We start from the raw sequence: 144179 nt of genomic DNA on the forward strand, positions 1-144179 counted from the left end.
TGGCTTCATGGAACCAATTTGGCTCCCTCAATGGCCAGAGCAGATTGAACTCAGCCTGAAGAAACCTTCTTCCAGCCCTGTGAGCCACAGCAACAGGAATTAAACATCCTGGTCCAGATTGCCCTTGGTGTCCAGCAAGGCAGGCACCTACACATAAAACTCTCTATCACACAATGTTCTTCTTTCCAGATGTTCTTTTATTTCCCTTTAATTGATTTTCAGAGTGATGATGAGGGCAGGAAGCTGTTTCAGGGTGCACTTGGAATAACAGAAGCACCAAGGAATGGATCTTATAACCTCTATTTTTAATAACCTTCAGGCTCAGCACATGGAGAGCTGAGCTGGGCTTTGTTGGGGGTTCTTCAATTTGCATACTCTATTATAGATTTAAAAATCAAAAGCAGAAACTCAATGGACCCTCTTCAACCTATGGGTGGACAATTAAATAATCCCAAGGATTCTGCCAGGAAGTGAACTTGTCACATGCAGCACCCTGCTGCCTTTTTCTACTTTCATTTCTATTGAAGCTGCAGGTTCCTTTAATTATCTAAGTGAATAACTTAATGATAAATTCCATTCCATCTCTGACAGCTGAATAATTCAGGAGAAATTTAATAGGGAACAATAAAACATTCACTTTGGTTCCATCTCATCTTTAATTAAGTCAGTTCTGGAAAGATCCAAGTTCTAAAGGTCATTGAAAGATGTTGGCAAATTCATCAACTATATTAAAATCTAGGGAAAAAAATAAAAATACATAGGTTCAGTTTCAAGGCTCTAAGGTAACTTTAAAGGAAACTGTATTTTGTCATGACCAAAGGATCTCTATATATTATTTTGAAATGTAAAAACTACATAGGGTTAATTGTAAAATGAATACTTCTATTCTTAAGTCGCACTTGCAATAAATTTGCTTTAGCCAAAGTACATGATGTTGTTTTTCAACTAGTGACCAAAACTTCATAAATAATGGGTTTTTTTCAGGGTTTGGGGGTGAACTTTGGAAAAAAAAGTTCATGTCCAAACAAATAAAACAAGAAAGTTTTGTTTTCAAGTCATCACTGCGACAAGCAAACAAGAGAATTCTGCTTGGAGTCAGCCTGCAAAATTGTTTGGCTTGAAAGGCTGTTAAAACCCATTTGGTGACATTGACTGTTGGATCAAAGTTTAAATAAGGAAAACTGTTCAATAAAAGTCAACAATTCAAACAAAAAAGCAGTCAGTGCTTCCAAATAACAGTGATTAGTTTTTCCCCCCGACTGAAACAATTCAGAAACCTTTCTCCAAATTCAGTGTACATTGATTTTTTTGGGGTCAGTTCCCTCTGTTGAACCCTTCACCAGATCAAGCTAAAATCTGGCAAGCCAGTGGAGTCTCCTGCAACCATTAAACAGATTATTAAAATATCCATCTGCTGCTCAGTGGGGTTGTTACAGAGGTAATCTAAGAGGGGTACATTCCTGGCCGAGCAGAATTTATGTAATGACAAGCATTCATGAAAATAAATGAATATATTTAGAATGACTTTATAAATATATATATATGGGAGACATTCACTGCACTGATATACATACTTTTATGAGAGGAGATAGTAGAGGTCATAGAATGGGACTGCACTTAGCAAAAATCCTCTGGAATCACATTTTCAGCCTAAATGGATTAGAACCTAAATGCATTACCTTCTTAGCTCAGACTGGACAGGAGCAGAGCTGCTGTCCCACAGGAAAATTCATCATCCCAAATCATCTCGTCAGCCAGGAGCAAGACAGAGCGCAGATCTCAGAGCAAAGGCAGCTGTGCAGCATTCCAAGAACTGGTTTGTGCCTGACTTCAGGCCTGATGCTCACTCCCCTGTTTCCAGATGAAGCAAGTTTCCAGCAGCTAAACAAGCCCTGGCTGATTTCCTGCTGTGGTGGAAATTGACTCCATATCCACATGCCTGGTGAAAATGTATTTTCTCCTTGTGACAACCCGAAGTCAGGGAAGGTCATTTACAAGTAATGATGATTTAATGTAAAAATGAAAGCAAATCTTGCAGTGAATTTGCATAATTTGGGGGTTGGGGATTTTCAGCCTGTTCCAAGAAGCAAGATTCCATGTAAATTCCAGTTAAGACAAGACTCCCCATCCCAGTGCCATCCAAAAACCACTCAGGATTAGGAGCAAAGCAGTGTCTGGAAAGCAAACGCGGCTGATCAGCATTGCCTGGTGATTTCCAAATCACCTCATCTGCCTCTCCAGCAGGAGCCTGCATGCCAAACTGGGGGCCATTTATCACCCTGCAGGTGTTCACCTGCCTTCTCCCTTGGATGGAGGGGTGCTGGGTCCAGAACAGGCTGTGCACCAGCCCCACCCTGCACAGGAGCAGCTGCTGCCACCACAGAGGTGGCTGTGACTGTTGTCACCACAAAGGTGGCTGTTGTCACCAAGAAGGTGAGCTGCTGTCACTGTCATAATTTCTGGAAAAATCCCCTTGCCCAGAATTTCTCTCCTGGGAAGCTGAGAAGCCTCAGAGAAAAAGGAAAACAGTATTATCTGATTTGCTTCTCCTGTGTTTTGCTGCTTTGGAATGTGTTTGGAGATTGTTTATCCAACAGGTGATTGTTTCATTGGTTTCATGTGAATTGTTTTAACTTAATGACCAATCATGGTCAAACTGTGTCAGAACTCTGGAAGGAGTCACAAGTTTTCATTATTATCTTTTTAGCCTTCTGTAAGTATCCTTTCTCTATTCTTTAGTATAGTTTAGTTTAGTATTCTTTAATATATTCTGATATCATAAAATAATAAATTAGCCTTCTGAGAACATAGAGTCATCATTCCTTCCTTTGTCTGGGAGCCCTGTAAATACAAGAGCTGCTGTCACCATGAAGGTGACTGTGCCAGTTGCCACCACAAAGGTGAGCTGCTGTCACTACAGAGGTGACAGTGACTGTTGTCACCACAAAGGTGATAACAAAGCTTTCTGCTTCCACAAGGGCAAGCCCATAGGCACAAGCCAGCAGCACAAATCCCTCCCTCTTCCCCGTTGTTCACCTCCTTTTTTGGGAGCTAACTCCACTCTGTAGCATGGTCCAGACAGAATCTGCTTTGTGCACCCACTGCTGAGAGAGAAGGGCTTGCTCACATCACCACAAAGCCAAGGAACAAAATGCCCAGTCAGACCCCAAGCAGCAGGTGGGTGGTGTTAGCCAAGGCTGGAAATGCGATGCCATGCTGCCACTTCAGCAATTCCACAGGAGGAAGAGGAGGTGGAGGTGTCTCTTTTGGACACATAAAGAGTCAAGAGGCAGCAGAAGCTCCCGCAGGTTTCTGGGTTGTTCCTGTGCAGGAGGAGAGGATGGGTCTCACGGTGCAGGCACAGCTCCTTGGGGCACTCCAGAGGAGAAGGATTGATTGATTGATTGATTGATTGATTGATTGATTGATTGATTGATTGTGCCAGAGCCTGCAGGGATGGGGATCCCCATTCCCCCTCCCATGCCCATGGCCCCAGGGAGGAGCTGCTCCTCCCAGAACAGTTTGGTGCCACCATTGGATGCTCCGTGCTGATCTGTCAGATCAGCCACGGGCACACCACAGGCAAACCTGGGCGATGATTTATGCACAGCTGCACCACCTCATTTCCACAGACCTATGTGGCTGCAGGGTCAAATTAGGGAAAAAAGCTCTTTGCATGCAAGATTCCCCAGGTGTGTGTACGGGCAAGAGGAGAGAGCACTCAGGACAGCCAAGCAACTGGAACAGTGCACAAAAATGCAGAAGGGATGAGACTGAAATGAGATGCAAAGCAAAAGAATAAATCTGTACAACTTCTCCTGGTGGGATTTACAGAAATACCAATTTGTCTTGCTTTCAGACTGAGATATTTCTTACTGTCAGAGGCCATAGCTTTTTCTTGTTTGTTTTTTATAATACCAGGGTTTTGGGTTTTTTTTAATGCCTACAAATCCAGACATACATTTTAATGCAAGATATGTTCTCAACATTTTGTGAACTTGGACCATCACCTCAGAATCAGGGAGCAGCTCACTATCTCAAGTCTTCCTGCTTGAAAATGTTTCCCCTGACACATGAAGGGCAGCAGTCAAACCTACTGCTTGGATTTGGAGACCCCACTCAGGGGCTCCTCCAGTATTGTATTTGTGCTGTCTTCAGATGAAGGAAGGAATGCTGAATCTGACTCCATGTTCTCAGAAGGATATTATATTATATTATATTATATTATATTATATTATATTATATTATATTATATTATATTATATTATATTATATTATATTATATTATATTATATTATATTATATTATATACAGAAAGGATACTGAATGAATGCTAGAAAGATAATAATGAAAACTTCTGACTCTTTCTTTTAGTCTCCTTAATTACAGCCTTACAGAGAGCTCTTTATCAGCTTCTTCTTGCTTCTCAGCTTCTTCTCACTCCTTTAGCTAACAAGCTCACTGTTAGCCTCTTCCACATGCCACCATGCCTGGTCTGTCCACATCCACTGGGCATTGCCACTGTAAATGTCAGAGCATCCATCCTCCCCCTCAGCCCTGCATTCCCAGCCAGCTGCAACGGGCTGAGCTCATCTCCTGCGCCTCAGGGACAGAATTATCAGCACCAGCATCTGTAACAGGAAGTTCTCCTCAAAGGATCAACACCTGATTCCACAGCAGCCTCACCCTGTGACACAGCTCATCAATTGGGGTTCACATGATGGCTGTGGGAGTGTCACTGCTCATGTGAACCTGTGCAGGAACCTGCAGCTTGCCAGCTCTGGAGCTCACCAAAGGGCTCTCGCTTCAGGCATTTTTAACTAAAGCATCTCCAGCTCCTCTTGGAAATGTTTTCCTTCATTAGGACCCGTGGGCAGGACCAAGCTCAGCTGTGGGTGATCTCTGCCTTGCCTTGCCTGCCCCGCTGGGCTGGGGGATGTGTTAAAGCCCAAGGACTGGGTTTGCCACAGCAAATCTCTTCCCCAGGCCAGCCCATGAACCAGGGGCACACAGAACACATGGTGGAGCAGGGGATGAACACACAGGGGTTCCTGAAACACCCTCACAGCAAGGTCTGCAGCTGGCTGAGGAACAACTTGGCAAAAGATGGAATTCTCAACAATGAGCCAGTCTAGACATGGAGAGACATCTGCCTGTGTCACCTGTGACCCTCCCAGCAGCTCCTTCCTGCCGTTCATATTGGGAAAAGAAATTGCTCCTAATTTGTCCAGCTTCACCTCTAATCAGTCCCCCTCTCTCTCACTTATAAAAAAAGCCCTATTATCACCAAGAATCGTCTCCAAGGGCTTCGCTTGCTCTAATCAAGTCAGTATTTCCATTAGATAAACAGGCAGGTCTGCTTGACTCTTCCAGGCTGTTTTCTTGTGTTCTTTTCTGCCCACATTTCTCCTTCATTTTAAGCACCTGGAGGCTGACCCTGCCCAGGGGTGCTCCCAGCAGCAGCCTGCAATCCCCTCCCTGCTCCCACACACTGCTTCCCTCTGCCAGCCTGCTTTGCCAATGCCATCTACTTTGCATCATGATTAGCAAGACAAAAAAAAAAAAATACACCAGCAAAAAAAATAAGTGCTGAATGGTTCCTGTTCATCTCAGCACCCTTCTCTGCTTTCTAGCAATTCATCTCTGTATTAAAAACAAAGTACTAATGACCATCACCCCACCAGTAATTGCCTTAATCTGATCAAAAATTCCTGCAGTTATCAATCACTACAAGTTCTCATTACCCTTTTCTCTTTCTGCTCTGTTATCCCAGAGGCATCTCCACCACCAACATGAAAAATTTTCTGTTATTCAGAGAGCCTGTTAAGGATCTGTAAATCAGAGCTACCAATTTCCTAAACATGCGGCAAAATCACATTTTTTTTCCTGGCCCCAGAATCAATCACCTCAGAGTGATTCCAGTGATAAATTAAACTTCATACCTTACGTGCAAGACAGTGAAAATTATTGTTTTCCACTTGAATAGATGCACAAAGGGGTGTAAAATCCATTCACATGCCATGCACACAGCAACAGGTATCTCCAAGGACTCCTGCTTTCAATTAATGCCTTGAACAGAATACCCTGGCCAGGCAGAAACAGTGATCCACAAATAACTGCCTTAGTCAAAGTGCTGGAAAATTGGAGAAGTTTAGGAACATTTAATTTGGTGAATGTAATCCTGAACAAGGCAGGGTAAGGTGCCAAGCTGTAAATAGCCTTCCCTCAAGCAAAAAATGGAGTGTTTTAAGAACTTTTAGGCACGGTGAAGGTGAGGTCTGCAGCATCTGCTGCTCACAGGGCAGGGATGCAGAACCCTCAGCAGTCTGTGCTTCAGGGCCTGTTTGGGATTCTGGAGTCTGTCCTTGCAGAGAAGCAGCTGCCAACAGTGAAAAACAAAGCCCACAGATTTCCCTGTGGCCTGCCCTGAGCATCAGGCACTTGGGCAGGACTTTAGGTGGTTTTACCTGGGCTGCAGCAGGGATGAAGGTGTGGCAGTGCAGACCTGGGGGAAATGAACACAAACAAAGGAGCTGGTACAGCACAGCATCTAAATAGAGATAATGGAAATAAGCCATTCCCAGACAACCCAGAAACTGACTCCTGCCATCAAAAGGCATCCCTAATCTCTTAATGCATTAAGGGATTCAGCAGCCCTTGCAATTGCCTAAGCATTTAAAGGTTAATTGCAAGCAGGATCTTTCAATGAAGTTATGTCAGAGAATAAAGGTTTCAGGAAATTCAGCCTCTGTAATTAAGAGATTGATATCACGGATCCACATCTTCCAGAGCTTTGTGCAGGGCCTAACTCTGACTCCTCAGCTTTTGTCTGGGATTCAGAGCAGCACAAATAAGTACATGTCTCACAAATAAGTACACATCTCTGTGAGGCTGAAGGCTTCAAAATCCAGCTGATCATTTCTTCTGGGTCTAATCACTAAACCCAGGCACAGGAAGGCTCCAGTCATTTCTTTAAAACTCCTGTGTGAACAACAGCACCCCAGATACAAATATTATAATCTTCTTTCTTGTGGACTTTTTGTTAAGAGTTTTACTTTTGCTTCTCCTGCAGACACTCAGATTCCCACAGTGACCCACAAAGGGATGCCATGAAAAGCTCTAGGATGGGGTGCTGCAGCCATGATATTTTCTGAAAAATCCCTTTGCCAGGATTTTTCTCCTGAAAAGCTGAGAGGCCTCAGGAACAAAATGCAAACAATGTTTATCTGCTGCTGTGGAATGCAACAGGTGCATCTGGGATTGGTCTCATGTGGTTGTTTCTCATTAATGGCCAATCACAGTCAGCTGGCTTGGACTCTCTGGTCAGTCACAATATTTTATTATCATTCCATTCCTTTCTATTCCTTTCAGGCCTTCTGATGAAATCCTTTCTCTATTCTTTTAGTATAGCTTTAGTATATCATTTTCTTTTAATATATATAATAAAATAATAAATCAGCCTTCTGAAACACGGAGTCAAGACTCTCATCTCTTCTCTCATCCTGGGACCCCTGCGAACACCACCACAGGGTGCTGCTTCTCTCTGCAGCAAAAAGGAACTTGTTTTGTTCACTTGTGGCAGTAAAAGGCTTCATCACACCTGTATCTTTGTGTTTCCTGGGTGACTGCTACAAGGGCCTTGCCTGGGATTAAGGAAAGTGGGGAAGATGTGAAAAAGCTTCTGGACGTGACAGTCTATCAGGAGACCAGAGAGGTGCTGGATGCTCCATCCCTGAAACAATCCAGGCCAGGCTGGATGAGGCACAACTTCCAGCAGTCCACATCATTACTGGGATTTCATTAGCAGGGCTGCTAATGAGAAATGGGATTGAGATACAAGTGAGCATCTTCCTCCCAGGGAGAACAAATTGACCAATACTAAAAGAAGCAGTAAAAATCAGGATGTGGGTTCTGCGCCATCTGGGCAGTTTCCACAGAGAACATGTCTGGAGTCCTGGAGGAATCCACCTGGCTGCTGGTCAGAGAATGTGCTGCAAGATGCATTTGTACCTTCATGTTTCAGTTTTAAGGCGCTCCCTCAGCTCAGAATTTGGGGCTGATGGGCGAGAAGGGAGCACGGTCCAGGCTCTCCAAGCCTGGCAGCAGCCACTGCTTTCAAACGGAGCTGGAAAGATTCACATCCTGCACAGCCTCGCTTGCCAGGAACAGCAGAACCTCCACAGGCCGGCAAAGGTGAGCCTCAAACTCCATCCCCACGAGATGAAACATCACGAAGAGCTCATGCAATCTTGCCCTGGCAGAAAGAACAGCAAAACAAGCAGCCCTTGGCAGGCGGGGGAATGCTCTGTAATGCAGCTCTGGAAGGTGCCCTGCAGTGGTACTGGCACCACCTGCCCAGCTCAATAACTGCCTCAGAACACAGAGCAGCCTGGGGAAGGTCAGGTGGAAATTAGATTCCAAAATAGACAGTGCACATTTCATATTCTCCAGCCTCAGGAGGACAGAATTGAGTTGTTTATTCAGGAGAAAGCATGTCCGGCTAACATTGAGTTTGCATTTAATTGGCGCTGATGAACAATAAAGTTGCAAACTCCTTTCGCCAGTGCATGAATGTGCAGAAAACAACCTGCCACAGGACATTACACAGGAAATGCTGTCCTTCAGCATCCTGCAGCCTCCTGCCATGTCACAGCCCATTTAACAGTGACATGGATGCTGGGCTGCTCAGGGGAGGGAAAGGCAGCTCTGACCATTACACACCAGCCAACATCATTAGAGTCAATTACCCCATTAGCGCTGAAACAGAGCTCAGACGTGCACGAGGAGCCTCAATGCTCTTCAAGCGCTGCTTTCAACTGGAGATCAAAAACGGGCCCAGGAAAACATCCAGCTGCTTCCAGCCAGCGCTCAGCACCCGGCAGCATTGGGGCCCTAATTAGGATTTAATAAGCTGGTAATTGTAATGGCAGCGGTCTCATTAGCCTGATAGCTCATTACTGTGAGCACAGATCAAGTTGAGAAAGCCAGTCAACCTTGCAAGGCTTTCCAAACAAGCAGACAAGAGCTGATTAAAGCAAGCGCCGCTTTTGAGGCAGCTCCTAATGAAAAGTCCAAATTCATGGCCAATGGGAAACCAACAGTAATTTGTGTCACTCTTTTAAAGGACACCTTTAGTGAGAGGCATGGGACCAGGAAGTTTGTTAATACTAAATAAATGGCCAAAATAAAAAGGAAGAATCTGTAGTCAGCTCTACAAAACAAGGAGCACCGAAGTGGAACAATGCTTGCCCCAAAGACAGTCCAGGGAAATTCCTAATGAGTGCCCAGGGTAAAATCCCCAAAGCAGACCAACACGTTTCTGAATCTCAAAGAATTTCATGCGCCTTGGTTACTCTCTGTGTTTATTGAAGGTGTCACTTCAGGTGCACACTTGGGCACTGCTCCATAGCAGGTGAAACCATCCAGTTTTCACTGCAGTGCTCAGAGTGTCTTTGACCAAATGTCTGTCTGCTGACTCTCCTCTGCCTCTGTTTGTGCAAGATCATAGCTAAGGGTCCAAAATAAAGCCACGCATTTATAAATAACAGAAATGCAATGTGTTTTTATAAGTACTTTTGATTTCAGGAATTTAGATAAAAAGTTAGACTATGAACAAAACTGGAGCAGAGATGCCATCTCATGCTGGGTAATCCCCTAGAAACCAATCAATCAAGAACTTCTGAATGCAAATCAAAAAGCCTTTAGGCTCTGTTGCTCACCTTTATTCCAATCAAAAACATTAAGTTTACTGAGGCCAGGATTTTGCAGCAAGTCATTTTACACCACTGTTTCATCTCAAGCGAGCAACATGAGCAGAAAGTTGGTAAAAGAATTTCAAAATAATCAATTTGTTAAAAATAAATATCAAAGTGGCTTCATGAAAATCAAATATCTAACAAAAAAAAGAACATTTCTGAGCTTGATCTCTGAGTATCCAACTAGACAGTTTTAAAGTTTCTGTGACTGGTTACCAAGGCAGGGACATGTAAAAAATCTTATACGGGAGGGAATTGAAGGATTAACCTTTTTTCTTAATTTTTGTGAAAATAAGCCTGCAGAACAAATCTTTATATGGGCTGCCTTTCAGTCATAAAATACCTTGGCCTGCCACAGAGAGAAAACTGTGCTCTTACCCTCGTGGGTAGTTTTGGGATGGCAGAGGATGGGTTTGCACAGAGGCCCTGGAGCAGCAGCCACCCCATGGGCTGTCACTGATACCACTCAGCAGCTGTTCCCTCCCTGTTCACAAAAGCAATGAGATTCATGGCCACCAAAAATGGAGGAACCCCTCAGGAGCCTGAAAATTAGATTTTTTTAAGCAGTTGAGGGGACTTCTTTGCTATGCTGATATCAGCACTAATATTTCCAAGAGCCACAAGCTGGTGTTACCTGATCCTGCAGGGAGCTGGCTCAGGGAGGGCACAGAGCAGGAATCCTCTCCCTTGCCTGGTTTTGTGTCTTTCAGCATCAGGAATTGTGTACCTCTGTGGGAAAACCCCCAGTGAGTTTTGAGAAGTGACTTTATGGCATTGCCATAGGGGGACCTTTTGTTCCAGTCCCAAGGTCTCCTTTCCTTCCCCTAAAATGAGATTTCTCCTGGTGTAACTCAATCACCTCCACTAAGCAGAGCTATTCACTAACATCAAAATTCATCTCAATGCTAGAGTAATGCAATTTGTGGACAATTCAAAAAAGCATTCAGCACTTACAATTAGGACATAATTACGAGTTTGAAAAGAACCCAAATGACTATTCCTGCTTTCCCTCACACAAGTTACTGGTCTGACAGTCACTTGCAAAACAAATCCTTCTGGAGTGATCGAGTAGGGAAGTCCTGGTCTTTGTAATGGCATTTTGTGTAACATTGTGTTGCTACCCATAGAACCCTCAGGTTTCCTTATATTTACTCAGAGGCCAGGCAGCTCTGGTATCTGATGGAGAAATCTATCTATCTATCTATCTATCTATCTATCTATCTATCTATCTATCTATCTATCTATCTATCTATCTACCTATCTATCTACCTATCCATCCATCCATCCATCCATCCATCCATCCATCCATCCATCCATCCAAGCAACAGCCCAAAGAGCACCAGGCAATCTGTGTTTGGCAGATATTGCAGCCTGAGCACTTGCATGGCCACTGGTGTGTTTTCCTCAGCTGTTTTGGTGCTGCCATCCCTCAATGAGCAAAGCCATTTCCTCAGGGAAAGCCTTCCCACCTCTCCACCACCAAGGCTCAGACAACTCTGCAGGCAAACAGAGCCCACAGCATCTCCTTTACCATTCTTTGGTGAAGGAAATGGTCTGCAATGAACTCTCTGAGGCCTCAGCAGACTCTAATAAATTGTGTAATTTATTACCTAAGCAGGCTCTGTATGGATCTTTCACATGTCCCAGTTCTACAGAACATCCCTGTTTGCTTTGTGCATAATTTAAAGAGCAGCTGAGTGCTGTTTCCTTCCTTGTGCAAGGCTGGATGCAGCCACATGTCTGAGCACTTCCCTCCACAAACAGCTCAGCTCAAAACTGCAGAATTTGGTGTTTTGCAGGGAAGTCCCTGCCCAGTTTAGCAGGGGCAGAGCTTCACTCTGTGTCTGTACCCCTGGAATCCTTCACCACTGGTTTTTGTCACCTCGTTTCACTGTTTTCCTTACAACCACCACTTCATTTTGTGGTGCCAGGTTTGTTCTATGGTTTAGAAGAACTTAAAGTATATTTTCTTACTAAAATATGGACAAGAAACTAACCCCTGACATGCTGAAGCAATGGCCAGCACTGTTGGCTGGCCAGACACATCCATCCTCAGCACAGATGTCCCCAAAGAGCACCACTCAGTGTTTTTCAGTAATCAGGCAGATTACTGAAAGTTGGGTGTTTTTATCTCTTCAACTTCCAGGAATTCTCCACCAAGTGGGAATAAGCCTTTCTGACAGCTCTGAGTCAGAGTGAAAGGCAGAAAAAGTGACAGGTTTCTATGACTTGAGAATAAAACCAGAGAGAACACATCTGCAGCTTCATACATATTGAAGTAGGCTACCAAAAAAAGTGACAGCAAAAGAAAATCATACAATGTTGGAACCTACAAATCAGGAGAACCTGACTGACAGCACAGCAACAACTAGAGAATAACAGACCAGAATTGCTGGTAGAAAATTTAAATATATTTAAATTAATTCCCCCATTCCCGAGAAAGCAATTATGTTGACGCTAGAAGTACCTAAGATTTCAATCTGTTTTGAAATATCAAGCTGTCAATATTTTCATCCATTTTGCAAATAACCATTAAGGGGAATTAAAATGCAACATTGCTCAAGGATTGCCAGTACATCATGCACAGAGGAGAGAGATTAAAGCTGCCTTGACAGCCGCAGCAGCCTCACCCAGCTGCAGCAGTGCTGCCCACCCAGAGCAGCACTCAGGGACAGGAGTGTGGAGAGAAAAGGATGCAGATACCTATAACATGGTGCAAAGGCTCTCCAGAGCACATCTGGACAGCCAGAAGCACAGATTAGGATTACTAAATCCAGAGGATTTCAGGTCTAGGTGCACTGCTGTTCTTCCTGAACTAAGCAGTTCTGTCCTGTCCTGCCTTTCTCCTCCAAGCCTCTGATTTTGGAGACACGCAAAGGAGCCCAGACTGTGCCCTGGCTAGGGGGGAAGATGGGGATTTGAAGGTGTCCAGCATGATCCAGCCAGAAGACACCGGACAGATGAAATAGAGACAATAGCTGAAAACCACATGGAAAGTTACAGATTTCAGAACACAACTCAGGCAACACACTGCAAAGCTAAAAAATGCTGAAATTGTGCCTGTTGGGGCACACACAAGTTTTGCACAGTCTCAGTTTTTGGTCAGAGATGAGCCGTCCCAAGTGGTGAAGTGCTTCCTCCATTCTGCTCATGAGTTGACATATCCAATATGACCCAGGAGTTTTTAAATTAGCTCTTTATGACTGAAAGTTCTCAGAGATAAATATTGAGAGCCAAAGCTGTTGTTTGAAATTTATCTAGCCAAGAGAAGAATTATTTCTTCTGCATGAATATCCTTCTTTTGCTTTAAATTCAGTTTATTAGCCTTAATTTGACTGATGAAAAATCAAATAAGTCACATGGTTCAATTAAAAGCAGCCAGACATGTTGGGCTTTTTCCTGTGCATATGTAGCCTACAAACAAAGAGAATAATATAATAATGGCCAAAGCATTTGTTTGTATTCAACAGAAGAAGAATTCATCAGGCTGAAGCAATCTTGAGCTAAGTCACTCTGAGGATGCAAACCAGCAGAAAGTTAAATTAGCTCCTCTAGGAACTAAACTTCAAATGTATTGTGATTTCAGGATGCTTTTAAAAATGAATAGAGCTCTTGAAATAATTTATATACAACCAAAACAACCAAAAACTGGCTGCAAAGCAGCTGAATCAGCTGAAGGGTGGTTTGTCGTGCCCTGGGACAAAGGTTGAAAGGAGCACAAGCACCATTTGGGGGTACAATGACCCCCTGCCCTCCCAGCACACAGCTCCCAGCAGGCTGGGCAATCCCCCTCTCCCCAGAACACTTCTATCAGCACGCAGCTCTAAACTCTGCAACACATCGAAAATGCTCTCAACCAGCCTGGGGCAGTCCCTGCTGCTCTGGCAGGACAAGGTTTTCTAGTTTGCCCAGGCTGATTCAGCTTTCTGCTCCTTTTTTCCCCCAAAGTTCACGGGAGAGTGGTGTTTTCGTAGAATCACAGAATGATTTGGGTTAGAAGGGACCTGAAAGCCCATCCAGTGCCACCCCTGCCATGGCTTGGACACCTTCCACTGTCCCAGGCTGCTCCCAGCCCCAGTGTCCAGCCTGGCCTTGGGCACTGCCAGGGATCCAGGGGCAGCCGCAGCTGCTCTGGGCACCTGTGCCAGTGCTTTACTACCCTGACTAAAGCAGGGTATTAGAATTTCTTTCTAATATCTAACCTGCTCTCTCACAGCTTAAAGCCATTTTCTGCTCACTTACACAAATACAGAGCAAAGGATAATCTTTTGTTTCCCCTTTATTAGGCAAACCACCTCCCGTCCCTGAAGGTTAGCTCTGGGCATGCACACACTGCCATTACACCTGTAATTAAAAACCTTCCTGCAGCACATGTGGCCCAGGGACCACTGTGCACCCAGCCCTGCACAGCTGAGCACAGACCCTCCCTGCCCAGCCCACCCAGGATTTGGATTTTTCCAGCATTTGGAAACAGGAAGCCACAAGTTTGATTTGTTACAGAGCCCAGATTTAGCTCAGGAGGGGCCTTGGTAAATGAGCCCCAAAGGTGATTCCTGACATTTGCAGATCACTGACTGTGGCTTATTTAAAGTGACAATCAGAGAAGCAAGTGTGACAATGAAGCACTGAAGGCCCTGTAGATGAAACAGCAGCAGTGTGGATGTGAGACCTCAGCCAGAACCACTGGGGCTGCTGCACTGCTCTGCCCAGTCTCCTTCTCTCAGCTTGGACCTTCAGGTGCCAGGAGATCCTCCCAGGATGAGCAGCTGTGCTGGCAAGCTGACAATAGGACCTGGCAAGTTATAAATTTATCAGTCCAAGTTCAGAGAGTTCACAGCAGATACTCTTTGCTAAATAGAGCAGATGAAATGTTATGGTAAATTTTTTCTTGTTTCCTTTTACCCAAGGAAAACCCCAATTCATCAGCAGGGGCAGAGTGTGACACCACAAATTTCCACCTGAAATTTGTCACCTGTGATGTGAGAGTTCAGACCCTTAGGTCTGCCCAGCAATTCCCATAATGGAGAAGATTTTCCACACAAATGGGAAGCTGCACATCAGGAACTGACTGACTGTGCTCCCAGCAGAAAGAGGTCAGCACCACATTCCCACAGCGCTGGGGTCCTGCTCATTGCAGTGCTCACCATAAGCTGACAAGGAGGTGAACACTGAGACATGAAGTTCACGTGCCATCATCACCCAGGGAAGTGCAGAACATTGGCTACAAAGAGCTACAGGACTTCATTTCACTCAGCAAGGGGCATGAGAGCTCCAAAAATATCTGACTGCAGTGACTTACAGAGAGAGGCACTGGGAAAATGTGATCCTAATTCTGCTTTCACAAGGAGGAGCTGCTGCTGCCCACAAAGGGCATCCTGGCACTGTAACAGCTGTAAGAAGGGTTTGCTTGATATACAGCAGCTAGTCATAAAAGGCAAATTCAATGCTGGGAATTATTAAGAAAGAAATAATAAAACATAATTATGCCAGAGCATGAATAAACTGAAGTGCAGTTTTTCATTCCATGTCACATTCCCAGAGGGAAACAAGCATGGAAGCAGGATTTCACTTTATGGGTGTCTCTCCCCTGATATCTGTAACTATGGCACTCTCTGAAGCAGATCAGAGCCATAGCTGGCAAGCACATTTCACTTGAATATGTATTCAGAAGTTGTAACTGAGGGAACAAACAGGATAATGAGATTATTTCCAAAACAAGTGGATAATCACCAGGTATGACGCATCTCTGCATTTTAAGGGCAATGATTATTTTACAGCTTGGATGGAATTCTGCCTCAGACCCATTCCAACAGACATCCAAACTGTGCACCTGAAACAACTGAGGCTGCCTCAGCAACTGGGAACAGCAGGTGCCTGCTCAATAAAGACTTAATACAGAAGCAATTAAGAAAAAGAACCAAGCAGGCCTGTTTTCCTTCTGCTCTTGCACAGGTAGCACTGGTCCTGGCTGCCAAGTTCTGCTTCCAGCTCCTTCCACAAGGTGGGTTCAAGTACCATGGCCAATAACTGAGACCTCAAACCAGAAATCTGGGAGCACATCCATTTACTGATGGGTGGCACCTGCTGGAGAAGTCTTATTTTCACCTTGACCACACAGGGAATTTGAGCCAGATTTCAAGCCCTGAATGTCACTGCTCAGGCACTCCTGCCACAGGAACAGGCAGCTGCAGAGCTAAGAGGTGAGCTTACAGTCCATGAGCTCTCCCGTGGTGGCTGTGTAGAGGCATTTGGGGTGTTTGCTGGCAGGGCAACTCACTCCATGGTCACTGGATGTTCCCAGAGGACAGCAGTGTGACACCCACCCCAGGGATCACCTCAGCAGAGCCTTCAGACCTATCCCATCATGGAACAGGAGTTCTCATCCTGCACCTCATGCACAGGGCAGCAGCTCCCAACCACCCTGAGATATTAATTAATGAATGAACTGATCTCTGTACAAAACCATCCAGCTCACTGATAAATGGCCAGTGGTGCAAACCATGAGTAATAACAAATAAATTATCCACTGCTCTATAACAGAGGCCCAGGTCATCACTGAAACTGGAACAGCTCCTCATAAGGAACACTAATTGAAAAACAATACTAATGAGGCAATAAGTGCCATTACTAAATCCACTCTGTTGCCATCATTAGGCAAGTCAACATTCCTGTTCTGTGCTAATTAGGTCAGATAGCAGGAGCTTAGAAAGATGAGCATTAACCAAGTGTATCTGGAGCATTCCAGAGACAGCCAGAAGGGATTTCTGAGTACTCATTGCCTATGGAATTCTGAGTACTCATTGCCTATGGAATTCTGGAATCCCCTTAACAAGTCATTCCTGTTAGATCAAGATACATTGGTTTAATCCTTTCCCTCACTCTCTCTAGCAAAGCACACAGCACTCCATCAAGGAGTTTCCAGCTGAGGCCAAATCAGCAAGTTTGCCCTGTTTTGCTCATGCAGTAATGTTGATTTTCTGTCCTTCCTGATGGACAGGGACAACTTCCCTTCACAGGTGACTCTGGGCCCCATCTGAAGCCACAAGGGTGAAATTTAGATTCTCCAGCCTTTTTCTTTTAACAGGCACTAGGGACATTAAAGTATCTTGTTGGGCCAGTATCACACTGACTTGTGCTAAATTTACAAAGTAAATTTCCATAGTTGTAACTACTGGAATGACACCTGCCAGAATAAATCCATACCTGGTTCATGCCTGCCCTGATTACCCATACCTGAAGTTTGTAAGCTACCAAAAATATCCTTGTTTATCCCAGAAGAAATCCAGGATGGTTGCTGTCAACTGACCCTAAAGGCCCACACCATGAGCTGCACTAAGTGCCCTCTGGGCACCTTGTGCATGACAAGGCATCACACAAAAATAAAAAACAAAACAAAACCAAAATTCTTTGTTTTCTCTCTGCTGGAGCTGGGTTGATGACAGGAGTCAAATTCAAGTGGTTGTTTTTTATTCCATAGTTCTACAGAATATTCCTTTCACTAGGGTTGTCACAGTGTACATGAGAAACATTTTTCAGTCACTCAAAACATGCCCTTTGTAGTTCTTGAGGGTTTTGTTTGGTTTTTGTAATTTTTAGAAAGTGAATAATCATGTCAGGGACAAATTAAAAGGGATGGGTTTGGCTGATCACATTTCCATCCAATGACAGGAGTCAAAAACTTCAATGCAATAATCTGTAAACGTTTCCCCAACAACTGCAGGAAGGAGATGCAGCTGAAGAAGAGTTGGGTACTTACTTGGTTAGACCCCCAACCCCATCATTTGTACCAAAGACCATCCTTACCATGTATCAAAGACTGTCAACCATTAGTCAGCATGCTGAATTCAAATATTTCAACTTCTCAAATAAAGAAATAAAATTAATCTAAAAATATTTTAATGTAGCAAGCTTGGCTATAGAACCAGTGCAACATAAAGAGGACACCCATTGTATAACCAACTTCACTGCTTAACAGAGTAAGCTACAGATGCAACAGATTCACCACAAGTTATTTGGTTAAATTAAATACTGAAGTTAGAATCATGCTGTTGGTAATTCTGGTTTTACAGTACCAATGCTCAAGTTGGCTGAGTTAGTTTGACTGTAAGTAAAATGCAAGTTTACAGAGAAACAAAATAATTTAGTATAGTATCCTGTATTCTGTTCCATGCTCAGTCACAATGGTAATGTCTTCAACAGATAAACAACATTTCAGCATTATGTAAATAATGCCAAAACATACAGGAATTGTAATGTCAAATTTACAACATAATACAGTGCTTAACAAACAGATTCCTCAGGCATGGGGGCAGTGGTGACAATGCTAAACAGGACTAGAAGCATCCAAGCCCTACTCAGTGCACACACAGTGGACCACACTGACAGGAATGCTTTACCTTTTGATGGAATTGTCACTCTAGGAGTTTGTGTCCCAAACATAATGCAATGGAAAAGGAATGTTAAACCTTTGCCTCAGACTTGAAGCAAAGGCACTACCTGTTATTTACAAACCTGAAGCAGTAAAACCACTTTAAGACCAGAGAAAAACTGTGACCACTTGACAGAGATGGCAGAGCTTGGTTACTGTACTGTGAGAACCAGGATGGTAATGAAGTTGTAAACAAATTTAACCAAATTAGGTTAATGCATCTATTCTTAACTCAAGAATATTGCCATTTCAGCAGACAGTGATTTTTAAAGCTAAGGACACTATCAGAGGTTTTATTTTTGTTTAAAGCCAAGACTTTAAAAACCTGGAAGATGGCAAATTATTTTTGTTCTTTATTAGCCTTCATTAACTTCTCCACAGCACACTTCAACAAAATTTTCAAACCCCCTGATTTTATCTAATTCTGCTCCAACTCAAGCAGCTGGTAGCAAAGTTGAAGCAGACACTACCAACACCTGAAAATCCCTTTCAGAGAGGCTTGGTTTACACCACTGGGGATGAGTTCAGATTGCTGGCATTGCTCTACACTGAACACAAAACACTGAAGCATTTAGGTCTTACTCAAAAAAGAAACAGTTCCTCAAAATTAAACAGGCTTTGCAAATATGCAAAGAAAGACAACAGGAAAATCGTATTTGAATCTCTCAATCCCAGCAGTGTCAAACTCATTCTTCCTCCCCACCCTCCAATCAAACCACATTGCCAAAGTGGCTGGTGAGACACTGATGGAATTAAATCCTCTAACATAAAGCCTGGATACAAAACAAAAAGAAACTTTGTCCCTGCCGCATCTATTTTTTTCTTTTTTTCTTGCATTTTGTAATGGACCCATACAAGCATGAAAGGAGTTGTGTTGGCATTTTTGTCTTGTTTTTTTTTAAAACAGGCATAAGAGTTGTGCCAGACAAAACTGAACAAACTTTTATTTCATTCAGAAAGATTTTTTTATATTACCAACTTATTTCTCTTCATAACTAAAGGTGATAAAAAATAAATCCATAGTAAAGAAAAAAAAACCCAAACCCTGTAATCAAACTGCTTTTTCAAGTATGTTTCTCCCCTCATGAAAGAGCTGCATTAGCCATCCTGCTGATTAAAACCCACATGACAATGAGCAGACTTAGCCCCTAGGCCCAGATGCCCTGGAGATGGGCTCAGCTGGATCTCCAGGACACAAAACTGGAGGCAGGAGCAGATGGGCACATGCACACTTGACATCACTCCTGAAATCCCTGATTCTGACTACACCCACTGTCCCAGCTCCATCACATCCCCCCAGCAGGAGAAATGGCACAGGAGCCACACAGTGATGTTGGCAGGTACCATTGCTCAGCCCAGTGCAAATCTTGTGCTGATGGAGATGCACTTTGCAGAGCCACCAGACTGGAGAGTTTTGCCCACAAGGTTCTTACAGAGCACAAAACAAACCACATCCTGGTGTTTTGTTCAGTCTGGAATTCTCATCTTCATCTATTGCAATTATGGAATCACAGAATCACAGAATAGTCTGAGTTGGAAGGGACAAGGATCATCCAGTCCAACTCCAGGCCAATGAAATATCAGTGAGGGAGAGTCTACAAGAGTTGGTCCCTGCATTAAACACTTAATACACGTGAAAAAGAACTGGGGACAATCTTCCAAGTCACTATTAGTGATGGTGATGGGTTCAACTTACTTTCCTTCCTCCTCATTTTCACTTCCTATTAATGCAAGAGAAAAGTGCAACTTTGCAGCATGTTTGTTCACATCAAGTTTTTCCTCAAGAACACATTTTGCAGTAACAAAATATGGTCTATAAAGTCGCAAAGTGCACAAGCTGAAGGCACAGAGTACAAACACATAGGAAAACAGATTTCAAAATACCAAGTAACAAAAAAAGAGATAAAAGCAAAATCTGGAATTCAAAACTCCCTGACAGAAGATACATTTATATGGGACCAACTCTTGAAAGGTGACAGGTTTTTAAACTAACAAACAAATACTGCAAAATAATGAAACTTTATTCTTATTATTTAAGTAGAAGCTCCAGAAAATAACTTGAAGTTTAAAATCTAATACACTGACATGTTAACTAGTTTTAAGAATGTCCTTAATATTAAGAAAAGAGTGCAAAAAGGATTCTTCCATTCTAATGCTTTTGGAAGCTGCTGATTTTGGCTGCCCATTCCCACTTTGAAAGGATTGTTTTTCAAGGTGCATTCCTCACAAAGGTCACAGAAGAAGAGCTTGTTGATAGACCAGACCAAGGAATTTGTCTTTCAAAGTCATTCCAACTGTAGCAGCAACTGACATTTTAATATATAAAGAAGAAAGTCCAAAACTCTTCTTTGAGGCATGGTTTGTGTCAGAGCTTGAGTATCAGCAGTTGCCACAAAGGAGGCTCCAGATATCACCTGTGCTCCTCCAGTGTCTGTTCTGGCTAGGAATAGAAGCTGATCCAGTATATTCACTATCTGTATCCCCTGGAGCTTGCACAAGCTGATGAGCCATCTGAAATTATAGAAGAAGTTAAGAAATTCTCTCATGTTAAACTTCCACATTACATCCTCCAAAACACAGCAGTGTCTGCAAAACATTCACACAGAAATGTCCACTCAGTCATTTCAGCCTGCAATAAGAGTTCATCATAAACCAGTGACATTTTGTGGCAGGGAATAAAGTGAACATACTCAGCTGAAAGCACATGAGGAAACTTGGTGGTAAGAGGGCCATAAAATGAGCAGAAGTTAACAACAGTACCAGAACAGATTCCATTCTCCAATGGCTCCATATCCAAGCAGTTTGTATTACTTCTCCATGTGGAGATGCAGCCTCTGACACCTCTCCCCACCCTGAGAACCCAGACTTCCACCAGGAGCTGTCTGCCCAAGCTGTGAGGGCAGGGCTGGATCTGTACTTACTGTAAGTTAACTCTTCTCCAGCTCTCTTGCGTGACTGGTCACCTCTGTGGGAGAAGGCAAAGAAAAGTGTCTTCAGGATAACTTTAAAGATCTCCCTGATCCTTTGAACCTTCAAAGGTTCAGGGACCCCAACCACCCTGTGCTCCTCAAAACAACAGTGAAACACCTCAGTACCATCACCAGCTCTAAGAGATTAAAAAAAAAATTGCAAACATACTACTACTACTACTCAATTTACTGAAAGTACAAGCCATATTTCATAGATTTAATCAGCTCATTACTTTTGCTACAGACAGTAAGCTTGATCTCAGAGGATAATTTTTTACAAAATGAAAATGAGGAGAAAATGTTCATATGCAGTTGGAACTTAAAACATGCATAAAATTGTTTTCCTCACTTTGAACTGCTCAACCAAACTTTATAGAACTATGTGAAAAAACTGTGCATCTGTCAGTCTAAAAAAATGCTCCTGAATCTTACAGATTCTAAGCAAGTCTGAGCTGACAACACTTGCTCTTTAAGCAGAAGATTTTAGCACTTAATGGTGTTGATAAGCTGTTGTTCTTCAACTAGAAGCTGATGTGCAATTACTGCTGCTGAATACACCTCACTGTGCTGTGCTCCTCATGGTTATTGCTTTCAATCTTACTAATTCTGTAGGTGGCTGATAATAGTTCTGCTTCCAAGTGCATTTCACCAGTCTCACACTGCTTAGAGAACTAAACGTGACATTTCGAGTACTAACAGTCTATATCCACCAAAACAACTGGTTTGAAAAATATTTTTCTTCAGTTACCTGGAAATGAGAGACTTGGCTGTCAAGTTCTTTGGCTGGTTTTGGAAGGATGAGAGACTGTGGGAAAGGCTGGGAAGGGCAGTAAGGGACACTGACCATTGAAGGCAAAATGCATTTCAGAAAATCAGTTGGTTTTGTGGATTAGTTAGTATTGAAATGTCACATTCAGTTCTCCAAGCAATGTGAAACTGGTGAAATGCACTTGTAAGCAGAACTATTATCAGCCACCTACAGAATTAGTAAGACTGAAAGTCTGACAACACCAAATTGTTCCCTTTTCTGTTTTGTTCTGTACATTACATTCTTTTGTCAGCATTACATGCCTACTCAGTTACAGAGTCTCACACTTCTATTTCTTGGGCCAAATGCACTGCTTTTCTCAGCCCAGAGTCTGATGCTTTTATTAGGATGCTTATCTCTCAAAACATTCTTTTTCTCAACAGCCAGCCTTTATAAGGAAAGAGTCTGCACCACATCATTTGCATTTGGGTCAATGGTACAGCTCTGCAGCTCAATAATTTACCAAACTGTGAAGAGAGAGATGACCTTTGAGGAAAACCTTGGGGTATGAAATCAAGAAATACACCCAGCACTAAACATACCCACATCTAGGGGATGTTCAAACTACAGGGCCAGACTCTCAGCATTGCCCAGGTAATAAGGGAAAATGAAGATGTTTTCTCTTTATGAAGAAATGAACCTCTTGGGAGTAGAGCATGAGGCTTCCCCAGCCTGATCTTATGTTTGAGAGTACTGCAGAAATGGTGAAAGTGCTGTGCCTTTGTCTGGGCAGAAAAATAGAAGAGCACAGAGCAACAGGCACTGCCCAGAGAGAACAATTTACATTTGAACATTTCTGCTGTGTTTTTTACTGTTTGTTCCTCCCCCTTTTCCCCCTCCCTGATTCAATACTCAGATGGGAAATGTCTATTTAAAATAAACACCTTGCCTGTATAAATAACTCTGAAAGTGGAGTAAGGAGAAAACTGACATTTCCAGAAGCACCATGAATAAAAGAGAGCTTATAGAAAATAAACAGCCAAAGTAAAGGTTAAAGTTGAACAGAACCATGATCATGCAGTAGAAGCACAACCAAAACCCAGGGATGCATGAACTGCAAGCAACCTGATCAAAAAATGTCAAGCCTTACAATTATCTACTTTTTAGGTACCATCTGCAGGGCTGTTAGTGCTCAAAAGACATTGAAAATAAGGCCATATTTCAGATATTGAATTGTGAAGGTTCTCCATTAACTCTTAAATTATTTTGTCAGTATTTTTAGGTGTATCCATTGTTATCTATCTTGCACAATCACTACTAAAGATTAATAATTATTACCTAGTAAATCCATTCTGAATAAGCTCTCTTTGAAGTTTCTGGTCTTGAGCAGCATATTCCTGAAGCTCAGATTCCACAGCAGGGGGTAGAATATTTGGGATGAATTTAGAAAATAAAGCTGGTGCCATCTGTACCCATTCTGTAAGAAGAGAGAAAGCAATAACAAAATACATGGAAGAGATATTTTGTGACATTTTTACTGTTGACAAATGTAACTTTATTTTGAATAGATATTAGGATCTTGAATTTTAAAAAAAGGAAAAAGAAAACCCCCCCAAATCCACAGAAACCATGCCTTAAAGCAGAACAAATAATGAGACTGTTGAAATCGGATATTTACATGTAGACAGAATTACTGTTTTTCTCAACCTCATTATCAAACTGAAATTCAGTTCTTGCTGCATCTCACAGGACCTGCTGATTCCCTGGACACTCTTGAGGACAGGCAAGTGATGATCAGCAAACTCACTTGGATAATTAGATAATGATTGTAACACTGTACTCCAGGAAATCTATCTCTAAAATGTACCCTTCTCTCTCCTGAGCCTTACTTCTAAAAATCACAGTAGTATCATCATACAGCCCTATTCCTCCATGTCCATTTCAAAGGAATTCATGCATTTCTCTCACTGATCTTCCAAAGCTTAGACAAACACTTTTTTAATGCTGATAATATAAGTCTAACCTGTACTAGTTCAGCTTCAGGACAGAAATGTGATTTAATTTCACTACCCTGAACACTGTTTTACAGGAGCAAGACAATTTACCTTGAAGTTGCTTCAAGGCTTTAAGACTAAGCAAGGGATGAGAATTGGGTTTACAGCAACTATATACCAAGTTCTGAGAAAAATAAACAGCCCTCAACTATTTCTGCAGCCAGATTTTCCACAGGCTGTAGAAGTTACCTGAAATTTGATTTTTACTTAGAAAAAAGGGATATTTTTAAATTCACTGAGGAACATAACAGGTTTTTATACAATTCCCACAGTCCTGCAAACCAACTGAGGGAGCACTTGATCCCCTCATCCAGAGCAGTGATAGAGACTTTAAAAAGGACAGAGTACTGAGTCAGTAAGTCCTTTAAAAAGGACTCAGTACTGAGCTGGGATTAAAAGAGAGTTTGGAAGTGTGACAGCTGTTAGGGACTTTCAACATGAGGAGGAAACAAAGGAAGAGAGTGAGAAGGGAAGCCCCTGGGTGCCATGCAGGGCACTCAGACACCCCCAGGCTGCTCCAATCCCACAGCACTTTCCCCTGGCCCCAGTTACCTGCTCACCAGTCCCACCAGACACCAATGGAGCAACCCCACAGGGAAAGTGAGCAGCACTGCCTCAGAGGAACCCCTGCTCTGACTGATTCAGAATTAATCCCCCATCACCAACTTATACACAGACTTATACACCAAGACAGACTTATACACCAAGAAGTCTATCCTGGGCTCTTCAACTACTCCAAATCTGGTCAGTCCCATGGTACCACCCCAAAGCAGTGCCTGCTGTGCTGTGGACAGCAAGACAGGGATCATCTGAAATGGAGAACTGTGAAATCACAATCCATCACCTACAATATGAAGTGTGGTCAAAGAACAACCACCCTGAATTGCTCTTAAAAGAGCAATACTTTTATAATTATATATACACCCTTCCTATCTTTGGTCCTGAACATTTTCTAAAACTGAAATTAGCATTGCCTTAAAATTGATGAACTATGTCCACTTTGCTGATGTAAAAATAATCTTTGTTTACAGAAAGTGCATTTTGTACATGTAGAGTCCACTATATTCCTGGTTTGTACACATGGTAAATATTGCACTAAAGCTTTTTTTAAGGGATTTCCATTCTCATTTCTATTTCCATAAATGGGGACTGCAAAAATAGACACAATCCTCTCAGGCATGCCACAGTAAGAAACTGTCAGTACTGTAAAAGGAAGGGAAACAGGTACCATTTATTTATGGATATTGTGAACACTTCCTGATTCTAATAACTTCTCAAATACAGGGTGAGGCTCTCCTCAGTTCTCCAAAACTTGGAAGATTCTTGTACAAAATTGATTAAAGTCTGCAACACCATTTTCCTTTCAACATAATTGTTATAGCATAAGATGCCACAATGTATTCAAAAGTTAAATAAAGCTCCTCTATGAAATAATGCCAACAAATCAATGGCTTCATAAAAGAAATAGTGAATCATTCACCTCATGCCAAAGATCTGGTTGTTTGAAGAGTGACTCTCAATACAACTTTCACCATATCAATACCATGATTGACCCATTAACATCCTTCTTTCCTTATTTCTACAGAAAAGGAATGGATCTTCCCTTTGTCTACAGAACAGAGGGCTGGGTTGGTTTTTTTAAGTATTTGGTATTCACACAGTACCTTGCCCAGATGATAGATAGGCAACAAGAACCAGGGTGGAACTGAGCATTATGATGCACAAATCTGATTGTTAACTGATTGTTAACAAACTCTGATTGCTAACTGTGCATTAGCTAGACAGCAGGCACATTTTGGCAAACAAATGACAAGCACAGGATGAGATCAGCACAAACATTTTTCCATTTTACCTGGTCGTAGTGTATACAGGCCTTTCACGATATTTGCCATGGTTGAAGGAGTTATCTGAAACGGTGTTGACTGAGCTTCCAAAAGTAAAGCTGGAACAAAATTAACACAATCAGCAACTTGTCCAACCAAGAAATACAGGCTCTTACACATAGATTCTTTTAATCAAAAAAATATAGTAATTGTGCTTTTTTTGGCACCTGATGTCCTCACAAAGAAAACAGACAAATATCTGATTTCAACTTATTCTCAAAAGTAATAAAACATCACTTCTAGACAGAAATATCCTGCTCAAATTATGAATAGTGAAAATGTGTTATAACTTCTTTTTTCATCAGAATTAGCAGAGGTTCAGCAAAAACAAGCAGGTGATGGCTTTGAGTATTCACACACAGAACTGAAGCAAACTCATACCAAGTGTGTCAAACACCTGTAGATCCACAAATCTTTACAGCATTTAGAATCCTGCACACAAAACTAAGATGTATTGAAAGTCTATGCACTTGTAGTACAAAAATTATAAACATCCAAAAAGAAAAGTTGTTTTAAACACAAGTTAATAACTGCACCTTCCTCTTGAGGAAAAACCTGCCAATAGCACATTCACTGTTTCTGTTGTGATGTGCAGGTTTTTATCCTTATTTGTATTTACATGAGCTTTGTAATCTGAATTACAGAAACACACACACAAAAAAGAAGGAAATTAAGAAAGTGTTAACCAACTGCTACATCTTGATTTTTATTTCTCTACCAAGTAGGTGAGTACCTTTCTGTGCCCACCTGAGGACGAGAAATGACTCTTACAATCCTACCCAAGGGACATGTCTCTTGGGCTTCCATTGGAGAAGCTCTGCTTTTTAAGCTTCAGAGCATCTCCAGTTCTGGTTTCAGCATCTGCCTCTAAAATACTTAAATAGAAAGAAAAATCTTCAGTAGCATGTTTTTTCTTCTCTTTCTGAAACTATTTAAGTGGCTCATGTCATAGGGAAATGAAAACAAAGTAGTTTTTTTTAACCTTCAAGTAATCAAAGTTGTTATATTTAACTATTATGGATGAATTTGCTTTACAAAGAGATATCTTAAAAGTTCTTGCTCATTTCAGCAGAAGCCTTGAGGGTATGAGAGCCTGTGATTTGTTCTGTAATGACATATTTACAGCCCCTTTCCTAAAGGTTTGTCAAACAACCTCCTGGCAGCCAAGAAAGCTAGAAATCACAGAATTAAAATGGGCATAGTGCTTTATGTGACAGTAATGAACAATCCAAACAATGTGTGTGCATATACAAATATTTCTATCTTTAATTAGACTGTGGCCACTTTAGCCTAAGCATCACCAAAAGATTTGCAGAATATCCAAAGAACTGTGAATTTGTTCTTCATATGCAGACATCAAATTATGCAAAACAAATTAATTAAAACAAAAAAATCTTCATTGCTGCAGCTTCAGATATTAATATTTCTTATCTTGCTTTCTGCAAATGCACACATCACCTGCTACAATGCAGATTTAAATCACTCACTCCTGATTTACAGTCAATAAATACAACCACGATAGTATTAAATTCAACAAGATAACAAAGTAATGACATGTATTTCCTGATTCTCAATAAAGAAAATTAAAGAATATCCAGTTCAATAAGCAGCATGAACAGTATGAAATAACTAATACAGTATGAACTAACCCAGCTTGTCCAAAGCTGAACATCAAGCCTCAAAAAATGAATGGCACTGCTGTAGGATTTGTGTTTTCAGAATTATTTTCATAAGAGCAAACAAGACTCCTCGCTGGATAGAAGCAAAAGATCTCAATGTAAATTTAAAGACAAAGTTGTAAACTAAGATGCAAAGATGCAAAACTTTTTTGCACATTAATTCCTCCTCAGTTTTGCAATGAAACAAACGTAGACATTCATTCAATCCTGTATTACTTCTTGAGAGGCTCACTCAAGGAACAGAAAGAGCTCTGCCAGACATGCTGAAATTAACTCTGTTGTTATTTTACAATCTTACAAAACACTAACAAATACTAAGGCTTTGGCTCTTGCTTTATTAAATAATTAGTCAGAGTCTGCACAGAAATTGCACAGACTCCTTGTACCCACTCCCAGAACTGCACCTGCAGCATTTACAAAGATAGAGGAGGGAGAGGCAAAATAAAGCCGAACCTCAGCGGAATGAGGGTGGTAATGGCACCCTGATACCATCTGACCACCTCCACAGTGCTCACAAATTAACACCACGTTCTACAGACTGACATGCAAACAAGTTAATTAACCTGGAAAGAGTCTGGAAAATACCTCCTGGCAGAACCAAAGAAGAGAAGTGTGGGTTCCCATGATGAGAAATATTAAACGCAGAAAGATACAAAATGCTTTGAAATATTCTTGAACACAGTACCCCAAATGGCCTCAAGGATTCTTAAGAACCAGGGAATGAACAGTATTGGAATAAGTGAGGTGTGAAGCTGCAGCACTTCAGGTACTGTGCAGTAACCAAGTGACCCCAATGCTGCACAGCAGCACTGGGGAACCACGGCCCTTGATGAACATTTAAGCCACTCCTAATTACAGTGAGGCACTTGGGGCAAGATCCAGCAGCCCAGTAATTCCAGGAGTAGCAGATGATATCTCAACAAGCAGAAATTCACTTCTTCACACCTCAACACTGACTTGCAGAAACTAAGGTTTAGCTGTTCTAAAAAGTTTTTTCTATCCTTCAACATTCCCTTAAAAATAAATCTATTTTACTTGCTGAAGATGTAACTTTTCAGGCAGAACAGTGAAACTTCTGCAATAAGGGCTTTTTTCCTCCCTCTGTGGTAATCTAACAGAATTTCTAAGTAAGCTATTTTAACAAATCATACCTAAGTGTGACTTAGGCAGATGTGTTCAAAGTTGTAACTACTCAACCATGCAATCTAAAAGAATTAGAAACCATATTCCCACTAAAAGCACCCCAGCAGCTTCGACACCAAGGCATTAGTCAGCTGTGCTCTCCAGTCTCCAACAGCAGCAGAATCCATTGCATAACACAAACAGATACTGGAGATCTTTGTCCTGCTGCACAAACTGGGCTTTTCAGGACTCAATTCCACTGTGTATGCAATGTCTGTATTATTGTGCAGAGTGACAACTTCAGTACTTCAGGGAATTGAGTCCTTACAAAAGTGCAGAGCATTTCTGTCTTCTTGGGAAGTTCTGCAAGTCCCATGGAGTCAAATCTATACTAGGATAAATTATCTTTCTTTCCCTCAGCCAAATAATTCAGGGTCCATCTGACCACACAAACACTTCCACTTCACTGTGATAAAATCCCATTCACCCTGAAGATGGTTCCTTTATCCCACCCCATGCAAAGCACTGGATTGAACCCCAATGCCAACAGCAATTAAACAGGGAGGGAACTGCCACAGCTGGCAGCCAAAATGCAGCTGATAGGTTTTGTTGTTGCCATTTTGGGCTGTGGTTTTCTGCAGGTTGGTCAGGTTTTTGTGTTTGTTTTTTGTTTGTTTGTTTTTTACCTGCTGCCTATTTTATTATTAAACTGTCTGATGTAACTTGATCATATATTACCTTTTCACTTCTTCAGTTCCTCCATGTTAATTACTGATCTAGAACTTCAAAAGCCTTTTGAATGAAAGCTGACTTTTTCTTTGGCTTAACCCTCGCATGTGCAGTAATATCAAACTCCTCATGATCCAGGGGTTTTATCTTCCTTTAAACAGAACTAAAAATAAATTTTTACCAACTTAAATTTGTTGTAAGTTTGTAATGAGTTAAAATGTAGATCAGAAAAAAAAAATATTACTATGCATTTTCTACTAGGCATTTAATAAAGCCACAGCTTACTTTAAAAATATTCATTATACACACCAAAAGCTTTATTGAGTACGTAGTAAAAATGCTACAAAATAAAAATTTTGAATCTTAATCACATGGAAAATATTCAGTGCTGTAAAAAGAATAAATATGAAAAACAAAGCTATAAATGTAGACATATATGCTTTTGGACTTGTGTAATTGGAAAATAGGGTGGTATTTTCACATTAATAATTTTATGAGGTCTTATTGAAATTGGAATATTATTCCTATTTCTTTGCCAAGGAGCCAGATTAACCATGGGGGTCATTACCTGAGACTGTATTTTCCAACTTAATTTGACGTGCTGCAACTCAATCAACATGAAACAAGGAAAATAAGAAATGTAGCTGTAAGTTTTTAAAATGGCCTAGAGTTCTTTCATGAAAGGTTTAGTTCAGAGACAATATTTGCATGTAGATTGTTATTTAAAGAATTTGAATGTGTTCTACAATACTTGGTAACAACCCAGACTGCTTTCAGTATTGTTAAACACAATTACTTAGTCTTTAGATGTCAAATTACAGCTGTGACTTCAATATTAGTGATGGGCCCCTTGAACTGCTGAGCATGTAAATATTGATTATTCCATCAGATCTACAGAGCACAGAGGGTATAACACATTAACAGCTACAAAAGCTCTCTCAGTTATCCCTGCAGAGTGTAAAGGTGTCTGCTGAGGTCTGAGAAAAGGGTGACATTCATGTGACAGAAGTTTTGAAGGAGTTTCCTGCAGCAGCAGCATCCCAGCACACTCCCCGTGGCTGGAAAAGAAGTGGAACAATACTGCAGCTGATTTTCACTGTCCCTTATCTGTGTCTATCAGTATTTGGAAGAAAAGAAGGAAGGAGAACATTGAAGGTTAGAATTGAAAACTTGAAGTGATTGAACTATTTGCTAACATAAAGTAAGTTAGAAATGAAATACTGAAATTCACAACCCTGTAAAATAAAATTTTTTATCATTATTTTTAATGAAGAACTTCAGAATAATTGCATCCCTTCCCTACATCTCAAAAAAGGACTTTTTATACTACAGAACCCTCTTGCCCCCAAATCAATTACTGTCAGAAGCTGGAACCTCAACACCTTCATAGCTGAGGAAAAGAGTACATTAGCTTTTAGTTTCAGAGGGATTCTAACAGAAATCACCCTGGTTTAGTCTGGCACAAGCCACTGGTATTAACTGGTATTTTCTCCTAGTCTTCCACTATCTTTCTTCATTTTTAAGGTCCTGAGGAAGAAACCTGATTTCATTTTAACCTACCATGACACATGCTAATTCTAAGTACAAAGCTACTCCACAGGCCAGTCATTCTGCCTTTGTTACTATTTCTTTTTCAAAGCAATCTCCCTTTTTTGGGTCTCATTCTTAAACTTAAAAGCAAGAAATACAGTTTATGAACATGGCAGAGTAGAGTTGTGCAGATTTTCTTCTGCATACTAACTTTTCAGAGTTTAAGGACAAAGCAAAGCAGTGTCTAGAGGCTAACATCTAACATATTGCAGAAAGAAAGGGCCTCAGTAATCAAAAAAGACATTTTTAAAACACATTGCTTCTGTCATCACAGTAGTCACCCCCAGTCCCAAACAAAAAAGAATAATTATTTCAAACTCCTGAGGGCAGGTTCTATATTAAAGCTTTAGTTCAGATTAGAAATGTGATTTTGAAGCAAATTCACTGATCATCCCCACACTGCTGCTCGTTGGCTGGTATGACAGAGCTGTCTTGGAGCATATTACTTTAATTCCTTTTGGGCAAGATTAAACCAGATGTGCTCAAACTGCTGCTCCCTGGCACTCTATCCAAAGGAGCAGACATGAACAAGGAGGAAATAAAACTCTAAAAAAAGCAGGGAGAGGTCAGCACTGGGTCCTCAACACCAACAGGGAGGCATTGCATATCTGGTCCCCTTACACCACCCCACTTATTGATGCAGACAGAGCCTAAACCATGCAATGAAACCCCAGCTCTTCCTACAGAGCCCAAACCTTTCAGATAAAAGCTCGTGGTTCTGCTGCACCAAACCTATAATGATGCTCCAGGCGCTGCTGTCAAAAGCAGCTCAGGACAGACATTCAAGAACAAGATCATTTTCCTTCTGAAACAGTCATTAAATGTGACAAGGAAATGAGAAGCACAAAGAACAACTTTGTCAATGTCAGCAGCATACAGAAAGGCTGGGGGCAATGCTCTCTGCAAGAAGCTGAGACACCATGAGAGTGTTAATTCTCCTTGTCAGGTGTTTTCTCTGCAGTTTGTGCATCAAGGGAGTAACAGGTTGCTTCTCATGTGCAGATTGTTTGAGACAGGTGACAAAACTGAGGGAGAGGGAACAAATGCCACCTCGAAGAGGGTGAATGTCAATTCAATCCATCTTTTTCTTGTCTATCTGTGCCAGAGGGTGAGGCAAGGGGAGTGAATAAAAGCACACATCAAAACAAACCCTGTGGTCTCTGTTGTAGCTGTAGAGTCAGGCCATGAACTTGGCATCAATCACAATCCTTCCCTCAGCCTTTTGCACTGCTCCTCGCAAGCAGAGCTCTGTATTCACAAACAAAAGCTGGACATGGCACTTATTAAAGAAAGGCATTCTGTCAAAGCAGCACACAGCCTAAGAGATGAGGAGGATCCTTTGCTGCACTGACATCAACAGGCTTTAGGAGGTCAGCACAGCAAAACACAGCTGCTAAACACACAGGGCTGGGTGCCCACAGAGCAACAAACAGCCCTGCTGAGGCACTGCACAGCAACAGGAGAATCCCTGCTCAGGCAGCATACTCCCTGCTGCATTCATCAGCTTCTAACAGATATAAATAGATCCATTCTCTATAATTCTGCATTGCATTTCTACCTGCTGAATCAAAAAGCTGAATTATTTCATTGTTAAATAGCTGTTAATGTTTGACTTAACTTTTCTGGTACTTTGTAGAAAGTAGTAATGCATTGGAAATATCTTTCCTGCTTTTATAAAGAAAAAAGCTTTTCCAACATAAACAGCCCTTCTATTGAACTTTAATACAACTCCAACAAAAAAAAATAAAGAAAATGGAACAACAAGATCTCTTCCCCTCATCTGACTCCAAGTGACCTAACTAGAAAGAAACAAAGCTGTCATATGTAAAATGTTCAGAGAAAAAGACTTCCTCTGTAACTAATGAGAAACTGAAAACATGATGAAAAGGGCTGTGAGTGGTCTCTCTCCTCCTGACTTCTTTCAAAGAACTTTTTCTTGGAGACCATGAGAAAAGCTTCTACTTTAACAAACATATGTGATGTATTTTTACACTGGGTTTTGGCTCTGAACTCACACAGGCACTGACATAAAGACTTACATTCTGCAACTGCCCACACACAGTAACCACTCTGTGTGCTCAGGCTTCAGTGGCTAATTCTGTAATTACCCCAGGCAACAAGAACAAAATCAGAAGGGCTGCACAAAGTTATTTTCCCTCTGATAAAATTCACCTGCCTTCCCAGTTGAATAACTACTGTATAAAAAGTGCAGGCAGATGGTTTTTTTGGAAGACCCAACTTGTACTGAATGATCTGTACCAGCACATTGCTCTTTCAAGAGTAAAAAACATTTACTGAACTCAAAACAGGAACATGTAAGGCAAGAAACAGCCCTACACACACAGATATATGTGGCTGAAGCACTACAGCAAGGAATTAGCAGAAGGAAGGAGAGGAAGGACTGTCCTCTGAAACAGCTTTCACCTCCATGACCAGCTTAATTTCTGTTGCTTTTTTTTAGTATGGGAACACCATCGACCTCCCAGAGCAGGATTACAGTCTAGCATTCACCTTCCTTTCCTCAGTTTTCAGGAAGAGAACAGGAATGCTTGCAAACTCTTGTAATTTAAACCCAAGTGATCTCTCCACCAAGGAGACACAACACTATGCTCTTAATGGCTTTTCCTCTTTTGTTAGATTCAAAAGCAAGCTTGGTTTGGGCACTAAGCTGCCAATATCCACAAGGAGAAGAATTGCAGTTGCTAACAAATACTCTGCCATTGAATTTTGCCTACTGCAAGTACCAGCAGTAGAGAGTTTCAGGAGTTGCTATCCACTTTCACATAGTAATTGCCATTTTTCTAGACAAGAATAAACAGGCAGGATGTTTCCAGGGCACAGACATTACATTGCAGCACTATCAGAAGAGACAATGGCTGCATAAGGAGAAAATAAACCTATTTCTGAGTTTTTCTGCTTACAAGTCACCTCATGCAGGACTGTAGCAGGAACAAAAACTACATTCTCCACCACCCCTTTCCCTGGTGACATGGGGATATTATCTGCACCTTCTCCCCCTCCCACACTCATTTCTGAAGCTGCCTGTAAATAAGATGCTGTATCTTTGCCTGTTACATTCAGTTAAGCAGTTCTGCACACAGCAACTTGTCCCAAGCCATTGAATGCAGCAGTCTTATCAGCAAGAGCCAGCTTTGGCTTTGTAAAGAAAACAATCAGGTTATATTCACTTAGTTCAAATGTACCCACTTTAATTTGAAGAGCACTGACTTGATAAATGTGTGAGTGTAAAAGTGTTTCACAAACAGCTGTGTTCATGGATCTGTGTATTGTGGGGTTTTATTATGTATTTACTTTAACTAATGAGAAGTCCTCCAGATAGTCAAGCGCTTTAAAAAAAAATCATCTATCAAACCCCAAACGGAACCAAAGTGGTACAGGAAAAATTTGCCAAAGTAATGTTCACTTAGGGAATACTCCCACACCTTGATCACTCTAATTTTTGCAACCAAGTGCTCAGAAAAGTGCTCCCAGCACAGGGACAGGCCTTGATCTTGCACCTTCCTGCCCCCCAGCAGGCAGAGCAGGAATGAGGGGGCAGCCTGGGGGAATCTGAGTGAGACCCAATGCCAAGGAAGAGACTGGGCCTGCACTGCTCTTCTGGCTTCTCCCCCCTCTCTTTCTGGAGTAGAGTGGGATTTTTTTCAAAAATCAAATGAACCTGAAATGTACTTATAGTCCTTCCTGAACACAGCTTCAAATAGAAATGTCAGCTTCCAGGCTCTGAGAGAATGACAAGGTACTATAAACAAAACCCACTTTGTCCAAACATAGCAACAAATTTCAGGAGAGAGAGCAGATGTTACTCTGACCCTCCAAGTCTAGATCACAAATGGATTAAACCAATTTTGTAATTTGATTTTACTTTCAAACAGAGGGAAGGCATGCTTCCTCTCACTGAAGCTGCAGTTGCAGCATCTCTTTACAAAACAGCCCCAGGATTTGTCCATACCAATCACAATTTCCTTTACTTTAATTTCCAAAGTATCCCCCTCCACATTTGTACTTTTTTCCCCTCACAACAGAGAAACATTTTTTTGCTGAACCAAATCTGTATCAAATACCAGCAAAGAGCTGACATTGAGAAGCAAAGTAACAAACACTGACTTGCATTCTATTTTCATAGTAGCCCTTACATTTCCAAAGAGCAAGATACTACTCATCTATTTTGGTTTGAATTTCAGGAAGCTAGAAAAAACAGCTGAGAAAGACAGAAAAAATACAATACTAGAAGTTTTTCAGCACATCTACAGTACTACATCATGAGCAATGTATCTTCAATTATTTGCCAAGAACCTGTTAGCAAATTTAAAATTTTATTTAGGCATACTTTAACTCAATTTATAGATCCTCTTATCCAAGATTTAATTAAATCAGATCACAGCTAGGAGTTCATGCCTGTCAGTATTTATCATCTTACTTAGGAGGGAGATAAAACCCAAATAACTTAGCTTTAATAAACTGATGGTCAGACTGAATTGAACCCAAGGAAATGAACCTACTGCCCATTAAACAAATGACTTCATATACAGCAACACAAACAGCTTACCTTTATTTTTCTTTTTTTTTTTTTTTTTCATTTTACTTCTGCATTTAACAGAGCTGGAGAAAAGTATTTCTGATTACACACACACATAACACCACAGGTCTTTTCCTTTCAACAGTTCACCTGCAATTTCTATTTGATTCTGCTATTATCACTGCAGAAAGTTAATTACTTAGCAACAACACATCTGACATCACCTTTGTCAGAGGTTTATCCACTGTTACACCTTTGCCTTGCCACTGGAAAAAAAATTCTTTGCCTGAAAAATGCCAACGTTTTAAGGCAATTATCAGCTAAATTTTCCATGACCTTGTTGCAGCAATCATCTTACCAGGTTTCATACCAGTAATTCTCTTTAGCACAAAATAAAGCATCAGGCCCATGGCTGGTGCTTTCTCATTGTTCTGCTATTTTTAAGGTGATGTGATCTGCTCCTAGTGTTGCTTTTCCAGATGGCAAGACTTCATCAGAGCTGATGATCTCCCATCCCTGTAGGGTGCCAGGCTCCCTGACCTTGTAACCACTCTGGTCACCCATCCCTCAGCCAGGAATTCACCTCTCAGTGAGCCTGAAACAACAGCCTAGCTCCTTTCCCCAGCCTTTGCCTGCAAAGAGCAGAGCATTGCTACCAAGCAAAGACAAAAGGAGCAGTGAACTCCATTCCCACTGCTCCTGTGCTCGGCCAGCTGCCCTTCTGAGGGGCCAGGCAGGCCAGCAGCAGCTCCCTGTGCCCACACAAACCCTGCCAGGGGTGCCAGGTTTCACACAAACACTGTGGCTCACCACAGGAGTCACACTTCCCCTTCAGTGCTCCTGTGGCTGTCCCTTGCAGCACATTACATCTGCATTAACCCATTAACCCAGGAGACAAACTGCTGGCAGCATTCTGCAGCTCACCACACACAGCAGCACTCCAGCACACCATGGCAATAACCACAGAGCTGGCACAGATCACACCACCTTCTTAATGACACCTGTCAGTATTTTGGTAATGAAGTTGAAAAGTAGCAGCATAAACAACAGAACAATAAAACACTCGTTTTGCCATAATCACAAGTCACAAGGGAAAATAAATATTGGATCTCCTAGATCTCAAGCAAAATATTACTTCATACAAAGTCAGATTTCTGAAATAAGTAAGCTGAGGTGTGTCACATTTCCTTATACCTCAAAGTATTGAGGTTCACTAATATTTGGCATTTTATCCCTTTTTGCTGTGGATCTCCACAGTATCTGAAAGCATTGGCATCTTTTGCTGTGGATCTCCACAGTATCTGAAGCCTGTCTCTTTCCATTTTAAGAGAAATTCAGCAGCTGTACTTACGCATTAGGTTGTAAATGTGCTTTTCTGCAACATGTTCCGTAAACAGCTTTATAAGGTCATCTTTTAAGTCTCTGTTTAGCTTGGTTTCTATGTAAAATTTATTCTGGAAAACAAGACACAAGTTTTCAAGTTTGTTTCTCATAACAGCAAATAAAGGAAACTTATTTTTTCTCCCCGATAAAACCAGTTCAGAACATTAAAGCTGTAGAATATTTCACCTGTAAAGTGTTTCCTTGGTGACTGCATTTAAATAGAACATTCCTGCACAACAAAAAAACATGGGTGACAAACCTACTTACATACAGCCATACATATGTATTTTATTTTCTGTATCTACAGCTATACCCCATACTGATCCAGACTGGAGAACTTGTATACAGAACACTTCATTTTAGAACTTCAAGAAATTTTTTAAATTCTCGTAGCACCAAAATACAGCTGGACATCATGTTTGCAACAAAAGAAAATATTTTTTTCCAGTGACTAACCATTAAAATAGATGGGTTACAATAATAAAACATCAGCACAACTATCCACTTCTGTGGTTGATTGACAATCTCAGAGAATAGCTACTGAGAATGAATCAGCTGTGGAAACAAGTAATACATACAAAACTACACAAAAGTGAACTAAATTAAAATTTTTAGGATTCCATTACTTTGACCAATTCAGCATTAATAAAGAATTCATCTCTTTGAGGGAAATTCAAAGAATTCTATTAATGAGTTCCTCCAGGGCCCCAATACCAAATGGTCTATTTGGTATCAATGTTCCATTTCCTGCAATTAATAGCAAGATTTCTTCTGTGTGTCTTATTCATAGAGGTGTTTTAAAAGCTGAGGGGAAAAATTTGCTTCAAGATAAATCTCCTAACATTACAAAGCTAACTTGGAAGTAGAGCAGTTGAATTAACTAATTTGGACAAATGGTGTAAAAGAGTTAAACAGAAAATCAATTCAAAAATATTCCACAGCAATCTGAGAGATTTACTAGAAGAAGTGGTATCTTTTTGGAGAAGGTTTTCCCATGCTTTTAAATCAAGTTTTTCTCCTATTCACTAAAGGATTTAACAAAACCAGAACTCTCAGAACACAGAGCAATCTTCATGTTTTTGTGTGAAACCCATTCTCTGAGCCATCACCAAAACTACAAACACACCACAACAATCTGTCCAGACAGAAACCCTTTAAACCTGTCAGAGAACATTCACCAGCAGTTATTTACCTTTAATAAAGATTGCCTGGTAGAACAAAGGCAATCTGAGGGCTGAATATATGTCCCTATTGTAGTTTAAGTTTGTTGCAGTGATAGACAACAGTCTTAAAAAGATGTTTTTATTAAATTTACAAAACTTGCTGCTGGTGGTTGCCTCTGCTACCCTGAATTTATCCTGCCTGTAGAAGTTTAATCAAGGACTAGGACTCGGTTGTTTCCCCTCACCTGGGCCTGTGAACAGAGATTGAGGGAAAGGCTCTGCAGACAGAACATCCTAATTAGAAACAGACTCACTTATTGGTAATGCTTTTGGTCAATGGTGAATTTCCATTGCAACAGAAACCCACAGTAACTAAAGATACACTTCAAGGAAATGTTAAGCTACACATCACACTACAGCCTTTCACCAGAACATTTTCCTAAACCAGTTTGCACAAGATGTGCAAATTATGATGCTCTGTTTTGCTCAGGGGCTGGAAAGCCTAAACTTTTAATTCTAGTAATTTCATTACTAGAAAAGCAACAAAAAAACCCCACAACCCAGCAGTTACAAGACAGTACAAACCCAGAAGAAATGTAAAATACTCTTCACATTTGCTTACTTGGAAACACCTTTCCAAAAAGATGTACCACTTTTGTGAGCTTAAATAGACAGTGAAAAAGCATCTAACTGAAGTACTTCATTTCCAACCCACAGTGCTGTAAGAAGAGAGCAGAAGAGCTGGCACCTCACTCTTGTTAGGGTAAATCAGGAAGATTTTCTGTGTAATTTGTCACTACTAGTGATAAGTTTTACACTATGCCAGTATTTCTTGAAAAAAAAGTGACATAAAGGTCTAACTGACATGTAAAAAGGTAAGCAGATGTGAGTAACTGAGAAAGTCAGGTATGATACAAACATTAATTCTACAAAAGACCTTATGATAAAGCAATCTGGCAAATCTGACAAGATAAAGCTCTGTTAATATTAAAAAGAGATCAGTAAGTACTTGAAAGAAGAAAACACAGAACATAGGTGTGTTTATCACATCATGCTCACATATATTTGTGTATAGAAACACACAAAATGCCCTCTAGCTGATAAGCAACAAAATGCAATACCACTCAGTAAGGATAACAATATTTTAGAGGCAATGAAAAAATTTTAACCATCCCAAAAGCACAGTGCTCACAAATGTTAGGCTCATATAACATGATAACAGATTTACAGTTATATCTCAAAGTAAAATGAAAAAATGAGATTCTATAAGAAAAATATATCCTCTAAATTTTATTCTTTATTCAAGTGGAAATATGCTTTCATTCATGTGTGTAGCAGACTGTGATATGTACAATCTGTAAGCACCTAGAAAAATCTCACTTAAATTTACAAAACAGTTTTCTGCAAGGAACAAAGCACTGTGTATGAAGATGACTTCCAGTTTTGCTTGCTTCACCTTCAGTTACATCCCTGAACTTCTGAAGGAGCCTAACCCACAGAATCTCAGAGGGTCATTTGGTCTCTGTGCTTTTCTGACAAATCTGCTGCAGCAGCCTAAGACTGAAAAAATCCATCACCATGTGAAAAAACCCCAAAATGCTGCCAGGAAAAGAAGGAAAAAGAAAACTCCCTCAGTTGCAAGGTCAGTTGTCTCACTCACCCCTCCTGATAAGCCTGGAACCACCCCTTGGTCACCACACACACCCAAGGTAAGAAATCACCTTTCCTGCTTTAGTACATATCAGGAAAGAAAAGTGCTGCTGCTGCTTTTAAGACACACAGGACTAAGACAAAGTATTATGCCATATTCCAGTTCTACATAAAAAACTTTAGTTTTTCCTCAGCTTCATAGATTTTAAAAATATTTAATTGCATATTAAAAGTTTTCCTAAGCATCAATGTAATTATCCTTTCAGAACAAAGTCCTCAAGAGCAACTCAACAGCCTTGGAAACCCCTGATTAAAGCAATCACAGAACTGGAAAGCTCTCCTCACCTCTGACATAAAGGCAGAGTTTAACAACTTGGTCCACTTCAAAATGCTTTGAAAAGTATCTATTAAAGGAACTGCAGAGCTGTAATTTAGACTGTAATTAGGCTTTCACCTCCTGCAGTTGTTTTTCAATTGTACTTTTGGACTAAAGAGAGGAAACTGTTGTTACTGTATGAGAAAACTTGGTTAGACACTACAATGTAAGATTTCTAAGAGTACCTGTACATAAAAGCACTTCCAAGTGCACAAAGAAAAAACTAAGAAACACATTTTTCACCCTGACTTCTCTAGACACATTTCCCACATCGTGCACAACACTGAAATTATTTCAGTGAAAAAGTGTGACAGCTAATTTGCCATCAGCCTTCTAAACCAGCTGAGCCGAGTCAGCACTGCTTTTGGCAGCAGGAGGAACTGCCAGGTAACAGAACCAGATAAAAGAGCAGACTAGAAGACACCAAGCTCAAGAAAGGCAAATTCCTCTTTTAATGCAACAAATCTGTATGGTAACAATGCCAAAATACTGTAGCAAGTTACTGAAATTCACTGAGACACAGGAGAGCCTCCTAAAGGCTTCCCAAACTCTGTGAAATTACCAATGAGAAAAACTTTGAAGAGTTTGAGGTTTATTTAATCTTTTTTTAGTTTTCATTTCTAAGTGATGCCAAAACAAGGACAGTTTCTGGGAGAAGGACAAATTTCAAGCTTAAGTTATTAATTATCCCACAAAAAAAAAAAGTTTTGGTACTTTGACAAAAAGGATGCAAATTACTGGTTTCTGAACCATTCCAAGTACACCTGACAGTGCTATGAACATTATTTTGGCTTCCTCCATCCAACACTCTGAATTGCTTTATCAAATGATGAAGACATTTCCAAGCCACATTTCTTCCTGTCTTTTTTGAATCTGTACTATTTGAAAGCAAAAAATAATCATCTCCACTACCTGCCCAAACTAAGAAGCCAAAATTTAACAAGTCAATAAATGATCTCTGTACAAAAAGATATCCATAATGAACTATTTGAGATGGCTTTTTTCCATTTAAAATCAAAACCATTCTCCCCACTCCCAGGAAAGAAGTATTAGGGCAAATCTCAAACTGCAAAACTCTGCATTTAAAAAGCATGGCTTCCCCTTTCTCCCCCCATACAATTTGATCAGTATTGTTAGGCAGGCACCAAAACTAGGCACAAATCTTAAGTTTTACATGTCAGAAGTTATTATAGCTGCATTTTATTCTTTTCATTTTCAGTCAGTGTCTCGTGTATGGACATATTTATTTGAAAAGAATTTTCTAAAACTTACCATATATATGAAAAGAGGCACAATGCTCTGCAATGCTCCCATATACTGTCCAAGAGCTACGTTAAATCTTTCAATATAGAGATCTGGAGGGCTGGCCTGCAAGAAACCGTAAAAGTCAGGTTGGAATTTGAACAAGAGAAAGATCTGGAACAGCATGGGCTGTGCTTTCATAGCAAACTCAAACAACTACAAAGGATTTGATGCACTAGGATCACACAAAGCAAGCCACACATCATTCCAGAGTTTCTGCTCTGACTCCCTCCAGCAAAACCAATCTCCCTTCAGTAACTAGATTTTCCTAGGGCTATACATCAGTGCCCAGCACAAGGTCCATTCAACACGAAATCCAGTGAGCCTGTAACAAGCTGACAGTTAGCATATGCAAATAAAAACACTGCTTTTTAAAGACCAGAGGTTTGTTTTGAAAGCACCAGCTGTCATGCCTAGAATCCATAACCAAATGTGCACAAGTGCTGCAGTGTGTGCTCCCACCTCCCTGAGCTTTCATTCCACCAGAGCAGGGTGGCATTAAGCTCTGCAGCTGAGCTGGCAAGTGGCACATCCTCCTGCTCCAGGGAATGCTACCCTCCACAGAAAACCTTTCTAAGTCACTGCTGGGTTATCTCAGGTTCAGCTTCACAAAGAAGCAACATCTTCAGAGAGAATTCTGCATTCAGGTCTCATGCTTCAGGTTAGGCCTGTGGAAATCCAGCCGTGCTCCAGCACACAGCATCCCCTGGAGTCCCAGCCTAAACCTGGCTACACAAAACCTGAAAGTGCTATTTTATGGCTACAATACCCTATTTCCCAAAGAAGGGGATAAGGAACTTAAAGGATCAGCAGGTGAAGTTAAATTGAGAGAAGAACCAGAAGAACAGGAAGCACCAAGCAGTGTTTCTGGTACAATATCCATTTGGAGGCCTGCAGAGGAGCTGCACTGGAGAATCCAGAAGTGCACTTAGATATCCACAGCTGGAAGTGGAGCTACAGCAATGTCTTTCTCCACCCCAATCCTCCCCCTTACACTGCCCTGCCTCTGGCCCAACCCCTCTTTGGTCTTTCCAGAGGGGCTGGGTGGCTGCCTGAGTTCTTACTGCTCACATATACAGATACACCTACACAAACCCAAGGGCAAAGTGTTGCTTGCCAATGAGAAGCAAAACTCCTCTTCCCCTGCACTGTTTTCTCCTCTGACAGCACCAAGCCAAGAGAAGATGCACAATACAGCAGTAACTGGGACCTTGCAAGAAAACAAGTTCAAAGATTTCCCTAAAGCCAAAGCATCTGTGGCACAAGAAACACTCAAGGCTTAGCTGCACCTTGACCACCTCCCCAGAACTTAAAGCTATCTTCACATTTTTCAACTTTTGTATGGACGTTCACCAGCAGCCCTAAGAGAAAAGTTAAAATTTATGTTGATATTTTGGTCTATGAAGTATTCTAAATTTATGACTTTTTTCCCACCTTAAAATAGCTTCTTTTGCCTCCCTTCTTAATATGCTTAATGAACACGTGGATAATTTTCACAGCAAACACCAACAGAGCAGACAGTTCAGAAAGGAAAGCAAAACTGGCAAAGGAAGAAAGAGTGTTATTCCATATGCAGTTGCCAAAGGCTATTTATGGTTATTCCTCATTTTGATCATAAGGTTTTAATCTTATTGCAAATGCAGTTCTCAGGGGTGGCCAAACAAATTTTAGTTCAAAAATGCCAACAACATATAAAAGTGGCAATGAGCTCCAAGGACTCCCTTTCATATATAGCTGCATATACAATTTGTTGCAAATAACATGCAATGAAATCTGCATTCTAAGCAGTATGTATTCCTGCTTCACTCCTTTTCAACCTCAACTTTAAATATGGTTTTACCCTCTGATTTGTATACAGCTTCTAAGATTAAAGAAAAAGGAAAATTCTACTTGAAAGAACACGTCAGACAAAAGGAGACCATAGGCTGACAAAGGGCACCACTCTTCTCTCACTGATAGATTGCCATTTTCATTAAAAAAACAAAACAATAATAAAGCCAACCAGAAAAACTACAGTCAGAAGCTGTCTGGGCAGTGGAGATTTGATCCCAGGCAATGTGTGCACACTTCTGACAGGGGATATAAGCACTGATATCTTTTTTCCCCTCTGCAGATGGGAACTCTGCTAGCTCAGCTCCCAGAGGTGTCACAGGAAGGGAGGCTGCTCATGAGAATGACCTCAGGAGCCTCTCAGGGAAGGACACCTGGGAGCTGTCAACCCTTTGCCTTGCAATCAAGTGGAAAACAACTGCTCTGGATAAAGACAAAGCTAAGAGAGGCTGATGGCTTCAGAGAAGTGTCTCACTAGTGTCAGGCAAGTACCAGGCCTTGGTTTTAACCTCTGCAATGCAGAAATTATGGTGGTGTCTGCTTTATCAGCATGGCATGTCACTTTTCAGTTTAATTCTCCTGATAGTGTTTCATGTCAAGCCCAAATAGCCAAGACAGTAACAGCAATGGACAACAAAAAAAAAAAAAAGCAAGATTGACAATCAAACCCTGCTCAACTAAAGCTTGACTTGTAAACTACCAAAATACCCAAGCCAAAGAGAAATCAATAATGGTATTTTCACAGCTCATCTATGAATTACTGTAATCTGTGTGGGGAAAACAGAACCATCTGTTTTCTACTCATCACAGTGTTACTGTACAGCTGCACCAAACTGCCAGGCTGAAATCAATTATTTGCTTCAGCACAGGATCTTTCTCCACATCTCTACACTGACATTTATAGGACACAAACTGGAGCTGGAATAGTTTTATATAAACTATTTGAGTTTTGTAAACTAAAAAGCAGCACATGGTAACAAATTCATGAGTAAATAGAAATTGGTAAGATTTTTGTATTAAGTGGCCATCAAACAGCCCAACTTGCATTTAAAATCTATATTTATTCAGATATAGCTATTACAAGAAAAAAAAAAAAAAACAACAAAAAAACTGCTTTGGCTGACACTTTTTACTCCTGGTCCTAGTCCAAAAAAAGAGAATGTATACATTCAGCTGTTTAAATTACAAGGGATGGGGCAGAATTAAGCCTGACATTTACTTCTTACAACTCCCCAGCAACTATTAAGTGTTTAAACCCACTCCTACCTTACCTGAGGGATGTATTACAGAAGGTATTCAAATATACAAAATGCACACTCCTAGCTTAAGGTTTTCCAGGAAAGAAGAGAATCCCTCATTCCTTCACTCCTCATCCTGAATCCCATCAAACTGTCAATTCAGGGGGTTGGGGATGGTATTTTTTTGTAAATTTGTTGGGTTTTTGGATTGTTTGGGGTCTTTTTAAAACACTCAACACAGGCATACAGTTTAAATCCTCTGCTACATTTGCTCTTATCTACCACTTGTAGGGTTAAGAACAGTTTTCCATTAACAATTGTATTGTGTGTCTGCTCACAGGAGCACTGGATGTTTGGCTGGATTTCTTAAACTCTGATGCAGTTGCATTTGCTTAATATCTTCAGCTTGGTTGTGAGTCAACTGCTTCTTAGAATAAAATACTATGGCTGCTGTGTGTTCAAGACACAATTTCATCTCCTTACACACCACAGTGGACATCTCAGAACCAATAAAAATGAGAAATAAGAAAGCACATTTGGGAAAGGATTACATACAAGACACAGTCAAACAAAACGAGCAGCTGGAGATCCTGTGCACTAAATTACCCTGTCCTTATCTGAAATCTAATATCCAGGCATTTTAAGGCACTTGTGGGCAAGAAACTATGCATCTCAAAAAGATACGGATTTTTTGAGCTTGAAAACCAGTCTCAATATCATTCTTAAACTGAACATATGAAATCAGAAGGCAGCTGCTGGCTCAAAACAACTCCCAAACAGCTCACAAGAAAGAAAGAGAGAAGCAGTTCTGTGCTTGAGGAACACAAAGTTAATCTGTTTCTGAAGAGTTGTCTGGCACAACCAGCAGTATGTGTAGTGGAGCTTACATTCCTATGGTGAATGGGCAGCTCCATGTTCCTGGGAATATGCTCCCTGCCAAAATGCCAGCACATATGCTGCAGCATCCCTCCCACGCCTGCCAAGTGAAAAGGGAGAATGGCTATGACTACACAAATTAACCTGTTATTCATGTAAGTGCTCTGAATCTTCTAAACCACTCTTTGTTCTTTCTCAAGAAAATATAATTTGTTTACCTTGCCTTGCAATGTACGTGATGCCCAAGTCTACCTCACTAGACATTGGTATTATTAAAACCTTTTCCAAAAAACAGCCATCAAACCAAAGCACAACTGATTCAAAGACTGTGCCTTCCCAGCCAAGCCTGCACTCAAACCTGATCAAAGCCTCATGACATTTTCTCATGTAACTGTCTCACAGCAGGTTAGCAGCTGTGGGCCATGTTGCATTTCCATTCTGCATGCTAGTAAAACAAAAAGACATTGTATCTAAGGACCATCAAAACTGTGCAGCACTAAGAAACCTTCAGAAGCTTTTCTATCTATTAAATACAGTTTCATTTGTGCTGTACTTGTATCTTTCTGTAATTGCATCAAGGTCTGCAGCCCCAGTGCAGTGTGACAAAACAGATAAACAGAGCTGCAGAGATAAACAAGCCTTTCCAAAAAGCTGCAGACAAGAATGCTCCTCTCAGCTTAACCTGCTGATGGTTGTGTCACTTTGAATGGCAATTCTGGCAATATGGTCACCCCTACTACTTCAAGTCAAAAGCCATCTTTTTGATGTCCACACACAGAGATACAAACATTTATAACACTTCTGGTTTCTACCATCTGAAAAACATCCATATGAGCTGATTCAGGTCAGTGAATCTCACAGCAATAAATTCACTTTAATATTAAATCTGCTTTGCTGATACCTTTACCAGGGTTCTTTGAGCACCTTAAAGCCCTCACTCAGGACACCTGACTCCCAAGGAAACAGCAACTGGGACAATACTTTCATACACTGCACTGACTGGTTTGAGAGCCAAGACAAAAGGCTGAGAAGTTGTAAGGATTAGTATCAGGCAGGAAACCTTTCTGGCATTGCACAACAAAGACTATAAACCTGCAGGTCCTGGGGGCCAAACAGCAGACATGCAAATCATCTACAACACCAGTGACTCCTCAGTGCAGTCATGTTCATTATTAAAAAAAATATAATTCATCATCATAAAAACCCCACCACAAACAGAAAACAACAGATCCCCTTTTCTCTCTCCTCTAGATAAATAAAAGGTGGAACATGACAAATAAATGCTTTTCAGCCCTCAATCATTTCAAAAAGGAAGCACTGAATTTATTCTAACTGAAAGGAAAATATTGCACTGCACAAAAAAGCTACATTTGTAACAAGCAGGCTCAAAGCCACAGCACATTCTGATTGTCAATGCTTTGAGTACTTTCCAGCATCTTTTGCTGAAGTGCTAATGGGTAAAGTGCTTGATTTTAAATTACTTTATCAGAGTGCATAAGAATAAATTAAGCCAGAAACACCAGTGCCTAATGCAAATAGAGTTTTACTCATTTTAAAGAGATGTATTTAATTTGAAAGCATATGTTTGTGTATCCACCCTACCTCATACATCTGAATGACTCAGCAATTACCCACAAAAACAGATGACATTATTTTAAACCACAACATAATGAACCACGTCCATTACCAGTGGAATGTTTCCAAATAAAGCATCTTAGAAAAATCACCTGCATGCTACAGGCTTCAGAGACCTCAAGAAAACAGGAAACAAGTTAATTTGTGTTTTCTGCAGCGACACGTTATTTTTTTAAGCTGAAAAAATCCAAAATTCCAATCAGCTCAGGAATTATAGAGATTGAATTCTCAATGACTGAAAGTCCACATGGTAAAACTCTGTCTTAACTAATGCAGAGAAGCCAGTCAGACATCAGCTGCAGAAAAGGAAAGCAATCCTTGCTGTGAGTCTCTCCATAGCAGCCTGAAAGGGGATCATTAACTGACTGATACAGTAATGAGGGAGCTGCAAATGGCTTTGCATCCAGGAGGCCCCAGATCAGCCTGGTGACAAGCAATTCATCTCCTCTAAATGCACCATTACTCAGCAGGCACTGCTCAGTGCTCTTCACCCAATGTCCAACAGGCAGAAATGCCCCAGCCCAGCCACATCTCCCTGTGGCCTCTGCCACCACTGACAGGAACTCTCTCGAGCTGAAAAGCTGTGAAACAATCCCTCAGGAACACACAGGGCAACAAACACCAACACCACACAAGCTGTGCTGCAGTGTGGAAAAGCAGAAGTCACACAGGATGACCAGGGCACCCAGCTCAGGAACAGGAGTGTCCCTCACTCTGCTGACTCCAGCTGTGGCCAGGCAAGCACAGGGCTACACACACAGGGAGGGGGGCAATAAATATATATACAGGGAGTTTCTGCAGTGAAGGCCCCAAAGAGAGAAACCAAACTCCATTAAGACTAAATCCATGCAAGAGCAAGTCTGACCAGTCCCCTGAGGTGCTCCCACTTTTACTGTTTGGTATCTGGGTTTTACTGGTTTGGCTGTTGATGAGTGGTTCCTGGAGGAGATAGCTTGCTCTGGCATGTTGGTTACATGCAGACACTGCAGCCCACTTGCCATTTAACTGTTACACTGCTATGCAAACAAAGTGCTGCCCTGTCCAGGGAAAGGCATTGCATTTTCTGCCATTTCAGTTTCTATAACCATCTGTTTCCTTCTTCTACTTCTTCTTCTTCTTCTACCTTTGCACTTCTGAACATTAAAAACCAACAACTTGCATCAAGTCATAGCTTGCCAAATAAAGAAAACTCTTAAATGTTGTTGGCAGGTGAATGAGATTATGTCAAAAAGCAAAAAACCACAAATTGTGCATTAAAAGGATTCACATATATATAAAGGATTCACATATATGGTTTTTTTCATTGTTGGCTGTGGGAACCAGAAACTTCTAAGCAACCAACATTTATAAAGTAATCTGCTATTGTTGCTAGAGTAAAGATCTAGAACTGCATTTTCAACATAAATTTCAGGTGACTGAATGTCACCAAAATGTACTAAGATCAAAGAAGTATCAGAGTAATAAAACATATTGTAGTAATTTCTTACAAGTAAATTTCACAACCCACAGCTAAAACAGTTTCTTTATAGAATAATTTTTTGAGGCACATGAGAGTTTTACCTCCAGCAGCTCAAAAAGATCCATTTGTCATCCAAAAGCCAAGTCATGCTCACACATCAGACAAAACCTACATGATGCACTCAAGGATGGTATTGTGTTATATTACAGGTGTGTCTAACCCACATAAGGAAGCTTTTGCAAGGCTAAGATTGCATTAAACAGTTGTCTTAATTATTCTTTTAACAAGCTGATTTTCAGAAGGCAGCCTTGTTTTTACACAGAGGTATTTAAGCTTATATGTGCTAAAGCAAACTTTAAAATCAGCTGCCTCAGTTTTAGACTTAAAAGAGAAGAGTCAAGGATTAGCAAGTAAAGAATCTGGGGTATTCCCAAATTCAAATCAAACTAAAGCCATGGATTACTGTGAGATATATCAGAAGAACTGGACAAACCTGTATAGCTTAAATGATTCATAGTTCTCACAAACAGCAGAAAAAAGGCTGCACCAGCTCAGCAGAACCAAGGGAAGGCTTTATTTTAAATACTACATTCACCAGCTCCAAGCAATTTTTACAGAACACTGAGGCTGTCACTCCATGAGGAATAGAGAGACCATAAAAGAGAAAAGAAGAAAGAACCTAGCAAATACCATGCCTATTAAATTTCTTGTAAGAAAAGCCACAAGAGGAAAACAGTGCAACAAGAAGGACATCAGAGAGATCACAGTGCTATATATTTTGGGAATGCACATTCAGCCAGAAATACCTGATGCAGTTAAAGTATTAAGACTGTTTTGAGCTGACCTAAATTAGTTATCAATGTGTTAGAAGCACTGAAGAAGCTGCTGTAGTTTAGGGTTTCTTGGTATCTGGCTTCTCTACCTCATGCACTGCAAATCAGTACAAAACTCAAGCATCAGCTGTGGAAGTGAAAAAAGCTTCAGGGGAAAAAAAAATCAAGCAGCGCTGCTGCTGCTACAACAACGACAATTTCAAGTACATATCTGGAGATTCTAGTATAAAAAGAATGTTCAACAAGGTACACACGTGAAAACAACCACGGATGCAGAGGTAAGATGCAGAGAAGGATAGGGGTATACAAACTGTATATATTAGGACTGCTGTAAACCACTGACATCTACAGATAGGCAAGAAAAATGCAGAATAAGCTGTAACAGAGCTCTGTATGCATTAACTCTTAACTTATACTTCACAATCTATATTTAATTCACTTAGATTTTTTCCTTTAGATTTTCCCTTTTGTGCTGCTTTTGGTTGCACAAGAACCATAAACAGTTCATACACATTTACACAGGAATGGCAGACATTTATCTCATGTGCTCAAATCACTTTGACTGAGGTATTTACATTCCAGATGATACTTTAGATTTCCCATTCTCCATTTTTTCATTCTATATCATATATTTAGGTTTAGCCAGTGCTCTCCACGTGGTTGAGATCTCCAAGGTCTGGTAGTGCCAAAGCTTTGGATGTAGTAGTTGGTTTTCAGTTGACAATTTTGTAACTTAATGTAAATCAGTCATAATAACAATCCCCTCCATGGGCCACCTACATACTGCTCTGATAAAATCACAGATCCCAGGAAAGAGAGAAGTAGATTGTGCAGTTTCTTACCTGCAGCTCCTTTGAGACTCTCTCTAAGTGGTTAGTTATCTTTTTTATTAGGTCACTATACATCTGTTCCGAATGCTGCTGGCACACACACTTATACACACAACTGCAGAAACAAATACAGGAACAAACAATGAACTTCCAACAGTTTGCAATGAAAGGTAACACCAAAACATTTTGTTCAAGTTTTAATTTAGAGGATTATAGAATTAATTGAATGATTGTTGAACTTTTAAATACAGTTCTAAGGTTGGAATGAGCTCCAGCAGGCTCTTGGGGCTCCCTGGAGGCTCCAGGGTGTCCATCCCATTCCCCCTCCCCAACTTCATTTTAACTTACAATGAGTTCTCTTACAGTGCACTTCCAAACAGCCAGGACATTTCTGTCAACAGCACACTCCTACTTCTGCTTTTGTCTCTCCTTTGTGAATAAAGTCTCCATTAAAATAAGCAGGTTTAACAATTCTGTGAATATTCTAGGGCAAAACCCTCACTAAAAGAAGGGGAATGCTGACAAGTATCATAGAAGTAGCATGAAAACCATGGTAAGTGTTAAAAAGAAATGGCAAAAGTTCTACAGTTACAGACCCAATCAGGCTTCTCCATTCTTTCTTCATTTCTTTCTTAAATTCTAAGAAAATTCTACAATTTCATAATGAAGAAAGGTGCAGAAGAAGGACTATAAAACTAATTCTGCATTCTATGGCTTTGCTGTGTTATGTCTGGTCTTCAGTGCCACCTTCGATTCCTAAGAACACTTTATTGCTTTCATATTGCAATATAATATCTGCAAAACAAGGCTATTCATTGAAGATATATTTACACAAGTTGTAAAACAAACACATTTATTATTTTCAGCAAGATATTATCGGAGTAGTCCTCACTGTCAGGACTAAAACCAACATTCATCTGTACCAAGCAGCTTTTACTCCTCAGTCAGCATTTCAAAATGTGTCTGCCAAATGCAAGAGACCCAGGGAGACTTCACCTGGTACCCTGGGCAAGTCACATTTCTGTTCTGTTCTGCTCCCCTCTCCACTCCTCTGCACCAAGAACAAGCAATTTAGGCAGAGACTGCTCTTAGGACATGTGCAAACAAATGATTTCCAGGGAGATCCAGACCCCAGCCTTGAATTCTGCAGATTTTAAAGGGCCCCAAAAGCCAAAATAGGGCTATGGGACAGTTACACTGTATCTCTGTAGGGGAACTATGGCTCTCCAATTCTCTACTGACAAGGTGGCACAAAAACTATAGGCAAACAACAAAGATGGCAAAAGTCTGCTTATTTGGTGAACTATGTTATTTGTTAAAAACCAAAAGACAACCTACACTTCTCATATTATTGTATTTTAAAAATACTGAGCATCTCTAGTTTGCAATTATTTATATATTATCAGTCAAGGTCATTCCTTCTCTTTCATATCCAGTCTACCAACAGCAGATCCTTTACTGAAACATGCCAATGCAAAAGATATTTTGGTATAATGTTTTTAGCTAAGAGCACAAATACCAGTTTGGTTTGGATCAAAGAGAGAAACACTGATAAGAAAAGTGAGATTGATTTTTGTGATCTCTTACAAAATCAGCCAGCTGGGTAACCCCAGCAGATGGCCACACATTTGTTTGCTGCACAGCTAACCAGTACACAGCCACTTCCACAAGCTGACTGCTTTATTTGTATGCAACTAAAATGATATTTAAAGAACACTTCTCCTTAGTGTTACACACACTATTGCTGCCTCTATTTCTGCAACTTGTTCAGTAGTCAAACACCAGTCTTCCCATGTACACACAGGGTGTGTTTACATTTGATTTGAGCACTTCTACTTAGAGGTTCCTTTTCCTTCTGAGATCCTGTTTTCAGTTCCTGATTGTGGGCTAATTCTGTGAATCATCCTTGCCCTGATGTTACCCAAAGGAAGTCACAAGCTTGTTAGTTCTTTAACATAACCAAACACCTTAGGAAAAGGAAATCCCAAAAAGGACTTTAAGAGGGCAAGCAGTGGAAGCTCTCCTGAGGAACAGAAAACTGCACTGCACCTGGGAGGCAGTGGAGGCTTCCAGAAATACAACTTAGCTGCTCATGTTTTCCTCATCTCAAACCTTCCTTCACACCTCTCTGCCAATTTATCCAACCCTTTTATGACTGGAAGTGACAGTGCACAGGCAGGCTTTGGACTCAGTTGAAAACAGACACTAATACCTCAAAGTGCTCCATGGTAAGTACCTGCATACACACCTTGGAATTTATCTCCCAGCTCTCACTGCTGGGGAGTAAACACCTACAGCAATCACTGACCATGTCAAACACAGCAAATACCCAAATATTTGGGGATCTAATAATGTATTTGAGTTTGCATTATGGAAAGCTTGATTCCTTTAGTCAGCACAAAGATGACCAAGAATACTACTGGATTTTATGTCAGTTTCATTGTAAAGAAAAAATATATACATGTAGCTGTTTGAACCACTTCAAGAAACATTCCACTTTTCAGACAAAAGAACTGGCTTAGAAACAGAGAAGATCTATACTCCAAGTCTGCTACAGATTCTCAAAAATACTCCAAGCAAACATCCTTATTAAATTCAATTCTTTTTAAATATCAATTATCCTTCCCTTGTCAATCTATCTTGTCTAGATTCTCAATCAAAGGAACAGTCTAAACATATTTTAAAAAACACCAAAATCAATCTCCTGGTTGGAAGAGGCTGTGGCAGAGTAATTACAACCCCAGACATAATTTTTAAAGGAAAGCTGCACACCAGCTTTACCATTAACACTAAACTATGGAAAATCTTTAGCTTTGGTAATAATAAAATATATCCAACAGATATCCACGCATCATTACAGTCCTGCACCAAGTGCCTCAGATGTAAAGGGGGGTAATCCAGGAGAAACTCAAAACCCAGTATTCCTTCAGTAAATAAAACTTTTGAGGAGTAGAAAGATGACAAGGATGAAGTCCAGTTATCTGCAAACCATAACTAGGTATAATTAAACAATTAACTTCGCACACCTACTCATGATCAGAGATCACTTTTGAGAGATCTCTTACTGCAGACTGTTTGCACATTGGGGATTTCAAGCTGGGAAAGGATTCTGATTACTTACACTAAAGCTGGCTCTCTTAATTCAAACAGCCATCTCAATTATTTATACACATGATGATTGGTCTCTGAGTCCTGATCAAAGCAGTTCCAAAAGTTTACAGGGGAAAGAAGAAGTTTCTTGAGTTTTCAATGTGAACTAAGGGGCAAAACTGAACAGTTGTCTTAATCCAAAGTTTTAAACTGCAGAGTGGCTGAAAGGAAGTGGCCATGAGTTAACAGAGCTGAAAGTCTCTAAAACCAGCCATCAGTGACTGGCAGCATTATTCCACACAGGGCAACACTCTGGTGAAGAAAAGCAAGACAGCAGTGGCACAGCTGTGCAAGGGCCAGGGGTTTTAGCAGCATCCTCGGCAGTAAATCCAGAGCAGTCACCCCTTGCCATCCTGTTCACCAACACCCTGAATATCTGCCACCTACAGAACAAGCATCTCCATTTCAGTGCATCTCTTAAGGAACTGCCAGGTCTCCAGAGCATTTAGCACTTTGGTTTGGAGCAGCAGTGTGATGGGGAAGCAAACCCTCCACCATCCCCAGCACTGAGCACTGGTTTAGCCTGAAGGCAGTTCTGCTGTGTGATCAGATCCCTTTCAAACCAAACTGCAGCTCCAAGACAGCCCAAGCTTCTCCAGACAAGAATGGAGATCCAAAGGAGTGTCCTTCAAACTGCCTGGCACCTGGCAAGGGGAGAACACACCAAAACACCTGAGGCAAAACACACAAATGTCAATTTACATCAAAGGACCTTGGCACCAGGTGCTTCTATTTCCTTGTGCACATCAACCACACCAAATTGGTTCCTATTAGCTACCATAAAGAAGCCTTTTGATACATTAAATCAACTGCTCACCATGCCAATTTTTTTGGAGAAAAGGATGTTGAGTCTTTACTACATTTCCTAGGACATTATACTAAGCAACTGTGATGGGGTTTATTTTAATGTTAGTGTTTTCAGCACTTCTGCATTTTAATTCTTTAGCATTTATTCCTGTTAACATGGAGATATATATCTATTATTCACTCTAACCATTTAAACAGTACTGTATTTCATATAACTTTCCAATTTGTCTCCCCAAAATATGACATATGCATAAACAACAAAATCAAATAAACATTTCCTTTTAAAGACAAAATAAGTTATGCAGCATTTAAAGTATTTCCTTACCTGTATATTTGTTCATAGGAGATAGGGATGTAGTCACCAGGACTCTGAGTTAAAAGCTGATCTATGGCACTGTCCAACTTTGGCCAATATGTGCTCTTATAGTCTTCAATTGTTATAACATTCATTACTGCAAGAAAAAGACAAGAATAGATGTAGTAACTTCACCTAAAAGCCCAGAAACAAATGAATACTCTGTGATTTCAGATCACACCAAGAACATGGCCAAAAAACCTGGGAACACCTCACTTCCACCAAAACAACCTCATCTAAAACTAAAGCCCAGACTTGAATTTGTACCTCTGTATTTACAGAAATAAAATCAGAAAACCTGCCAAATCAGTGCTTTGCTATTTCCTTGGGGCCTAAGTAACATGGAAAAGCAAACTCCTGGGAGTTGTAACATGAAAATATAATAATAAAAAAATATAAAAAGATTAGCTCAGACTAATAAATTATGAAACTTTGTGGCAGTTCAGAACCAATCATTAACCTGGCATCTTCACATTCATGAGGACAAGCTCTGGCCAAGACTGGTAGGTTTTGAATATTCCTTCTCAGCAGATGTATTCATTTCACAAGTCCCAGGTGGGACCAGCAGCTTCCTTGGTCTAGAAGATGATGCAATTCCCTCTGCCTTCAAGTGCAGTTAGGCTTCCAGGCAACTTTTCTGATCTGCATTACAGTTCCCCCCTAGCAGGGACAATTACTGCAGATAAAGATCAGCAGAGGGAAGAACAGGAGGTGTTTAAATTAGGGTTCCCACTGCTCCCTGACCTTCCTCCTGAGCTTCCCAACTGCCCCTCCTGCACCAGTGACTCAGGGCACCTTCCCAGCCACGGCAGGGTTTGGATTTCTCTCTTTTCAGGGAGGATTTCTGAACCATCCACTCGTGGCTCAGTTCCAACAGGTTCACACCCTCCCTTCAGGGCCTCACTCGCAGCGCTTCCTCACTGCCTTGTCACACCACCACAGCTTCACAGCACCCACTCAAAAAGCCCTCAGCAACCACCAGCACCTCAGTCAAATCTGTGATTTGAATCCAAGCAATGAAATCAAAGGAAATCTATGAAAACAAAAATGGATCAAAACTATCCAGCCTAGGAAATCTGGAATAACTTCTTCATTTGAACTCCACTAAATGGAACAGAGAATAAAGATACTTCTCACCCCAGACAGACCATTTCAGACACAACACTGGAAAGAAATATTTTGGTTAGCAATGAATTTTAAATATGCATTTAAATGTAGATTCACTGATGGGTTTGAGAAGCAATATTTTTGAAAGGTATTTTCAAAGGGATTGAAAGGAGCTGAGTGAGTGAGTCACTTTTGGCAGCATTATAAGGAACAACTGTAAGGAAATTGGCAAAACAGTTCTGAGTATCATGAGGAAAATAAAAGATTGTAAAGTGAACATGGAATAGAGAGAGGTGTGAGACAAGGAGGTATTGGAACTCTATCTGTAGGAGCAAGTATTACAGATTTGTGTGCCATGTTAGGGTATTTCAGCCAGAAACTCTGCTTAGAGGAGGATGTTAGTGCAGCACTCCTGCTCCTCTTCATCCAGCTGCAGCCATTGGTGCCCTCTTGTTTCCCAGCTGTTACAGAATCAGATCTAGTTATCCCAGAATCATTCTAGTTATCCCAAAAGTGTCTGAGCAGTGACCAGGTCCCCTCTACCTGGGCTGCAGGGCACTGCCCCAGGAGCCCAGGCTGCAATCTGAAAGGCCATCACTGTTTGCCAACGAGAGAGAGCCAAGGTCACAGGGCAGCTACACAGCCACCAGAGTTCAGTTAACAGGTCCAGCAAGTCAGCTGCCCCAGGAAGGAGCAGCCATGCAGTCAGCAACAGCAGAGCCCCTCCCTGGCAGGGAACTCAGCCCCTGCTCCTGCCCTGCAATGCCCAATTGGAGCTCTCATCCCTTGCAGAGCCACACTCCAGGCAGGTGTTCTCAGCAGCAGCACCTTTACTATTCCTGTTTATACTCTGCAGCAAAACCTGAGCTTGTTTTACTTTGCTAGCCCAAAAAAGATGGGCCTCCACAGAACCACTCTGTTCCACAGAAAATATTAAGCTGAAGTCAGCATAAACATTAGACCAAGTCTTGCTTTTAAGATTTCAATGTATAATCACACCTACATCTGGTTTAACATATTAAATGAGCCCTATTAATTTGAAAGAAAATAGTCAAGTAAGATAATTTTAAGAGGCTGTTGAGATATTAATTTTTTACAATATGGAAAAAGAAAGCAGCAGCAGACAGGAAGGTCTGCCCATTAGACATGCTGCACAGGTAAAGGACAAAACACTTTCACAAAAAGCCCCATGAGACTTGCACAGAAAAGTCTGCATAGAAAATGTACTGATAATTTCACAGTAACATTCCAGAAAAGCTTCATTCTCATTCAAAAGTCTCTTACAAGTACTATGTAATTTGATTTCCACACTTCAGTTCTGAAACTAAGCCAACCACAATATTTACATAGCTAAAAGTCCAAGACTACAAACAGAACAATCATTATTTTTATTCTTTATTTATTAAAATTTTAATAACTATCACAAGTTAGTAAGGTCCTTTTTCTCCTGGCAGCTCTTACACACACACAAGTGAAGGGTGGCCTGAAGCCCCTCCAACTACAAACTCTGCAAGAACAGGGCTGAGACCAGCAAGGAAGGAATCAGATCCTTAGCAAGGAAAGACAGATTGCCCTTTAATTTTTTATTTTTCTCTCTTTTTAGGATGTCATGCTTAAATGCTTATCCTTACATTATGTGTCCAAGATTTAAAAGAATTTGCCCAAGAGCTTCCATCCCCAAACTGCAATTTAGTTGGTTTCTGGGAAGTGACAGTGATATTTTGTAAGAAAGCATGCTAGAATGCTGGATTTTATCCAACCCCAGCAAGGCTGGGGGGTGGGGCTGGGAGAGAAACCAGTCTGATAGAATCGAAAGAAGTCAGTATTTTCCAGAGAATTCAGCATTTTCTAGAAAATTATTAAAGACTTCACAAGTAAATCTTGAGCAACAACTGCTGCTTTTCCATACAAAAAAAAAAAAAAAAGTTCAAAAGGAAAGCTTTAGGTGAAATGCAGCAGTGAAACTATTTCAGTAAAAAAGAATATGCATGAGCTATCATAACCTAGATATATCAGTATTATAGTCATAATGGAACTGCTTCAACTACAAAATTCTTTGATATCAACTTCAATGAAAAGAATGGCAAAACCCACTAAGACTAAAACAAAACCACAAAAAATATAGCCCATCAAGAGCAGGTACACATCCCCCATGAAACTGGTAATAAAACCTTACACACACTCACTTTCTCAAATCTGTAGCTAAAAAGCAAGAGACAGAGCAGGATGGCTGATCCAACCTACTGCCAAGAATGCAGACAGCACTCTGACAATTATCTGTCATTTATTCTGGCAATAAAAATAAAAGAAAGCAACTAAGCATCTTCCAGAAGCTGCATTTCATCTCAGCAAGTGAGATACGTGAAACTTTACTGCTCAATTTGCAGTGCACCCTACAATGCTCAGTATTTTGCTGAAGTGTACAAACTCCTCAGGCAGCTGTCCAAGAGTCATGTACAGACTGTGGCCCTGTGCTTTCCTGTTTCTCAGCCCCCACGTGCATGTTTTCACAGGAGATTTTGCTCTGCCCCCCTGCCTGACACATCCCAGCTCACATTAGCAAGTTTATGAGTTTGCCCCGTGGTTGGCTTCCAATTCTATTCTATTTTTATAACCTGTTTCTCAGCCTGCATGAAGGCTGGTTAGTAAAAGTAACTTTTCCTCCACCAGACCATGTGCCCACGCAGCCATGCACACACACTGCACTGAGCAAGGTTATGCAACAGGGAAGGCAGCAGATCCAGTGCACACAGCCACATGTGCCTGTCCCAACAACATTTATAACCACCCCTCCCTGAAAAGGAGAAAAGAAACAAAATGGAAACTCTTCATTGCTCACCTCAATCAGGTTATGCTGTAATTATCATTATGGAACAGTTCTTAAATATTAAACATTCTTCACCTTCTTTTCTCTCTATGAACTTGGAAAAATACTCTTCCCAACACTACTGCTTTATCAATCCACAGCTATGACTGAAGCTGATCAACTGTAAATATTTAGTTTTAATTTTACTATAACACAGAAGTTTTTCTTAAGTTGCTTTAAAGTACAAGAAAGGCTATCAAAGAAAAACTATTAAATTAACTATGCACTAATGCAATTTTAGCTCTCACTCTCACCAAAATCTCAAGGTAGGAGAACTGGATTTAGCCTCTTTGAAGGACAGGAAGGATACTCTGTCCAGGACAGCCTCTGCATCATGAAGCAAGGCAGGAGCTCTTGTTCATCCAGCTGCCTCATGCAGCAGAGAACAGACAACTTTTCCATCCAGCTTGGGACTGGCAAACTTCTCCACACATGCTCTGCCATTAGTGGGACAGAGCAGGCAGGAGGGATCCAGCACACACAGATTCCCTCCTAGGAAACACTTATATCCAAAGAGACCCCTCTCCCTTTTTCTATGGGTGAAAATTAAACCAAGGTGATCAAGGGATCCTCTGTCAGAGCCAGGATAAGAACAGGCAGGAGCCCACCTCGGCTCCTTGAGGTTCTCAGTCAATCCCACTTCACTGGACTTGTTCTGTTCACTTCCATGTACCACCACAGCTGCCCACTACACAAGGATGTGGAAAAGTGCTAATGAACTTCACTCAGACAATTTTCTGTTTTCCAGGAAAATAATGATTTAAAAAAAGATCAGTAAAACACTACGTTGGGATACCAGTGCTGGAGAAGTGAAAACAAGAACTCCAAAACCACACCCTAAGCAAAATCATGTTCTGCTGCTGCTTCTCCCCCTCAGTCATAAATTGTGGATTAGCTGGAAAATCACCTTCCCACTTGCTGGAAACAGCTTGAAAACCATTTTAATTCTGAAACACAGAGAAAAACTGAGATTCTGAATGTCTGGAGCAGGACTTCAAGAGCCTAGTTTAGCAAGGTTGAACGACATCTCATTTCAGCTGTCTCCAGGGCTTAGAAGCCACCCCAAGGTACCTGGAGACCTGACAAGCAAGGCAGGAAAAGTGCCAGGGAGCTCACAGAGCCTGGGAGTCTTAACTTCAAAGCAGCCAGCCCTGGCCACGTGCCACAAAAGCCAGGCTTACCCAAGAAGCAGGAATCCAGGAGCCTGAACTTTGAGCTTTTGATCACCCCTGGACATGGACAGGTGAGAGAGCACGGGGGAAAGCAGGGAGGACACACAAAGTGCATTTCCCATCTAAATTTTGTCGTGGCAATCACACAGTTGCACTTCCAGGAAAGCTTTTAACTACCCAAACCCAAGTTTTCCAACAGTCCATGAGAAAAAAAAAAGGCCTACTTTGCCCAGAAAGGTGACTTTTGGAAAAAAAGTAGAACTGAAATGTACAGCAAAAAATCTTCTATTGCCTAGATCTTAACATAGAAAAAATAGGGAGAAAATGCCATTTTTGTTAGAAGCTACACACAGAGGTCATTTTGGAAATCCCAAGACCAGGATGGATGGAGCTCTGAACAACCTGCTCTAGAGGAAGGTGTTCTACTCAAGCAGGGGGCTTTGAACAATATGGTCTTTAAGGTCCCTTCCAACCCAAACCATTCTCCGATGTTATCACTCTATTTTTGGGGCTAACTTGGGTAAATTAACCCTTTGCAGACACTCATCCCTTCCGGGACAGCACGATCCTTGCAGGGGCTCTACCCACAGCTGCCAGCAGCAATCCCAAAAAGGCTTCCAATTCATCTCCAGCTTTTTCTAGGCTGAGAGGCAAAGTGTATAGGAAAGGTCTGAGCTAAAGGGCTTCAGAACCAGCAGCGTCCCAGAGCCCTGCCCACGCTCACTCTCCCAGCTCTACAGCCACAGCCACCGTGACAGCAAAGCAGAAGTTGGGGCGCTGTGCGAGCAAAGGCTGTTTTCGCCTTCCAAGGCGCCTTAACCCGTCTGACTTCGCTCCGAGAGCCTCTCGAGGCGAGCTCCGCGTCTGGGTGGGAACGAGCGGAGCCCCAGAGGGGAGCGGGGCCAGCGGGTTCAGCACAGCGGGTTCAGCACAGCAGCAGGCGGGGCCCCCCCGTGCCCAGGCCCGGCTCACTCACGGAACTTGGAGGTCGAGGCGCTGATGTTGATGGCGGCGATGGCCCCGGCCGCCCCCACCCTGCCGGCGGCAGCCCCCGGCTCGCAGCCCCGCAGCCCCGCTCCGTTGTGCTCGGGCCCCGCGGGGCGCGGCGGCCCGGCCGGCGGCAGCAGCCGCTCGTCGAGCAGGTGCCGCCCGTAACCGCCCGCGCCCCAGTTGTTGTGGTTCTGGTCGTCCATCATGGCCTCGCCGCCGCCTTCCTCTTCCATGCTCTCCTCCTCCATGGCGGGCGCCTGGCTGCGGGAGCGGAGCGGGATCAGCGCCCGCCGCCCATCGCCGCCGCCTCAGGCCCGGCGGGGCTCGGCGGGCTCGGCCCGGGCCCCAGCCCAGCTCCGGCCGCGCCGCGCGACACTTCGCGCCGGCGGAAGGCGGCAGCCGCGCCGGGCGGCACCGCCGCGGGGCATGCTGGGGGATGTAGTCCTGCGGGGCGGAGCGACAGCCGGGGCGCGGAAAGAGGCGCGGCCGGCTCGGAGTCCGTCCTCGGCCGCGCCCGCGGTTCGCTCTTCGCGGTTCCCCGAGGGCCGGGAGGGTTCGTCTGCAGCGGGGAGGCTCCGGCAGGGCCCGCGCTGAGAGCGGGCCCCGTGCCCACAGCGCCCCCTGGCGGGAGCGCGGCGGCCGTGAGGGGCCCGCTCAGGAAAAGGGACGGAACACGGTCGGGATGTCGCTTGTCACACCCTGTCCCCGCTCCTCGGCACCACCGCCACCCTGCGAGGTGTCCCTGCCCATGAGGGGCTTGGAAACAAACCATCCTTAAAGTCCCCTTCCAGCCCAGCCTGTTCCTGTGAAGGTCCTGCACAGCGCTGCTCCCTTCCATTCTCCTGTTATTAAGGGGAATAACCTGCACAAATAACGTATAAACCCGTTCGTCTTGCAATAAACAATATAACAATTAAAAAGTATTTTTTATTATGCTCTTCGCCAAAACTGTAGTTATAGGACAAGGAGTAATGGATAAAAATTGAAAGAGGGGAAATTTAGGTCAGATATTAGGAAGAAATTCATTACTGTGAGTGTGGTGAGACACTGGAACAGGTTGCCCAGTGAAGTCATGGATTCCCCATCCCTGGCAGGGTCCAGGGACACTTTGGAAGATCCTTGAGCAGCCTGGTCTAGCAGATGTCCCTGTCCATGGCACTATGGTTGGGACTAGATGGTCCTTAAGGTCCCTCCCAACCCCTTCACATTCCATGATCCTGTGATAATATTGCCTACTTGCCTTCAAGTACACTTACTTTAAGTTTTATTTTCATTTTCACCTGGGCACTGTGATGGAAGAATGGAAATGAGCAGTGGACTTTTACTGAAAATAGATTCCCCCTGTGTGGGGTTTTGATCTTGCTTGGCAAACAAAACAAAAACAAAGTGAAAAATGTAGATAAAATCAAAGGTGGGCCTTCTTTCCAAAATGTCTCATAAAAAGTGAAAAGCACATCATATTTCTTCCGAGTAGAAACACCAGGTTCTATTTTAGCATGAAACAAAGTTGTTCTGTTTTATAAAAGCAGAAGATGCTGCAGATTTCACAGCAGTGTGGAACCAACTCAAGTTGCTTTGATAAAGGCAGGTGATGAAAACAGTTTGTCCCTACTGCATGGGGTGTACATTTTTTAACTAAGTACATTTAGTTCTTAGAACATTTTTGAGCTACGAGTGTTTTCCTTAGATGTAAAATCACACCTTGAACATCAATGCTCTGCTCAAACCAGCAGACATTTCTCTCCATTTTCCATCTTGGTAAATCCCAACCAGTCACAGTTTGGTCTCAGAGTCCACAAGCTGATTTGGCACATCATGCATAGATCTCAGATTGCAGCTTCAGCAAATTCACAGGCCTGCTTTGGCTGCTGGTTTGTTTCTATCCACACCTTTCCCACACCTGGAAAGAGAACAGACAGGACATTTTTGTTCACTCTGCTGCAGCCTGTGTTTAGTGACTTGCATGTGCAGGGTGATGCAGGTATCAGTAGAGTCATTTATAATGGATGTTAAACTTGGAAAGCTAAAGCAGCAAACCATTTCCAGCTCAGCTAAGTGAGGATAACCACAAATCTGATAACCACACAGAAAAGTAAATGGAGTTTGCATATCTTCACTGCTTCGAGGAAGGCATGTTTGTGTTCTCAGCCCTCAGAGCAACTCCACTGTAGCCTCCCACTCATCTGCTCTTGCTGATCTCAGGAGTGGGGCTCTGATTGCTTGCCAGTGTTTAAAAACATCACGAGCTGAGGAGGAATCAGAAACTTACTCTTATCAGTGGAGTTTTATCTTTGTTTTACTCATTTCAAAAGTGCTTATGCTAACATCTAAGAGCAGTGGACAAACACAGCATTTTTCAGTTCTAGAATTGCTGCTTTTCATGTTCGGTTCTAAAATGTCTTCTTTTCTCTTTCATACTCTCTCACTGCCTGCACCTATTTCTGCAGCCATCTCTGTAATTTACTGAACAGCTGAGGTTTGGTTTGTTTTGGTTTTGGTTGGGTTGGTTTGGGTTGATTTGGGTGGGTTTGGGTTGAGTTGGTTTGGGTTGGGTTGGATTGGTTTGGTTTGAGTTAGGTTGGGTTGGGTTGGGTTGTTTTGGTTTGGTTTGGGTTGGACTGGGTTGGTTTGGTTCAGGTTGGTTTGGTTTGGGTTGGGTTGGTTTGGGCTGGGTTGGTTTGGTTTGGGTTGGTTTGGTTTGGGTTGGGTTGGGTTGGGTTGGGTTGGTTTGGGTCGGGTTGGTTTGGGCTGGGTTGGTTTGGTTTGGGTTGGGTTGGTTTGGGTCAGATTGGTTTGGTTTGGGTCAAGTTGGTTTGGGCTGGGTTGGTTTGGGTCGGGTTGGTTTGGGTTGGGTTGGTTTGCTTTGCTTTGCTTTGCTTTGCTTTGCTTTGATTCGGTTCAGTTTGGGTTGGTTTGGTTTGTTTTAGTTTGGTTTGGTTTGCTGGCTGAGGGTTTTTGCCACAATCTTTAAAGGTACTTTGCCCTTCTAATTCCTTCTCACAACGTTCCATTCACTGTGACTTCACTCACTGCACTTCCTTGTGGCAGGAATCCAGGAAAGCTTAGGAAATACTTCACTGCCTTGTGCAAGCAGGCAGCTCATCTTACCAACCAAACAAGAAGCCCTTTCTTGCCTCCCATAAGGCAAAGAACAAGCTGCAACAGCCATCCATGGCTCTCACACTATTCCAAACACGCCTGCACGCTGATAAAGGCACTATCAAAGGGCTCATCACTGCAGCAGCACTTGTTTTTGCACAGAGACTTCTCTGCACCGCTTCCTTTTTTCCTCGTCAGCATGTGAAAATTCGACTCAGGCTTTAAATACTGCCTTGGCAAAGTTAGGGTTTTGAAATACCATAACTATAATTATTTTCGCTGTTAGCTGAGAATACCACATAAAAATTCAGTTCTGACAAGACCTGAGGATCCTCACGTCTCTGTAACATCCCCAGAGACTTGAAGCTTGTCTCTATTGTAACGAGCTCGTCAGTAGACTGCAGCAATTTTGATGACAAAGTAACGTGCAGATGTCACACTTTCATTTCAGTCTCCAGGATCTGCATGTAATTACCCAGACAAGTATCACAAGTGGTTCTTACATCTTCATCATATCTTTTTTCTCTTTCTTTTTTTTTTTTTTAATTTTTTTTTTCTGGCTCACAACTTCTCATAACCAGGTCACAGCCACAAGCTTTGCTACAAATTTAAATTTCCTAACAGTACCTGTCCATGGAAAGTGTGAGGCATTAAAGAAATATTTTCTACACAGAACTTCACAGAAATGAGACTACAAGGAAGCTTTTCCTTCCAGGTTCTCAGAAGCAGACTGGGACACTTGCTGGATGTTTCCTCTTGTGTAATTTTATGAACATTTGTATCAATCAGAGAAGGGAATTTTGGTTTTCTCATCGATTTGTGTTTATAAAGCAGAATTATTAGGTAGCCCAGAAGAGCTGTTTCTGCACTCTGTGTTCCAGCTGGGTATATATAGGTAGCAGTTAAATGATATATAGGTAGCAGTTAAATGATATATGAGGCATGTTGGGAAAAGATGTGCGTGTTTTGGTTTATTTCCTGCTACTGGTAATAAACATTATGACATGGATACAATTCTTATTTCAAAAGACATTTCTTCCTGATTTCCCAAGCACCAATCCCACTGCAGTCAGTAGGAAAGCTTTCATTGATTTCAATGGGTTTTCAATCAAGCCCTAACACAGCGTGTAAAATGCTTTTCAGATTTATAGCTCTGGTTCTGAAAACCAAATTTAAAAAAAAGAAAATAATTCCAACCAGAAAGAAAAATTATCGCTAGGCAGAGCCCTAAATAGCAGTGTGTCAGGAGGAGCATACAACACAGCTCTTTCAATGCTTAATAAGACAGCCCCTTGCTGAGTGCTGGCAGAGAGCAGATAAACCTACAAGGAAGTTTAGGTGCTCGTTATTTTTGAGACATGTTTTGACAATTGATGATTTTCTCAGGCACAGGGGACTGAAAGTCCCATGGCAGACTGGCAATTTGTGACATACCTCTTTCAACAGCAACTCCTACTTTGGGCAAGCTGATCAGTGTAAAGTTTTCCTGAAAATGTGCCAGTTATGGGATGGAGAGACCATCCTTGGTGTTTCTTGCCTACATGTAATTTGTGAACACTGGCTACATACGGTCTCTATTTTCATGATGTCTCGGTTGGTCTCTGCCTAAGCAGGGGAAAAAATGGAAAAACACAGTTTATATGATAAGTCTTTGGGAAGTAAAGGTTGTTAACATGTTTGACCAGCACTATCAATTTCTGAGCTCGATGGAAAGTGTCAGAGCACAAGCATCAATCACCTGCCTGAAGAGGAATAATCCTTGCCATCTTCCACAGGCAAAAGTTCTATTGTGAACAAAGGAAATTCCAGCTACTCCCTGCCAAGACAGCAGGAGTGTGCTCATGCCAGGTGCCAGCAGAGTGCCTTTGGTGGAGAAGAGAAGCACACAGCCAGGGAACAGCAGGGAACAGCAGGGAACAGCAGGGTAGATGTGAGCTCTGATCAAAGCCGAACACGGGTACTCCAGGGATGTCTGTCCTTTCCCTGTGCTGTCCCGCACAGCTGCTTTGCAGGGCAGAACATAAATACAGAGTCAAATCAGATCATATTCTCCTGAGATGAGCTAAAAGGTCACTCCATGGTCTGCTCCTGGTACCCTGGGTGCAAAAACTCAGCTTGATAATTTGCACTTAGGCTATATGGTGTAGTTTTAAATAAGGCTCAAGTACGTCCCTGCTTCTGTCCTTCAGCTGTATGCCTGCTTCTCAGCCTTACAAAGAGGATAGGACTCAGAGCTGTGTGAAAATGTTTAAAATTAAAATGTATATTCACACCAGCTCTCCTCTCTCTGTCTGAGTTCTCTCACCAGCAAGATATTAAGAGCACAATGACTACAGGAGAATGTGCACTGAAATTTTTCCAGTTTCCCCACTAGTGGTCCCATTCCCTGCACCATCTGTGCCTGGTGTGAGGGCCCTGAGTACACTAATTTACCCTAATTAACAAAACCAGCCTCTCTTAGATTCCCATAAAACCAGTGTCCTGTTTAAGCTCCGAGCTTAAGGTTCACTCCATACCTGCCCTATGCTGTGTATGCCCTGTCACCTTTCTCTGCCAAGTCCAGACATGTTCCTCCCTCATAAATTATTTAACAGGATTATCTCAAGGTCTCTGTCACCGAGTTCCTGCATATGAGAAGAGCTCAGTGTTTGGCCCATGGGAGCAGGGGACAAGAGAGCCCTGCCCAGCCGTGTCCCCAGGGCACAGCCACCCTCAGCACCTCTGGATGCTCTGTCACATCAGTCAGGCACATAAAGCAGTGTCCTGAGCCCAGCCCCGAGGGCTGCAGGGTGGGAGGTGTGCGTAGCCTGTAAAACAGGACTATATTTTGCTCTTGCACCAAGACAAAGCACAATTCCTTTAGTGTAATTGCACTACAAGCACATTTGTGTTAATCCTTCTAACTACAGGCATGACCAGACTATTCTGTCCCATAAGCCAATATCAAAGGGTCTTATGTTAAATAATAAAATATATTGCCTGCTATTCATGAATGACCTCATTTTGGCTGTTTTCTGGGCCTTTGGTCAGCCAGTCTCTTTTATCAACAAGGGCAGCAAGGCTGGTGAGGGGCTGGGAACACAAACCCTGTGAGGAACCCCTGAGGGAGCTGGGGGTGCTCAGCCTGGAGAAAAGGAGACTCAGGGCTGCCCCCATCACTCTCACAGCTCCTGAAAGGTGCCTCTGCTCAGCTGGGGCTGGGCTCTGTCTGCAGCAGCACTGACACAGCCAGAGCACACAGCCTCAAGGGAAATACAGGCTGGATAGCAGGGAAAAGATTTCACAGAAAGGGGATAAAGTTCTGGAATGGCTGCCCAGGGAGGTGGTGCAGTCCCCATCCCTGGGTGTGTTTAACAAAGCCTGGATGTGGCACTGGGGGCCAGGGTTGAGTTGAGGGGTTGGGGCTGGGCTGGACTCGATGATCTTGAAGGTCTCTCCCAACCCAGAAATTCTGTGATTCTGTGAATTCTGTGAATCTGCATGACACTGAGTCAGTGCAAGCAACAGAAAGGACTCTGAAAATGTGCTCAGTGCTGTTTCCCAGCCTGGCATTAGCTCCCCACAGGAATGGGAAGGTCATCCAGCATACGGGTACATCCAGCAACAGGCAGCATTTGGAAATAAACACAAAAGCTTCAGCTTTATTAATGCAAAGGGAAGAAGCAAAACAGCATGTAAATTTTCTGCTGTTTCATCATGTTTTCTCATCTGACTTGCTCCATTATCTCCCAATAATCTTCTGCTGAGCCTCTGCCTCCACTCGGGTGTGCAATCTCTTGTAAGATCTCTAAAAGCGACCCATTTATCAAAAGCAAAAAGCAAACTCTAGACTTCCCAGTGTAGATTTTGTTTATTTTGTCATTAAGCATTTAATTTCTTTCTCAGAATGTATTCAGAGAGTATGTGAGAGTCTGTGAAAACTTTGGTTCCAGTAAAATAAGGTGCATTAGTGCATGCATTAAGTCATTAAGTGACATTTTCAGAGAATCTCACAAAGTTTTTGAGCTTTAATCTTAAACTCTTTTTTTCCTTTCCAGTTTTTTTTGCTGAGAATGCAAATATAAGGATGTGTTGGGTAAAAAAGCACGAGAATTGTGGTCATTTGAAAAAAAAGAAAAGTATTTTGATATTATCTGATATCAATAGGATTCTCTTAGTAGTCAGGAACCTTTTTTTAAAGGGATGTTATCAACATATTTATGTATGAAGTTTAGGAAGTATTTGTGAGTTTTTCATTATGAGAGTGAATAGAGTGAAAACTTTCCTTCCTCCTAGACTTCAGGCAGGTAAGTATAAAAATAGAAATGTGCCTGTAACTGAGAGCCATCCATGCAACAAAACATTCTGGTCTGATTTCTCCTAAATGAAAATAAAAGCATGGACAGCTCTCACCCTGCAGAGCCAGCTGTAACTGGCCTAGAGGTGGAGCCAGTCATCTGCAGGGCTCAACACTGAGCAGCAGACGTTTTCTGAGCAATAACACAGGAAAACAGAAATAGTAATAATGTAAGTCAGGGATTTGCTTCAGTAATGGCTCTGTGGGTGTGATACACCCTCACCAATAGTGAGCAGCAGATTACTGGAAGGTTTAGGATGTAGCTGTGATAGCCACAATGGAATTTCTCAGGGGAAAATGTGGGAAGGGAGCCTGGGGGAAAAAAGAATCTCTGCACAAATGAAAGCCACACATAAAGGAGAAGAGAACAAGCAGCACCTTCCTCACAGAGCAATGTTTTGCTGCCCTGCCATGCAGAGCCCTGCTGCTGATTACTGTCTTGCACAATCTTTAGGTGTCAAGCAGCAATTCTCTTGCTATTTCAAGAACAGGCCTTTCTAGGACTGTTTAATCAGATAGTAGGGAAGCTTTCTTCATTACATCTTTCACTGGCTTTCACATCTAAGGCACTCTGGAAAATAATTTGCACAGCACTTATCTGGGCTGGCATAAGCTACCATTGTGCAGCAACAAAAGAGTGGGTGCCCAGTCTTTGTTTCTTATCAGATACTGGGTATCGACTTCCTCATTATTTGTATTTTCTCAGGAAATGGAAAAAGAGCATCCATAGTTCCTCCTGCTGGAAGATAATGCATGAATTCATCATGCCTTCAGTTTTAAACCTGACTGTTTTATTTCCAGGGCTGTAAGAGAGGAGATACAGGTCCATTAAAACTTTTTTCCATGTGAGTTGTCACGGTAGGGAAGGCTTTAAAGAGATGATTTTTTTATTATTTTTTTAAAGTAATTTTTTTGTCTGCTTTCAATTTAATACTCTCAAAGGAAGGTTCACCCATGTATTCTGTGGTACCTGCTGCTGCTTCCCACTTTCCATTCTGCATTGTCCATATTTGACACCTGCTCTGGTTCAATCCAAAATCTCTGCTGGCCAAACTAATGTCCCCTCTGTAAAACACTTCAGGGTGAAAGGAATTACACAAATGCAAGAGGTTTTAGAGACAAGGTTAAACACAGAAATAAAAAATGCAAGGGGTTTGCATGTGTTGTTATTCAAGGATCAAAGGCACACAAATGCCAGCCTCTAGCCCTCATGATTACTGCTCTTCCTAGCACAGCAAGTGGCCTTATCTTAATCAAACTTCTCTATCAGCGCTTCAGCCTCATCCTCTTCAGTCTGCCCAGAACTCTGGCATCATCCACCACCCACAATCTTGTCTCGTCTGGCTTCCTTGCTCAGTACTCTCTAATTTTCTTCCTACTTCTTCAGTTATTTCTTCCCTTCAGCCTCTCCTCCGCCGCCCATGTCGTGTTTGTGTCCCTGCCTCAACTTTCTCTCCTCCCTTCCTTCCTGGCAGCAGTACAACCTCAGCACATCAAACACCTCAAAGACATCTTTAACTCTCCCTCTGGACTCACAGCCTTATCTCCATCCCTCCTCTTCCTCGGGCACAGTCCCATCACCCCAGCTGGCTGCTGCCCTGGCCTGGCCCTTCTTGGGAAGTGCTTTGGGAGACATTTTGGCATCCACCCTCTCTTCATCCCCCAAAGCTGCAGGTTCTTTCCTCTCTTACAGTGCCCTATTTTTTTATTTTTTTTCACTTCCCCTAAAAGACATGGTTATGTTCCCCCCTTATCCATCAAACCTAAACCATCTCAGACCCCTCTTGGGTTTCTGGACCCTCTTCTCCATTGCATCACACAGAAGCTTCACTTTCAAGGTTCTTTATGATGCAGTTCTTGTCTTTCATTAAGTGTCAGGAAACCAACTCCGTCCTCTAATCCATTCAGGATAAAAGCCCTTATCTCCCACTTGTTAAAACACTCACTTAGGCACCTTTGTGCTTTTTCCCAGGCAGCCCTAAGTATCTGTGAAACTATCCTCATTATCCTCCTAATTCTCCCGTGGCATTACGTCAATAACATCCCTAAGTGTTGGGCTGTGGGTTTGCTGCAGCCCTCTGACTCAGAGCGGCTCATGTGTCCTTCTGCCTCCCTCCCTGTCTGTATCCATTCATTAATTGTCTGATACTGAGGTCTGGGAAGGACAGTCATCTCCTTTCTCTTCCACTGTGAGGTCCTGATCCCTGACCAGCTGCTGGATTACAGCAGTAACGGAATTAATCAATTCACAGCCTTTTCCCATCAAAATTATGCTTCAATTTATTTTCATTTTTTATTTCTAGCAGCAGATTTGTCCCAAATTCACCACAGACTGGAGAAATTTAGATGCAAATTACACATATAACACTACGTAACAACAGAAAGCAATGAACTAGCAAGATCATAGATGAGCATTATTGAAGACTAATTCTGACTTCATGCCAGAATGAAAGAAAAAAATAAATGTGGAGTTCCTGGCAGCATATCAGCAGAAAAGATAAGAAAAGGCAGAAGCATTCCTAGGAGGTTTTTTCTTTGTGCCATGCTTTAAATTCACACTTTTTCTTCTATCAACTATTTGTAGAACTGGTAGAACTTATCAGGAAATAAGAATACAATGAGAGGGCTTTTAAAGGAATCTGGGACTAAAGCACCTTTTAATTGCCATCTTCTGATGTTACAAATAAATATCTACTCCAATCCTGGTTTTTTTGTTTTTTATGGTAATAAATAGCATTAACAGATTCTGCCTCAGGTCAATCAGTTTCTCTGCTCTGGCCACGCCCTCTTGCAAGCTGCTCCTTTTCTGCTTCAAGTCTGATTCACCGGGACAGATTTTATCCCTAAATCAAAGACCTATCCACTTGGCTTCATCCATGTCTCCTAGACGTGAAAGCAGAATTCAAAGAAAATACTCTTTTATATTCATGTAGTCAGAACCGTTCTGTTTTGCTGTTAGACAACAATTTCTAAGCCATAAATCTTTACCAGGAGAACTTGCTGGCAGAATTATAGTGGCAGCAGAGCCAGCATAGCATTCCTAATTCCAAACACCACCAGTCTGACATATGCTTAAGTCTAGAACAGAGGGGCTAAGCTTTTAAATAGCTTAATTCATTGCTGCAATTTCTTTAATAAATATCAGCTGAAAATGTCATGCAGGATCAAAACCATCGTGGAGGTGCTGCAAAGCAACACAGTGAATGGAAAGCAATGCAGAGGGAAATAGAATCAAAATCAGCTTTGTTTACAGTAAATAAAAGGGAGGGGGAAAAACAATATCACTTCTTTTTATCTGTGTTCATTAGTGTGGCTTAAGGCATGTGGAAATTTCACTGCAAAACTCACTGCTGCAGTGCATAATTAATGAAAGTAGAAAACTCCACTGTTACAGAAAAAGTCTCAGCTGAATCTAAGCACCTTTCATAGACTTTTCCTTCGTGCATTCTCTGATGAGGTACAATGAGAATTAACACATTATAGGTGGACATTTATCTACTACTTTATGGAAGAAGTTAACGTCTATGTGAAAAAAATAAAACAAAGAAAATAAAACCCACAAAACCTAAATAAATAAATCACTGTAGAGGAGCTAACAGAATCAGACAAAGCAAATTAAATGCTTAGAAATCTTAAATAACTAGCTTAAATAAAAGAGGTTGCAAATAGCCTGTCATATGTGTTATTTTCACAGACAGAAATTACTTTAAGTTCTCTTTAAATGTTTCTTCTGTAAGTGAAACAGGTAAAGAAAAGCCCATATGACAAAAATAAGGGGAATTAGGTCAGCTTCTGAACTCATCCATCAGTGAAATGCAGCACATCTCCAGCTCATACAATTCCAAAATCATTTAGAGTGATTGTTTTCAAGTCAATCTTCTATCACCCACCTTTCTTTTTGCCAGAGGCCAGAAATAGCACCTCATAATTTATCTTCTGTGTCAAGCTTTGCAGCAACTACCCCCTTCTGAGCCACTGAACTCAGTTTGCTGCATCTGCTTTCAATATACACACTGGAACCACATTTTCTCTCTTGCATTCACCTGTCAAATGTGGTTTAGGAGAACAGGCTTCAGATCCTGCTAAGAAATGCTACATCCACAAGCCTCAGAGCTCAGAATTCAGTGTTTGTGAACTCTTGAAAAGCTTAGGAACTTCAACTCATTGCAATGAACTAGAGCTGCTAACTTGTGGGCTGGATGCCAGAGACAAATTGGCTGGTGATTTTTAAATTTATGAAACTGGAAGCTGCCTTGGACTCAGTCAAAATTTCCACCTAAATAAATGCTGAAAGCTTCTGTATTCTTTTCCCAAACACTTTGCATTGTGAGCAGTCTGGGACACTCACCCCAGATAAGTCAGGAGCTCCTGGAGCTTTTCTTGGTTCACAGGTCGGGCTGTGGAACCCCTCCACGTGCTGGCTCTGTGGAGATCAGCCTCAGCCATGACAAGCCCTTTCCCTCTCCACCTTGCCCTTGGTGCTCTGCTTTGACCAGAAGTGAAACTTGGCTGCACAGATAAAAGCAAAGGCACTCTGGGCAGCTCTGGGCAGTCAGGAGAGGGATGTGCCACAGCTTGTGTTTGCCATTCAGCACATCCTTCCTTTCAGGAAAGCTGGTTACAAGGTCCCAGTGCGCCCAGGCTGCTGTGCACAAGCTCTTCCTTCTCTGCAACTTGCCAGAAAGTCTCCCTGGCTCTCCACATTGCCCCGATGGAATTCAGCCTGATCCAGCAGGAACAACACTGGTGGAAGGGACCACAACACTCAGGCCATTTATCATCTGCTGCAGGAGTCTGTTGGAAACACATGCCCAGTCCCAGGGCCCTGCTGTACCAAGCACCAGAGCAGACAGCAATCTGGCAGCTCTGCTCTGCACAAACCTCTGCTCTGCACAATTTACTGAGCAGGTGTTGGGCAGAATGGAAAGAACAATCCAGACCACAGGAGGAGTCTCCTGAAGCTGAACCTCACCGTGCCAGTTTATTTGTGTGATTCCATGCCCTCACTGCTCTGAAAACAGAGTTTCACAATTCCTCTATGAGTGTGCACAGCAAGGCTCAAGTAAATGGCAAATAGCATGTGGCAGTTCAAGTCCCTTTGTGTTGGGGTCTGCTTCTTCATCTTTAAAAAGCAGAAGCAGCAGCCATTCTGAGCTGGAATGCAACCAGCTTTGTGTTGAAAAGGGAAGAATTCCCTTTAAGAGGTCAATATTCAACCTCAGCTTTGTTCACTGAATAGCAAGAATTATGTTTGAAAGGTATGTCCCTTTGAGCAGCTCCTGAATAGGAAAAAACTATAGGAGACTGCACATTTTTACAGAGAGAGGATGTGCTCTTCCCCATTTACTGATACAATGCTCAAAGAGCTCAGAAAACACCTCCTGCAGGTGCCAGGCTTTGAGAACAAAACAAAACAAAAAGAGAAAAATGGATATTCTGGTAACTATGGAGAGCCAAAAAAAACCCCCAACGTTTTTCTAGGTCACTGAAAGCAGGCAGAACACAGAAAGTGTTTTCTATTGCCACTTCACTCTCCCCTGTGCTCCCCACAAACATAAATAGTTCTGTGATTCATTGCAAAGCTGTTCTTCTCTTGCTGAATTTGAAAGAGACTGTAATTGCTTTTTCCATACACCAGTAATGATGACAGGGACCAAGATGCCTTTTTGACATGAAATGGTATGTCATTCATTAAAATTACTAATGCCTGAGTGGGAAGTTTTCAGCAGAAGTGTCATCTTCTCAGAACATGCATTGAAAGGAAATCAGACAAACAGAAGTTTTCTCCTCTTGCACAACACATCAGCCTAGTTTGCAGCTTAACAAAACCTTGTCTGCATGTTCTCATAGGAGCTGTGGGTTTGTTAAAACACCAGCCCAAAGCTGATGTTAAAAAATTAATTCTCTGTTATTCAAAGTGTGACCAAATCTGTTCCTAGTGAAATTTTCATCTTTTATAGTTCTTTGATGTGGTGGAATTCACAGGGGGCCCAGGATGAGGGAGGAGATGGGAATCTTGACTCCATGTTTCAGAAGGCTGATTTATTATTTTATGATATATATTATATTAAAACTACACTAAAAGAATAGAAGAAAGGATTCCATCAGAATGCTTGAAAGGAAAGGAATGGAATGATAACAAAAGCTCGTGACTCTCAGATAGTCCAAGCCAGCTGACTGTGATTGTCCATTAATTAGAAACACCACATAAGACCAATCAAAGATGCACCTGTTGCATTCCACAGCAGCAGATAATTTTTGTTTTTCTTTTCCTCTGAGGCTTCTCAGCTTCTCAGGAGAAAAAAATCCTAGCAAAAGGATTTTTCATAAAACATGCCTGCGATACTTTGCATTCTAAGTTTGTGGGTTTAGACAACTTTTGAATTAACATACACCATTTGTTACAGCACTTCCATCAGCAAATGGAAAGCTGTATTAGATTTAAGGGATTTGTTTCAATAGGAAGGAGATGTGGCCAGTGAAGGGAGCATCACCACCCAGTGAAGCAGCCTGGCTTCCCATGCAGGTGTCCTTCCTAGCTTTAAAACCTCACAGAAGTTCTCTCCAGGGATCACCTCCCCACCACTGCCTGGCGCCCAGTGTCACCAGCAGACCTGCCAGACCTCAGTGGGTTCATCCCAGGAGAACTTGTATCTCGTGGAAACCCAGCACTCTGGTGTGACAAAGATAACAGTGTGCCCTTGGTCAGCAGCAATTTGTTCTCTGTCTGTCAGCTCGTTCCCTGCAAGGACCCGGTGCCCACCAGGCAGGGCTGGGAGATAAAGGTGAATTGAAACATGCCCTTTCAGCTGGGAGCAGAGGCAGAGTGACACCCCTTTGCCTGTGATGCACCTCGCTGTACAGCGAACGCAACACATCAATTGCTGATGCTATCAAAGGAAATAGCACTGCCAGCCACATGGGAAATATGTCAGCAAAACAAATGGATTCAAATAAACAGCAGCAGAAGGCACATAGCAATATTGATTCATGGCTTTTTATCCTCTGTCCTTTTGAAATGGTCCCTTTCCAGCACTCAGGCTGCTGTGATAAATACCTTCTCCCCCTCCTGCATGCTTGACTACTGAGAATACATTTTGTGCCTTTTTTTTTTTTTTTTTTTTTTTTTTTTTTTTTTTGAGCAGAGAGGAAAAAAAATAAAAGGATGAAAAAAGATAAAGACACCTACACTTTGTAGTGATTCTGGTTTTGAGCCATTAGCTTGCCCTGCAGTATCAAGCATAGCTTTGAACCTCTCCCTAATACAACAATGGCTGATTTGTATCAAGGAGCTGCTCAGTAAAGGCAAGGCATTTGAGAAAAACACTGAATTGTGTGTCATTATAAAAAAGGTTAGCAGTAGAAATACATCAAAGGAAGCAAGATCAAAATTACTGTAAAGTGAGCAATTGAAGCAACTGGAAAAGTCCTTCCCATTCAGACAGGTCACCTATTCAAGTCCAGCCTGAATCAAAAGTGAAAATGAGTCTTCTGTAGCTCTGGAGAAATGAGATGAGGGGTCTCTCTACTGGGTTTACATTTGAAAGACAGCCCCATTGCAAAATCAGCTGCTGTCAGTTTTAGCAAAGGACAGGGCAAGCTTGTAGGTTTGGGTAATTCCAATTATTTAAAACAATAATATTATGCTATTTTTTGAATAAACACCACCACCAGAAGAACTTTTTTTCTCCACCTCACCATAAAAACACAGGAAACAAAAAAAGTGCAAATGGTGTTTGTTAGCTCCTGGTTTATGAATGAATAGGAGTAAAGCCAAAGCTCAGGCAATGTCTGAGAGCTGTGAGCTTCCAAAAAACCCCATGGTGAGGGTCTCAGCTGCACAGGATTGTCAGCCACCAGCAGAAGTGAATCTCCTGCTCTCCTGTGCCAGCTCCAGGGACAGACAACTTGCTTTGGGGCTCGCAGACAAACAGGATTACAGGAGAGTCATCAATGCCCAAATAAAATGAAACAACTGAGGAATACCAAGAAAGCTTTAACCCCTGTCCTTCAGCACACCTAATGCCCTGGTGCCTCGAGCAGAGCAGTGCTGCCAGTTCAAGCCTTGCCTGTCCCCCACACAAGATAATTTGTCTTTGAAGTGGAGGCAGCAGAGAGACATTGCTGACCCGATCCCCGTGCCCTGAGTGCGCTGCTCAAAGGCTGCATGGGTACAGGAGGAGAAAAAACCCTTGTAAACCCAAGGAACAGCTCAGGTTACCCTGGCTGGCACTGATCCTGTGACAGGACAGTCCTTGCTGCTCGTTCTAATGGCACACCTCACTAAAACCCCCTCCTTGAGCTCTGGGGCCCATGGCCCAAAGCACAGCTCTTGGGCAGGAATGTGGGGGTTTTAGTGACTTGTTCTGCTAAATGATTTGCAAGTGCCTATTCCTCTCCTCCAACCCTAGGCTGTCCTTTTTTACTGCTATAAAAATGTTAGCATGACTGCCTCTGATGAATTTCAGAAGTTTCAACACATAATTTAAAAGCAGAAGTCATTAGCAAGTATCTATTTGATCACTGACAGCTGAAGCAGTGAGAAGAGCTATCATTTAATAACAGTTAAGGTTAAATATATTCCTGTACTTTATCATCATTCACTTTCCCTAAATGCATGACTTCAGGTAGTAAACTCTGAAGAGAAAGACAGTGTGAATTACATTGTGTGGCAGCCAGGCTTTAACCTCAGACCAATCCAAAACAGGAGTCTGACAAACAATTCCAGGGCATCATCATATGACATTAAAGTCCTCCTAATATCATCCTTTCATGTATGTGATATATTGGAGGCAGCTCTTGGGTAGTTCTTAATGGCCCAGCTGCCAGCACAGTGATGTATGCACTGTGTATTGAGGAAATGAAACAGGAATTATGCACAATGCATCATCTCTCCTGCTGCTGTCATTGGGCAGGAAGACTGCAGCATCCTGTTGCTTCAAGATAAAAAAGGATCCTTAGTGCTTCATTGATATGGAATAGAACATTTCAGTTGGAAGGGACCTGCGATGATCATCTGCTCCAAATCTGTGCAGGTGCAGCAGACCCAGCAAATGAGGAGACACCAGCCTAGAGAGACCAGATCCATTCAGAAAGCCACACTTCATGTTGTGAAATGCCAGCCTGTGCCTTTCCCAGCTGTGGTCCCAGAAGATTCCCTTTACCAAACTCACCCCCCAAAACAAGCACATTTCCTCCCTGTTCCCAGCTCTGCTCCATTCCCTATTGCAAGGATGAAGCTGGGAGAGTAAAGAGATGGCCACTGCCCCCTGATTCAGAGCCTTCCACACCCTGGAGTGGTTGGAGCAGCTTTTGGATGCTCCAACATCCAGCATTACCCTTCCAGTAAGAGAACTGAAGTCCCTCATACCAGTGTGAGTGTGGAGCATTAAATACCGATCTATAACCCAACATAACTTCTGCAAGAGACTGCCAGTGCACAATAACAAAGCAAAAATAACAGCTATGTCTGTCACCTCTGCAGCAGCAGGCAGCTTTTCAGTCCAGCTTTCCTGGGCACTCATTTATAGCAGCACAGAGCAGGTGGGAATCATTGCTGCTCTGTCTGGTGGCATTTTACACTCACTCTGACCAGACAAGATCACTATAAGGAGAGGCAAACACATAGCACAGTCTCCTGAAGACAAACATTTGGCAGCACCTAGTTTCCATCCTCACCATCACACACTTGAACATAAAATTAGGCTCTCTGGGCAAATGTAATTGTGAGATGCTCTGGTGGGCTGACAGGGGATGGTTTAGGTACTGACAAGCACATCCATGGCACATCCAAGAGCAGGTGATAATCCCAGCTCCAGCCTGCACAGCCCTTGCCAGGTCAGCTCACCTCTTGCAGATTTTTCCCTCCCTGGGGAGCAGGTGAGGCAAACTGACTCTTCCCAACAGATTTGCATCTGTCATTTAGAATCTGTGTTTTCTTATTACAGAGCTGACAAAGTGACAGCAATAATTAATCTTACTCTGTATGGAGTTCATTGATATCAAGAAGAATTAAACTATTGTAATCAGGTTAGCCTGTTGCAGATGTGTGAAGTGCTAGACTTTATCAAATTCTGCAGGCACACAATTTGATTCTGCATAACAAGGGAGGACAATACTGACAGGATAGCAGAGAGCCAGCAATATGATGCAGGATTTCATGAATGCGTTTTTTAGCTCTTAAAAAGTGCCACAGACTTGTCAGCTGTGCTCAGGATGCCATGACATGTTAATGCATGTCATATCCAAATTGTCAAAGGGATGCTGGCTCCGTGGGGATGTGCTCTGTGTCCAGATCCACATGTGCCTGCACAGGCTTCTTGAGAGACACCTGAATCCAGCAGCTCCTGGAGCCAAATAAAGGCAGTAAAAGTGCACATCCATGAAGGTGTGAAAAGATGCTGCCAAGGGGGTGTTGAAATAGAAGCAAAGCTCAACAAGGGCAATTATCTCTGTCAAAGGCTTTTGGTGATCGATGTCAGCTGCTCTCACAGTCGGAGCTGGGAGAACCACAACATGAATATTTGATTAAATTAGGCCAGCCTGAAGTCTCTGGCAGAGCATGTGATGCCAGGGATGCTCTATGAGATGGCAGAGTCTCTCCTTCACGATGGATTACATCTTTGTCTTGCCTCACCACCTCCTTCTTCAGCTGAAATGCTTTTAGCATCCTAACAACAGGCACAGCTGGGCAGTGCCAGGGGTATCTGGCACCCAGTGCCAGCTCAGCTCCCTTTCCAGCATGACCCCCACAAACCTGAGGTGCAATTGCTGTGCATGGGCTGAAGGCACAGCCAGCTGAGCTGATCCAGCAATTGGCTGCCTGCAAATCCAGGCTGCCCTGCTCCTCCTTCCACCTCTCCTCCCCAGTTTAGAGCTATATATTCTGCCCCTTTTTCTTGGGGCTGGCCCTTAGATTAACCCCCAATCTCCCTCCAGCTGATTCCATGCTCTAAGCAGGCAGATATCAAATCTGGGGGGCAAAACCAAGAGAAGGTTTCAATGGCACAGCCAGCACAAAGCCAAGGGATGAGAACATGAGTGGGGATGCCAGAAGGGGCCAAGAGGCGCAACAACTCTGGTGACACTCTGGAATCAGCTCAGCTCTCCCAGAGAAGCTGCTGTGTTCAGGAGGAGCAAGTGCTATCAGACCTTTATTTGATGCACCTCAGGCAGCTGAACAGCCTGGAGATTGCCTCCCCAGAATTTACTAACCCCTTGGCTTTTATTCCCTTCTCACTCATGATGCTCTGTTCTAAGCTGGATGATAAATGTCCTGTACTCCATCCTGCTCTTCCTTGCCTTCAGAGAACTGAGCTGCTCTGCACTCCCTGAGGCACTGTGAGCTGTTAACAAATCAAGCTGAATGTTTGCTTGCAAAGCCTAACCTGGAGGGAACGGCTCATTTTCACTGGCAGCCTGGTCTATTGTTCAGCACAGATCCTAAACCTGAAAAGGTTGTAACTCAACCTGCTCACTCTGATTCCTATTTAGAGACTTTTCTCCAGAACGGCCAGCATTTTCTGGCACTTCCCCCCAGAACAGGAACCTCTTGGTACTTCAAGCAGCTCCACAGACCATCCTGCCAAGCTGCCACCTCTCCCTGGCCCAAAAATGCCTCCTCAAAGAGGGACATGTCCACCTATGCTGCTGACCCCCTGCTCCCCCAGCACGGAAATAGAGCTTTTTGAGGCAAGGAAAGCAAGCAGGAGTGGGTCAGACAGGGAACTGGATGTTTCCTCCCTAAGGAAGAACTGTTAGGGCTGGAAGAGACCTTCCAGCTTGCTAAGGCTCACTCCTGCCATCACATGCAGCTCTTCTGCGAAAAATGGCAAATAAATTGATCAAACTCTCTCCTTAAACTAATTAAGTCTGTCGCAAGGCCACACTCCCCCAATGCCTAAAAGCTCTGTCAGTTCCCAGGCTCTGATCCTTTATACTCATTTTCTCTGCTTACCTTCTAACAATTCCATTGACCTCATATTATTTAGTGTTTCATTGTGTTCCTTCATGTTCCAACACTAACAAAGGAAGTGCAAACACAGGAGAACACATCAAGGAGCAATAGGAAGAATCACATGGCTTTAATCAATTATGAAAGGGTGGGACAAAAGGTAGAGAATAGCCCAGAGCTGAACATTGCAGTTTTCCATGTAATAAATAAATAAAGAGGAACTAGAAAATTTGACCTATGAGTTTGAAATGAAACAAGATTCTCTCTGCAAATGGAACAGCATTAATAAGATCATAAAATGGCCACTTCTGTGTCAGAGGTGTATTAATTGGGCTAAACAAACACAGCTTTGAGGAACCAGCTTTGGGGAAGAAGGAAGACTTGAGAAAAAGAAATTAAATTGTTGGAAAGAGCCGAGGTGGCAAATCTGCTGTTGTCGGAATAACATGGCAGAACTCAGTGAGCAGTCCCTGTGAATTAGAGGGGGGAAGTTACACCTCCTGTGCTCTGCAGAGGGAAAATGGACATGGAGAGGTCATGTCTTGATGCTAAGCAAGCCAGAGCTTTTAGGGCTGTCTGATTCTCCAAGGTTCAGGAGCTGAGTGGGGGCCAGGTTGGACCCATCCAGAAACGTCCTGGACTATGTAAAAGATCATTTCCCTGCAGAAAACAAGGCTTCCCCTTTTGGGTGGTTTGCTCTTTAAAGAAAGCCATTCTCTATTCATGCCTCTCCAATTAACAGCATCCCCCTCCCCAAAATTACCAGAATGGACAGCTCTTAAAATAGAGCAGCTTCATTCCACTGAAACTCCCAAATCCATCTTGCTTGGCTTTCAAGATACTCCTTTGCAACACCTCATCTTTTAATAACCAAGATTCAAAGTTTCCAAAGTCTTTCATGAAAAATCTCCTGTAATGTGTCACCTAATTGGATCACGTAATGGCCTTTCAGAGAACATCCTGAACCCAGGCAGTGGAAAACATCTTCACAGGCAAGGAGCAAAGAGGTAACTTAACAAAGAATCATTACAGGAACAATTAGGCTTTCAGCTGGTAACATCAAAGAGTTTATTTATTTGTTGCAGGGCTGGAAAATAGACCAGAAAGTGTTATAAAACGTTCCAGCTCGTCTGAGAGTGGGTACAAAAGCTTCATGTGCAGTTATATCACCCTTTCTAAGCTGAAAGCAAATAAAAGCCTGGTGATTAATTCTGTGAGTAAAGCCCACAAGAAGCTGGGGTCTGTGACCACAGTGCGTTTAAGAAGCTGCAGAGATGTGACTTGGTTTAGAGAAGATCTTGAGAACAAGTCAAAGGTTTTTCCCTTCTCTGTTTAAAAATGTTTGAGCATTTTTGAAGTTGCACTGAAAAACTCAAAGATTGCTCTTTTTTCCCTTAATTTAAAGCACAAAAGCCTAGGGTTTAGTAGCTGCAAGACACTTTTTCCATATTTTTTCTCAAATAAAAACTGAAGCAATCTGAAAATAAAAGGTATTTTTGGTGCAATTTCCATTTTTGTCAAAGCTTTTGCCACTGAAAATTCTGGCAAAGGGGTTTTGTTGTTCCTGACAAAACTGCTCCTTTGTAAAATTCAGGTGGATCACTACAGACAGGCACAAGCAACTCTCTTTATTGCACTATAAAGTAGTTTCTTGTTTTGTTTGAAGGTGCTGCTGGTTTGCTCCAACACAAGAGGTTCAGATTGAAGAGAACAGGGGATCTGACCTTACTCATTCCCAGCACTAGAAGCTGACATGTTTTTTGGGGGTTTTTTTTCTGCTAAAAGCATTCCAGGCCTTTCACATTTTCTGAACAACATATTGTGTTCTGTGTCAAAGAAGTGCTTGGGCCAACGCAATCCTTTTTAGCTTTTTTTATTTTACACTTCTGTGGGAAGATGAAAAAAGTTGGGGGCGATCAACCCACAAGCATTTTCCTCACAAATTCCTGGTTCACTCAGCAAACCAAAAATTCAATTCTTCATCCATTCCTAGTGCTCAGGATCACTCAAAGTGAGACACATTCTTTTTCAGTAAGTAATTCCTAATAAAAGGCACAAAACTCAGTGGGCAAATGCCTTTTGTATAGATCTGGAGATATACAAACTGAAATTAAACCAGTGTCCAGCATTTCTTTCTCCCTATAAATGGCAGATATTGAATGGGAATTGTTTTCTAGGAGTTTGTGGATGTGTGGGGTATATTTTTCAATAGTGATGATTTTGTTATTTGTTCAGCATAAGTAGCATTTTACTATAGCAATTTCTTTGCAGAGAAAGGTATTGGATGAATTTCAATGAAATATTTTCCTAATCATCACCATTATGAGGTTGTTTAATAAACAAATGCTAGCAGGTGAATGGCTCTGCTTTTGATGTCCAATTTTCTTTAAATCCTCTTTTCACAGAAGGGGCTCTTGTATTCATGCAGAGAGAGGTGGAGGCAGCAGAGTGAGCAGATTCCTTGCTGATCTAACATTTTCCTCTCTGCAGCTACCCAATTCCCAGAATGTCTCTGCAATGTAAAATTCTGAGCCTCTACACAGCACCTGTCAGCATGGTGGGGAAGGGACAGTTTGATTTTCACCACGGGGGCCCTCTTGCATTCATCAGAGCACAATTTAACTGTGATACTGAAAACAAAGCAAAGCTTCCCACCACGTAGGAAAAGAGAACTCACTCCTCTCCTGCTTCAGCCCCACACCCTTTGTTCAACCAAAAAACACAAGAGTTCCTGTCACCTCTCCAAAGCCCAGGTTTGTTTCATTTGCAAGGGTTTGGCAACTATTTCCGCTGTTTTCTCACAGTTGGCCACTGAGGAAGGTCTCCAGCACCAACCCAGAAATCCTGAGGAGCACCTCCTGCCCCCACCACATCACATCACATCCCTCAGAGCTGCACAGCTCCCAGCAGAACCAATGGCACCCCTGCTTTGTGTGTTTTTCTACCCACAGTTTCAGGAGACAAAGCACCTGCACAACAACAGGTTTTTGCAGAGCTGCAGGTCCCACATCCCCTGCCAGAGTCCTGAAGGCAGCCTCAGTGCTGCTGTGGCCAGGGAGGGGATGCTCAGGGGACAGAGATGTGGCACCCACCAGACACAGCCACCGCCCCTCCCAGGGCCAGCTCCAGACCCAGCTCTGCCTCCTGTGCCCTGCAAGAAGCTTTGGGGCAGCCCAGCTGCTATTTTTGTGTTGGGAAGGTTGAATATTGCCAGCATGGCTGGGGAGGGGTGAGCCAGCTCTGTGAGCAACACAAGCTGAGGTGGCCACACAGATTGGCCACAGCCCATGGACAGCGTGTGTCCAGGCTGTCTGCAGGCCTCTGCCTCCAGAGAGGCTCAGGGGCAGCATCCAGACACATTCCTCCAGCTCAGGGCCACATTTGTACATCCAGTGTAGCCACATTTCTCCTCACAGAGAAAAGCCAGGCACAACTTCCCAAGAATATTTCTGGGATTCACATTCTCTGAACCTCAGAGAAAGAAAAACCAATTCTTATATCATTTACTGCTCCTGTGTTGTTCACAAGGGGAATGCATTGTGGAAGATGGTTTACCTGAAGAGAATTGGTGATTGGATTCTGGTGTGAATGTTTTGATTCACTGACCAATTGAACCCATGTATGTGTTGGGACTGTGGGCTGACAGTCACGAGATTCTGGGCACTTGAGTTGACTTGAGTGCTTGGCAGATTCAGTTTAGATGTAGTGTAATATAGTAGAGAATAATATAGTATAATAATAAAATTGGCCTTCTGATATCAATGTAGTCCTCCTCGTCATTTCTCCCTGCCACGAGGGTTGTGTTGAATCCTATGCTTCCAGCAATCCATTTCTCATGCCTCCTAGCATTGTGAGGTACAGAGCTGGCATGAGAGGGTTAATCCTGGAAGTGTGAGCAGAGATTCACAGGGTGGGAAGGGGCCTGGCCAAGTTTCTTGCTCTAGTGCAGTGCTCAGTGTGTCCAACCTGCAGCTCACTCACTCCAGGGCACCACATGTACAAAACCATGACTTTCCTTACCCACAGGCACACACATACACACTGAGGATGAGGCTGGAGCTGTAACTCCATGGCTTGGCTTTGTCACAGCTGTCACCAGCTCAGGGAACAGAGCAGTGAAACTCCTCTTCCATTTTGAGCTAACCACTGAGCAGCGTGTTAATGTTCTGGGTCAGCATCCCAGGATTTTCCTTTTCCTAGCATGCTGTTCAGCACTCTCCACTCTTTGACATCATGTACAACTTCTATAGCAAGAGAGTGCTTAATGCTCTCTGAAGTAATTTCTTTCTTCTTTTATGACTGGAGCCCTGGACAGTCTGTTATGCTCCAACCCTGTGCTATATTTAACTCAACCATCTTGTTCATTCTTCCTCTCATCTGCAGCTTGGCTGAAAGGAAGAAATGCAGCCATGAATAAAATACCAGGAGGAAAGTCAAATTATACAACACGCTTTTAGGCAAATTCCAGCACCTGTAACATTGCCCATTCTGTTTAGGAGGGATGTGCATCCAGTTTACTGCTTGCAAGTGGAATGGGAGAGTTAGGAATTTAGGAGATGGGGCAGAATTTGAAACAGTGGTGAAAAAGCAGTAAAATTACTCTTGAGCTAAGCTGAGCTTGCTTCTGCAAATCAGGGGACAGCAGATGCAATGGCCAATGTATAGATTTCACTTCCAGAGTATAGATTCCCCAAAACACTTCCCAGCAAACTTTGCCTACCACTGTACAGCCCTGCCCAAACAGAGCTAGCTCAACATGCCATTTGTCACCACTTCCCAAACAAGAAAATTCCATTTGTCCACATTTACATGCCACAGCACTGTACATAACTCATCCTTTGCCATGCTGGTCCTGACACCCTTTCCAAGACAAGCACCTCTCATTTTGTTATATCTGCAGGATGCAGACACGACACAGTGAAGAGGAACAATGTGAATTAGAGCTGCCTGGCTCTGGCATTGATCATATGCTCATCCTGCCTCAGCTGCTTGAGGTGGATACACCCTTCACCATCACATGCACACAAAAAGAAATTACCACAATTCACAGCAATCACAATCCTGCAATATCTTATGCACAAAAATTAAACATTTTTGGGTTTTGTCTCAGTACCAATCTTCAGCATCTCTGCAGTTTATTTAATACTGTTTCATTCATGTTCAGCAGAAGCATCTTTTCCTGAGGCACATTGAGGGAAAAGAGGACAGATTTTCCAGATATCTGTGCCTAAAATGAACCATCTACCTACATGCAAATACCCATGAATACAAACAATCTGCTCTTCAGAAGTGTGGTAGATTCAGATAATTTTTAATGACCCAGGGGAAAAAGGTGCCAGTTCTGTTTCTGTTCTGTTGGTTTTCTACATATGACATTTTTATTTTCTGTCTCACTGGAGTGCAGACAACTGAGCAGCCCCAGGTTTAGCCTTTGAAATGTTGGTACAGCTGCAGGGTGACAGCTCATGGAGACACCAGCACACACACACACACAACACAAATGTTCAGGGAAGTCTAAATTCACTAAAAACCTAAATGTGCTGGAGGAGTTCATCAGCAGTCACATTTTTTAAGTATTTCAATCTGCTCTATTTCATGTGTTTCTCTTGGTCACAGCAAAACCTCATTCAAGTTCCCGACAATAGAAGGGGCTCACATACACCATGGCAGCAAAAAACAGATTTCACATTCAGCTTTGAGATTTAAAACCAGCTGGACTCAAAACTCACCTACAAAAAAGAAAGACTCTCCATTCCAAATCAGCCAAGCAAGAACTGCCTCTACACTGAATCTAGACCCTTTTTGACTGTCCCCCAAACCTGGAAGTGATGCCAAAGCCACAAATGAGACAAAAGCCCAAAAATTTGTTTAGTAGCCAGTTAAAGGAAGAGCAAACTCATTTCAAACTTTAGATTGGTCTGAAAAATGTCAGCAAAAAGGGAAAAGATGAGACAGGAGGAACTGAAGCCTTTAGCCCGTGACATCCTGCTCTCAGCAGGGATTTCTGTCACAGACAGATGCTCCATATCCCCAAGCCCTCTTAATGACCCAAGTTCCAGCCACAGCAGAAATTATTTCCCTGCACCCCTGGCCACAGAGAGGACTGGTGGGTGACAATGCCCCCAGCCACCAGCCAGGGATCTCTTCCCTATTCCCACTGCCCCTGTGGCAGATAAGGGGGGTATGGAAAGGGCAGATCTCTTGCACCAGCCAGGAGGGAGGCTGGAGGAAGGCCAAACCCCTCATTGTTCTGTGAGGCTGCTCACAAAGACTCTTTTTTTTTTTTCTCTTTAATTGTTTTGTGTCCGTTTTGTTCCACCAGACCCACTCTAAATAGGCATTTTGTTTGCCATTAATGAAATCTGCTTCAATTTCAAAAGTTCTGTTTGCAAGCTGTAATCTCAGTCCCAGTCCAATTTAAATATCTGTTGTTTTGGTGGTGGACTTCTGGACCACATCCCTCCAGCTCCATGCCAAAAAACATAACGGAGAAAATTTCACCCACCGTTAGGAGCCATCTGCTTCTGCTGCTCTGAAAAGTGAGGCAGATAAGGAGCCGTGTGATACCCATGTAAGGCAATTTGCTGGCCTGTTTATCATACCTGACTCTGGGGTGCACAGCTTTATTTTGATTTGATAAAAAGCAAAGGAGTACAGCTGCAGCACGCTGCTGCTTCGCTGAGCCGACAGATGGGCATCACTGTAAGGAAGCCACATGGCATTTTTTTGTTAAACTCAGCTCATTAGGTTTTATCTGCAATATGTTGCTGTATTGGCAGAAAACCTTTCAGAGAGCAGAAACATTAGCCAAAGTTTGTCAACAGATATAGGGAAGATCCTATTGTGGAAGGATATGTGCTGGGGCAGGGGTGGGCTGTGATTGCTTCTCAATGCTCACAAGTCAACTCTTGAAGTGTTTTCCAGCTCTCTCTATAATTTGTGCCATAATGGCAGCTCTGACTTGCATGTTAATAGAGCTGCTATTCACAGCTTGTAATTGTTGGGGCATTTCAAGGCAGTTCACAAATCACATTATCTGAATGGGTGCAGGAAGTTTGTCAGCAAAACCTGGGAAGTGGAAAATTTTCATTAATAAAGGAAGATAAATGCCCAAATTCACACAAGAAGCTAGATGCCCAAATTCTTATAATAGTGAATAGTTCATTTCTAAGCTGAGAGCCACAGGCTGTATCATTTTGAGGCAGTTTGGGTTGTAAACAGTTCTTTCCTACCTTGAGGAAAGATAAGTTTAATTCTAGTGGGCCAGTTTAACTCAGAGAAAAATGAAGCCATATTCTGTGTGTTGGTAGCTCTAGCTGCAGATTGGCATATGTGAAGAGCAAATTCTTTTCAATTCCCAGAAGAAATACTAGAAAATACTAGAAATAGAATACTAGAAAAGTTCTTCCTTGAGGAAGGAAATTGAATGTGCTGCCTGGTGAGCTCACAGGTATTTCTGCTCACATGGGGTCCCAGCAGCAGCCATTTCACAGACTGGGTCCCACTGAGGCTTCAGGAGCTGTCTCCTGCCACACAAACACGCCCCAAGCCATCCAAAGCCATTCAGGGAGCCAGGGGACAACCACACCTACATCTCAGTCCAGGTCAGGAATGTGCTTTCAAGCCAGCCATCCTGACCATTCCCATCTTTTAGTGTCCAGGAAGGTTTCTGGCAGCACCTGCTCTGGGTTCCTCTCAGATGGAGCTAAACCACCTGCAGCAATGCCCCAGCCCTTAGAGGCACTCAGCTCTCAGGACCAAATTAATCTGAAATATCCCCCCAGAAACACACACAGAGTGGATTATCAGGGCTCAGCACCATTTCTCCCTACACATCTCCAGCACTGGATACCTTTCTAAAGCAAAAGCTTTGAAAAATCTCTCTTGTTTTAATTTACAGGTGGTGAATTTAATTTTATATCAGGGGGTTTTCATTTACTTTAAACTCAAACTAAATCAAATGAAACTCAACCAAAATTTAATAACTCCAGCTTAAAGCAAAGTGGGAATATCCACTCAGTTTTCTGGTTACTCTAAATTTACCAGTCTAATATGGTACTTTGAATTAAACCACACCAACTCAGAATCTAAATGTAACCTTAGTGTCTGTGAAAGAAAACATTTTTCAGTGATACAGCGAGCTGAGCTATGTTTTCCATTAGTGGAAAATGTGATCACATTCTGAGATACTTTATATTTTTACACTGGCTTTTATTTTTAGCTGTTTCTGTGTTAGAGCAGTGCCCATTATCTCACTCTAATTAAAGGTCACTGCTCCTGTTACTATCTATAGCTATAAAACTTCATGGTAGGCTGTCATATCTCGACCCAAAATTAATAGATGTATTTTATATGGCGCATTTCCCCCTTTTTCCAGCTGTGTGCATGCCACAGATGTTGCAGACATCTTTCTGTGAAAATCCTTTCTTAGGATTTTTCCTGCTGAAGCGGAGAAGTTTCAGCAACAAGATGTAAACAATGGTTATCTGCTGCTGTGGAATGCATCAAGTGTGTTTTTGATTGGGCCATCTCGAATGTTTATAATTAATGGCCAACCACAGACCAGATAGCTTGGACTCTCTGTCCGAGCCACAGATCTTTTTTATCCATTCTTTTCTATTCTTAGCTTAACCTTCTGAGGAAACCTTTCCTTCTATTTCTTTTTAGTATAGTTATAATGTAATATATATATATATATATATAATAAAATAAGCCTTCTGAACATGGAGTCAACATTCTCATCTCTTCCCTCATCCAAGAACCCTTGTGACCACTGTCACACACAGACACTCCCAGCCATTTTAGGAGCTGTCTGGAAGATGCTGTGGCTGGGTGAGATCACAGTCCCTGGGGACACAGCTCTCAGCATCAGCGGGATCAATCCCTCGAGCAGGGCTCAATGTGCCAGCCCTGCTGGTTTGCTCACCAGGGCAGCCCTGAGCCCTTGGTGCCCTCCCCAGGGAGCAGTTTCAGGGCTGGGGGTGCCAGGGAGAGCTGCTCCTTTGGGTCAGGAAAAACGTCAGGAAAAAGGGAAAAGACGAGACATGAGAAACTGAAGATTTTGGCCTGTGACATCCTGCTCTCAGCAGGATGGGTCAGGGTCCTGCCCCAGCAGCAGCACCTGACAAACCTCTGCCTCCAACCAAAACCCCTTTGGGGTGGGTTTGCTTTCTTGCTGGGTTTCTGCAGAGCAGCCAGCAAGGTGGAATGCTAACCCATGAGTGAAGTTCACTGGCATTTCTGTAATTCAAATAAAGAGTACATTGCTGGCTTGCAGGCAGCTCTGTCTGGCCTTGCTTTACGGCCATGCAGCCAGAGCTTCCTGTACCACGAGTAAAATGGACTCTGGGAATGAAAAAGGAGGTTTCATGTGCAGAAAAGAATACCTGTAAAGTTTGCTATATGATTTTGACCTTTTGTTGTCATGTGCAAGTGCAAAAATAAGAAACACAATTATTCCCTCAGAAATAGTCCTATTTCCCAGCAGCCCATAAACTCTGTTCATTTCAACACCAGACATATTCCTCTATCTCAAGCACTAGAAATTCTTCTGTCCTTTTAAATTTCAGTCTTGCTGGATAGAAAAAAAATCATACAATATCTAGTAACACATGAAAGAGATAAGCTCCATGGTAATTGAATGGCAGAGATTCTGCACTCCAAATTCTGCCTGAGAGCCTGTGTGGATATTGCCTTTCAAGGGCAGAAAGGGGAATGGCTTTTCCTGATAACCATTGTATATATAGATGCTACAGGAAAAAAGCAAAGGGCTATCAGCATGGAGGGAGGGAATGGGAAAAAGAAATGGCAGGCTTGACTTTGGAAGAAACACCCCCAGATTTTACCTGAGACAGGATTTGTGCATAGAATTGGGTCTCCACTCTGATGAAAATAAGAAAAATCTTCTGGCATCCAGCTTGTAATTGATATTCATGAAAATGTGTGAGATTAATGTGCTCACTTGGCACTGCCCTTCAACCCTGTAATGAAAGCAGTCAGGTCTGCAAGGAGGGGGCAGAGAATAAAGAGGGACAGGAAAAGTAGAAGTGGAACAGGGCAGAGGGATAAGCAAACAGAATTGATTGATTGGAATATTTCCTTGCTATGGAATTGCTGGCCACATGCTGGTCTCGTTTTCACCACAAACTCTGCAGTTAGATGAGATTTACCCCAGTGACCTGAGCCACCCCAGACCTGTGCTGTTCTCTGTCACGCATCAGAGCTGGATGCAGTTTTCCAGGCAGGGGCTGCATGTCCATGAAATCTCTTGGAAGATGAAGCTGCCCAGCCTCCTGACATGCTGCTATGTTCTGTTTGTGCTGTTCCCTCCGTCCTGCAGAGGGTCAGCAGTGCCACCTTGTCCTTCCTTTTGCAGGAAACACAAATCCATGTTTCCAATCCTCCAGTCATTTTTGGGGGACCTGGCCCTGCCTTTGAGCACTGTTGCTCTCTAGCAGAACATTTTCACCCCTTTGCATTGTGCTGATTATCTCAACGAGACTTTCAGGTGATTTCTAGGAGGAGGAGGAGGGTATTGAGAGATAGCAGATCATTCCAGTCATCATCCTAAGGCACATTTATGCCAGGGTTGGCTTGGTTCAGCCTTTTCATTAACAGCTTGGTGGAAGGACTAGCCCACCATATGGTACTTGGTGAAATGTAATTGTGCAGCCAAAGAAACCATCCTGATGGCCTCCAGGATTAGTCTCAGTAACAATGGCTGCACTACAACCCACATAACCTCACACAAAGGATGTTTATCTGGTGTCCCCAAAAAACAGAGCAAAAATGCAGCTAAGGGAGCTGTAGGAAGGACTTGTTCAGAGGCAGGGGTCAGTGAAGCCATCCCAAGGAACAAAATTGGAGTGATGCACACCTCCCTTTTTTATAACCCATCTGGCTCCACTTGCTCTGCAGCTCCTTCTCCCAGAGCTGTGCAGCTCAGTGGCTGTACAGCAGAAAATCAACTTCACTGCTCAGCTTGGCTGGCATGCCAGAACAAATATGTGTGCAGCATGTCTGACATTAGACCTAAGCTGCTTTACAGTGAAAAAAAACCCCAAACATGAAGATGATTATGGAAAATAAAAAGTAAAAAGTTCAATATTGCTACTGAAGTAGTACCACAGAACCCCCTTTGAGTAGAGTTCCTGTGCTCCAGGTTTCTCCAGAAGCCGTGTACCCTGTCATCTTCCATCCCCATCACACACTGCAAAATATTCTCCAGGGTGAGGAGACAGCTGTTGGTGGTGCAGGAGGGAACAGCCAGTCCATCTGGGAAATAAAAATCCCATGACAGCCTTTCAATATTTCTAAATAAAATGTTATTTCCAGTTATCTGACTTAAAAGAGGTGAGTAAAGGACAAAGTAGGGACTTTTTGAGAAAAGTTTAGCTTGACAGGAAGTCCAGTTTGTTGCTAAAAGCAGTGTCAGGGGATGTTTTCAGGCAGATCTAACCAGTTTCTTAAGGCTAACAGCAGAGTGTGAGCATTTTGGGGGGTGCAGCAGGGACAGGGTCTGGGGAGGAGCTGCTGCCAAGAAAGTGAAGCAGCTCTGCAGACTGAGGTGCCTGCTGAAATAACACAAACAGAATTTTTTTCCTTTTTTTACTAAGAAAATCTTATCTTAAAACACTCCCACTTGAGGATCATGAAAGAATATGCCAGTACAAAACCTGCCTGTGCTTGGGGAGGGTTCACATTTGATTAAAACAAGAGAGAGTATTGCTTTGGGCCCTGCTCACACTTTCAGTGCAGAAAACTCATCACTGCACACAGGTGCTGCTGCAGGAGTTGCATCTCTGCTGTGCCCTGCCCTCCCATGGAAGCAGCACACACATGTTTGGGCATTCTGTCCCCATGGATGCTGCAGTGAGAGCTGGCAGGAGACTGAAGCTTGCAGGTCCAGCAGACCCTGGTGGGAAGGGAAGGGATTCAGAATCCCCTCTGTGGTCCTGCTCTGCCATCCTATCTCATTAAACAGGGTTGTTTGTACCATTTGGAAATAAGTAGGTCAGACAACCCTTACTAGTGTTCCAGTCTACTCATTTTGTTGCTGATGTGGATTAGCACTAGAAAAGTAACATTACTCTTTTCTGTGTGAGGCTGCAAATTGCACCTTCTCATGTTTAATTCCATCACTGGAAGAAAGGACAGCTGAGCTGCCACATCTCCATTTGGATTTTCTTCTGTATATGTTTTGCTTGCTTACCAGGACTTCCCATCCTCCCTTTTGTATCAGCACAGAGACAGGACCTTGTTAGGTTGCCTCTTTGTATTTAAGAAACCTAATCTGCCCCCCTGCAGCATTGAAAAACACAGAGGAAAGAAAAACACTTTCTGACTCCAAAGGATTTTATGAATTAAGCAGATCCTTTCTTTTTCACCAGGAACCACAGAACAAAGCTGGCAGTGATTGGTCTGTATGAAGTCAAAGATATCAGGAACTGATGCAACTCAGTATTCAATGTGCCATTTCCCCAGAGGCAAATTCCCTCCAATTTACCTTCCTGGATCTGCTCCTCTCTTCTTTGGCCACATTGTCCTCCCTCTGCTCTTATCCCAGTGCTGAGGAGGGACAGCATTGAGGTCCAAGCTGATAAACAGCACATGAATTCCTTCTGTGCTTTAATTGACTTCTGAGGTCAGTGAGGACTCCATGGCCAGCTTTTCTTATCTCCAGAGTAACAGTGCAGATGGAATGGAGACATTTATATCCAGCTCCAGGAATGGCATGATAACTGTATTTATCTTTCCAGGTGACTATGCCAGACTCATCACCATGGTGCCTGCACTGCCCTGACTTTTAGCCACAACCTTTTGCTACAGGAGGCTTTAGGTGGGAGCCAAAAGGGAGCCAGGGAGTGCAAGGGACCATTGATGCTGCTCCTGGGGTCTCTGGGGAGGAGGGTAAATGTTAGTGCTGTTAATCATCCCTCCCCGTTTGCACCCTGGCTCTCTGTGGTGTGCTAAGTGCCTGAGCTCTCCTGGCAGGCTGAGGGCTTGTGGATTATTAAGCACCCCTGCTCTCAAATATATAAATCATGATCCCAGCAAAGGCAAAGGAAGAGAAGCAGCAATCTCCTGTTAACCCTTGGAGCTCAGAGGATGCTGTCTGTCCTCATCTGATCTCTCCAGAATCCTGGTTTGTCCCTGTGCCAGTCACCTTGCCAAGAGAGGGGCCCCTGTGTGTTTAAAGTCTCTGGCAGCATTCTCACATCTGCCAGGTCTGGGGTTTTAGGCCAGGCTCAGAAGATTGGGACTGTGAGTTCCCAAGGGCCAGACTCATGCCATGAGGGAAGGCAGCTGGCTGCACATCAGACCCCACTTCATTCCTTGTGTGAGAGATGGAACTAAAGGACTGCTGCACACAAAAATAATGTTGGGTAGGGGGAGAAGACACTTTGAACATGGAAAAAAACAAGATTGATGGGATTCTCAGACCCATAGAAATCAGGATAATCTAATAAAAATCCTAAATAATTTGATGTTAATACAATTCTCTTATAGGAAAGGAAAAAAGAAAGAAAATTTCCTCCTTCACTCCTTCTGAATTATTCTGTATTTCTGAACTGGAGCAGACCTTCCTTAGCTGATCTAAATATTGTATCCAATAAATAGTTATTGGGGTGAGCTGCACCCAAGCCAAGCCCACAGGCTAGACAGTCTTCTAGTTTACAGGAAACCTTTCAAACTGTAGAGCCCTTCATCAGTGCCAGAAATCCACAGTGACTCCAACCCCAGCTAATGCAGCTCTCAAAAGCCAGAGGAAACCACTGCTCAGGCTGGACCCTCTTTCAAAGCTGCAACAAGATCTGTGATCCAGGAATCACATTTTCAATCAAGCTCCAGACAGTGCATAGCCACACCACGGGGTGTATCACTACACTGCCCCAGTCATCAGAGCTAGGAAACTATTTAAGTTCATTCTAAGTAAATTTGCAATACACAAATAGGCTTAAAATGGGTATTTTCCAAATATTCATATTTTTGTGTAATATTTTACAAAGCACTGATATTTCAGGTTAGGAAAGAAAAAGGACTGGGTATGGTAGGTTTTTGGAAAGAAAAAATGTTTCAATAAGATCATGATGTAGTACGATAAAAAAGATATTTTATGACTGAAAAGACAAAATTTGCAAACCAATATTGCTTAAAGTGATTTATCTCAAGAGAATCTCGTGGTCTGAAGGCAGCAAGGTTCAGCTCGAGTGATGTTATCTCAAGACAACAATGCCAGCCCTGATTCCTTCTATCTCAGTTCTGGGGAGAAACTGCCAGCCCAGAAAGAGGACAATGCTCACATCAGTTCCAGGAGCAGATCCTGCATGCAAGAGAGATGCTGCTGAGGTCTTCAGAAGACCCACCAAGACAAGATTTGATCTCAGGCAGTCCTCTCCTTCCCCAGATTCATGTACAGACATGAGGTCTGCCCATGCTGGTTTGGGAGAGGAGGAGCTGCTGCTCCTTGGAACAGAAGGCAGCTATTGCAGGAAAAATCCACAGTACATGCTCTGGTAGTATTTTGTCCAATAGTTTGGCCTCTTTAAAATTAAATGTAGCACAGAGTGAAAAATTATTGCTAATTGTTGTGACTTGCATGTATGTTTTATGCTACAGCACAGATTAATATTTTGAGGTTCTTTTCAGTTGTGCTCCAATGTTTACAGCAAATAACAGTAAATCTGGGTTTTATGTCACCATAAGTTACCATAATGCTCCAAAGGCCTTGCAGCAGAGCAAAGCAAAGCAGCAGAAATCCTAATTACAGTGATGATTAGCAAGAGCTGTGGTTTCAGTATTTCTCAATGGTTTAATGTAGCCATGATATTTTCTGAAAAATTCTTTCCTTAGGATTGTTTTCTCCTGAGAATCTGAGAGGCCTCAGGAACAAAATGCAAACAATGGTTATCTGCTGCTGTGGAATGCAACAGGTGCATCTGGGATTGGTCTCATGTGGTTGTTGCTAATTAATGGCCAATCACAGTCAGCTGTCCAGACTGTCTCAGTCAGTCACAAGTCTTTGTTACCATTCTTTCTTTTTCTATTCTTAGCTGGCCTTCTGATGAAATACTTTCTTTTATTCTTTTTAGTATAGTTTTAATGCAATATATATCATAAAATAATAAATCAACCCTTCTGAAACATGGAGTCAGATCCTCATCTCTTCCCTCATCCTGAGACCCCTGCGAGCACCACCACAGTTTGATTTCAGGTTGAGCTGTGCCCTAACCAGGCATGTTTATAAGAGATCACAGAGGTTTGGTTTGTGAGCTTCCACAGCCAGATTCTCCTGTAAATCAGCAGAGCCATGTTCCAATCCCCTAGAGCCCTGGGCTGGTGTCAGTGGAGCTGCATCATCCCACAGCAGCACAGCCCACCACAGCTCAGAGCTTGCAGCACCTGAGTGGGTCTTAAATATTGCAGGTTTTATCTAGCAGTGGGCTAAAAGGATTCCCATGTCCTTGCAGCAGCAGGCAGTCAGCACAGCTCTGGGGGAAGGCAGAGCTCTGCACAGTCCTTTTCTGTTACCATCTGAGCAGGCTCTTAGGCACTGTCATGGTGGGTAAAATCACCCCTGTGAGCACACCCTGCTGCAGCACACCTGGGCTGGAAGCTCCCTCCAGCCTCTGAAGTGAATGCAAATGGATTTATACAAGGGGAAAACTCCATCCTCCCTAAATTATCCAGCCCTGGAGCTAAAACATCCCCTGATGCACAGAGCTGCATCCAAGATCTCTGCAGATGGGATTGGGTCAGTGCAATACCTCTGCTCAAATGTAGATTGACAGCTACAGAGAGCAGCTGGAGCATCCCTAAAAGGAAAAATATATCTCATTCCCCTCTCTGCTAAGACTCAATAGGCCCAGCACAAAACATTCACAGCACCAGCACTGCCTCAAGAGCCATGATAACCAACCTCATCTGCATAAATTAATCAGGTATTCATAAATAGCTAATAAAACGGGGAAATTTGTGTGTGAAGCAGGAACAAAAAGATGTGGTTATGGTTAAGCAAATGTGAGCTGTTACAAAGTTTTCTCATTTACCTGTGATTAAGGCATGGCCAGGTTCAGCTCCTTGTGAGGATAAGCAGAGGCTTTGGGATCCCATCTAGGGCAGCCTGGGAGGGTGGAAAGCCAATATATTCTTGGGAAAACAAATGTTTTGCTGTTGGTTTGGGAATGCTGTGGCTCACATGGGGATTGTTGGCTGGCCTAGATGTAGCTGGAAGTGATTTTTCACATGGACAAGCTCTCAATTCTCCAGGCAAGGAGGTTTCCATCCCCAAGAGCTGTTTCAGGGAGCCTGCTGTAACACAGGAGAAAAGCCATTCTCTCAGTAATGATGCCAGGAAGAAGTTCCCTTTACCTCAGAGGCTGGATTTATCTGGACACAAACCCACTGCAGGATACCTGTAGAGCTGTTCCAGAACAGCCCAGGCAATCAGTCACAAACAGCCATCAATTCATCCTGGACCATCCTGAACTGTTGAATCACAGAGTTGCTCAGGCTGAGAAAGACTCCCAAGGATGTAGAGCCCACCACTAAGCCATGTCCCCAGGTGCCACATCAGCCCATCTTTTAAATCCTCCAGGGATGGAGACTCCATCACTTCCCTGGGCAGCTGTGCCAGTGCCTGGCACTGCAGGCTTTGGGCTCAGAGTGACTTTTCCTGGATGGGAAAAATGAACAGGCAAGATTTGTAGCCTGGGTGAAGCTCAGGTTGTATTTCCTAACCTCTCTTCGTCCAATGAACTTCTCCATGAACTTTCTGCAATGCTGTGCCACCCAGAGGGGGAAAATTCAGCTTTTTGCTACACTGGGGGCAGTAGCTTTGCCCTCATGTAATCAGCAGAAATCAGCAGATATCAACCAATTTAGGGTTTTGTTGTTTTCTCTTACGCCACCTGTTATTTTTCTGATCTACCTAGGAGTAAATATTGCCAGGAGCAAGACTCTTCTTAGAAGAGCTCCTGAATCATCTCTCCTGTTTTCTGAGATAATTTGAATTAGACCAAGAAAGCCACCCTGTAGTCATATAAGCTACAGTATATTGAGCACACTCATTTGATTACAATTACTGTGGTTTCCTGGACTAATATTTAAATGGAAAAAGACATTCAAAACGAGCCAATATTAGGTATAGGCCTTGCAGGCAAAACACTTATTGTATTGAAAATTTGGAATACTGCAATATGAGGTCTGGGGAAAAAAATCCTGTCTAAATACTTTATGTAAATTGTAAGAATGCAAGGAAAAAAAACCACAATACCAGAAACACTACACAATCCACCAATTACATGTTGTTTTATGGGCAAGTTCTCCAGCAGAAAGCAGCTGCAACTTACATTTTCCACAATGAAATTGAAAATGCACTTATATATAAGTATAGTGGATTATGACTTGGTGAAATATTGCAAGGGTTTTTTATTTGCTTTTTCAGGTAGTTAAATTTTAGGGCTACTTACATTCCCCCTCATCCCCAAATTTAAAAGGCAATAAATTGCTTTAGTGTTTTCAATTTCTTTTCCTTCAAGAGATGCAAATTGATTGCCTGAGTGCCTCCACAAACTCTCTCTGCTTATGAATAGGGGAGAATCATTCACAAGGCCATTGGCCCCATCCAATCCCCCTTTAGCTCCAGTGCAGGGTGGGAACTGGGGCAAAGCACCCCACAGTGCTGCCCTCCCCAAATAATTGGATTTTTCCAGGAGTAAGGATCATTCCCTGAGCCAAGCCTTGCTGCCACTCATGACAGAGATGCCACACAGCCTCTGCAGCAGATCTGCAAACTGGAAACCTGCAAAGCATTGAAATGTGGACAGGGCTGGTCCTGTAAATAACTCACTGCCTGGGAAGGAGAGATGCTGAGATCACTCTGAGATAAGCCAGGGGGTGCCCAGCCAAAGGCACATCCTCCCCAGCCCTCCCCAAGTGTTTCTCACAGAAATCCTGTAATCCCACCCTCATCTGATATCCAGCGACAGCCCATCAAACATCCCCTCTTTATTAAATTCAAGTGTGAACAAAATCAGCAAAGAAATACAGGGTTTAATTAATGTTTGCCTTCACCATAAATGAAAGAGAACTTTAATTTTTTTTGCTGTATTTTACTAATCAGAGTCACTCAATATCTTGGATGCTAGTAAATTAATTCTGAACTAATGAAGTTAAAGGAGGTCATTTGTTAGAGAAAACTGATTACATATCGAGATCTCCCAGGGACCTAAATGAGAAAATCACTATAATGAAAAAATATTTTAAATGATGCAGGTCAACCAAGTAAATCATTAAGGATGCAGGGGGGATGGAAATATTAATGACACCATGACAGGGAAATGCCAAAAGGGAAGTGAGTTGACATAAGTAAGCAAAAAGACACTTATAGCACAGGCAGTCTTGGTTCTTTTTTCTCCTTATAATGATTGAATCACACAAATTTCATTGCTTGCCTCAAATTAATCACCTGCATCCAGATATTTCAATGACAGCAATGAACTAATGCGCATTATGCACAAAAAATTTATTTGTATGGCTCATAAACCTGTTCAGCAGTATAAATCACAGTGGTACCGAAGGACCCAAGCCAAAATATGGGCTGTATTCTACAATGCATAGGAGAAAATATGCCAGGGGAGAGGAGGGATCCCTGCTTCTCAGAGGTTTAATTTCAACTAACAAGCAGCAGTTGAGTGATGTAAGACTTTGTGGCACAGCAAGCCAGGCTAGGGCTTGAACAGTGGGAGCAGAGTAGCCTGGATGTGCAAGAAACACCCCAGAGGCTGCAGCCCTGCTCTGTCCAGCCCAGAAATCCCATCCCACTGCCTTTGGATAGGCAAGAAACACCCCAGAGACTGCAGCTCTGCTCTGTCCAGCCCAAAATCCCACTGCCTTTGGATGGGCAAGAAACACCCCAGAGACTGCAGCTCTGCTCTGTCCAGCCCAGAAATCCCATCCCACTGTCTTTGGATGGGCAAGAATTACCCCCAGAGTCTGCAGCCCTGCTCTGTCCAGCCCAAAATCCCACTGCCCTGGACCAGGGCTCTCTGTTTAGGGACAACATCTGAGCCTGGTCCCTCTCTGCAGTTTGCTGTCCCCTGCTCCTCCAGGATCTGTAGCAGCTGCAATAGGGACACAGAAATCTCTGCTCTGCCTGCACTATTTAGATCCTCTTCAGACCTGCTGGATGAAATTAAATGTGTCTAGTCCAATTTTGAATTTCCTGGGACAACACACCCAGAGGTTCACTGCCTGCTATGAGAAACAGTAATTTCTTTCACTTGTCTGACACTTCTTTCCTACCAGTTTCAAAGAGTTCCTCCACCCAGAAGCAGTGCAGAATTTGGTGAGAAACACTTCCAAGTCCACCTAATTCATGACTTTAATAACTTTGATTCTATCTTTCTCAGCAGTAAAACAAGTCCCAAAGCTCTGCTCTCAGCAAGGACATCCTGGATCCTGTGGCTGCCACTGCACATGGATCTCATGATTTCTAAGAGCCTTCAGCAATATCTCTCTCCTAACTGCTCAGTGCCAGTTCTGAGAATTGTGTGGGCAGGTTTTAAACCATTCTTTTTTCCCTATGCTCATGAGTACTCTCATGAGAATCCCCAAAAAATCCCTTTTCCCACATTCACATAAATGCTGCAGATGTGAAGGAGCCCAATCCTGCCTGGCAGAGCACACAGAATTCCACACATCCAGACAGCACCCAAAGTCAGGTTTGCTGAGTTTTACTGAGCCACTTTACAGGGATTCTGGATACTTTCAGGAAAAAAATAAAACTCAAAGGGGTGCTCTCAAAGGTAGAAATAAAACAAGGCACAAGATGCAAATCAACCCATGGGGAGTGGCAGATGCAGCTGGTAAGGAGAGTTGCAAAGTTGCATGGTATGGCTAGAGAGAAAAAGGGAAAAAAAGAGAAAAATTCCAGATTCCTGTTCTATATTACCAAGATTAGATCCTCTCATTGATTCAAGTAGGGAGAATTTAGAGAATATTAGAGGAGAAATGAATATACTACTGAAAGAGAAACAGCAGTACCAAGAAAATGGGTTGAAACAATGTTCCTTTATGGAACAGGAACACACAGTTCACAAAGATGACTAGAAAGTGGCTTATTCAAAGGAAAGACTCTATAGTGATCCTAGATCCACTAAATCCACTTTTCAGGATTTCTTGACCAAATTAGCCATAAAGAGATACATTAGTGCCACAGAGCAGATGCAAAGTATTTAAATTAGCACATCAGGCACTGCTACCACAAAGAGATATAATTAGATTTGAGGAGCCAATACCTCAAGCAGAGCCTGAAAGAGTGATCAACAGTTTACAGCTTGGAAAACTCCCAGAGCTGGAAGCCAAATCCTTTGGAGCATTTATACAGAAACTCATCCCCTCATTAAATGCAGCATTTGCTGAAATTCCAGGAAAGCCTAGGATGAAGCCACTATACTGATGCAGTATAGAAAAAAGGCAATGCCATTTCTTGTTGAGGGTTCTGATGATTTATTTCTCTTTTAAACTAAAACCAGTGCTATGAGGCAGATGACAAGATGGAGATTGCTTTCTCCAACAATAAGAATCTCTGATCTTTTAGTGACCAGTTGTTTAATTGCAATCTCCAGATCAGCAATAACAGCAATTGATTTGTGTTCATTAAAGCTCTGCTGTAGAACCAAGAAATAACACTGATGTTTTGCAATGTAAAGATGGCATTAGGCTGAGTTAAGTAATTACACCAGTTAACATCATTATGATGATTTCACTTCCATGTAAGTATGCCTTGTATTGAACCAAAAACTGGAATTCCTGTAAGAGCATCATCAAATAAATATTCTCCAAGGATGGAATTAGCCATGACTTTTTGTCTCTTTTAAGTGGTCTTTCAATGAAAGTTTTCTGCCAACTTCAAATGAGAAAGCAAACACTCCAAACCCAACTCCATTGTATTGGGTGTATCTTTGTTTATATCCATTATATTGAAATATTATGAAAACAAGTATTAATTTTAAAAAGACATCTGGAGTTATTGACTACCTGACACAAACCCCCCAAATCTCCAGTTGTTTGTGTGCAATGCCCAGGAGAAAGAGCTGCCACAGTCAACTGAAGATGTTGAGGCTAGTACAAATGAAAAACAGGAAAAGGGCAGTTCCAGCCAGCTGAAAAGGAGCAGATTACTGACACATGGAGGGCAAAGGGAGGAGGGCTCATTCCTGCAGGAAAGCACAAGGCTGGTTTAAGTTAATTCTACACCCAGAAATACACCTGTCACCTCAGTGGCACCTGGGAATTCATTTCTGCCCTACCCCTCTGCCTTTGCTGTGCGAGTGCTGCCCATGAAATCACTGCCCCACAAATAGACTGGAGGGAAATGACAAGTTTCAAAGCAGTCTGCAGTGTATTTGCTCTCACCCCAACAGAATTAGCAGGGCCAGAAGTATCAGAGTGATGTATTTCTCACTCCACTACCTCTATGTGGAGGATGGCATTTATAAATCAGCTAATTACAGTTCAAATCATAAGTAAACACTAAAGCTGAGTTTCATTTTAGTCAGGTGCATAAATCTTCCTCAGCTATAAAAGCTGGAGCAGATGCACAGTGGCTGTGCACGCCTGACATCACCATTCCATGTGGTTGATCCAGATAGAAAATGAGTGATGGTTTGTCATGCTTGGTGTGCACATTTTGAAGGCAGGATGTTCCCCATGCAATAATTTCTCCATTCCTAACCTTGAAAGAACCATATATTTTTGTATATGTATATATATATATCTGTGTGTATACATACATATATATATTTAATTTGAGGCACTGATAGACCTAAGTTCCAATGGTGAAAAATAAAGTGCTCCTCTGACAGACATTCAGTTTGGTAACACCTCCCAAATTTCTTAAGATGTCTTCACCTTCTAGTACAGCAATCCCTGGAATATAAATTCCAGCATTTTGGTCTGCCCCAAATTGTGCCTACAGAAATTACCTCTTATTGCTGGTGGAAAATTCAGGCTGCACAACTCAAAGTGCACACATGGTCAGGCTGGAAGAAGGCACCTGTGAAACCTGCTCTGATGATAACTTCAAAAAAGAGTGAAATTTATCATCAGTGAAACACAAGCATTAATTTTTTTTTTCTTCATTATTGGCCAAAAGACCCAGTAGATCCATTACTAATATTTAGCAAAATTATTAGCTAAATAATACAAAGAAATTACAAATAATAAGGGTGTCTCTGAAGAAGACCACTGACACTTGCACTTGAATTCCTCTTTACCATTTAACACAAGACCTTCTTAAAAAGATTCTTTCTTATTTCTAAGACCAGAGTGGAGCTCAAGAGAGTTACTGTTAAGACACATCCAATAAAGTACTTCGTTTATTTTCCATGTTTGAAGGGTTTCTGCCCCATTGGCAGCTGATCTTTGTTCTCAGTAGCTGAGAGGGTGCAGTAGAATTCAAGTAGAATTGAAGCACTGTTTCAAAGGAAACATTTCTGCCTCAAGTCCAAACATTTCATGACATCCTACCACGAGAGGCTAAAGGAGGTCTGGTAGAAAACCACTCTGGATTCTAATCTTTGTTTCCCACAGCTGTCACCTGGAGCATGGCAATGAAACCACCCAAAATATTGCAATCTCTTGGCTGTGAAGGAGGAGTGAGGCTCAAGCTGCAGCAATCTTCTTCCCACCAGCCTAATCTTGGTGTAATTAGAGGATCACTGCCAAACAGGAGCATATGCTTTGTCCAAAAATCTCAGTGCAAATCTGTGTGTGTGTGTGTCTATTTGAGCTGAATTATTAAATTCAGAACCCCATAGCAACATCTATGATAATACATCCTGCTGCTATTATTATACACAAGAAGCTCCAAAGTCACTTTTAATCAAAAGAGATCCTTTTAAATCTATACCTGGTTTTAGTGACATTACTCTTAACACAGCTGATGAAATATTAAGCATGCAATTACTGTACATGCTCTATAAATGGCTTTCCTGATATGCAGGCTGTATAGAAGGCTGTGTCAAAATGAGAAGGAAGTTATTTTTCTCCTGAGTACCTTTTTCCCAGAGAGAGATTCAAGATCAGGTTGAAAGCGTTTTGCTCAGAAGTGACAGGAACCCCAACCAAATACAGAATTAATTAAAAAAAAAAAAAAACAAAACAGAAAAAAATCCAGAAAAAAAAGCAGATAAAAAACTGAAAAAAAAAAAAAAAAACCAACAGGACAAGACAGTGAAAAAAAGGAAAAGAACAGGGGAAAAAAAAAGACAGGAAAAAAACCCGAAAACCACTGAAAAACATCAAAAAACCCAGAAAAAAATTACAGAAAAAAAAAACTAGAAAAAAACAGGAAAAAACCCCCAGAAAAACAGGAGAAAAAAAAAAAAAAAAAAAACTAGAAAAAAAAGCAGAAAAACAGGGGAAAAAAAAGGAAAAAAAAAAAAAAACAAAAACAAAAACAGAAAATAAACCAGGGGAAAAAAAAAAAAAACCAAAAAAAAAAAAGAAAAACAGGAAAAAAAAAACCAGGAAAAAAAAAAACCAGGAAAAAAAAAAACAACAGACTGCCAGACTGGAGGAGAAACCATCAGAACTCTCAATTGCAAAAGGCTGAAAAGGCTGGGCAGCCACACTCAGGCTCCACACCTGGGGTCCCATCCCATCTGGAATGTGTTGAGCCACCCACAAAAGAAAAGGAGAGAGGCAACCTTCACAAGAAAGCTTGTTACAGCCTTGCAGACACACACAAAACCCACAGGATAAAGGTTACTTTCTGCTCATTTTTCCAGGGAAGCAGCACTCAGACAGGAGAGATGCCTGCTGGCACAGTTCATGCCCTGCACAGAGTGAAAAGGGAGGTTCATTTTGCAGCATCCTGCTGCCATCCCAATTTTGGAGCTGCAGCCGTAACCAGCATTGATTGGAGGTGTCTCATGGCCTGACAGGGCTGTGCTGCTGTAATTGCATCTGCACAGGCAGGTGTCAGGAAAGCACTGACAGGAGCATTTGGAGAGCTCCAGTGTCTGAGGAGCTCACAAGGCTCTGAGTAAAACACAGAATAACCAAAACACAGCTCCTCACTGCAGTCCCTGCAGCATGTCACCGACAGGAGTAACCATCACTGGCACAAGCAGGTAGAAACCTCACAAATCCAGTCCCACTGCAGGACATTTATTACCCTTGGTGATTAGAAAACCCATGAGGAGCCCATCACATGGCTGCTGATTGCTGTGCTTGTGGGCAAGCTGCTCAGCATTGAAACAACATGCACAAGAATAAAAAAAAAAAAAAAAAAGAAAAAGAAAATGAGTAGGTATCTTTTGCTGCCATAGGGAAAAATGTTCCTGCTCCTTGACACACAGTGTCAGGACCCAGGACATCCCTCTGGCTGTCCTGAGCAGCCCAGACCCCTACCAGGGGTCTCAGAGACCCTGGCACAGAGCCCAAAGTGCCTGTGGTATTGATTATGACCCATGGAGCAAGTTACCAGCCTTAGATGAAGATCTGCAAGCCATGACAAATTAAGTAGGATGACAGTGAATTTATCACAAGGCGAAAAAGTAGATTCTGAGGTTTCTGGTATGGGGGTTCAGGGGGCAAGATGGAGGGATCTGGCATGTCCAGCTTTTCTCCTTCTTCTTCATGGCCTCCATCTTCTGCTGTGATGTGGGCACTTTGAGATTGGTTTAGAGTAGAAGCTCACTGTCTAACATAGGTGAGAGGTATTGGAAAGTAATTGTAAATATTGCACACGTAGTTTTTAGTATAAAGACATAACACCACCCTGGGGCAGGCAGAGTGCCTCTGTCTGTCCTGCTGGACGGACCTCAGCAGGTCAGGAAAAAGAATTTTATAGATAAGATACAATAAACAACCTTGAGATCAAGAAATGAAGAGCTCTGACTCCTTCTTCAAGCGCTGGGCTGGGAAAAGAGACTTTCCAAATTTTCTTGAGGTCACTCTGAGCATCCCCAACCCGACAACACAGCATCCTTCCTCTTGGGCACTGCCAATGCTGCACACTGAGGGAGAAGTCTCCTGTTCTGGGACACTGCTCTCTGATCTTCCCATGGCTCTCCCACTCTGAAACGGAAGAAGCTGGCTGCCAGACTGGGGAATCCTTTCAATCCAACACCCATTCTTACTGCTCTCAGAGTTGTGCCAGAAACCCTCACTCCTCATGGAATTGAAGTTCTTCCTTACGTTTCTGGCTCCCTGTAGCACAGTTTTCTTTCAAAAAGAGCATCATCAGTCCCCTCTTATTATACAGAAGGCTTTTCAGGAAAAGGCATAGCTGGAAGCATCCCAACAGCTGGTATTTATCCAGGAGACTGATAATTGTATGCAACATGGGCCTCAGAAATTATTAGACAGCTCTGGCTTTATAAAGATGTGATGTAGAGAAGTTCAGGCTAAATGTAACAATCCCTTCCAGACTTAAATACTATGAATCTGCTAAAAGATCATTTGTTTTATTCAGTGTCTCATAACTGAATGATTATGCTCACCCTTCCTCCCAGCACATCACTACCAGTGACAGATGCACAAAATAATACTGCTCCAGACAGAATGAAAGATAATAGGCTGAAAGGAGGGGAAAAAATTAATCTACAGTATTCAGATATTACTACCAGGAGGCACAAAGATATTACTCACTTTGGTCTTGCATTGGACAGCAACATCTGCATCAAAACAGAGGCATTTCCACAAAAGCAATAAATAATTACCCAGCTGATACAACATCTAATATATTTGTGGTATATTGCATTATTTCCATGCAGCTGGAGTCCTGCAATCAATATCCTAGTGCTCTGGATCTGGAAAGAAGTTCTTTGTTCTCTTATGAACCTGGATCTGGGATACTGGATGAAAATCTAAATATTTAAAGTACTATTCAAGTTGTTAATCTATTCCACTAAACAGTCTTTCTCGACATATTCCAATATGAAGTAAAATGCTTTGTGCTGCAATGGAAGAATTACTGCAATTAAAGGGTTTAATCCCAAATACACCACAGTGAATTTTCTTTATATATCCAGAAGAGTCTGAAGGGCTGCTCTTTTTACCAGGTTTGTATTTTACAAATTAGCATTAAGTGCAGGTTATAGCATTGGTCCACACCAATGGTTCCCCATACAAAAGCAGAGCTTTGCAGAACTACCAAAGCTGGACAGTTTTAGCTGGAAGTACTGCAGGTTTAATCATTACATATGTTTTTATATTAATTATATTATATTTACATATAATTATTGTATTAATATAATAGATAAATGTTCATTATATAGTATGTATCTTTTAATAACATATATATTGTATAGAAAATCTATAATAATATATATCTATTATATAAAATATAATAAATAATAACTATTTATAATAAATAATAAATGTTTTTATATAATATCAATATAATATAATTAATTGGTCAGTCAGGGGTTTTTATTGTTCATTCTTTTCTAACCTGTATTCTTTCTCTATAGTTTAGTAGAGTTTTAGTTTTTAGTACATAATTTTCTTTTAATATAATATAATAAAATAATAAATCCTTCTGAGAACATGGAGTCAGATTCTCATCTCTCACCTCGTCCTGGAGACCTCACAACACCACCCACCCATCACAACAGCTTCCTAAAACAGAGTTAGGACTTCCTTTGGCAGCATCCTGGAGGGAAGTGTAGCAGCAAATGGAATTTAAATCTGAGTGGGGATGGAGGATTTTACTCCAGAGAGGTGTCCAAGGCAGAAGGGAAGGTTGTTCACATCCAATGTTTGTCTTGCTGGCTGCCCACAATAACCAGAAGGGAGGGATGCTGGGAATGAGGACTGCAGCAGCAGTTTGAGAGTATTTGCAAGTATCTCCTTCAGTCTCACTAGGAAATAATTGTTGTGGCAGTTTGGGGCTATTTGGAAATACAACACATTTAAATGAAAATGAAAGGGAGGAAAAGTAATATTGAAAGCTACCCAAGGATTCAGGTAAATGCTGTTGGCCTGTGTGGAGAATGGATAGCTGAAAGCAGTAAAGAAATTATGAGAAAAGAAAGCACTGGACAGGCAGCAGGAAATAATCAAAAAGGATTCAGAGACAGGAGTCTCCTTTTATGAAGGGTTTTATGAGGGATACAAGAACCAGCCAGCAGAAACTCAGAGTCAGATATTCAAGAACAGAGAAGGACAGACTGAAAAAGAATCCTGATGGATGCAAAAGGAATAAAGTCCTCAGATATTACTTCAGAAGCTGAAAACAGGGGAAAATTCATTGCAGAGGAGAGGATGGGATTAATTCTGAATCCTTCTGCACTCTGCATTTTTAAGGCAGAAGTGAAATACTTGACTGCAAACAATATGTTCACAAAAAAGGCACTAACAGGCTTGTGTTTACAGTGATGTTTTTCAGGACGTCTCCCTTTGATGCAGGCTTGTTACCTCCTCCTCCCAGCAGCAGGAATGATGCCTGTGCAGACAGCTAAAGACATTTTAGCTGCTCTTTCTCCTGGTCTTCTGCAGATGAAGTATAGCTGTAGCAATGACATTGTTCCCCCAGGAGCAGGACTTGCTCTGGGGACACCGGAGCCAGGTCAGGTTTGCTGAACTGGCCCCTGAAGATTTTGGTTGGAGACCTGCAGAATTCACTGGTGACAAATTAAAAGGGAATTGCTCTGAACTGCTTCAAAGAGAAAGGACAACACTGTCCATCCACTGACACTAAAAAGCAGATGAGTTACTGGCAAAGATGAGTGTTTAATTCAATTCACCATCTTTCATATTCCAGAGGTTATAGAGGTAATTTCTCTTCAGGTTGTGCTGAAGCACCAGCTCATAACTTTGAAAGAGTGGTTTAAAATCCTGGCTTTGCTGCATGGTGTTCCCAGAGCAGAGAACATAATTCAGCTTAACCCATGCTTATTTTCCCACATGCAAAAACAAAACACTCACACATTACATTTACCAGCCAGGGCTCAACATCCATAGGAAGGCTGGCTTCAAGAATTTGATGTCCAGATTGACAGAATGCCCAATAAAGGACAGACGTAGCAACAGCCCTCTTTTCAGAGTCAGTGCTAATATTTTTCATTTCAATATGTCCATTCCATAAAAATGGACATATTGAGAGGAAAAATATTAGCAGCTTTTGCTATTGTAGTTCCTGACAAATTTGGAAGAGCTGCTCCAACAGGGCAGTTGGAAAAGCAATTCCAACCTTTGAAACAGTTTCACCCCACCTCATCCATCCTTTCCCAAACAGGTTTTGAGGAGAAACTCTCATTTCCACAGCAGTTCCTGCTGCTAATAAATGCATATTACAAATGGGCACCAGTTCATAAGTAATGGTCTGACATCAACACAATAAAATTCAGTAAAGATAGAAATAGAAATCAAACACAAAAACATGAGTCAGGGGTCACTGGTTCAGCAAAATCATTGCAGAAATGGATATTTTCATGGACCACCACACACAAGGATGGTCCTGCTCTGGGAGGCACTGGCAGATGCATCATGTGCTAGACAGGGCAGATGGACATCCTGCTCTGCACACAGCTGAGAGATCTCTGCTGGAATATTGCAGCTGGATTTGAGCATCTCACCAAGAAAAATGTAGAAAATTTAGAGGTAGTTCAGAGAAGATCAGCAAGAATCATAAGAAGTAAAGACAAGCACAAATTACAGAGAAAGTTGTAGAAAATTGGTTTAATTTTCACTATAGAAGCAGAGTCACCTGACTATAAGGCAAACTGGGTATCAGTCTCTAAACAGGTAAAAGAAGAACATAATTGACAAAAAGACCAAATAAATGTGATCCCAGGCTAGATAGACCTGGTTCTGCAAAGGATCAGGGGGATGAAGCAGGGCTTGACCTCTTAAATGCACCCCAAGTTAAACACAGCAACATATTTAAGATATATTTTCATATAATTATAGATATAAAACATCAAATATTATTTTTATTAATTTTATTAAGTCTTATATTAACATTTATAATTTTTATGTTTTCTATGTAACATATTTTATATAATTGTGTATATAAATATCTATTTAGGATATACTTAGGATTAGCTATCTATAGCATAGGATGTACTAGTGAATTAAAATGTCTTATTTGTTAAATACTCTGAAACATCACAAAGTAAATCCCCAGGATATTAATACACTGAAAAAACCCTGCCAAGGCAATACCTGCACATATGTGTGGCATAAGCATCAGGACATACAGGTAACATGGCTTGATAAAACATCAAAATCAATTGCACTCAAAAATACTGTTGCTGTCAGCAACTGCATTTCTTGTAAACACATTAAAGGATTGATTCAATAATCAATCCTGGATTCATCCAATGAAACTATAGCCAGGAATATGCACGTTGATCACAAGGAAAGTTACTGAACCTCATTCAGCTAATAACATTTTCTAGCTTGAAGCCTGATACCTTTATGGAATTTGAGCCAGCAGAGCAGCAGCTGATATTCCTACTTTCCATGCAAATGCATAATCCTTTTCTGAAGGCTACTAAGCTCTTTGCCACCAAAATCAGTGGAACTCTGGCTGTTTACATCGGATCTGGGAAAGGCTTTGAAGATGAAAAGAGCTGTGCAAGTGCTAAGTGCAGCTATTTTGGCAAGGAATCTAGACCAGAAACACAGGCTATTGCACACAGGTCCTATTGTTTCCTGTCATCCCTGTCAGATGGCACAAAGCCAGCAAAACCCAGTCAGTCTGATAAAAAGGACAGAGGGGGGAAAAAAATTCATTTTCCTAAGAATGCTTTCAGAGGCACTCTCAGAAGGGCACAGTAAAACTTTGCTTTGTGTCCACTGCTAATCCTTACTTGTATCAACACTTTTATTTGTTCTGACATGGTTTTTGATCAGTCACTAAGTCAGCATTTAGGGGACTCCCTATGAACATCAGTTCATGCACATGAGCAGGAGAAGTTGTGGTGAAGAGGCTGGTGGCAAAAAAACAGCTCAAGTTGAGCAGGAAAAATAAGAATAGAAAGATTGTTCTGAAGAGACCAGAGCACAGCAAATGAAACCCTAGAAAAATTTCCTGGTTCAAATAGAAGGGACCAGGTGCAGGGTTTGTTGTTGTTTTTCTTGCGCTTATTGGTTGTGGGGTTTGGTTGGTTTATTTAGACTAAGGAGTCAAAAGTCTCATGGTTTTGAAAAAACTTCAAAAGTGAAAAACTATTAAAAATGGCATTGGAAACACATGCTACAAACAGGTAGGGAATCCACAGCTAAAGATCTGTACAAACCAATTCCTCAAGAATGTAAATAAAAACAGAGTAAACAATGAAGAGAAAGAAGAGGAATCAAGGGGAAGGTGAAAAAAATAGCTAGAGATAAACAGGCTGGGTTTAGGGCAGGACTCAGAAAAAACACACCAACATATTATTGTAACAGACGTCTCGGAAAAATCTGCAGGACCCAACTGAACCTGATAAATTAATTTCATAAAATCTGAACAAAAGTGGATGAAAGACCACAAAACTGAACCGCGGAATTATTGGAGGACAACAAAATATAAGTTCAGATATCCCAAAACCCTGCAGGCTCCAAGTGGAGAACAAGAATCACAAAGACACTGGAAAGAGAAGGATCAAGTTGCTATTGACTGCAGATGAATCAAGAATACTGCAAGATCCACAAGGTTAAAGCTGAGTTTTTTCACAAAATTCATAACTGAAGCAAACCGACAGCCTGGAGAGAAGCAGATGAAGAAAACTCATTGGCTGCAGAAATTGCTTCAGGTAAATGGTAATGAAATACATGGAATAACAAGGTCTAATGACACAGAGTGGTGGGATCATAGAATTGTGAATTACATGGAATAACAAGGTCTAATGACACAGAGAAATGTCTTCCTTAATTTCTGTTTTTGCATTGAGTTAACAGAAATGCTTCACTTCCAAATTTGTGGAGCACAGATAGAGCAACCAGCCAAGCAACATCTGTCTTGAGCTTTCCAGTGTATAAAATAAATGCAGTGCCATAGAAATGTAGATTTGAGCTAAAAACCCACCAGAAATGCTCATCCACTCCTGCAGGTCCAGCCCCAGGAGGGGCACAGGGAATCTGCTGTTCCAACTGAGCACCACATGAGCCATCCATGGATTCAGGCCATGGCCCACCAGCACAGCCACTGTGCATTTGCACAGTCTTTCATCATTTCTCACATTGCATTTGATGGGTCAGGAGGATTTCAGAGGGTTCCTACAACAGCAGAAGACTGAGGTGTTGGGTACAGACCTCTGTGACTGCTGGAAGAGTGAACCCAGCTTTTCTAGGATCATCCTCCTCTTCCTCATGTGTTTCTGCTTCACAGAGAGAGCTCCAAAGGCTCAGAGGGAAGCAACCAGCAGGAGAGGGCTGCAGGATTTCCTCCTCCTCTCTCCCCATCACACATTTGCAGGCTGTGATTTGGGACACAGGACCCAGTGTCCCCCTGCTTTGCCTCTCTCCTGGATCCCCATCTCCAGAAAGATGCAAAGGCTGCCCTGGGCCCACACAGCCTAACAGCTCTTGGTAAAGTCAAATAAAACAGGGGGCAGAGTAAACTTAAAAGGAAATGCTGGCTGTCATGGTGAATTTCCAAACAGCCTGTGAGTCACTTAGAGGAAGTTTCTACATGCTTATGTCTTCCAGCTCGAATAAAGCAATTAAATTATCTTAACTACTGAGTAGAAAAAGCTTTATTATTGCAATAGCTAGGTCTGCAGATGAATCATGGTGCCCTTACACAGCACAGGTGGTTTATCACAGAAGTCATCCAATTGCCTTTCAGGACAGGTGGCATTTACTAAGAGAAAAAAATATGCTTTGTAATGTCTAAGCAGAAAATGCAATCCCAAACATGGGCTTTTCTCAAAAAAAAAAAAAAATACATTGAAATGGCAACTTTTAAAGGGAAGAGGCAGGCTGCAAAGCTGCCCTGACACTAGTGATTAAATCCTAGTAATTTAAGTCTAGTTTTTGCTCTGTAGAAAGAGATGAAAACACAGAAAGAGATGAAAACACCAGCAGCCCATAACCAATACCTTCTGCAGGCTGAATTAGTGCTGTTGACAGTGAGATTTTCCTTGAAAACAAATGAAGAATGGGCCATGTATGATCAAAGATGTGGCCATACCACTGTCACAGGACATGCCATAATACAGAAAAAAACAAAGGTGACATGCAAAACATTTCTGGGGAGTCTCTGAAGCAGGCTCTGCTTCCATGTCATCAGCAAAAGCAAGAGAATTTTCTAAATGACTTAACAACCAGCACATTAAGGTCTTTTGTAATTCTCACCAAAATGATAAAAAAAAAAGTTGCTGAGTATTCAACACTTTAAAAAACATGGTTAGGGCATCATAATGCTTCTCTCACATGCCCTTGACAGAGAAAAGCTGCTACATCCAGTTTTACAAAGGGCCAGGAGGGACAGACCCTACAGAGAGAAGGGATTTTGTGGGTACTTGTACTGAAATCAGGACTATTCAGCTGCCCCTCAATCAGTATCAATGAGGGCTAATAAAAGCTGTGGTGGGTCAAATATGGGTTTGGGTTTGTTTTTTCCTTCTTGCTTCCCCAAAAAAGCCACAGGAGAAAGGACAGTGTGGTGGTCTGACCCCTCACCCCTGTTTTCTCTCATGGAATGGGAGCTGTGACTGTCCTTTCTTTTTCCGTGGAGAACTCAGATTATGAAAGCAAAGCAAGAACAAGTCACGTACAAAAAAAAAAGTTCCTTAAAAAGGCAAAAATTAACCACCCTTGGAAAAACAATAAGGGAGGAATGTGAACAACACAGCATTTCCCATGGCCTGTGTACTTATCTCATACCACACTGATCAAGTGGCTTACTTGTCCCTACCCGTTACAAAAGGGATTCTTTGCATTTTCACATGGTTCTGCTCCACAACCAACCACACAGTTTTACTACTTTGTCTTAGCTATTTTGGTGCTTAGATACTCAAATCCTTCCCCCTCCTTCCCCCCCCCCCCCAACTAAGTAAATTTTCCAGGCTAAAGTTCAAAGTGAATTCCAATGTGATTATATAAACACATGCATACTGTAGATTGACATCACACAATGCTATTCTTTGTTGCTGGATTTTTTTATGTATTTCTAGTTTGCAACAACTTCAGTATGCCTGGCTTGCTACCCTAAAATAGTAGTTTATTACACCCTCCTGAATAAGATAACTCTGTATTTATTCCTCTGGTAGTTTGGTTTTCGCAGGGAAGAATTAGCTCAAGATTTAATTCATAAAAATAGACTTGCAAAGAAAAAATAAAAGTAACAGACCTTATGAATGTCTCTGTTTATTAAGGCATGTGAGTAGTGGAGTGGAGAGAAAGCAGGTTTATATGTTTCAGTCCATCATGACTGTGAAATTGAACTGTAAATGGTACCTAGTGCAGCCAAGTGAGACAGACACCATGCCGGGAGTTAATGGAAATGTGGAGAGCTTTTCTTTTTAACAAAGTACTTGAGCAGTTATTCCAGCACACCCACAGTGAAATGAGATAAAGTTAGGCTGTGCATTACAAAGGCTGTTAACTGCAAAATAAATTTACTGGCAGCCATTGGGAACCTTTCATTCCTCGTTCCTTTTCTTGCACCTATTAGCTAAAAACACCGAGCAGTGCAGGTGGGGCTGAGCAGCCAGCAGGGTGGGAGGTTTGTTATGTGCAAATCTGCTGGGTTGTCACACTCACCTGGCAGAGAGGTGGGGCTTGGGAAGCCACCCAGCCCTGCCACAAAGCAACACAGGCACGTGTCCCAGACATCTTTTATGAAAAATCCTTTCTTTAGGATTTTTCCTCCTGAGAAGCTGAGAGGCCTCGAGAGCAAAATGTTAACATTGATTATCTGCTGCTGTGGGATGCAGCAGGTGCATCTGTGATTGGCCCATGTTGGATGTTTCTAATTAATGGCCAATCACAGTCAGCTGGCTCAGACAGAGAGCTGAGCCACAAACCTTTGTTATCATTCTTTCTTATTCTATTCTTAGCCAGCCTTCTGATGAAATCCTTTCTTCTATTCTTTTAGTATAGTTTTAATGTAATATATATCATAAAATAATAAATCAACCCTTCTGAAACAGGGAGTCAGATCCTCATCTCTTCCCTCAACCTGAGAGCCCTGTGAACACGGTCACAGGCACAGAGTGCTTCTGACAGCCCTGAAGCTCTCAGGGCTTTGGACTGACATTAACACTTCCCTGCAATAGTGAAAATCCAGCAGAATTTCCAGGCTCACCTTTCCCATCCCTCCCCTGGCTCTCCTGTGGCACCAGGGAGCTGAAGGTCATGTTTGAGGCTCAGCCTAGCACTGAACTCCAGGGACAAACAGGATGAAGGACAAGTCCTCCTTGCCCTATCCTTGTCCCTGGTTTATTAAACTCCCCTTACTGCAGCCCCAGCTGCTCCCCAGCAGCCCTGTGGCCACCCCAGCGTGTCCAATGGCCAATATTGATCTCCTGGGGCACAGCTCAGCCCCTGTGCACGGTCAGCAGAGAGCCCTGCCCAGCTGTGAGCAGCCTCTCATCCCCTCATCCAAAGGGGAGCTTGGCTGGATGAGCTGTGCAGGTGAAAACACAACCACTCCCTCTCAGTCAGGAAGCTGAGAGGAGCTTTGCTTCCTGAGAAAATTAAAGAAAATCTCAAACAGACACCAAGAGAGAAACGCTGCCCTTATAGAAAGTATTCAGCATTGATCACAATGGTTTTCTATGGATTTTCCATTTAAGGGGAAAATCCTTCCCTCTCAGAAGGGCATTAGAAAGCACCAGTGGTATGTTATGGATTACATACCAGAGACTGGCCTCAGCACCTCGTGAGAAACCCACAGAGAGGCCAATATAGGAATGATGTTAAAATGTTTTGGAATAGCAAACCATTTCTATATCAACTACAACTTCTGTTTTACAAAGTCCTTTATGTCCTAGCAGGGCCTGTGCTTAGACCTCTTTGATGTATTTTTTTTGTGATAACAGCACACTATCTTTTTATCAGGCTGTATTGAGAGTGTCTCAAATGCAACTCTGCATCAAATACAGCACCTTGACCCAGAGTCAAGCCACATTTTAACTTATCGCCATGGCATCTCTTTCACCTCTGGCAACAAAGTGAGCTCCTTTTGCATTTCCAGTGCAGATAAAGTGAGAGCTACTCACACACAACTCTTCCCTTGCCATTCCTGGTGTTTGTGCTGAACCATCACTCTTTTCAGCAGGTGCACTGACTTTTCTAACTCTCCCTTCTGGAGCTCATTGTCATGGCTTGTTGCTGTTAGCCTCAGTTACACAACCCCTGAGAGCACAGCTCTGCTTTTCAGGGAGGTATGATTGGAAGGTCTGTACCTTTTGCCCTCACAGCTATTATTTGTGGCTGTCAGTCAGAAAACAGAAACTGGAATGAAAACAACCAATGCTCTCTCCTCTGTAGCAGGCCTATCACTGCCACTTTTTCCTGACTTTGACATAATCAACATTTATTTTGTTTTCCTTGCTCATGTGTCCTATATAAGCATCCTACACATGACTAAACACACTCTCCATCCCCTCCCTAACCCACTCCCCAGCAAACAAGAGCCTGTTACCTCCAGGAGCTGCTCTGATTCCAGCCCTCCTGAGCCATACACAGGCAAAGCTGCCCTCACACAGCTCCTCCCTGCTGAGGAGGGACATTATTTTGCAGCAGCTTTTGGACATGAAGTCAACCTGGACCCTGGGGAAGTCACTGCTCTGTCCTGCTAATGCACATGGACCTGCTCCTCTTCTGCCTTGCAGCATTTCCATTGCCTTGCACATCTGTCAGATTCCTTCCATGTTGCTTTTCCTTTTGCTGTGCAGTGTAGCAAGATGCCAGCTTTATTTATTTTTTTTTCTTTGCACTGTGTGTGCTCTAGATCACACACTATGCTTCAGATGCTCTCGAGGAGCCAAACGTGACACGATTTCAAGGTTGGCCTCAAGGTGGTTAACTCTGAGAGTCAGCCTTTCAATCACCATCAGATACTGATCAAACAAAAATAGATCAGGGCTGACAGCAGCCTGGCTTATTATACCCTCTATTTCCAGCTGGTTTAGTTCAGGATGTTTTCATCAAGTGAGCCTCCAGCTCACCTCACTAGTATGCAAGGAAGGCAGGAGGGGGAATGGGAAATGGTTGTACAAAAATAGTTTGTGATTTATAGCTGAAGAAAAGCTAAGACAATGGTTTCCCCTGATTCACTAGATGTAATTGTGCCTCAAGCATCACCATGAGACAAAGCAAATCCCAAAGATAAAACCAGTCTGGGGGAGGAGAGGGGACCCACAGCTGCAAAGTTATAATTTCAAGATGCAGCTTCTCTCCCTCCCCTTGCATAAACGTTACGTCAAAATGATCATAAACCTGCAGCTGCCCAAATGGCACTTGTGTCCTCACACAGAGCTCACTATCGACTTCAAAAGAACAGAAAGACACTGAGAATTTTTACCTTCAGCTTTCCATGCTGATAGAGATCAGGGAGGTTTGTAGGCTTTGATCAGCCCTTGTTTAATTCAAGTCAGATGGAGCCCAGTTGAGTTGTGAGGGTTCAGCTTCAGCAGGGGACTCTACCCCCCAGCAGAGCTTGCCCCAGCCTTTCTTCTCCTCCTAAGCATCTTACCCTGACCCAGCTGATTTCAAACTCTCCTTTTTATTTGTCATGGGGACTTCCTGTGATTATCACACAGGTGTCTCAGGTGAAGGAGCTGCACTGTTGCTCACCATTCTCAAAATAAATTTTAAATAAAGACTTTGGCTGCTCTACAGTTCCACAGCCAGAGCCGCTTAAATACAGGGAAATATCTCAAATCAATGTCTAATAGAAGTTCCAATCTTTTATAGACACTGCTAATTTTTGCACCTGTAACTAATTTAAACAGTGATTATGAGTGTAGCTGACCTAAGAATAAATGAGAGGAAAAATGAGAAGCTTTAGTTTCTCTTTAAATACCTGGGTTCAGCTTTCACAGATTCATCATTTCACCTGAACAGGTTCTAGACAATCCTAACACTGCCTGTTCCCCAAAATATTGTCTCTACATGTTATGTTGTCTTTCCAGCTTGTTTCTAACAGGTTCTAGTCAATTCTAACACTGCCTGTTCCCCAAAATGTTGTCTCTACATGTTATGTTGTCTTTCCAGCTTGTTTGTCTCACTTTCAGCAGGGATAAATGATAAATGTCCGTGTCATGGGGCAGAACTGTTGCAGCCCTCAAAGCACAGCACCTGATTGCAGAGCAACATTTACTTGAGAAGAAACAACAGCAAACCACAGGTCCCATGCAAAGCCCTGAGCCCACACAAAGCTCTGCAGAAATTGTTCTCTGCTCTGGCTCCCTGTGCAAATTCCCATTAATCTGGGGGGGCCTTCCCATCCACAGTTCCTTCTGAGCACAAAAAACCCATGAACATCTCATATGCAGTCCTTCATTCTTTAGTGGAGGAGAACAACCCTACTACTGTGGCTACCAAACCCCACCAAATGCCATGGCTGTGGCTGAAAGGCTATTCCTGTGCTCCAGAGAGATTCCCATTCCCACCTGGGAAGTGGAAAGCGTGGTCCCAGCAGGATTAGAACACCTTACAAGGTGTTCTAAGGGGAGCTGGGGTGGGAAGGACACTGGCATTGCAGGGGTGACAAACCAAACAACGTTCAGGTGCCTCTGGATCTCACATCCTCCAGTAAATTATGAGGGGAAAACAGGAGCACCTCACCACTGACTCCACAGAGAGCTCCTGCTGAAGGTACCAAAATTACCTGTCTGGAGTTAGAGGGTCTTAAAATCCCACCACCTGTTAAGGGTACATGTAAATGCTGTTCTAACAAGTGGGATTTTAACCTAAATTTGGTGATGATCTAACAACCAGCCCTTTCTTCCAGAGGCAGGATCTTAGAGCTTCCCAAAGTGGATGCATCCACGGGAGTTAAATGTCACCATCCACCTTTGGCTGATTAAACTCTGTTTTTCCCCATCTGATACAATTGTAAGAGTGCACCGTGCTGATCAGGCACACATTTTGCACAAAATGTCACGCATGTTTATTATTAGATTAAGCTGCAGTAGGTTTAATTTTAGATCTTTTGATTCAAGTGGTGCAATGAAGATTAAATGTTAGGCATTATTAAAGATGCAGATGTGGACATATCGAATTATAAACCTCATTAAGTGCCACGTCCTAGACAGGCTTCTGAGATAAGCTACAAAGGACTTCCTTACTTCATACCAAAGTTATTAAAATATTAGAAGGTAAATCTAATCATAAAAATATTATGATAGAATGAAACTGATACTTTAAAAGTGTTATTACAAAAGACTGTATTTCTTTCATGTATAATTACTTCCTTCTCAGTTTAGATTGCTGGACTGATATTAAAATGCAAGTATTTTTCCTCTTTTGAACACACATAAAAAGTCAGTACAATAGAGCCAAATTTTGTCACTGTTTTCAGTGCCTGAGCCCTGAAAAATCCTCCTCCTCAATGTCAAGCTTTTGGTTCTCATCAAGATTAAAGTTATCCACTCACAATTACATCTGGTAGCAAAGCCATCCCCACTTGCATGGATGTGGGAGCGGCCAAGACAGCTTTCACAGTAAATATATGACAGGATTTGGGGATGTCTGAGGGGACTAAATTTAGAGAAGGTGGTTTCCACCACAGAATGGTGGAACAGGACAGAGATTCATGAAAAGATAAAGGCACATGGGGTGGACTTTCATATTCCCTCATCAAATTTTTAAACATCAGTTAATTGCTATAACTTCCTCTTCTGTTGTAGAAAAGTAGGGGATATACAATGAAATTAGAAAGGGTAAAAGAGGAAAGTTTCAAATTCATGCAACAATTTTTTTTTTTTTTACCAGCTACCTTATGAGCTTGTGGGACTCATTTCTACGAGTTATGGAGGTTCCCTGTCATTCCACTGCACAAGATTCCCTGCTGGCCTGGATAATAAGAATTTCACCATGTCACTGGTGAGGCCAAATGATCTATAAGGTATAAAAGCAGCGCTAGCCCAGACTAGCAGCAAACCAGTGACTGACAGGTGGCAATTCCTGTAGGAATTTCAAAATTACACAGTGTAGCCCTTCCCTCGAGAGGGTTTCGCTCTGGCTCTTAATATCAACACCAAGACATTGCTGTACCACAATGGAGCAACTGCAGCTCTTTGAACCCATGGGCAGGTACAAACCATCTCAGACTGCTCCAGGACTTTGATAGATTTTGTTAGAACTCACTGAAAACCATTTCCAAGTTCTGGAGAAGTTCTCACCACTTCTGCTAATATTCCCTCCATTGTAAGGCAAGGCTATGATAAAAACATTGCCCAGTTATTAGATGGATTGCTTCTCCCTCCAAATTTAGACGTCAAATGTTTGTCCCATCCTGGGCCACCTCTAGAAAAAGTCCATAAAATCCTTTAGCTCAAGATCCATGTTTTCTTAACAGGATTTTTCTTCTTTTTCCCCATTAAACTCTGTGACTGCAGTAGATAAAGGCCATTCTCATGCACTGAGATAGCAATTCTACTTCTCGTTTACTAAACAACTGAATTTGTAAAGTAATATAAGGATTTAAGAGCATTTTCTATAGCTGTGTTATGTCAACTGAATTGAAGTGACCACAATGGATTTAATCCATGATAAGTCATTTGAATTTGCTTGTTTGCAAGATTTGCTAGATCTGATAACCTGTTTTGTCTCTCAGCATCCAGAGCAGGTCTCTTTTCAGATAAAGCTGGGAAAGAAAGCACCAATTTATTTGATATTGCATTATATTTTACTTTAGATGTTCCTTTTGGGATTCTTGTAAAAGCTGGCATTTATTTTTATCTATCTGTCACTGACTAGAGGCACTTGATGTCAGAAATGGCAAGATAAAAAAGCCTGTTTTACAAATAAACCTGCAGAAGCAAAGCTACAGCAATGATTTCTGTAAAGTAGGCAATCACATTCTAGTGGGTTAGAGTTTGAATATTGCAACCATTATGAGAAATTGAAAATAAAACCTGAAATGAAATACCTCACTGCCACTAGGAAGGGAACTGAGGAACAGGGAAAGCAAGACTAGTAGCAGAATATCAAAATTTTTATTACATTTTTCCAGTAGACAGTTACCAATTCTCCTTTTAGTTGCTTTTGTGTGTGACAGGCTAAATATTTTTAGTAAGAAGTTTCTCCTTTACTAAAACCAAATTCTATTCAGCAGTATTTTTTGTACTGAGCAGAATAAAACAACAGGATTATAAAGAAATATTAGATTACTTGTGAGGGTTTCTGAGAAACGCTCTGAGCATGGTTGGGTACTTTTATCTTCATTTCCATGTCTTTTGCAATTTTAATTTGAGAAAATGCACATACTGTGAAAACTTCAGTTAAATATTTCATTGTTAGCGCATGCTGCAGAAAGCAAAAAAGCCAACATAATACTCTAAAGATAAGCTCTTCTGTATTTATTTTGGTGGGTAATTTGTTAGTGTAAGTGAAAAAAATAAAATCAAGATTCCTACTGAGAGCAGACACTGTGAAAGAAGGCAAAAAGTAATAAAGCACCATGATGAATTCAGATGTTGCAGACAGAACTACTAAATAAAATACACTGATGGGGGAGTCAGGGCCGCTGCCTTTCCTTCTGCTCTATAAACACAGGTCTGCAGAGCTCAGATTGTTTCTGAAGCTGGAAGCTATAGCGGCTCCTCTCTCCTGGTTTTGAGTAAAACCAGCCATGACAACATGATCTCTTGCACAGCCTGTAGGTTTCAGCACATGGACGACTGTAAGATGACTCACCACGCTCTTAATTGCAGCTTTGATCATTAAATCTCTTTTGAATTACTGAAGGCTCCATTTCCGCTTTCCAGTTACAAAAACCATCAGAAAAGGATTTGAGGTTTCAGGTCGGAAAGTTCAGCTCTGCTTTATAAACCCCAGCCTCGTTCAGTGAGGATCCACAAAGGGCTGCAAACACCAAGACAAAAGCACAAAACAGATCACAACAGGCCAATCTTCTTAGCCTTGAGCATCCTATGTTGGCATCACCTCTTCATCCTGACTGCCATTTCCAGGCCAGAATTTCTGTTGCTTTGGTAACCCCCCCTAAAAGCATGGATGGTTCCATTGTGGTGGGCCTGCTGCTGGTACTAATCACTCTTCTCACATTAATGAGATGCTGTTTATGGTTTTTTCAGTGAGATGTTCTGCTCAATGGCCAAGGAAGGCACCACTAGATGGCTCAAGGGACTAGTGGGCTGCTCCTGCTTTCCAAAAATCCCTCAGCAGGGTGCTGGGTGCTGACCCCCAGAAGGTTGGGCCTCCAAACCTGGCCTTGGAGAAGCCATTTGGACAACACAAGGCAGGATGTTGCAGACATCTTTTATGGAAAATCCTTTCCTTAGGATTTTTCCTCCTGAGAAGCTGAGAGGCCTCAAGAACAAAATGTAAACATTGATTATCTGCTGCTGTGGAATGCAACAGGTGCATCAGTGATTGGTGTCATGTGGTTGTTTCTATTTAATGGCCAATCACAGTCAGCTGGCTCAGACTCTCTGTCCAAGACACAAGCTTTTGTTATCATTCTTTCTTTTTCTATTCTTCGCCACCCTTCTGATGAAATCCATTCTTCTATTCTTTTAGTATCGTTTTAATATAATATATATAATAAAATAATAAATCAAGCCTTCTGAAACATGGAGTCAAATTCTCATCTCTTCCCTCATCCTGAGACCCCTGTGAACACCGTCGCAGCAGGACTCAGCTTTGCCCTGTTTGGAGCAGCCATCCAGCAGCAAAATCCCTGTGGCACCACACACTGACACCCTCCTCAAACACAGCAGCCTCCACGGTGTGGTGCCCTAAAAGACACAAAAGGGCAGATTTACCTCGTAAAAGGGCCCATCCTGTTCTGACAGAGCCCCATTTCTGTGCAATGTGTCAGCACTCAGCAGAGGCAGAGGGTGATCCCTCTCTGGCACACTGAGTTTGCTCAGAATTGCTCCTTCTGGCTTTTTTCCCTCACACAGCCACAGGGCTCCCAGAGCAGCTCGTCAGTGAGTTTTAATTGAAGCCGCTGATTAACGCAGTTGGTACTCGTAATCACCAAATGTTTCCTTGCTGTAAATCTAAATCCCTTCCCTGATGGAAGCTCAGGACCATGCCACGGCCCAGCTTGCTGGGACATTTCCTCTGTGCAAGGAAGGAATTAGGCTTTAGCATAATGGACTTTTAAATCTCTCTGGTGGTTGGGCCCAGAGAGGTGCATCCAACTGGATGCCTCCAGTAGTTAATTTGTTCCTCAAATGGAGAGGGGATTTTTCTCTCCAGAAAGCTTTTTAGTGGCACAATTTCTCCCCTAGCCAACATCAGTTAGACTTCTGCAGAGTCACTTTAGATTTGCAGTGATAAAAAGGAGGTAAAACTCATCTCCTTATTATACAGCTGAGCGGGTCTGCTCAGGGAACTGCAAAGAAAAAGCAGGGGAAATATAAGAGGAAATTACAAATAATGTTGATAAAAGCAGCAAAGAACCACAGTTCTTATCCAAGCGTGTGACAAAAAGTTCTCCCAAAACAACTCCACTACTGTATGGTCTTTTCCTACAACAAAACTTTTTTCATCTACTCCCACTCTTTGGCAACACTCAGGTGGCCAGTCTTGCTCAAGTCACTTTCTTATGGAGGTGGGAAGGAATTGCAACATTTTTAATATTACCATTTTAATATTTAAAGTTTCACACATGCAGTAAATACAGATTGATAAGCTACAGAAACCTGGTCAGCTTTAACTGAAATGCAGCAGTACAGTAAAAAATTTATCTGGGATGTTTAGAAATGAAAAATGGGTCAGTCAATTTACTAAAGGAAACCTTCCAGCTTCCAAAAGAGCTTTTGGGCAGCCAAGGACTCATTGGTAGAAGTCTCCACAAGCCTTGTTTTTGTCAGACTTCTTACAACAGGACAACATAATCAGGTGAAATTAAAATTGCCCTGTGTTAGTCAGCAAGGAGAGGGCCTGGCCTTCAGTTAATGCCACCCCTACCCAGCCATGTGAAAGAGAATATAATGGATCTTGGCTGATTTCCTGCCAAGTTTTCCAGGCCTCACTCTGTTTTTTTGACTTCACACAGTAAAGTCAGTATCATATTTAGCAGGACTAATGAGCCTGCATTCCTCTAATGGGCCCACCCTAGCATGTGGGGATTTGTTTTGCTCTCTTGTTGATGACCTCCTTTCCTCAAGAAATCAATGTTTGAAAAAGACACAGAATAAGGTCTTTGTAACACTTTCATTCCAAGGCCTCTGCCTTACCCTCACTTTTAGAGCACACTAATGATTTTTGACTGGCAATTTCAGAGAAAATCCACAGGAAACCTCTTTCTGCAGGACTGCAAATGATTCTGCTCTTGCTGCAAGGGCCTTGAGCACCTCAAATGGTTACTCCTATCTGGGGAAACAGATGGAAGGAAACAGAAGAGACATAAAAGATCAGCAGAATTCATACAAGAAATTCATGCTGTGGTTTCTAAAGAACAGGGTATGACCAAAAGCCATCCTAGCCCAGTGAGGCATTTCAGCATCACCTCTGAGAGATCTGCGGGAGAAAACCACAGGCTGGCTGGTCCCACCTTGAGCCCTGGGAAAGGGAATGACTCCTGGTGTTTTTTGCTCCATTTCCAAACATCTGAAGGAAAAGAATGTGACTGGGAGGAGTTGGTATGTGCTTGCAGGGGAGCAGTGCTGACACTCCTTCCCTCAGAGACCCTGGGGGCAAGTTCAAAGTGTCTGAGAGCCCTTGGCAGCATGACGGATTTGGTAGAGTCAAGTGATCAAAAGCAAGAGAAGAGCTTCACTTTTGAGCATCACAAGAATCAACAGAGATAATGGCTGTACTGTTTTCTTCAGACATTAGTATTAATAAGATTCACTCTGAAAAGGCCAAGACATTAAGTGCTAAGCAGATGATGAGCTCCAATTGCAGCAATTACTTATTGACTGTGTAATGTGCCCTGCTTTTTGCTAATGTCATCCTTGTCCTCTTCTCCCTTTCCCTTTCTCCAAGCATTACCCAAATCTTTTTAAGCAATGGACTGTGGAGTGAGACTTCATGCATCTGGTGTTTTGTTTGCTCATTACAGTCTCTCAAATTCCATTCCTACAGTGATTTTAATTATTTTTTTACTCTCCTTAGTTGATTTATGGGGCTATGTGTAGGTTCTCCAGCCTCAATCTAGCTGTTACACAGAGCCACAACTATTACAGGCACTTTTTATGCCTTTAGAAGTAAAATGATCCAGCAGCTTCTGATATGTACACCATCATAAGGTCATGTCAGTTTGTTTAATGTAAAAAAGAAAGTCAGAAATTAAAAATTTAGGTAAGAAATTAAAAGGTATACTCTGAAAACCCAGGTGTACTCTGGATCTAGTGGATCATGTGGTCTGAACAGATTTCTGGTGCTGGTTTCAGTGTGGAACCTTGCTGCCCTGGTGGGGTGTTCCCATTAATGGTAGTGTGGAAGTTTGCTGAGCCACAAGAAGTTTCCAGGGCAGAAAGTTTCCTGCTAATTTCACTGAGTTTGAGAAATTACCAGAATAAAGGCTTCATTAAGAGTTGCTTTTTTATGCAGATGACAAAGAGAAATTGCAGCCAGTGGTGTCTCCGCTGAAAAGACTCCATTAGGCTGCCATTAGTGCTAATAATATATCATGATTATTTTTATAGGGTTAAGCTTGTCTCTTTCCTCATCCACCTGCCTGGCAGAGATAACCTCTAAGAATACCCTGAAGGACTGTCAGGCTCCAACTCAAAAGCTTTCCTTTAGCTAAATTTTCTAAACAATTCATTACCTATAAAAGATTGGTGAGAATGCAGAGATATGGCCCTTTCTCTTTCCAATTTACATTCTCATAAAACTCCTCTCAATGCCTAGTCAGACTCTGGAATAATTTGATTTTTCTTCCGTTATTACTATGCAAAGATATTCTGTATGTTAGTGAGATATCCATTCATTCTTCAGAACACATTTGCTGTTAACTACACAAACACTTGACTGTAGTTAAAGAATTGTTAATCAGACCTGTCACATATCTTATCTGAAATATCCATTTTATTTATTGTGTGTGGCATGGTTTCAAAAGTTTGAGCCTTCGTAGTGCGTATTTCTACTTGAAGATGAAGAATAATCTCTTTGCTAAGACACATATTTGTGAATGTGCACATGTGGTTGGAAATACTAAAAGTTGATATTAATTTTCTTCTAAAATGCTTTGCCTTGAAGTGGAGTTTATCAGTGAATCTGTCAGGTCTAATGGCAGCATCTGCTGCCTGACCTCTATGCAAGTGTGTTAGATTATTTAATTGTGAAGCTGAGCACCACTGCTGGATAAATATGAACAGCAGAGCAGTGGACTTGACCAAGTCTCACCAAAAGGCTTGTTCTATTTTTCTGCTCACAATCCTGCTTCTGTGGGCTGAGTCCTGCTGTGCTCTGGACTTCTCTAAGCCTGGGTTAGCTCCAACATACTCAGGAGAGGAGCAGGCAAATGATCTGTCCCATTGGTGACTTGATCAGGATACACTGATGAGGTTCTAGAGCCTAGATTTGGGTGTGAGATGAACCAAAAACCCAAAATCACCTTCCAGCACTGAGACCCTGGCACAACAGACCCAGGGCCAGTTGGAGAGGAGGGCTGGCTCAGCTCACAATACCCAAGCAAAGCTGCTTGCATGGGAAGGTCAATGACTTTTTCTGCCACTCTGGAATGATATCCTCACACAGCACGAAATGCTAAATACTCATTTTCTCAAACTGAATTAACATCATTTAACTGAGGGCCATGTATCTGCATCCTGACTTTGTTTCATTGCAGGAGCTCTAACTGGTGACATGACCTCTCCAGCACATTTGAATCCCCACTGCAGAGACCCTCTGAACAAAAGCCAAGTTTAATTATAATATGAAAATTTCCACAAGGAGAGTGAATCAGACTTCGTTGTACAAAACCTGAAGATGCTGCAGTGCTCTCCAGAGAATGCTATGTATGTAACCAACAGAAACAAAACCCAAACTGGAGCAAATGGCAGTATGTTCTGGGAAATGTATCCCAGAAAAAACCAAAAAAATTAAAAAAAAAAAAAAAAAAAAAAAGTGAGATGGCAGGGGGTTTTCATATTCTATTTGAATAATGCTAAATTTGCAGAGGTGGAATTTGGTAGGAGACAAAAACTAGTAGTGTATTAACATTCAAGTTTCAGGGAAAAAACAAGAAGACATCTCCATTTGTGGAAACACCAAACCCAACAGGACATGGGCAGCCTGCTGCAGCTGCCCCTGCCTGAGCAGGGAGGGTGGAATACATCCCCTCCAGAGGTCCCTTCCAACCTAAATGATTTTGTGATTCTGTGACACTAAAAGTATCAGAATAGGTTTTTTCTTCATGTTTTCAAAGGGGGTTGGTGTTTCTGCCTTAAGCAGGAGGGGAGATTTCTCTTCCAAACTCAACAGTTCCAGTTTAGAAGTGCTAAAATACTTTTAGAAGTTTTCAACTGTTTTGAGTTGGCATTTCAGAATGACACAGATTAAATAGAACTTTTTTAAGCTGGGGTGAAAGAAAGAGGAATAAAGCCTAAGTGACTTCCAAAAGAAAGGAGATCATTAAGGTTGGAAATGACCTCTAAAATCATTGGGTCCAGTTGTTTAACCAGGATCACCACCTCCACTAAACCATCCACATATTTTTTGAACACTTGCAGAGCTGGTGATTCCACCACTTCCCTAGATAGCCTGTTCCAATGATCTTTCCCTTCGAGTCAAAAGGAGAAAGTTTTGTTTGTTTTGCCAAGATAAGTTGATTTTTAACTATTATTTTTAGGTTCAGCCCTAGCAACAAGATAAGAAAAAATTTCCATCTCAGCTTTTAAATACAGTTTCATGAAACTTCTTGATCTCTCATATAAGTTGTATGCCAAAAAAAACCAAGCAAGTGAAACCACACCACAGGAACATTGTTCTGGGTTTTGGGTGCTTTCAAAGCTCAGAGATGCCTCAAAAGTAATTTATTCCAAGCAACAGGAGCTATAAGCAGCCTTAATTTAACATTTCAGGTTGTGAAAGATGAAGTACCAAATTTCCATCTCATATTTTCTGCTTAGATTTGTCCAAACAAATCAGCATATTTCAGGAATATTTCCACTCACTTTCATCTACCTGGTTATTACAGAAGGCTTAACATGTACTATTTTCTTTTCTTATGCAGCCACTTGAATAACATCTGCCCTCTTCGTCAGCTTCCTAAAATAACCACCTTTGGCATGTTAGAAAAGATTTTTCATTCTCTGGTGCAAAACAGCAGTCAAGTAATGAGCTGGGCTCAGCCCAGCAAATATTTAATTTGGCAAGAGCTGAGTTTTAACTTGTGATATCTCATCTTTGCATTCAAATGTCCAAAACAGGTGATACATGCCTAATGCTAAAAGCTAGAAGCAAACACCACAGCATTTAGGAAATAGCTGCAGGGGTTTTTGCTATGGAAATTATTTCTGCTTAAAACTTCAACCCAGAGTAATTGTATATTTTGTTTAGAGTGACAGCTGAATGTATTTGCTGCCTTTTGATGGCAGATAAGTGGGAAGGAAAATGCACTCTCTGAAGGCTTTTATCAGAGAAAATCACTGTCAGAAAATTGCACCATGTAGCACAGCAATATTTCCATACTTTACTGCACTTACCGAGAGAAAACTGTTATTAAGGCTAACAGGGTGTCATATAAAAAGATATGTTTCTTTTCACAGATCCTTTATTTGGCCAGAATTTTTCCCCCTGCAGTTGCAGGGGTTGGGAGGCCATTTTAGCAGAATTTAAAGCATTAGACTCCTCAGTGAAGTGCAGCTAATATTGTAACGAGGGAATCCAACAAAATTCCTGCTGGCTCTGAAGGCTGTGATAAAACCCAGGAGGGGACAGACCCACCCTGGGAAATCTATTCAGCTGCATTCCCAATGGCCAGCATCCTGAACCAAGGGGGGAGCAGAAATCCATCCCTGAAGCCTTGCCTCGCTGCTGAGAGCTCTGATGTTCCCAGAGGATTGAGGATCATCCCCCTGGTGATGATCCTTAATGATGATCCATCCCCCTCGTGCCTGGTTTGTTGGACATCTCAGAGAGCATCAGTAGAGACAGCTGGGCAAGCACCCACTGAAAGGAGCTTCAGGAGAGCTGTTTGTTTTGGAGTTCTATGGAGGACTTCAGTCTTGAAGGGGAAAGAGCTTGGAAGGGACCAGACTGGAGAAAAACAAGGTGGGCTCCAGCTCAGGAGCCCCGTGGTCTGCTCCTGCACTGACTCACTTTTACTGAATTTACCAATGCCCTAATTGCCTTCTGCTAAGCATGAGCCCTGACTCATAGTATGAGCTGCTATTTCTACTGTTAGGGATGAAACTCCCAGTGGACAAACCCCTGCAGATTCACAAGAATCATCACAGCAGCTGGAAAACCATTTCATCTCCCTGTGACTCAGCGGCACTGCTAATATTTCAATTATTTGCAAGTCTTGTAAACAAAGCTATTCTGGGATGCTTTGGAAGTGCCAATCTCCTTCTCCAAAGGCCAGCAGTTAGTCATGGCTTCATTCATGGCTTTACTTTGGGAAGCTCCCACCTCACCCTTGTGCTGCAGCTCCTCTCCTGCATTCCTTTCACATGCAGGTGCACAACACCTCCAGACCCAGTGCCCAGTGCCATTCTGTTTGCTCTCTCCATGGGTTATTGCAATCATAAAACCAGCAGCAGCTTCCTGAAACAGAGTTCTTCTCAGCAGAGGGGTGAAAAATATCCAAACCTCCTCTGCCATCTTAGCGTGGCAAGTGACAAGAAGATCTGCACCCATTTTGGGGCTTTAAAGAGATTTGAAATTAAAAAAAAAAAAACATCGTACCATTTGATACCTGATCACAGAACTTCAACTACTGCTGCCAGAAGTACCATTTCTCCATATTTATGGGGATTTTCTACATAGTCCCACAGGAAAATTTAGAAGTTTGCCTGCAGAGCAGGATATCAGCCTTGCTATGTCCAAGTCCAACTCTGTGTACCTGTGCGTGAAAGCAGGGAAATAAATCAGAGGCACTTATCACCTTGGTTTTCTGACCCTAAGAAGGTGAAGTGGAGGATCTTATAGATGAGCAAAACATTCTTGCACAGAACTCACTCTCACAGCATGAGTAACTCCAATATTCACAATTCATTTCATCCAAACTGAGAAGTGGTTTGAAATAAAGGCACTGTCATTTCCCATGACTATCGCTCTCCACGAGCACCAGGAGACACTGAGATCACTGAGATGGAACTTCTTTCATTTCACAGGAGAAAATGCTACTCTGGAAGCAATCAGTGGTCAGCAGAACATAATAGCAGCTGACATTTCAGGTCAATATGAAAGCAGTTTGGAGCCAGCCAATTTGGAAGTGCTCCAGATTGTCACTTCATTGCTAACGAAGACAATGTTGCAACATGTTTTGTTTAATATAAAAACCAGGATAGAATCATGGGAGAATTATTTCCCTCTCAGCTTCACCCCCCTCCAATCCTCTTTCCAAATGCAATTGTTCTATTTTTAAAAAGCTCATTTCTTCTTATTGTTCTTGCATCAAGCTGGCTGCTCACCCATCTGTCTCCCACTGTGCTTAAAAAGATGTCATGATCCTGCAGTCCCAAACACAGTCCTGATGTTTCCACTGAGCTGAACCACATCTGCAGTGACAGCTTTCACTTAGGAGTGAAACTATGTTTTAAAAAATCACAACCTCTCTCGTCAGATTTCAGATGGATTTATCAGAAGGAAAACCAAAATAAAGCCCCAAACCAGTGACACCTCATCCAAGGTACCAGGATGCTCATTGGTTAAGACATTAAACAAAATTTAAATTTAATCATTCAAGTTGTTTGAGAGCAATAGCACACAAAGGTTGTTGGGAAAATGAGTCTGCCTTTAGGGCTGCCCTCCACCCAAAATCCATCAGAAACCTCTTGAAAAAACTCCAAGCCCAAGGAGATCCCACAGGACCCCTGAGATCTGTGATGGCAATATCAGGAGAAACACCCCTGGAAAATTATCACTTGCTGCATGTCAGAAAGGAAAGAGACTAAAAGTGAGCAGGTAAGCAAAGCAATGTGTTAAATTAACCATATTCAGGGTTTCAAACAGAATTCTTGCAAGTGACTAAAGACTGATCCACCATTTTGCAGCTTCCATTGCAGGGAAAAACAGTCTAATGGACAGAATCGAGCCACATGTGCCTTTACTTGGCTAAGAGCAGTGAAATCTGATGGAGAGAGTGAGAAATGTGGCACAGCATCAGTCCAGGTGCCCCCACAGTCCCTGCTGCCCCAGGCTTTGGCTGTCCTGCTGAAGGCAGCAAGGCCTTCAGAGCTGGGCTTGGCTCTGCTGGAAGCACAGGCTCCTCCAGAAAAACAGCTCTGTTTTCCAATGAGACATCAAGTGCAAGGCAGTGTAAACACTGAGAAACTTTCAGACCTGGCACAACCTCCATCACAGTTTCTCACACTAAATAAGTGCACCCTTTAATAAATCCTATCGGGGGATTCCATCATCACAGTTTGGGATTCAGCTAAGAGACCCCAAGACTCTTTGGCCTTGTGGAAAATAGAAATTTAGGTACTTTTCTCTCTCAAACTTCTTCACTGTGAATAGAGAGTAGAGATACACTTACCCTCAGTGTGTTTCATGGAAGAAACAGGTTTGACAGCTGAGAATTTTTGGCAAGAGCTGCAAACAAACTTTCATTTTTTTCGAGAGGATTAAAGCAGACAAACAGCCACTCTACTTCTCCTCAGAGCAACAAACCCTGAGGAGACCTTTTTTTTTTTTTTTTTCTTATTGCATTAATGAATATTCTGTCACTTTAGCAGGCCAAACATAATTGTTCAAACTGCTGTGCTGAGACTAATTGCCCTGTCATTTACAATTAGAGGTGTTAATATGGCCATTAGGATGTTACAAGCGGCTCCTGAGCACCCTCCCAGGTCAGCACAGAGCACCCTGGCAGAGCAACAGGGGGAGCAGAGCTTGGGCACCTCAGCAGGTCTGGGTGCCATGAGGAACCTGACAAGGCAAGGACAAGGCACAGCTTTCCTTCCTGGCTGTCAGCAGGGAGAAGCAGCCCAGCTCAGAGGGGATGGCACCTCTGCCAGCCCCTGACTCCCTGGTTTCCACACGCTGCAGCTCCACCAGCCCTTCCCTCCAGGAAACCAAGCAAGGCAAGCGGTGCCACGGCCTCCTGGCAGCAATTTGTCACCAGAATCAAGCTGAGAGTTCACTTACAATTTTTTCAAATGGAAAGCCACCTTGTAATTAATTTCTTCTGTCCACAGAGCAGTCACACACCAGAGAGGGGACTGTGGAGTTTTCAGTCTGTGTTCCACAGCTCAGGAGTGCAATTCACCCACTCACACAGGAAAATTCACTCTGGTGTAGCCATGATGTTTTATGAAAAATCCTTTCCTTAGGATTTTTTCTCCTGAGAAGCTGGGAGGCCTCAGGAACAAAATGTAAGCAATGATTATCTGCTGCTGTGGAATGCAACAGGTGCATCTGGGATTGGTCTCATGTGATTGTTTCTAATTAATGGCCAATCACAGCTGGCTTGGACAGAGAGTCTGAGCCACCAACCTTTGTTATCATTCTTTCTTTTTCTATTCTTAGCTAGCCTTCTGATGAAATCCCTTCTTCTATTCTTTCAGTATAGATTTAATATAATATATATCATAAAATAATAAATCAGCCTTCTGAAACATGGAGTCAGATCCTCGTCTCTTCCCTCATCCTCAGACCCCTGTGAACACGGTCACACTCTGGTACCTGAGCTTGGTGGGGGCAGCTCCTTTCTAATATTGTGTTCCATATTAGCTGGACCAGGCTGCATTTGCATGGAGACTCCAGTCTCCAGCTGCATTCTACTTGGAGATGATCTGGAGCCATTCTGTTCCAAGAGGTCAATTTTGAAAGAGGCAGGAACAAAAACATCCCTCTCTAAAAATAAACCAAGTCCTGTGAAAAGGCCTGGCACTCCCCTGTCAGGTTTCAGGGCCTGGGAGAGAGAATGGCCTGTCTGATGCTGGCTGCCAGCCACGAGGAAGTTCATATCTAATATCATCAAGCCACATTAGAAAAAACTGAGCAGATAAGAAGCCAAACCCAACTCAAACCACAAAGCCTCCATTGAAAATGTGTTTTGACTTCAGAAAGGGGACAGGAAAAAAGAAGAGAAGATTAAAGATTCAGGGCCCGGCAGCTCCTCTCAACTGCCCCAGATTTGCACCCATTATAGTCCAGAAGAGTTGATCCAAATTCCCCTTTGCTGTGAGAAAGGCAAGTGCTTAACTTACATCAGCTGCAAAAACATTTCCTATTCCTTATCTGTTCCCTAATTGCCATTCAGGGGACAGTGTGATGTGTGTCATGTCCAGCCTTTACCCGTTTATTCTGAAGGTTAAAAATGTCACAACGGGTGTGGAGTAACCAGCATTTCAAAAAAAAAAAAAAAAAGTTTGGAGATAGAGAAGTCTGTTATTGCAAGTCCAATGAGAAAATAATGCTCTCTTTGTACTTGTTTTCCCTTGACAGACAGCTTAAATTAGGTTGCTGAATAACTTGGTACATGGTACAACAGTAAACCTGTCACAAAAGCATGTTAATCAAAGCACAACTGATACTTGACATCCCCTGGTGAAAGGCATTTTTACAGTGTTTCATTAAAATTGAAAGGAGGATTAAGAGGCCTATTTCTTGATTAATGTCTCTCTCTGACTGGGAGATGTAATCCTATCCATAACCTCAAATTACTGGAAACAAAATTAAATTTCTGCCAGCAGATCATTCTGAGCACATATGACACAGGGCACAGAAGTGTTCATTTCTTTACACTTTTTATCCAACCTGGAGACCCTTTGAGTTGCAAAAACCACAGTGGGAGCTCTAGTTACACTCCAGGCTACAGGAAATGCTGTGGAAGAGCCCCTGAGACCTGTAGGGGTTGGCCAAATATTTTGAAAACATTGCTTTTAGTGTCAAAAATGGTTATAAAATGATGCGAGGTGACAAAGTAAATCAGAGTGGTAGAGACAGAAAATTTCAGAGGCAGAATTTTAGGGAGAATGTTTTCTACCACCGTTGCATGCCACAACAACAGGAACAGGGAAAAATCCTGCAGCTGACAGGGCATAGCAGGGTGTTAGTCAAACACCCTGGGGCTTTGGGAAGAGGAGGGGGCAGTGTGGGAGGAACACAGTGTTGGGATTTCTGTTGGGACACATCCTGGCTCTGCTCACTGCAGTGTGACAGGGGAACGTGACCGTGTTCACAGGGGTCTGAGGATGAGGGAAGAGATGAGGATCTGACTCCATGTTTCAGAAGGCTTGATTTATTATTTTATTATATATATTTATTAAAACTATACTAAGAGAATAGAAGAAAGGATTTCATCAGAAGGGTAGCTAAGAATAGAATAAGAAAGAATGATAACAAAAGCTTGTGTCTCAGACAGAGAGTCCGAGCCAGCTGTGAGTGGCCATTAATTAGCAACAACCACACGAGACCAATCACAGATGCACCTGTTGCATTCCACAGCAGCAGATAATCAATGTTTACATTTTGTTCCTGAGGCCTCCCAGATTCTCAGGAGAAAAAAATCCTAAGGAAAGGATTTTTCATAAAAAATGTGTCTGTGACAGGGGAACACCTCTCTCCCTGGTGACCCACAGTGTGATGAGAAGTGGATTCTTCCTCCCTACCCCACTGACCCAAGGCCAGGAATTCCATGTCAGGAGTGTCAGCAGTGCTGTCCCAGCCCACAGGGCAGCCAGCTCCCTGCCAGCCCTGTCAGCCTCTGGGCCATTTGCTTTCAAACCTCTTAAATCAGCAGTGCTCAGAGCCCGGGTGCCCAGGAGAAGGAACAAAAGATGATCAAGCCACAGTGATTTCAGCCTGCCCCACACCAGACAGGGCAAAGGCAGGGCCAGGTCAGAAACTCAACAAACACAGCCCAGGCCACCTGCCAAAATCCCATGTCACAGCAGGCTCTGCTCACTCTCCATGGCAAAATCCTGCCTGGATAAAAGACAAGAAGCCCAAACCAGCTGCACATCCCATTCAAACCAAACCAACCCAGGGCTCAGTGGTTCCCTTCAGCAGCACACGGCTGCATCTCCCTTTCACAGACCCTGCTTCCTCCAAGAGGGCTTTTGTGGCAGCCCTGGCAGCCAGAATCTGGCTTCTCAAAGGCAGGTTAAATAAAACCACTCTGCTGTTTCAGCCACTTCTCCCTTGAAATATTTTCTGGCTGCCTCAGCCTGATGGTTTGTCTTCAGAAGACAATAGTTGAGCTAGAAGCCTAAATTCCAAAATGCACAAGAGTCAGACTCTCAACATATGCTCCCAGTATCTCTGGGCTTCAGCAGTCCTCTCACTCCCAAGGCCATCAACACTTAGGAACAATTTATTCCATTAGGCATTCACCATCTCTGCCCACCCACTGGTGCTGAGGGCAGGTCGGAGTCCTGCTTAGCTATGAATAGGTGAAAATTTTGCTTAAACAAAAGAAAAAAAACTCCAAAAGACTTGTGTAACACGGAGCTCTGGAAGGTGGCATAGCATGAAACCCTTGTTTTTAAAAGGACATTCAGATATGTTCATGTATCTGACTTGCATCCTGAGCTCCAGATTTCTGCAGGGAGAGTGGGTTTGAAACCCATCCACCTCCTCCTGAGATTTTCCATTCCCCATTGACTCCTTGGCGTCCCTGCTCTAAACACCTCTGTTCTCACCCCTGTTTACAAGATCAGGTTAGAGCAGTCTGTGCAGAAAGGCAGAGTTCAAGCAGGGGATGGGGCTGTGTTATCCCCAAAGTGTTTTAAGGGCAGTAAATATCAGAACTCTCCTCTCCCTCCCTCGTGCAGCTCAATGTACACAACAGGAGAGCACATCTGAGAGATGAGCTTGGAGATACAGCCCTTTATAGCATCTGCAATAATTTAATAAGCTGCAAGCTGCTCCCAGAGCACATTCATGGCAGAGAGGGGTTGTTTTTGTTTTAGCCTTTGCAGCTTTGCTAAGCTTTGAACTGAGGGCATTGGGTTGAGCAGCAGTAAATGCACTGTGAGTTGCCTGATATTTTCCATTACACCATTTATATCATGTAATCTTACACCTGACATTTCCTGTTCTTACACTATATCCACTGCTTGAAAAAAAAAAAAAAAAGAAAAAAAAGAGATGGGTGTTTTGTTGCTATTTATAACATGCCAATAGATCTTAGTGTGCTTTACCAAAGGGAAGGTTAAAGAGTAATTAAAAATCTAGTCAGATTATTTTAAAAAAAGGGAAAAAAAAATGGAAGGATGCATCAGGCATTCAAAACCTTCAGGGGGAAGTCCTCTGGAGCACTATTAAAATAGACTTTTTTGTTTTTGTTGTTAATCTCACTTTGAAAACTCAATTTATTCTCACAAAATAACTTCCTTATTTGCAATCTAACTTGTAAGAAAATATTTACACCACATCCACTGGCTTGTTTGTCTATTAGGTGAGCCATATGGCATCTAGACTGGCAATTTAAGTGGGAACAGAGAACAAATGAATGGTGCAGACAGCTACACCTTGGAGAGCCACAAAGGCTTCAGAGATGAGCTTGAATAAAGACAAAAGAACCATTTCCCAAGGCAGGAGAGGAATCTTGGAGATCATTGGGGAAGCCATGGGGACATCAGAAGTTCCTCTATTGCAGGCTGTCAGTGTGCAGGGCAGACCCCAAAACTCTGGTCCAAACCTCTGCACAAACCCTGCTGGACCATCAGCCCCTCCAGCCCTGCCCTGCAGTGGCTCCATCAGCTCTGGAAACGGCAGCAGACCCCAGGGAGGCCCAGCAGGTTGAACATTACAAACACAAGGAGCCAGCTCTCCTGGATTCTGGCTGTGCCCATGGCAGGCTGAGAGTGGTGCAGCCCCTTGCAGGAGCCTGGCAAAGCCGAGCTCAAATCAGTGTCCTGAGGAGGCAAAACCTGCCTGGCTGCTCCCTCCCTTGGGCTTCTCACATTTCTGATGCTGGTGAGGGGGAGGGAGGAATGTAAAACAAGATTCCTCTGCTGCCCTAATCTATGTTATGCCCCTTTTAGTTTTTCTCCTCACATTTCTGAGTACAGACACGGCTCTCACAGCACAATGTGGGCATAGATACCAACCAAGGACATCATGGTTATCCTGCTTATTTGCTCTAAATAGGAGCAACAACGGGATCAGTGGGGAAAAGGGAGCTGCCAGGGGAAGGAAAGAGCAGATTTAAATTCTCTGCATTTCAGCAGGGCTAAAAACAGTTAAATGGGTCACCCCACTTCGATAGGGTATCCCATTATTGAAGTTGTAAGCAGTGTTGGAGCATGACGGTTTTGGGCACAAAAATGTCCATGATTATTTTCAGAAAACAAATGTGTTTTAAAAGGTTTGAGTCTAACAAAGGGTCTGAGCGGAGGGAAATACTGGAGTGATGGGAATTTTAAAAGGTATAAGCATTTACAAACCAACCTGATTTGGAAACTAAGAAATAGGAAGATTAGTTTATTAGGTTTGTTTCTTTTCTGATTTCTATAGCAGAGTGTTTTTATCAAGTGAAACAAGAGTCAGTGCCACAGCTAGTCAAATATAACAAGTGGGACAGAGAGGGGAAATAATTCTGAAACCCTTCTAAAATGAAAAGCTTTCTTCTAACTCAGGAGCCATAAATAAAATCAAGTATTTGCCCTCAGGGAAGAGTTTAACACAACTCAAATTCAGCTGGAGGAATCTTTCACCAAGGCAGTCTTTGCCCTCCCTCTTCCTGTGCCTTCTCCTCACCCTCTTCCCTTTGGGAGTCAGAGCCACTCTGCATTTAATAGCTACCAAAAGTCACCCTGAAGGAGCCAACAGAGCCACTAAAAGCTGGGCAAAGATGATTTCTAACAACTCCATTGCCTGAAGCAGGACTCCAGCCTGCCAGGCCTATCAGCACAGCCCAGCCCCATCCCTGCCCCAGGCTCCCACAGCACCCCCAGCCTGCTCCCCACAGCACACTGCACCATCTGCAGAGGGTTTTGCTGGTGCAGGATTGTTCCCCCACCTTCCACAAGAAAATATTCCAGGTTGGAGGGTTTATTTCAGGAGGGGTTCACACCAAGCCAGTTTATCACACCAAAAAACCATTTGCAATCCAAGTCCACTTCCCCCATCCATCTGAAACCCACACAGAAGCCAAAGAAAATCTCATGGTCACCATTTCTCCCTTCATCTTTCACCACAAAGTCTTCCTTCCTTCCCTCAAAAGCAAAACAAACCCTGGAACCAAAAGCAAATCACTTTTATGAAGTGGGGAAGGACAGTGCAATGAGTTCAATGATGTCAAGACAGCCAAAGACTTTCTAACGTCTTAGATTAGCCACAAATCCAAGTGCAACAGGCCAAAGCTCTTTTTAATTCCACCTGTATAAAACCAAAGTCACTTTCCAGTGAACTCAGTAGAGCTGCTCCAAATTTACTATGGTATAATTCAAAGTAGTGTGGGAAAGGAATGTATAAACAAAGTCTTATTCAGGCTGGCTTGTGACAAATGGTGACATTTTCTTCTTGGAATAAAACCTGTCAAAATTCATGTAATTAAGCAGAGACTGCCTTTGCTGAACAGGCTTTATTTTCAAACACCAAAAACATCCTGTATGAAGTAAATCTGTGTTCTTGTTTTCCAGAAGTCTCATTTCCAGCATGACTTACATTCCCCCTTGGAAGATTTCCTGAGCTAGGCTGCCTCAACCTTGAAATAATTGAAATAATCCAAAAGTGTGTGCAGCAGTGAGGGGCAGAACTGCAGTCTTGTTTCCAACCTGGCTGTTTCTGCATTCCTGCTTTGCCTGTGTGTTCACAAAAGTTAAGGATTCTTCCAAAGGTGTTACAACTCACAGCAAGATAAACCAGCCCTTGAATGGATGCACCTGTAACTGGTCACAGGCTGCTCCAAAGTGTGTTACACTTCTTTACAAAGAAAACAAATCACCCAGAAGCATGTTCACATTGTGAAACAGCCCAGGGAAGATTTGGGAGCTGTTTTTAAGTAGAAGCTAGCACAGCAGCAGCCGTGGAGGGGTGGGATGGCTCATTTTGGGTACAGCTGCCTTCTGCTGTTGATAACAGCTCTCACTGTACAGGGGACCCTGGAACTCCACAGCTCAGTCCCCCAGGTCAGCAGGATGCCCCAGAGCCTGCAGGGAGCAGCAGCTTCCATTAATTCCAGGCACTCCATCAGCAAAATGACCCAAATCCCTCACAAGCAGCAGAAACGAGAATCCACCAAAAAAACCCAGGCAAAACCCATGTAAAACCTCCCCTTCAGTGGGAAGAGGAGGTTGCATCCCACATCCAGGTGTAGGGGCTGAGCTTTTCCAGAACAAAGTACATCCCCACAAGGCCCAGCTAGGAATGTGCCTACAATAGCATGGAAATAATAATACACCAACAATCCAATTCCAAGAACAACACTGGAAAACGCTGAGTTTGCCGAAGCTGATTCATGGCTCTGAGGGAGGGGGGGAACAAAAGGTGGTTTTGACACATCTTGTTCCTGCCTCCTGTTTTTCTCTGCTTCTTTGAATTTTAAAATTCAGATGCTATAATTGGAATTGAGTGAAAAACAGAACTTGTGTCATATGAGAAACTGACATTCTGGCATGTTTTTCCATTGAATCAGAACCAAAAAAAAATTAAAATTTCTCATGAAGTGACAATCCAAAAAAATCCAGTTTTGAACTTGTCCATATTGATACAATTTAAATTTTTGTTTTGAGAACATCAAAGCAATGTAACAAATTAAATCCTGCTAAAGTATATCAACATTTTGTGTGAAGAATACAAACAAACACGGAAACAAGGATTTTACCTTTCCAAAGCAAAACAAAAATCCTCCTCGGTTGTAAATATCTGTGAGATTGACATGTCTCAGGAAGACATTCTGATTTTGATGAAATTTCGTTTTCTGACAGAAAATTGTTCCATCAGAAATTTTAATGAGCTTTCCTTCAATACAAACACGTCTGTGTTACTCATGCCTAGGAGGAAATGTCACTGTGCAATATTTTGCTTGGTGAGGTGCCTCCCCATTAGGATGAGGATATTACACCGAGTCTGATTTGGTTTCTCCACATTCCCCCCTCCCCATGCACAGCATGCACATCTATCATCTGATTAAAAACATTATTTATCTCTATAGAAAAACATATATTTCCTAACAAGCCAAGACGTTTATAAATAACATATAATACTACAGCCGAGTGCTAAACATCATGATTTAGGATGAAAGAAGAAACCTTTCTGATCATTGTCCTTTAGTATTTCAAAGCCCATTTTTCATGTTTATTCGCTGTCACTGGCAATAAGTGATTGCCTTGCTGTATTGCATTTCCCCTGCAATGGTGAGTTGTTTGCAAAAGGAATGGAGGACAAGCTGTCACATCAAAGAGAAAACACTGAAACCCACCAGGAGGTGAAGCAGGGGTTTATTGGCTTTTGCCCTGGGTTTTGACAGTTAATTAGCTCTCCTCCAATTTATGCTCGTGTGGCAGCTACACCAGGGTCACCAGCAGCAGCTCCAAGGTGAGGATACAAGGCAGGGAAAGTTGTGGCACAGCCCCAGCAGAGCAAAGGGCTCCATCCCTCACCCAGCCACCACTGATGGCCTCGTCCCCTAATGAAGCCTTTGACTTGTTTGTTTTCTCTTTCACCACACCGAGGACTCTTTCAGCAGCTCTGGGCGCTGAGGAATTGCCAAAGTGCTGCTAAATGAAGCAGTCAGAGCAGCAGCGTCCCTGGGAAACGCTGCTCCCTCAGCTTTCTTTGTGTCAGCTGCCTTGGGCAGGGGAAGAGGAGGAAGATGACAATGAAGGGCTTCACTGCAGGGCTGGACTTCACTGCCTGCTCTTCAGGGCCTTTCAGGACCTCACCCACATCTTCTGGAACCCAAAGACTTTCCAAGGCTTGGCAAAGCAAGTGCTCTTCCCCCTCTTATTACCTGTTGCTCTCTCGGCTGCTTTGGTGGGTTTTGCCACCTGCACAGGTTTTACCTCCTCTGCCAGTTGGAAACACCAAGTGTAGGGAAAAATCAGGGCCCAAGGTGTTGTCCTGGGGCAGGAGCACAAAAGCAGGATTTTCACTTCATGGAATAAACCTTTGGTGAAATCACAGGTCTCAGCTGCAATAAATGCTGGAAGAGTGCTGCCCTGCTTGATGCCTAGTGAAAAGCAGCAAGGTTTCATCTCTGGAAAAAGAATCTATCAATTTAGAGGTCAGGTAAACGTCTCAGGGGAGTATGACAGACAGTAGCACCAGAAAAAGAATTGGAAATGAGATGCAAATTCACTTTATATTAAACACCCACTGAATGGGAATTCCTAGACATAACTGAACCAGTCAAGGCTCAGACTGGAGAGCCAGCCTTGAATACTACAGAGCTCCTTGGCAATGTCCTAGATGTGCCCCATTTCCAAGTTAAATCTTCATACCTTGTAGAAAGCACCTGCTGCCTCAAAAAATAGTTTGTTTTTCACAATTACCTGTTCAGACCTTACCCAAGCAGAGAGAGGCAGTTTCCAGGCACACAGGAAGCATCTTTCCTGCAGAGACACTCCTGAAGAGTCAGCCTCATTTAGCCACATTAAATATGGAAAGCACTGCACTAAAACAGCACTGGCACAATATCCAGCTTCCTATCTCAATGTCCCAGCTTCCCTGCAGCTGGATCCTGATGAGAACCAGGGCCTGAATCAGGGTTCCCATGATGGGACACTGGATGTGCCTCCCACCAACAGCACCACAGTCCTTTGTGTTCTCTTTGTAAAAGAAGTAGAAAAGTCACCAGAAAATTGAAAGTCTGAAGCACACAATTATCCAACTTTCTATATTAAAATCACTTCTGGAAAAATCTTTTTTAAGTGAGCCAGCCAATTACAGGAACCACCCCAAACAACCCCCTCCACACAAAAGCTGGAGCAGACTGGGATTTAAGCTCTAGTGAGATGCAGCAACAAGCTGATATGAAGCACCTGCAGGAACTGAGCTTGGGCCTCAAGAACACAAAAGGGAGAGATTCCAGCTGAGCATGAGGGGCCAATCCCCAAACAATGGGCCAGCAACAGCAGGGGAGCCAACACCTTGCCCAAACCCACCTGGAAGTACCAACAGAGTCCCCCTCTCAAATCACTGAATCACAGAATTATTTGGGTTGTAAGGTATCAATTCTTTATTTTCTTTTTCTGTTTGGGTCAGGATTGAAAGTTCTCAGGACGGTATTTTGTGTTCAGACTCAGATGTTTATTATTTCTTACCTATATTACAGTCTTACAAGCTACGAGTTCTACAGCACTTCACTAACAAGCTACAAAATGGCCCTCTATCTATCTCTACAAGGTCTTTTAAGGAAAAAATACCCAATTAAGAAATGACACCTAAATTATTTTCACTTTTAACCCAATAACTAATCACCCATGCCCTGCCATGTGGACTTTTCTGTCCAATTAAAAAATACCACCCAAACCCATGAAGAAGAAGGTGCAGGAGGAGGTCCAGACACCACCCTAAAACCTCCAACTTGCTTTATATATATTAGTATATCCTAAAAGCTTAAACTCTAAGTTTTCCACCCTGTGATATCACACACTTGTATTCAAACTCCACACCCACAATCCCAGGGCTACCAATCAATTTTGGAAGCTTCTCCACAGCCTTAGGTAAATGTAGTGTTCTCTTGAGGTTCTGTGCCTTTCAACGCAGAAAGTCTGAAATTCTCAGCAAACAGGGTTCCAACAGGAAGGGACCTCAAAGATCACCTATTCCAAACCCCCTGCCATGGAAAGGGACTGCCACCATCACGCTGTGTTGCTCAGAAACACGAACATTTCCAGGATTCAGAGCACAAATGCCTCCTTCCTCTGACGCCAAGCAGCTGAGACCCACCTCTTCTGAACACCTACAGCTAGGTGTGATGATTCCAGCTCCTGCAGCCCACTCCTAACATCTGAAACATCCTTCCAAGCTGCAAACCCCCAGTGCCACCCTAATGAGGGACGGATGTGAGAGCCGCTGGCACCGAGGCGCTCTCACGAGACGCGCGAATCAAGAGCCGGAACTCAGCGCGTGGGCTCGTGGCTTTGTGTTCCTCTCAGCTGTGACTCATTGTGTGGGGTAGAAAGCTGCCTGCCTCCCCCAAAATATCACGGAAAGTAAGCAGTGCTCACGTTACGCAGCAGGGGCCAGGGCTGTGTTACTCACAGGCAGCCTGAAGACTTGGCAACGTCGCAGCCAAATCTGTCAGTGACATTTCACACAGGCCTTTGAGCAACCAGCAGAAGAAAACAATTTTCAGCCAGTCTTGAGCCAGAGAGGTTCAGATAAGAAATAGGATAAAGGCTCTTTCAATTGAAGGTCACCCACCTCCTTTCTCTTCCTGGAAAGCTTCTTTGCAGTCCCCTCCCTTGCTGTGGTGAGCGCTGTGCACAGGTCCTGCCTTCCCTGGGGTGATGAGATGTGACACTGCTGCTTGGGGACTTGGATGCTGCGCCTGGGAAGGCTGCCAGCTGGACAAGGCAAGCCAGCACCTCTTGCAGATTAGCAATGAGCCCAAGCAAGCCTTTTTTCTGCACAAGTTTGGAAGTTTGAGAGTTGGAGCATGCACGCTAACACACTTCCCAGAAGATTTAACAAATTTGCATTGGAAAATGTTCAGTGATTCAGCTCAGGACTCCTCACCCTCCCAAGCAGGCACATCAGGTACCTGGTGTGTGTTACCTGAGCATGTCCCAGTGAAGCACCAGCAGCTGCTGCACTGCTCTAAGTCAGGCACTGCAACCATTTTGCAGCAGGAACATTAAAAAACAAGGTACTGAATAGTCAACTCAAAGGGAAAGCAAGTCAGAAACCCTGAATGTGATTCCTTGGCTTTGATCAGGAAGTGGTTTTCACCCGTAGGTGCTTGTCTCCATCAAGAAAAAAAAAGTTCCTTCATACCTGCTCCAGGATGTAATCATAAACAGGAGGAGGCCACCAGCGGGGAGAGGTAAGACATACACACAATATGCACATGGACAGCAGTTCTGTGCATGTTACTGCCTAAAACTCTTGTCCACTTTAGGACAGTGACCAAGCCTCTTGTGGGCCCTCCCTGAACCAGTTAATAATGCAGTTAGCAGGAGTCAGGAAAGCCCCAGATGCCATGACCAAGGCAGGAGCCAAGTTCTGCTGGAGAAAGACCCAGTCACACAGTGCAGCAGAGGGACTGGGTCTTGGCCAAAGTCTTGCAAGACCAGCCAGGATGGGCTTTGCACCCACACCAAGGTTTCTCTTAGATGTTTTTGGTACTAATTTCCCTCAGCCCATACCTGTGAGAAGCACCAAACACTCCTCCACTGTCTCTCACTGAGGATTATCAGCATTTTTTAGGTTTACAGAGGCTGCATGTGTGCAGCAGAAGCTTGAGACCAATCACAGCACTTAACCACCCTCTGCCCTTAAAGGATTTTTGAAATTGCTGCTGCTTGAAGAACCTGAACTCACAGGATAGGCAAGACCCCAGCACACAATGACCTGCTTTAAATGTCTCTGTCTTTGGGAAAAACACAGTGAGGCTTTTAAGAATGAATTAGAGAAGGTAAAACTTCTAAGGGAAGATCAATGGTCGGACATCTTTTCCATTACAAAACCATACTGACATTTTTGACTTGTGCCTGTATATCTTTTGTCAGTGGAGCTGTGAGTGAGACTGATGAGAGAGGGTTCAGAGGGATTTTGTGGTACCCTCAACCTCATATTTTTATAAACATCTCTTTTCATTTCTGACCGCACTGCAAATCCATTATGGACAAGAAAAGCAGCCCTAAAACACAATTAAGAGATGGAGTCATGATGTTGCAGCCTTGCAGCTATGAAGCAATGACCTCAGCAGAAGGAACAGATAGAAGACACACTAATCCCTATTAAAGGGGGAAGCTGGCAAATAATGCTTTTTAAATCACTTAAATCTGCAGCACACTGAGCTGAGGGTGCATGAGGAGAGCTGATGTAGCTGTGCCAATGGATTTCTGTGCTCCCTGGGGCTCACCCTGCTAGCAGGGCCACTGGGGAGCTGGATGAGCACTGCGTGTCTGAACAAGCACAAACACACTCAGCTCTTGGTCTCAG

At 42.5% G+C, this 144179-nt stretch overlaps 1 protein-coding gene across 1 annotated transcript; it reads right to left on the reverse strand.

Annotated features, from left to right (window-relative positions):
* Positions 1–17205: 17205 nt before the first annotated feature.
* On the reverse strand, positions 17206–60840 carry CACUL1 (CDK2 associated cullin domain 1). The gene is made up of 9 exons (XM_058029366.1): positions 60503–60840; positions 54352–54478; positions 50082–50184; positions 41339–41434; positions 36846–36948; positions 25807–25896; positions 23239–23377; positions 21105–21148; positions 17206–20694 (listed from the first exon to the last, which is right to left on the reverse strand). The coding sequence occupies exons 1-9, from the start codon at positions 60762–60764 to the stop codon at positions 20654–20656; spliced, it is 1005 nt and encodes a 334-aa protein (XP_057885349.1). The 5' UTR covers positions 60765–60840; the 3' UTR covers positions 17206–20653.
* Positions 60841–144179: the final 83339 nt, after the last annotated feature.

Source organism: Melospiza georgiana, chromosome 8 (genome assembly GCF_028018845.1).
Source record: "Melospiza georgiana isolate bMelGeo1 chromosome 8, bMelGeo1.pri, whole genome shotgun sequence".
NCBI lineage: Eukaryota > Metazoa > Chordata > Aves > Passeriformes > Passerellidae > Melospiza > Melospiza georgiana.

What these genes read in the sequence shown, in the direction of transcription:
- CACUL1 (XM_058029366.1), bottom strand. Translation starts at nt 60,764, where the DNA reads ATGGAGGAGGAGAGCATGGAAGAGGAAGGCGGCGGCGAGGCCATGATG. An exon ending in TCCTATGAACAAATATACAG is followed by an intron (nt 50,185 to 54,351) that starts GTAAGGAAATAC and finishes TTGTTTCTGCAG; the next exon opens with TTGTGTGTATAAGTGTGTGT. An exon ending in TGGAGAAGAGTTAACTTACA is followed by an intron (nt 20,695 to 21,104) that starts GTAAGTACAGAT and finishes CTATAATTTCAG; the next exon opens with ATGGCTCATCAGCTTGTGCA.